Below are 121,896 nucleotides of genomic sequence, written 5' to 3'. Positions count from 1 at the left end.
AACCAGACATTTTAATACACATCGTATTGATATAATCATGAATGCAGCCAAGATAATTGGATCCACTCTGCTCTTAATCCCCCAATGACCAAATCAGGCTGTGTTAAGGTAACTACATTCTGTCCAGGCTAGTGCTCTGCAAACTATACTCTAAACAACATGGTATTCATTTACTCAAACTTTAATAAAATAATTGTAGGCAAATTAGCCATTTTTAAAATGGACAAAATAACGTCTTTTACCGAGCTTATCTTTTAAAACAGGACCAAACAAAAAAACCCATTGGTATTTTTGTTCCCATTTAAAAAACATAACCCTGCATTTCAACCATTTTTCATTGTTCACTAACGAAATCAATGCAAATAACCTTTATATTTGTTAAGAGAAAAAAAAAGGCGAAAAATTCATTTCCTAAAAATATATTTGCTTAGAAATTCTTTTTACCTTATGAACTTCCTTTGTCTTATAAACCTGTCAGCAGAGCAAACTGGGAGCCAGTTTCCTGCAGCCATAAACCCCACCACCCTTTTTACAAGTCTTTATTCTTTGGAAATGTAAACACTAGTGTTGAAAAGCATTCACTGGGAAGATAAATGAGTAGTAAAATGATTAGTGCCCATTCAGTGATTACTTACCTCTGGGCTGGTTGACAACGGAGGGCTGGCTTGAGGGGCTCTGAAAGCTGACGCCTTCTCCACACCTGGGTAGATGGGGTCTCCTGGGGCCCTGCCTGGGCCTGCCGACCCCATGGCCCCTGCACAGCTGCTCCTCACAGGCCTCTTAGCCAGCCTTTGTGGTGTCTCCTTGGAGCGCACGTTCTAACCACAACTCATCTTGAAACTGCAACTGCCATCTTTCACACGGCACCAGGCCGAGAGAGGTGAAATGCTATCCCGAAGAGATTCTCCAAACCCCTTAGGAGCTCTGACTGTGTCCTCCTGAGTTCTCATCTGCTTCTCCTTCTGAGGAAGAGTCAGGGCCCTTCAGCCCCTGGCGCCTTGCCTCAGGCCACGCCCGCCTAGATCCCCATCATTCCAGTTTAGGCACACCTGCCGGTCTACACCGCCTAAATCCTAATCATTCCAATGTAGGCGCACCTGCCGGTCTACACCACCTAAATCCTAATCATTCCAGTTTAGGCGCACCTGCCGGTCTACACCGACGCCGCAATCCCCATCTCTCTCTTTTTGTGGCTTTTCTCTTCTGTTGGTGAAGCTACATTTCCATCCACTTCCGAGACAAAGTCCTCTGCCTGATTTTCACGCCCTGGACAAGCTTACCTCACCGAATTGACCTCGCACTGCTCGCGGATTCCCTGAGCAGCCATGCTGGGGGCTACATAGTTAAGATCGCTCACAGCTCTGCCCATGACCCGCTGATGGGCCTCTGTGTCTGCAGTCTTCCCTGGAGAGAAGTATGAAGATGGCAAATGGATGGGTTTACATTTCAAGGCGGAGAGCGCTTCCCCAAGGCAGTAGGTACCATATGAATGCTCATTACTGAGAATGAGCTCTTGCCAAATATTCAAAATCAATATTAAAATTAATTGGCCTCAGCTTATACGTCAAGCCAAGCGCGTATAACAGGGCGTGGTGCCGAGTGGTGGTGTAGACTGCGGTCATGGTTGAACACATCATTCTCTCGAATGACGTTGTTCAGCACTACCGGGATATTCTTAGGAGCGACCCACTCTGAAATCACCCTGATTTTTATGGTTTTGAGTTCTTCCGCTTGTCCTAACTGCTCCCTTCTTCTCATGCTATTGAGATAAAAAGGTGGTGTTTTTTCTTCTCAGTGTGCCTGCCCATTGGCTGTGAGCTAGGAAGCCAGAAAACAGAAGTTTTAGGAAGTCTTTGAAAAATAAGAATAAATTGGCCTTGAGTGGAAGCCTGGACCTTGTGAAATAGGATTATCAAAGGCAGGCCCTGGCGGGGGTGGGGGATAGGGGAGGAAGGGCAGGGCAGTGGGGGAAATCCCAGTGCCCAGACCACACCGCTGACTAATTCTATCAGAATTTGTAGGGGAGAGGCCCCAGCGTCAGTGTTTTTTAAAACCTCCAGATGACTCCCAACGTGCAGCCAATGTTGAGAAGCACTCTCTGCTGCCCATACTGTGTGTCACTTTATGTGATGGAATTGGCCAATGTGTGGTGGGACAGCAGGGAGACGGGAAAACCAGGGAGCTTGCATCCGGGCCATTGCTCCCCGTGCCTCCCCTCACTTCAGATACAGAAAATTCATCTTCTTGAGAAAAAATTCTGACTAGCTTTGACTGTATTAAATTTCCTGAATCATTTTTTATTCTGCTTGTTGGGGAAGAATGTATGTTCTTTATTTGGGTCATGGGGATGTAGTTAATAAACTGTAATGTTTCTTAGTTCTTTTGAGAGTTTTCACAGGATAGATTTAACTCCAGCCCTCTGAAGTTGTTTTCACTTTCTAAAAAATAGGTAATAAACCACTTCATAAATGTCAAGTACCGCGTGAGTTTCTGAGGACACAATGGTGTGTTGAGGGGTCCTCAAGGCCACTCCCATGTTTGAATATCTGCTATCAGGACTCACAGGAGTTGTCAAATAGTTGTATTGATGGCTAAGATTTATTACAGTGGCGTACTAGGGATACACAGAGCCTAAGGGACAAAGACACAGGTGGAGTCGGGAGAAATCATGTGCAGTCTTCCTTAAGCTCTCTCTTCCTCTCTCTCCCTCCCCTGAGGGGTCACAGAGTGTAGCTGAATCTTTGCACACATTCATGGTTGTTTCCTATATTTCTAACAGTGGGTATAGCTGAAGCAAAGGGAATTCAACATTTTAAGGCTTTTGATACGTTTTTTCCAACTTGGCCTCCAGAAGTTGTCCTTTTTTTTTATAGTCTTCCTAGCAGCGCTCATTTCCCACATCCTCTCTGGCTCTAAGCAGGGCTGTTTTCTAAACGTCCTTGATAATCTTACAAGAGAGGAGTATCTCATTTTATTTGTGCAACAGTGACCCACGTGATGAGGGTGGAATACAGGAGGCCTGTCCAGCTCTGTGGGAACTAGAGACATGGGCCATATGGTCTCTGCCCTCAAGACTGCTGACAGGCCAGCTGGGAAACAGCCTTACGCTTGGTGGCAGCGGCCGTGCTGAGGAATGGGCTCTTTTGAAAGGACCAGGGTTTTATTGCTATTGATCTGCTTTTAGTTTTCCTGTGAAGTATTTCTGAAGGAGAAATCAATAGGATAATATAATATCATATAATATATATAACATAAAAATATATACCAATTTAATAAAATAATATAGGTAAAGCAATGAAGTAGATTGTATGGAAAGTGAGTGTGGGGCTGCCAGCTAGAAAAAGGATAGAAACTGGATATTGGAAATTGGACGACTAAGAAAAGAAGCAGATTCAGGGCTGAGGAAACACCTAGAGGAGCCTGGGCAAAGGTGGGGGTAGGGGTCATTTTTGCCTACGCTTGTCTTTTTAACTTTTTTAGGCATATATCATGAATTACTGTGTAAAGATTAAAATAATGAATTTTTCTAATTTAAGTGTGTTGAGTTTAAAGTGTTAGTAGTTCTTCAAAGTTCAGAGGCCAATGGGGTATGAGGTTGGGGCACAGGTAAGAGAATGGGGCTTCCAGTGACAACTTACGTGTCACCAGTATTCAGTGACTGGTCACCAAGGAGTGGGTTAATATTTGAGGCAATAAGTGAGGGTGTGTGTGTGTGTGTAGAGGTGGGGGGGGAGAAAGAGAAAGAAAGGAAGAGGAGAAGAGAAAGAAGCAGGGGGCCAAGGACACAATGGATAAGTGGAGTCAGGGGAAGACACAGAGCTGTTCCAACAAGACTTTCTGAAGTTGGGGCAGCCTTATACACGTGGGAGCATGGTGCCCACGTGGAGGTTTCCCAGAAGTGTCTTTCGGGTGGAGAAAGAGATAAGGGACGGCCATCACATTAGCTGGTTCTCCTGCCCTGAAATGAGGTCCTGAGAGGCAAACTGATTTGCTCAAGGAGGCACAACACACTTGGCAGTAAAACTCCAGTGTTGGCAGGTGATTTCTGCCGAGCACTCCCTCTTGGAAGCCTGTCATACACCCGATTTCCACAGTGGACTCTCTAGAGTTGTGTTTCTGAAGAGGAGGGTTCACGTATCAACTACAGAGCATCAACTACAGGAATATTAAAAGTCCTTCAAAGTTAATGCAAATTTCTATATGTGAAAGGAGGTGTGGCAAAAATGACAGAGCACTTTCTAGAACCAGGTTCTACTTACCTGCTGGAATCAGAGAATCAGAAACAAAGTTGTTTCTTGAAGAAGAGGTTTGGGGTCCTGTGTGAATGCAGGAAGATGACTGAGTGGCTTCTACCCTATTCCTCTTGTGTGTCATGTGGACGAGCCAGCTCAAATCTCTGGGTATTTTTGCACAAATCCCTCCACTACCCCCCTAAAACGTATTCACTGTGCATCAGAATTCCCCACTAAATTACTTTTTGGCCTCTACTTTCAACTTTCCCCCCATGTCTTATGCCCTCACTCTAAAAAATAATAATAATACACATATTAGACTTCTTTTAAAAATGAATCAGTGTTTATAACTCCAGCAGATTGTAAAATGCACATGTTCAGTTATCATTTTAACTTAGTAGCTGCCAAACTGATAAGGAGTACAGAAAAGTCAGGCTTTTTCTTTTTTCTTTGAAGTCAGGGTAGGAAGTTGGCTCGTCAAAGCTTTTAGTGTGGAATCAAGTACTGGTAGTCAGCACACACGTACATACACCACGCTAGCTAGCCCCAGGAGAGGACACAGGCCAACGAGTGCAGGTTTTAGAAAGGACCCCAATTTTACCATGCACCTTCTCCTCCCACTGTTTTGAAATCAGAATCACTACACTGTACAATGGGAGAAAGGCCGGGGGCCGAGGGGTGATGTGGCTTGAGTTCTCAGACTGTGGACCCTCTGGGGGTGCATTCAAGTTCCACGACGGAGTCGCCTCCAGCGCAAAAGGCCATTACCCAAATGCACTAGTGGTGTTAAAGAAATAGATCGTTAGTGGTTAGTTCTTTAAAGTATACTTTTCGGCATTTGCAGAATTTCTAGACGGTGCAGAAGAAAAAGTCTTAGCCCCTTGAGAGTGTCTTAAGTTATAGAAGAAGCAGCCAAGCTTTGTGTTGGACCTGCTGTCACTTGCCCCTTTTCTGTCTTTGTGCTGCCACCTAGAGAGAAAAGGAAAACATATGTTGTATTCTGGTGAGCGGAAGCAGTCACCTCAAACCCCAAGCACTATCTGCACCTTCTAGAACAAAAAAGCAAGGTGGGCTGTTTTAGTTCTGAGAAACGGCAGCCTTATACTTTTGCTTCTGAGGGAAGACCTCAGATAAGGGGCGGGGTTCCTGCTGTGGCCAGCCTCCCTCCCTGAGCTCATCCTGGGGCTAATATTGGTCTCCTGGAGGAGCGTGGGTGCGTAGGAAGCATATTTTCTTTCCACTGTTCAGAGGGAGTGAAATACAAAATCTTAAGGTCACCCAAATTTATGGAATGCACACCATCATTTTAGAAGAACACCAAAAATATAAAAACACATGAAAACAAGGTTCTAACACAAAAATTCTTAAACCCTCTTTCTACTCGTTTCCTTTTCCTTTTCTTTTGAAAGGCAGATCTATTTTTTTCTTTTTCAAAAAGTAGGAGGCCAACGTATAAAAAATAGATAAACGTAGACCAGCTGGAGGCAGTAGTGGCCCCTAATATCTCTCTGAAGAATGCCTCTGAACACGTTTAATGGCAACATGCTGGTTTCTGACCACATACAAGGTCAAACATAATTTATTCTGCAGCTATTATGTCTTCAAAAAAAATTTTTTTTAAGTTGATGGCAATCAGATTTCTATGCCATAATGTGGACAAGTTGAGGTTAGACCTTCCCTAACCACCTGCCTCCGAAGGACTCTGTCACCCTCTGCTCAGCCTCTTCCATAGCCCTGGACCATGTGTGACATGCCCCCTCCCGCCTGCTCCTAGAGCAGAAACTTCTTGAAGGCAGGTGTTTTGTGGGCCATGTTGACAGCTGCATTTCTAGTGCCTAGAACATTTGGCATGTAGCAGGTGCTCAGTATAAGTTCTTAAGAGGAATACATGAATCTGAGCTTGTCCCTTGGCTTTTTTTCTTTTGAAAGAATGAAACAGGGTGCCTGGGTGGCTCAGTCGTTAAGCATCTCCCTTCAGCTAAGGTCATGATCCCAGGGTCCTGGGATCGAGCCCCGCATCGGGCTCCCTGCTCAGCAGGAAGCCTGCTTCTCCCTCTCCCACTCCCCCTGCTTGTGTTCCCTCTCTCTCTGTCAAATAAATAAATAAAATCTTTTTTTTAAAGAATCACATGACTAACTTTAATTATATACATATTCTGATTAAAACACATGTGTAAGGTAACAATTCTTTGAACATCTATGAAGTCAATTCCTCTATAAATCATATCTGGTGATCCCTCCCTCTCAAATAGGCTTGATTCATGTGAGACCATCAAAGTAACATTTATTAACAAAAGTACAGTAAATGCTAAAAAGCTGGCAGCTGAATTAAAAGTCTGGCATGGAAATACACCAGCTGAGTAGAAGCTTTAGTCAAATTCTGGCCCACCACTGCCGAGGATAAACTGACCAGCAGAATTCATTTGGAATAGAGCAAGACGATGAAGCACAGTAAATCTGATTTTTCCTTCCTTAAAATAAAATTCACAATTAAACCAGACTCATGATGGGAAAACGGTCATAAAGCTACACACACAATGGTATGAATAAGAAGCTGAGGTCAGTCAGCAGAAAGGAAAGAGGCCCAGGCTTGAGGATAGAAGGGCAGCAGTGGACGCCGCTCTTTTCGGTCTGCGGCACCTACTTTTCACCAGAGTGGACCAGGGGCACACCCCCTTTCCGGTCTACCTCAGGGGGTAGTTGTGAAGATCAGTGTAGCTACCGATAAGTGGTTGCTGCGGAGCCTGTAAAGGACTATTAAACATAAGGTAGGAAACCTCTTTGTCAGTCTAATGACCCTGAGGAGTGTATAAATCCCAGCCTATGAAAGGTGTATAGATCCTGTCATGTCTTCCCATTATTCAGACGAGTCAAACCCTGTGGACATCTTCCAAAGACACTAAGAAAATACCAGTGCCCTTCCCATCCTGGCCTGGGAGCTCTCTGTCTTCCACGAAGAGGTCCGACTGCTCAGTGCAGCTAACTCTGGAGCTCTCCAAAGCTTGGGTTAGTCTGGAGAGAGGGCTATTTGGGAGGACATATGTGATACAAGGTGTCTAGTCAAGTTACATCACCTTTAATAGCAGAGAAAGTCAGTCCTAACCATGTGTGGAGACTATCCTTCAAATCTAGTGTTGGCACGACTTCCCAGGGTGTAACGGAAGTCAGTTCCTCTGGGGAGAGGGAGTTTGGTGTAGAAAGTCTGGGAGTCTGAGGTCCTGAGTTGACCTTCTGGCTCAGCTCTTTATTCGCTGTGTGACCTTGGGCTTTTTCAACTGTAAAATGGGGAAATAACACCAATGGTGCCATACTGTTTCTAGAAGGATTAATCACATAAATTCATGTGAAAAGTGCTTAAAACCTGCAAAGCACTTGGTCAGCTTTTGTTATTACTTCCCAATAATTGTGCTCTTCACATTTCTTTTTACTGCAAGGTAATGTAATCTATGGAAAATGAAGAAAAGAGACAAATATATGCCAGGAACACCTCAAGAGCCAGAATGAGCATGTTGGCAGATTTCCTTCCACACTTTCTTCTAGGGAAAGAGATAAGATAAGCCAACTAAAGAATTGAGAGGAGTGCCTGATGCATGGTAAGCACTGGATGGATACTAACTCTACAGCATTTCCTCATGGGTATAAAGGAGATAAGGCTCCCCATGCAGCAGCAAATGCAGGGAAGGACATAAAAGGACTCAATGATCTAGTCTCATTTCACAGGAAAGACAGGACTGTGGGCCAGCAAAGCTAGTGATTTGTTCCTGGGCCCACAGAGTTAAGGCAGGACCGGGACTACAACCAGGGACAGTAATAATCCAGCTACTTTAAATTAATTGGTCTTTTTAGTCCAATTACTTTTACTTTTTAAAAGTAACCTTCTTAGTTTAGTTTGAAACATGGTTGGTCATTTATCTGTTCACTGATATTGTCATAAATTTGCATGTAACAAAAGCAACACTGTACATTTGGTTAAGTAAATGGACACTTTTTAGTTTCTCACTTCCAAATTGCCTTTGTGTCTTGCTAAGTCTCCTAGTAAGAGAAATATGATCCTGGGAATGGGCTGTAGCACACTACAAACACACCCAAACTAACAAAACACAATTCCACTTGACATCCACATTAAACCTGATGGAGGAGAATCTCTTTGGGAGTGCAGAACCAGAGAAGTACAAACCTTGAAAGATGAGAGAGCCTGAGAGCCAGAGTACAGGGAAAATTTAAATTGAAGATAAACCAGACATAAAAAAGAAAAGAATGTTGGCAATCCGAGATCCGTTTCAGAAATATGTATGGTTTGACAAAAACGATGGAGGCTCTTGTGTGTGTACATAAGTGTTTTTATAGTTTGCAGAAATTTTTTGAAGCTTACCCCAAATCAGCACATTCATCAAAAAGATAATAATGTAAGTAAAGAGAAGTGAAGGGCCGAGGGATTTAAGCAAGCCCTTTGGGTTGGCTGTCCCTATCCTGACTGCTAGGGCACCCAGCCCCACAACTCTGGCTGTTGTGGGGAATAAAGGACTTATACGTAGAGCAAAGTGCTCCGAACAGTACTATGTAAATGTTATACAGTGTGTGTTGTTATCAGAATCACTATTAGTATTATGAAATGATCACATGAGAAACAGGATATTAGCATAGTTTCAAAAACTGAGGGGCATTTTTACAAAATAACTGACCAGTATTCTCAAAAGTTTGAAAGACAAAGGAAGACTGAGAGGCTCAAACATTAGAAAAAACAGAAGAGATATGACAACTAAATACAATGTGTAATGATGGACTGGATTCTGGAATAGAAAAACAACATTAATGTAAAAACAGGTGAAACTCAAATAAGATGGTAGATTGGTTAATAGTGTTGCATTGTTGTAAATTTCCTGGGCTTGGTAATTATACTTTGGTTACGTCAGGTGTTAACATTAGAGAAAGCTGGGTGAAAAGTATAAGTAAACTCTACTGTTTTTGCAACTTTTCTGTATGTCTAAAATTATTTCAAGATAAAAAATAAAGAAAAAAAAAAGAAAGAGAAAGAGACCCAGAAGTGACAGAGATGATGCAACCAGTAGACAGGGACAGTAATGAAGTATTTAAAGAAAACACAATGAGAGAAATGGAAAGACAAAAAAAAAAAGAACCAAATAGAGCATCTAGAACTGAAAATTCCCATATTTGAAATAAAAATTCACTAGCTGAGCTTAATGGAAGATGAAACACTACAAGACAAAGTAAACTTGAAAATAAGAAAACTGTCTAACATGAACATAAAACAAAACCAAACCTAGAAACTCAGTGAAAGGACGGGTGGGCTATTATCAAGTGGTCTAACATACATGTAAATGAAGGCCTAGAAGCTGAGGGGGTGAGCAGAAAAAAGCAGAAAAATATTTAAAGAAACACTGGCCAGAAATTTTCCAAATTTGATGAAAATTACAAACTCAAAGATTCAAGAAGCTCAATAGACCCACAAACAAGTTAACACAAAGAAAACCACATCAACACATCATAATCAACTTGCTGAAAACTAATAATAAAGAAAAAAATCTTAAAAGAAGCCAGGGAGGAAAGGGGACACCGTTTAATATAAAGTAGAAGAAATAAAAAAATTATCACAGATGTCTCATCAGAAATAACACAAGCCACAAGACAATGATTCTCTGACAGGATCAAAGAAGTTAAAAAATTTTTAGCTGGATTAACCAAGAAAACAAAAAAGATACACATGATCAATCAGGTATGAAAAAAGAAAATGACTACAGATCCAGATATAAAAAAGATAATAAAAATATGAGAAACAAGTTATGCCAATAAATTTGACAACACATGAAACAAACACATTTCTTAAAAGACATAAATTACTAAAACTGGCACACACACATGCAAAAGAAAATTAGAATAGCTCTATATCTATTATAGAAATTGAATCAGTAATTAAAAACTTTCCTAGAAAGAAAATTCCAGGCCCAAATGGCTTCATTTGTTGAATTCTGTCCAATATAAAAGGAAGAAACAATTACTAATCTCATATAAACTCTTCCAGAAAATAGGTGATGAGAAGATATTTCTCAATTCATTTTCTGAGGTCAGTTTTGCTCTGATACCAAAACAGACAGAATTATTACAAGTAAGGAAAACCACAGACCAACATCCTTCATGAACAGAGATAACAAAAATCCTTAACAAAATATTAAGAAGTAAGACACAATACCGTATATGAAAAGAATAATACACTATAGACCAAGTAGGGTTTATCCCAGGAATGTAATGTTATTTTAACTTTCAAAAATCAACCATTATACTTCAGATATTAAAAGATAATCCATTATTAAAGGAAAATGACATGATCATCTCAATAAATGAGGAAAAAATATGTGACAAAATTCATATCCATTTCTGACAAAACTCGGTGAACTGGGATTAGGAGAGAAATCTACAAAAACCACACACATTGATCGATAGAAGCAATGAGCACATCTTGTGCCTAGATTTTGGTTTCTAAATATCACTCTCCGTGAACAGGAACTCTGGCTTTTTAGGAGAAAGGCTGATTCACAGCCTGGGCAGAAAGAGTACAAGAGCCTGGAATACCCTGTCACAGAAGAAGAAACCCACTGGACAAAATACAAAATACAAAATCTACAAGTCCATACTGATATAAGTTCATAAATGAATAAATAAGTAGAGACAGGAAAGCTATTCCTCCTAAAAAAAAAAATGCCAGCTAAATATAAAAGAAATAAATATAGAAGAAATGAAGGAGTTAGAAAAATCACCAGTCGATTCTAAACCCTGTGGGTGAATTTTTGATGAGGAATAGTATAGCTAAAAGTCCCAGAGTATTTCCCACAAATTGCCTATTCATTACAAAGAAAAAAGTAGTAACTCTGCAGTGGATAAACCTGTGTCAAAGGTTACCACCACCTTAATCAAAGTGAACATCACTGGTAGTGGGTCACACTATTACTCTTGAGATGGTGCACTGAGAAAGACACATTGTTACCTCTGTGGGTGCCCATAGGTATTGCTCGAATCTAATCAAGAGGAAACATTAGGCAAACTCAAAGTGCGGAACATTTACCGAGTAACTGGCCTGTGGTCTTAAGTAATGTCAAGGTCAAGTAAGACAAAGACCAGGTGAGAAATTCTTCCAGATTGAAGACTGTAACAATAATGAAAAAGAAGTCTCAGTGCTAGACAGTTTTTACCGTTTTCTTTAATATGGTCCAATAATAGAATATTCCAATGCAAAATTATTCCTTCCAGAACATTGGTCAAGATGGGAAGGTAGCATAATTCTAACACTGAAACCTAATAGCAATATTGCTTTTGAATACAGATGCGAAAATTCTAAGTAAAAGCCCAGAAAAACTAATTAACAACTAGATTTCACATGGCTAACCCAGAAGCATACACTGTGGTATCCTTTATATAATGTCAGGTAAGGGTTATTGTAGGAACTCAAATACGGTTCAACAGTGATAAAGACTCCCTCGTCATCTCAAGAAGTGTCAGAAACATGTTTGATACCAACCAACACCAATTACTAATTAAAACTTTAAGGAAACTAAGTATGAAAGGAAATATCAAAAATAGATATTCTTTATCATATTAACAACAGCTAGTGTCAGAATTAATGGTAACATACATTAATCAAATCACAAATCAGACCGATTGACTACTATTAATACTCTTCAACACTGTTCCAGGTATTCTCACCCATGTTATAAAAGATATATCTCACCCAGGATATAAAAGATACAAAAGCGGTATAACTATTAGAATTGAACACATTTTTTTGAAGATTATTATAATTTATGCATCAAACCCCAATGTGAATATAATAAAAAATTAAATTAATAGTTCAGTAAATTGGTTATTTAAAAGGTAAATATATAAAAATGTAAAATTTTACCACAAAATAGCCAGTTAGAAGATCTAAAAAATAGATTTCATTAATAGCAACAAAAATACCTAGAAATATGCCTAAAAAGAAGTACCTATATGAAGATGAAGAAGCAAATGTTAGTGAAAGGTATGGTTAGGATTTTAGCAAATATAGAGAAATACTATATTCCTGAATAACAAAAAGGAATTTTATAAACATGTCTGTTTTTCCCCCAAATAATTTATGTGTCTAACAAAATCTCAATAAAAAATCCCCTTGGAACTTACTCTTAGAACCTGACAAAATAATTGTACAGATCTAATGGAAAAATCAACAGGTGAGAAAACAATCAAATTAGAGCTTTATCTCACAGCATATTTAAATACAAATTCTGCAGATGATTTAAGTAATTAAATATAAAACAAAAAATTAATTATTAAAAAATGAGAAGAAAAGAAGTGACTGGTTAACTTTCCTGCAAAGAGAAGCATCTTTCTAAGTATAACATCAATGTAAAGGAAAAGTTTATATATAGATATATATGTCTCTCTCTATATAGTGGTATGTTACCATTTATATATATATATATATATATATATATGTCTACATATATATATGTGTCTACATATATATGTCTACATAAAAACCAAAAACATCTGCATGACAAAAAAATCATATACAAAATTAAAGACAATTTACAGACCAAGAAAAAGTTTACAATGGACAAAAATTAATGTCTTTAAGTCACAGAGTATCTTTAGAGTCCATAAGAAAAATACTGACACTCCCACAATTTAACAGAGGACATGCACAGATAATGCTCTATAAGATGATGAATGGTTAAATAAATGTGAAAAAATGTTCAATATTATTAATCAGGGAAATGTGAATTAAAACCACAATAAAATGCTTTTTTCCCCCACTTATTTGCAAAGCTAACATTCAAAGCTCACAAGGTGGCAGTGAATAAGAGAAGAACTGAGACCACTCTGTGTTCCAGTGCAAGATTCTGTATACTTTCTGTGAAAGATCTTCCCACAAATATGTATTTGGAAAATTCAGTTATAAACTGGGAAGCCCACATCTAAAATCCATTCTAAGGGAGCAATAAAAGATATGAGCAAATATTTACTTGTAATCTGATTCTTCAAACAGTGAACATTTGTAAGCCATCTAAATGTCCACAATAGGGTCATGGTCATTAAATAATCACATATCCAAAGAATTAAAAATGACCATCATTAAAAAAGCATATTTATGAAGCCTACTTTAGTAGCCTGGGAAAATACTCACAAAATGATGTTGCCAAGAAAGAAGATGATACAATTACTATTATAATTCCTTAAAAAAATTATTATTATAAGAACATGTGCCATAGGATCTCCGGGTAATGTCAAGTTGGAGATTACAATTTTAATTTAATACCTTTCTCTATTTTCTACAACAAACACAGATTCATAGAACAGAAAATATTCAACAAAAGATTTACCAAAAGCTCAAGGCTTTTAAAAAGTAGTGGTTTCTCTGATCGCTGTAATCGGATTTCTGTCCGTACGCTGGAAACCATGTTGCTATTGCTACCATGTGGCAGAATGGCATAGAAGAATAGGCATACACTCAAATACTGTCACATGTCAGTTTATTGAGGAAACTGGGATGCTAGCTAGAGGTTAACTCTATTCACTTGATTACTTTTCATGATGTCAAACAAGAGTCTGAAGGCCACAGGCCATGAAAGTTACACAATGACTTTCCCACATTTTGTTCAGAAACACAAAAATCAAATACCAAGAAGTGTTCGACTCTGCAAATTGCCCTCATTTTTTTTTTTTTTTTTTTTTTTTTTTGGTAATTAAGGGTCAGGAAGCACAGTGGTGTGGGGGAAGGACAAAAATGGAACATGTAACAGGCAAATATTTTTGCTAGATTTCATTTTCAAAGTTTCAGATCTTTCCAATTTTTTTTTTATTTTTTGTAGCAAAAAAGGAATCAATACTTTTCATTCCACTCTTGTCAACTTTAGCCAAAGCCTTCTGAGCTGCAGTCATTTTGCTATTTTTCTGTTAAGGAAAATAAGAGAAAAACTGTTACAAATGTAACCTTTATAAATCGTACATGCAAATCAAACAAGACCATGCTTGTCTCAAAGTTCATGAAGAGAAGTATTTGCTGCTAACATGCTTCATAAGGGATTGATTATTATTATTATTATTTTTTAAATTCTGATTTCCATTCAGAATTCGGATCTAAGACACAAAATCTGGTAAAAGAGGCAGGAGAAAAAATCGCTGCCTTCTAAGGAGTGGAATGTTACAACCAACGGTTTACTTTGGGGGAGTAATTCTGGAGGGTGTATTAAGTACAATAACACCAATAAAGGAGCTGACTCAGGCAGTGATTGTCAGAGGAGGAATTCCAGGCTAGTATTACTGCGTGATGAATAATTCACCACGATGGACTGTTGCATTTTATTCACAGGCTCTACGGGAAACCAAGGACAACACCATTATGTTAAAAAAATAACCTGTACTGTAGAGCATCGGGGCCAGCAGGATAACTGCCCCAGTTTTCCTCCAACAAAGAAATACTTTTCAAAAAGCTGACTTCAAGTAACTCTGCCTTTGAAATTCCTCTCTCTTCCTGGTCACTGTTTTTTCTGTTTGTTTGTTTTGCTTTGGTTTGGTTTTGTGCCATGTCCTGGAACTATCACTACTAGAAGGTAAATAGCAGCTGATTCTACTTCAGCGCATCTCAACTTCTCCAGCAAAGGAAAAAAAATGACGTCTCCCTGAGAACCATGAGACAGTCACTGCCAAAGAACCTTTTAAGGGCACAGTGTATGATCCCTGAAATCTTGCTTCTCACATTCTGTCACTTACATTTTAGGAGGCTTGTTTTTTGACTGGATGGTGAAAAGTGACAGTCTCTTTGAAACAAGTTATCCCCTGTATTTAACTGACATCCTGGTCCAACCCCTTATTTCCCTGGGGCTGTGCCCAAATAGATACAACAAAAAGCAGCAGTTACAAGGGTGGGGCAGAATTAGTTCTCCCAGAGAAACTCAAAAACATCCCTGCTTACAGAAGCCATAGAGATAACTAGCTATCTTGCCAAATCTCAACTGGGATTTATCCCCTGACATCACATGCCCAGATAAATTACATATAGATCAAAGAATAAAATTTATAAAAAACATTAAATGCTAGGGGGTAAATGTTAAAATTTAAGAGGAAGTGAGTTTATCTTGGGATGGGCAAGCATAAAAATAATGAGAAAGTCACAAGGAAAAACAATTCCTACATTTAATCCTCAGAAAAACTTAAAACTGTTTAAAAAATCGAATGAAAAGGCTAAACACAAATTAGAAAATTATTTGTACCCTATATGTCGTGAAGTGTTAATAATTCCTAATCTAGAATAAGCTCTTAAAAATCAACAAGAGAAACACTACTATCCCAATACAAAAAACAGGCAAGGGGCATGAACTGACAATTTCCAAAAATGCAAATGGGCAATAAGCATTTGGAAAAATAACTAACCTTTCTCACCAAAGAAATGTACCGTAATTAGACAGTCAAAAATTTTCAAGAATAAAAATAATATTCAGTGTTGTCAAGAAAGCAAGATGAGCAATCTTGCAGCAATAATGGTTGGGAATTCAAATTTCTACATTTTTGGAAAGCATTTTATATATATATGTGTGTGTATATATACACACACACATAATCAATCATATATATGATTATATATGATGTATATCATATATATGATAAAATCATATATTATTAAGTATGATAAATATATATGATAAAATCACAATCATACACACACACACACATATATATATTCTCTCAATAATCATGGAAAGAGCTCATGTTTTCTAAGCCCTTACTCTTAGTTCTAAATTGTGTCTAATGAAATAATCAGAGATACAGACTATAAATGTTTATCACTTCATTAAAACAAAGAATGAAAAAAGCAGAAGTAACCTATGTGTCCAAAAATAGGGGAATGACTAAATAGATTATATTCCATATGGTGAAATAAAATAATACAAATGATTGAATATCATGAAACCATTAATAATTTGTCAAAGGATGCCTAATGACATGAGAACATTTTCACAATATAGTACTAAATGAAGAGGATAGAACCCCAAACTGTAAATATATTAAAATGCCAATTTTAAAAGCTATGTATGTATTTATAATATATGTATTATATAAAACTTTGTAAGAAAGGTTATGAAAATATTTGTCGGGGTGATTGCTGAATGGTAGGGTTATTAATAATTATTGTCATCATCATAAATTCTGGGAAGCTTCCAGGCAGTAGAGTTGACAAAAAATGACCTGTGGAGGCTCCCTCCCTCTGTGCCCCCACCCCCACTCTAAATATAGATGGCAAAGTGTAGGCATGCTCTGGCTAAGTATATTGCCTTGCCTTGGTTCATACAAAGTCTTCCTGGCTTGACACATTCATTGTCATTCACAATTTTGAATTACTGAGTCACAGAAATGCAAGTTAATAATCCTTCATGGTTAAAAATCACCATCAAGCATGAAATCATTCCTGGATGTCCTCATGCAGGATCACCTATTGAATCCGGGAATGTACTACTAGAGCTGGACACACATACCTTTTCAGTCTTCCAATCTTTCCTGTTAAACTTAGTGTAATCTTCTTTTGCTTCTACAGGCTCATCAGATAATTTTACTTTCTGCAATGTTAGAGCAGTGAAGTGATGTCAAATGTCACCTCGACACATCAATCCATTTTTAAAAAAACAATGGGGTCAATTTGGACCCGCATCAAGGCCAAATGGAACAGCAGACCCTGCAAAGGGGGCTTACTCTGCATTTTGCCAATTATCTGGGAGAATGAAGCCACATATACCTTCTGGGAAGCAGCCTCGGTGATGGGGGTATATGATAGGGTGAGTCCATGACCCAGCCTGGTGGGCAGTCTAGTGGTTCTGATCACATACTTTGTATGTACCAGGACTGGGAGGCATCTAGACGACTGCTGACTTCCAGGACAGTCTAAGGGGGTGAAGGCAGGCACAGAAGTCAAAGACAAGAATTTCCTTTAAGGGGCCAGGTATCCAGCTAGAACCCCCACTTCATTCACCTTCTGGGCTGGGGGTGTAATGTCCATTTAGGAATAAGGCACAACATTATTCTGTTATTACCATTTTTGTATCGCTTCATGTTCTTACCTCCTTTCAACTATCTCATTTTGTCCACACAAGGACAACCTTGCAAGGCAAGCAGCCAGAAGGAGAAGGAAGCACAGAGAGATTAAACAAATGACTTAAGCCCACTTAGCAGAGGACAAGGCGTGAGAGCTCCATTTCTGTACAAGTGCTCTTTCCATGAGGCCCAATATAACTAAGTCCACCTTTACTTCATGTTTTTACCTTTCACATGAGCAGTCTGCACCAATGAACGTGGGAACCTTGTCAAGAGCTAGACTGTGGCTTTAATGTTCACATTATGGAAGGAACTGTGACACATTTACTATGTAAAAGGCACATAACAGGGCAGGTAAGTCTTGATATTTAACATAGAGAATTGACTGCACGTGACCACAACTTGGATTTTTGCAGATCTTCCAGTTCTTTGTGGAGACACCAGGGTTGAAAGACCCAGTGTGGATCTTCCCCAGGAAATGCAGATTTATTCCCAGCTTCCCTCTTCCTACCCCAGCGTTTGCTAAGCAAAGAGCTGTACAGTTAGTGTTAAAAGATGCCACGGCACATGTATAAAACCCAACGAGGTAAAACAACGTGTCTTGAAATTCTTCGCTGTAAAAAAACAGGGGGCATCCTGGAAATACATAACATCATGTGGCAACACCTTCTCTTGGTCACCCAGCAATCTCTAGCAAATGAATCTTCAAAAGAAAAAGACTAGCTTATCACGAACGAACTACTACCAGCAAAGTATGTATATAAGCAATTTCCTTAAGAATATGTTTCTACTTAAAAATTAAGATCAGTAAAGGGCATTTAGGTGATGCATATTTTTACTAGAAAAGTATCTTCAACCAGGAGAGTGGAACTCACAGGTAATAACGATTAATGCTGTAATTGTCTCAAATTGCAAAAAGCTTAAAGTTATAAGATGGTTTGCTCTCCTCTGTGGTAAAATGTCCTACTTTAGGTGTCATTATAAACACTTGGGCATATTCACTTTTTGCTGGTAAGTCAAATGAAAAAATGTTCAAGGCAAGAGCTTAAGATGAAAAGTGCTTCTTCATAAATATACAGTGTTTAATAAGATGATGGACTTGCTCAGGTGTTTTAATGGCTCCTATCAAACAGGACACCAGTAATTAGTGCTCGTAAAAAATAAAATTATTGTGGTGGGCCTCTGCACTGAACTTTTTCTAACATTACTCACAGCACATGCTGAATATGTTTGAAAGAATCACAACTGTTACACTTATTTGAATTGTTGTTATTTAAAAGACCAAACAGGGGCGCCTGGGTGGCTCAGTCGGTTAAGGGTCCGACTCTTGATCTCAGCTCAGGTCTCTATCTCAGGGTTGTGTGTTTAAGGCCCGCTTTGGGCTCTGCCTACTTAAAAAAAAAAAAAAAGACCAAATCGCTACAGATGTCAGGGGATGTTTCAGAACAAACAGAAAAAGGGCTCAGAAAGACAGTAACAAAGGCTATGACTGAATGGGTACAGTTCTGGAAAGAGAAGAACAAACAGCAGAGTACCACAGGAATTAATGCTAGGACGGGTCTTATTCTTACAGATGATCTGCAAGAAGGAACTCAAGAGTATCTCCAATCCACTGACTGCACTCAGTTCTGCCAGCTGACAGCAATAAATTACAACGATGGAAGGGGGCAAGGGTTGGAAGCTGAGCTTCGACACAGGCAAATGTGATAGTAAGGAAATAATGCAAAACACATTAAGGATGACAGGTTTTATACTATCATTACAAACAGATACAAAGATACCTAATAACCACTGGAATGGATTTCCTGAAAACCATCAACCATATTACTGTAAAAATCAATCAAATCTGGGACACAGACAAGAAGGCTAGCAGAAGATGTTATCCTAAACTTGTTTAAAGTGTACATCATCCAGTGCAGTTTGCACTCCATACACTAGAGCCCCAGCAAGATATAATAGACCAGGAGACCTCGAACAGCAACTAAACAGTCCAGGAGATGAGGCTGAGATTTAGGAGAAACAGGATTGTGAGATCCAAATCAGGGCTTGGCAAACTGCCCATGGGCCCAGCCCCGCCGGCCGCCTGTTTTTATAAATGAAGTTTTGCTGGAACACAGCCGCCCGCATCCGTTTATGAATCGTCTGTGGCGGTCTCTGAGCTACCACAGCAGAGCTGAGGAGTTGTGACAGAGACCATCTGCCTTGTGAGGACTCAAACAGTCACGAGCTGGCCTTTACAGGATAAGCCTGCCGACCCCTGATCTAAATCATACACGATGACATCACAAACGATTTAAAGTTTGGAAATTAGCATAGGCAAACAGAAAACCGGGTTAAAAGTTAACGTAGGAAATGCATTACCCCGGATGGTATCAAAGGCCAAAACCTTCATTCATGAATGATCTCTAAGTTCCTAAGGAAGACAGATATTTGGAAGAAAGAAAGATGCTTCGTTTTTGGAAGCAGAAAAGTAAGAGAGGAACACATATGCCCATCGTCTTAGTTCCAGCAAGGCAATCATGCCTCTATCCCCTAGAGCTACTGTCAGAGATGAACTACTAGACTGGAAGAAGTATGGGTCTGACCTAGAATGACCTTGGGTCTTATAGCAACTGACCTCTGCCCAGCGCTATTCCTCCTAAGGAAAAAGGATGGCCCTCCTTTGACAGCCTGCTGAAAATGGCCCACAGCTAAGGTTGATGCACTTGAAATTTTCTGTCCTTCTCGTAAGTCAAAGTAATGAGTGCTTCTGGAACCACCACCACCTCCAAACAGGACATGATACATGAACACCTTGAAGGCAGGGAAAGAGGAAAGTTCTTTAACATCCACTTTCCATTCCCAAGGCATCCATTATTCTGTTGGCAAGAGAATGACCTCACTGACGAGCTGGTTTATTTCCCTGCCTCTGAGCAGCGCTCACTTGTCTGAGATCAGGCCTGGACTGAGGGATGCTGCGATTTGCCATCAGGTGTGGTTTATGGCTGGCTTCTCTACTCTCCGTATCTGGGAGACAAAAACAAGCTGCAGCCCACGAAGCCGAGGAGCTGTGGGTGGCAGTGTGAGAACATCTGGAAGAGGAAGGGGTTTTTGCAATACACAAGTTGCGTTGATCATTCCAAGCACAGAAAAAAAAAAGTTTGGCTATCCTTGCTCAAAGGGATTCTTTGTGTTGCAAAAATCATGCTCTGTTCACCTCTGCGCCGGTAACAATTAGATCTGGCCAAATGAGTTTTAGTTATACGTTGAGTATTCCTGATGATTAATAAAGTTAATTGCAGGACCTGGCTAACTTAAGAAGGCTGAATTTTAATTATATATCTATGAGACTTTTAGGTAGGTGTCTGGCTACAACCAACTCTTATCTGGTTTTCACAGCGCAGTTTTTATCATTCAGGTAAAATCTACAAAAATAAAAATTACCGATGGAGAGCTCATTACAATCTTTAATCCACATAACATCACTCCACCCAAGGAGGATTTAGTATGCTTTAAAATGGACTAGTACACACTAAACCTATGTGGTAAAAATGTACTATTTTTCCAAGCCCCCCAAAGATATCTTAGTAACAGCTCCTTACCTTTGATGGAGGGTTTGGCAATGACGCTGAAGGTTTCGGAAGCCTATGGAATAAAAAATAAGAATCATAGTTATGGTTTTTCATAGACAAGCAAACAGAGAGACTGGGCCAACTGAGAACTTAGCAAGTGCTACTTTCATGGACTAGCTTCTCCTCCATGTGTCCTCCTGGACTATCACCTCAGTATAAAGAATGACATTTCTCTAAATGAAGAAATCTACATTTTCTTCACATTGGAATTGTCTGAACTAAAAAGTAAATTAGAACTTATTTGTTGTTATGGAACTGCTTTTCTTTAGCCTCTATAAATTTACATTTTGGCATTGTAGTATTTTTTCCTTCGTAAATGACGAATCCAGCATATATTTTTTTTAATTTAAATACAATTTAGTTAACATAGAGTGGAATCCAGCATATATTTAAAAGTGCAAATTATTTTAACTGTTGACAAAAAGTCAGACAAACTTGACTTTTCTTCAATTAAAGAGAAGTTTAAATGACATATCTTCCTCCGGGAACCTTTAACCAAAAGCTAATCACTTCTGAGGAAAAAAGATTCTAAAAAATAACGGGAGTACAAAGACATAGGTCTCGAATGAGACAAACAGGCACTGAGAAACCCAGGGAAATATTAAACAGAAAGATAGGGTTATCAATTTCCACCAGTTTCCACTAATTGTTTTTTAAAGTAAGACCTATGCAATTTGCTAAAAACAGCAACTATATATCTCTTAAGAAGTCACTTTATCTTCATGTATCAGAGGAGAAAGCTATTATAAGAATCTGGAAAAGCTATTATCACACCCATAAAATCTTAAGAATAGTTGCTAAAATCTAGAAAAGAAACACATTCTTTTCAGCCTAAGGTAAAGTCTTTATATTATATTAAATATCTTTATGAAGGATATAATAACACAGAGCAAATCATTCTTAAACCCATTTTCTACCCTCAGACACAGATTGTGTTTCATCCTTTGAGTTCCAAGTGCTGGGCATAATAAAGGTACTTGGCAAACATCTAATGACAGTGAAAATGGTACAAAACCTTTAAATGTAACTTTCAAAAATATTCTAGGGGTGCCTGGGTGGCTCAGTCATTTAAGTGTCTGCCTTTGGCTCTGGTCATGATCCCAGGGTCCTGGGATCGAGTCCCTCATTGGGATCCTTGCTCAGCGGGGAGTCTGCTTCTCCCTCTCCTTCTATCCCTTCCCTCCACCTCCCCCATCCCCCACTCTTGCTCTCTCTCTCTCTCTCAAATTAAAAAAAAAAAAATCTTTAAAAAAATATTCTACATTCCGTCTCTTGTTTCTTCTAATCTTTATTTCTCTTAAAATGATCTTCACATTAGTGAAGTCTAACTGGAGATAAAATAGTATAATGTTAACACTCTAAAATCATACCAACCCATAATTCCAGTCCTAATACTCATCAGTTTCTGCAATCAGTATCCACCAAATCAATTTGTTCCAATAAATCAGTGTCTATTAAAAATCACCTTCAAACCACAGTCTAGGAGGTAACTCAAGAATAATTTATCAGAAACAGTGATGTGATAAAGTCATTAAGGAACCTATTGCTGGGAAACCAAGAAGCACCAAGGTACTTTCTAATTGTGACTAAAGATGAATGATACTTACTTTAAATATTTTGATAGGTCATCACTTAATTCTTTAGGGATATAATCAGATATCAGACCATGTGCATAACGGATATAATCCTCTGAAAGAAATAGAATGGAGAGTATAAGGAAAAAAAATTAGTAACAGCTATGGTAGTTTTACAGTCAAACTGACCAGAGTTAAAATTCCGGCCTTATCCGGCCTTAGAGACTCACTTAAGCTCTTAGCCTCCATTTCCTCATTTGTAAAATGGGGATGCTAATATCTCTGGTTAGAGCAGTGAGCGATTTCATGGATGAGATATAACAGAGGGTGATATCAAAGATATGAGATGACAGAATACAGCAGATGCCCACCAAATGATAGTTAAAACAAAAATTCAGGGTCTTTTTCTTAGTTGAGGCCTTTGAATACAAATAAAGCTCAAAATTAGCTGTAACAACATGACATATTCATGCCTTTTAAAGACTAATCTTTTCTAGGTGTTTCCATATAGAATAAATATAATTAATGAATAGTAATGAATATATTCATTTAAGAGGCATAATATATGATATGTCTCTGTCAAGTACTTGCTTTATAAGAGTCCTGAACATTATATATATTCTCAAACTAATAAAAATGCCTTCAAAAATGTAAAAAACTAAGCTTGGTAGAAGGTATAATCATTAATTCTAAAGCATGTGGACACTCAGTACTAAAATGAAGCCGCAGTATCAATGAGATGCAGTTATATAAGTCAAAATCTGTTTTAAAGCCCTGTTTTTTAATTCAGTATTTTATGTAGAATACTAGAGGATAATCAAACTTAACATATGGGATAATCATACGGGGATATAAACTACCAAAAGCACGATCTCAGGTTTGTTGCTGGGATATTCATTTGCTTCTTTTTTTCTTTCCCTTCTGCCTCCAAACTAAGATAATAATTTGCCTAAGCATTAAAGTGACTGCTTCCTGGAGCACATAATCTCAAAGTCTTCAGTGAGAGATTTACACTACCAACATAGAACTGAAAGTTATCACCGGGCCCTTCTTAAAATGTGTTCTTGGTTCTAGGTTAGTAATTATCCGATAAGTCATGAATAGACAAAGGGAACTAAGAAAGCCAACACATTATTCGTTTGCCTCTTCTGGTAGCTTCCTGAACTAAAGATCTAAAAAAAAGGAAAGCTTACTTTATCGCTAGGCCCTACATGGCAATATAGCTGTGTCCAGACCCTTATATTTAGAGACTGGTACAAACACTGGATTCAGAGCGGAAGACGTGGCCTAGCTAGGATGGGTGACCTTGGATAACTCATCTACTCTCTGAGACCACAGTTCTTCACTTTTAAAATGAGATCTGTCTAAATAATCTCTAACATCCTTTCACCTTCTTTAAAAAAAAAAAAAAAAATCTATGGTCCATCCATCCACTCCTTCTCTTTTGTTAAAGCCAGTCAAAAACCATGAGAGCTGGTAAACTCAGTGTGGCCAAAGCTGTCCACTATTTCCAGAATGGCAGGAGTCCTCTACCATCTACATGTGCAAGGTGTTTTAAGGTAGATTTCTGCAAATCAAAGACTGCCTGAATTACCTTCAATCACAAACAGACTCCTGGTCCTAGTTTTATTTGTTTTAATGACGAAACTCAGATGCTTTGGAGTTGTATGCCCACAACAGGGGAACACTGAATTGGAGCTTAAAGTCAGAAAAGTTTCTGTCCCACCATTTGGGAATGTTAATTGCATTATATAGCTGTTTTTATTCAACTATACATACAAAAATAAGAGGACACTACACTGGAAAAAAACAAAAGAATGTACCATAATAACCTAAAAGAAAAAAAATTGCCAAGGGAATCAATTTTCATCTAAAATCAAAATATTAAGACCGATAGTAGGACATACACTTCTTGAGAATAAGATGCAGACAGGTGCAGCCCATTGGAAACCCAGGGCCACACAAACAGTAGGACAAAAAAAGTAAGAGTGTGGGCTTCAGAGTCAGGCAAGCTGCATCAGTTAGTAGCTCAGCTTCACCATTCACTCACTGTGGAACTTTGGGCGCAGCCTCCAGACTCTCACTGTCAAATAAGAGTTATAGGGAGGGTCAGCGGAGATACTGTGTGTCCACAGGCAACTCAAGCAAAGGGCTCGACAGACAACACACCCTCCATAAATGATAGCCAGAGTTGTTAGGCTGGTTATGACCATTAGTGCAAAATAAATATGTGTCAAAGGCATGATCTAAGTATCAATTAGTGACAGAAATGATCTATGGTAGAAATCTTACTGGGTTCTGAAATAAAATGCACATGTGCCACAAGATCCAAGAGAACACATGGGCAAGAATGAGAAGCTTCTGAGACACTAAGACTGTAAAATCGGGGACGCCTGGGTGGCTCATTGGGTTAAGTGTCTGCCTGCAGCTCAGGTCTTGACCTCAGGGTCCTGGGATTGAGCCCCATGTGGGCTCCCCGCTCAGCAGGGAGTCTGCTTGTCCCTCTCTCTCTCCCCCTCCCCCCCACCCCCATACTCGTGCACTCGCTCTCTCTCCTCTCTCTCAAGTAATAAATAAAACCTTAAAAAAAAAAAAAGATTTTAAAATGGTAAGACAGGCATTTATACATCAGCAACTTACTCCAGGCAAAAATGATTTCTGACAAAATGATTTACTCACCTTCCTTGTCACTGGAAACCTGGTCACCAGAGAAAAATGCAGTTGCCTGTACCCGGGCACCGACATTTACGTTATTGGTTTTTAAGGCTGATACAGTCTGATGAACCTGTGAAGTAACCAAAAAGGGAACATCAAGGTATTTCCAACTAATGTTAGAAATCCACCACCTTCCAGATGCTTCTCAAACCATTTAAGATGCAGGAAGAAGCATCTGAGGATCTAGAAATGTCTTCACCAGGTATCAGATGATGAGAGATGGCCACAGCATTTTGGGATGATGTCATGACATGGACTTCTTAAGGTCTACACAATATGAGAGCACTGGCTCTGGAGTTGGGCTGCTTGGGTATGCTCTGTGACCATGGACTACTTACTTAACCTCTCTGTGCCTCTATCTAATGGGGACATGAGTAGTACCTAATGCATAGTACAGCTGTGAGGATTAAATGAGTTCATGTAAAGCCCTTAGAACAGAACCTGGCACAAAGTTTATATGCAATCATTTTTCTAAACAGAATAAATCAGAAATTTCCTACTTCCTAGATGCTGGAGGAGCAAGATGGTGGAGGAGTAGGAGACCTGGATTTCGTCTGGTCCCAGGAATTCAGCTGGATAAGGATCAAACCATTCTGAACACCTACGAACTCAACAGGTGATTGAAGAAAAGAATAGCAGCAACTCTCTGAACAGAAAAGCAACCACTTTCTGGAAGGTAGGACGTGTGGAGAAGTGAATCCGAGGTGATATTCGGGAGGATAGACAGCGGGGGAGGGGGCCTCCGACGCTGCTTCTGGCAAGTGATAGAGCAGCGGAGCACAAAATCAGAACTTTTAGAAGTCGGCTCCACTGAGGGACGTCGCACCAGTGGCTAAGCGGCGGGTGGAACCCTCACTGGGACAGTGTGGTCTCAGGACCCTCGGGGTCACAGAAAGACCGGGGGTGCCTGAGTGCAGTAGAGCTCCCAGATATCGGAGCAGGGAAGCCGGTTGCAGAGACGGGGCCAAGGCCCGGGCTCTCAGCTCGGGGTTGCCATAAACCGTGATCCGTGGCACAGTTGGGCCACTGCTCCTCCAGCAGGGACCCAACAAGCGGCAGATCCGGGAAGACTCCCCTTCCTCCCCCAGGAGGAGTGGCACGGGAGCGCACCGCAGGGATCTGCTGGGTTTGGAGACTCCACACGGGGTCGGGTGCCAGAGATAGAAACGCTCGGTCACAGGCCGGGTGAGCAGGGAGTGCCGCCGGAGACCGGGGAGAAGGGAGTGACTGACTGCTTTTCTCTGGGGGCGCACTGAGGAGTGGGGCCCCGAGTACTCGTCTCCTCCGGGGCAGAGATTGGGAGGCCGCCATTTTCACTCTCGTCCTCCAAAGCTGAACGGAAAGCTTGCAGGGAACAAAAGCTCCCGAGAGCAAACCCGAGCAGATTACTTAGCCCGGATGGGGCAAGGGCGGGGCAATTCCGCCTCCGGCAAAGACATTTGGGAACCATGGCAACAGGACCCTCCCCCAGAAGATCAGCAAGAACAGCCAGCCAAGACCAAGTTTACTGATCAATGAGAACGGCAGAACTCCAGCACTAGGGGAATACAGCACATAGAATTCATGGCTTTTTTCCCAAGATGCTTTAGTCTTTCAATTTTTTAAATTTTCTTTATTTTTTTCTTTTTCTATTTTTTTGAATTTTTCTTTTTCCCTTTTTCAACCAACATCGTATCAATCCCTTTTTTATTTTTATTTTTATTTTTATTTTTTTTAAAGATTTTATTTATTTGACAGAGAGAGATACAGCGAGAGAGGGAACACAAGCAGGGGGAGTGGGAGAGGGAGAAGCAGGCTTCCCGCGGAGCAGGGAGCCCGATGTGGGGCTCGATCCCAGGACCCTGGGATCATGACCTGAGCTGAAGGCAGATGCTTAACAACTGAGCCACCCAGGCGCCCAATCCCTTTTTTAAAAATCTTTTTTATTTCTCATTTTTAGAGTCATATTCTATCCCTTCATTGTAGTTAACCTTATTTTTTGTATATATATAAGTTGTTCTCTCTTTAAAATTTTGGGATACAGTTTCTTCTAACAGACCAAAATATACCCCAAATCTAGTGTATGGCTTTGTTCTAGTCTCCTGCCTGATCACATTCTCTCCTTTTTAAATTTTTCTTCTTTCTTTTTTCAAACAATTTCTTATCAATTCCTTTTATAAAATATTTTATAATTTTCATCTTCACAGTCATATTCCATCCCTTCATCATATTTATCCTTATTTTTGTATATATGTAAGTTTTTCTTTCTTTAAGATTTTGGGAGGCAGTTTCTTCTAACAGACCAAAATACACCCAAAATCTAGTGTGTGGCTCTATCCACCAGCCTGATCATATTATTTTTTTCTTCCTTTCTTTTCCCCCCGGTTGCAGGTCTCTTCTGATTTGTTTAGTGTATATTTTTCTGGGGTCGTTGTTACTCTTTGAGCATTTTGTTCTCTCATTCATCTATTCTTCTCTGGACAAAATGACAAAATGGAAAAACTCACCTCAAAGAAAAAGAACAAGAGGCAGTACCAACTGCCAGGGACCTAGTCAGTATGGACATTAGTAAGATGTCAGAACTAGAATTCAGAATAATGGTTATAAAGATACTAGCTGGGCTTGAAAAAAGATACTAGAAGATACTAGAGAATCCCTTTCTGGAGAAATAAAAGAACTAAAATCTAACCAAGTTGAAATCAAAAAGGCTATTAATGAGGTGCAATCAAAAATGGAGGCTCTGATAGGATAAATGAGGCAGAAGAGAGAATCAGTGAGATAGAAGACCAAATGATGGACAATAAAGAAGTTGAGAAAAAGAGAGATAAACAACTATTGGATCACGAGGGCAGAATTCGAGAGATAAGTGATACCATAAGATGAAACAATATTAGAATAATTGGGATCCCAGAAGAAGAAGAAAGAGAGAGAGGGGCAGAAGGTATATTGGAGCAAATTATAGTGGAGAACTTCCCTCATTTGGGGAAGGAAACAGGCATCAAAATCCAGGAGGCACAGAGAACCCCCCTCAAAATCAATAAAAATAGGTCAACACCCTGACATCTAATAGTAAAACTCACAACTCTCAGAGATAAAGAGAAAATCCTGAAAGCAGCTCAGGACAAGAGGTCTGTAACCTACAATGGTAGAAACATTAGATTGGCAACAGACCTATCCACAGAGACCTGGCCGGTCAGAAAGGATTGGCATGATATATTCAGGACACTAAATGAGAAAAATAGGCAGCCAAGAATACTATATCCAGCTAGGCTGTCACTGAAAATAGGAGAGATAAAAAGCTTCCAGGACAAACAAAAGTAAAAGAATTTGCGAACACCAAACCAGCCCTACAAGAAATATTGAAAGGGGTCCTCTAAGCAAAGAGAGAGCCTAAAAGGAACATAGACCAGAAAGGAACACAGACAATATACAGTAACAGTCACTTTACAGGCAATACAATGGCACTAAATTCATATCTTTCAATAGTTACCCTGAATGTAAATGGGCTAAATGCCCCAATCAAAAGACACAGGGTATCAGTTTGGATAAAAAAAACAAGACCCATTGATATGCCGTCTTCAAGAGACTCATTTTAGACCCAAAGACACCTCCAGATTGAAAGTGAGGGGGTGGAAAATCATTTACCATGCTAATGGACACCAAAAGAAAGCTGGAGTGGCAATCCTTATATCAGACAAATTAGATTTTAAACCAAAGACTATAATAAGAGATGAGAAAGGACACTACATCATACTTAAATTGGTCTATCCAACAAGAAGATCTAACAGTTGTAAATATCTATGCCCCTAACATGGGAGCAGCCAATTATATAAGCCAATCAATAACAAAAGCAAAGAAACACATTGACAACAGTACAATAATAGTGGGGGACTTTAACACCCCCCTCACTGAAATGGACAGATCATCCAAGCAAAAGATCAACAAGGAAATAAAGGCTTTAAAAGACACACTAGACCAGATGGACTTCACAGATATATTCAGAACATTCCAACGCAAAGCAACAGAATACACATTCCTCTCTAGTGCCCATGGAACATTCTCCAGAATAGATCACATCCTGGGTCACAAATCAGTTCTCAACTGGTACCAAAAGACTGGGATCATTCCCTGCGTATTTTCAGACCACAATGCTTTGAAACTAGAACTCAGTCACAAGAGGAAAGTTGGAAAGAACTCAAACACATGGAGGTTAAAGAGCATCCTACTAAAGAATGAATGGGTGAACCAGGAAATTGAAGAATTAAAAAAATTCATGGAAACAAATGAAAATGAAAACACAATTGTTCAAAATCTTTGGGATGCAGCAAAGACAGTTCTAAGAGGAAAGTATATAGCAATACAAGCCTTTCTCAAGAAACAAGAAAGCTCTCAAATACACAACCTAACCCTACACCTAAAGGAGCTGGAGAAAGAACAGCAAAGAAAGCCTAAACCCAGTAGGAGAAGAGAAATAATAAAGATAAAAACTTTTGCACAGCAAAGGAAAACAGTCAACAAAACCAAAAGACAACCGACTTAATGGGAGAAGAGATTTGCAAATGACATATCAGATAAAGGGCTAGTATCCAAAATCTATAAAGAACTTACCAAACTCAACACCCAAAGAACAAATAATCCAATCAAGAAATGGGCAGAAGACATGAACAGACATTTCTGCAAAGAAGACATCCAAATGGCCAACAGACACATGAAAAGTGCTCAACATCACTAAAACCTCAATGAGATACCACCTCCTACCAGTCAGAATGGCTAAAATTAACAAGTCAGGAAATGACAGATGTTGGCGAGGATGCGGAGAAAGGGGAACCCTCCTACACTGTTGGTGGGAATGCAAGCTGGTGCAGCCACTCTGGAAAACAGTATGGAGGTTCCTCAAAAAGTTGAAAATAGAGCTACCCTATGACCCAGCAATTGCACTACTGGGTATTTACCCCAAAGATACAAATGTAGTCATCCGAAGGGGCACATGCACCCTAATGTTTACAACAGCAATGTCCACAGTAGCCAAACTATGGAAAGAGCCTAGATGTCCATCAATAGATGAATGGATAAAGATGTGGTCTATATATATACAATGAAATATTATGCAGCCATCAAAAAAATGAAATCTTGCCATTTGCAATGACGTGGATAGAACTAGAGGGTATTATGCTAAGCAAAATAAGTCAGTCAGAGAAAGACAATTATCATATGATCTCACTGATATAAGGAATTTGAGAAACAAGGCAGAAGATCATAGAGAAGGGAGGGAAAAATGAAACAAGATGAAACCAGAGAGGGAGACAAACCATAAGAGACTTAATCTCAGGAAACAAACTGAGGGTTGCTGGAGTGGATGGGGGGTGGGAGGGATAGGGTGGCTGGGTGATGGACATTAGGGAGGGTATACTATGGTGAGCGCTGTAAATTGTGTATGACTGATGAATCACAGACCTGTACCACTGAAACAAATAATACATTATATGTTAATAAAAAAATTTCCCACTTCCTAGGAATTTAAGAAAAGAGACACAATCAATAAATATAAACGTCACTTTGCTATTCGTGACATTACCATTTGCTAAGGACAAAAACTAAATGGGGGCGCCCGGGTGGCTCAGTTGGTTAAGCGACTGCCTTCGGCTCCGGTCATGATCCTGGAGTCCCTGGATCGAGTCCCGCATCGGGCTCCCTGCTCGGCAGGGAGCCTGCTTCTCCCTCTGACCCTCCCCCATCTCATGTGCTCTCTCATTCTCTCTGTCTCAAATAAATAAATAAAATCTTAAAAAAAAAAACAAAAAAACTAAATGCCAAGATCCTTCTCAGCACTTACCCTGATTCTTCACCTACTACTAAGGCAAATGAAGGGTGAACCACAGGGACACTTTTAAAATCCTTCCACTATTTTGTATAGTAGGGGCCTAACTCTGCAAGGTTCCTTTCCATGTTTCTAGGTTCCCTGTGTGCCCCGTAACATGATATGACAAGCATGTTTTTACATACAAGATAGAGGAGAATCTTAGGAAACAGTACTATACTGGTATCCACTGACCTTGAAAAACTTTGTTATCAATAGACCCAGTCTGGTGAGATTCTTAATCAGTGTGTAAGTACACAATCTTAGACCAGTGGCTTTCAAAGTGGTTTGTTTGTTTGTTTCTACTATACCCACAGTAAGAAATATATAGCAACCCAATACTTAAACACATATATAAATATATGTTTCAAAGAATCATACTTAATACTTGTCCTTACTCTCTGCTATATTTTAATATATCCCATCCCATCCCATCCCATCCCAATCCCATTCCATTCCATTCCATTCCAAGAGAAATACTGGTTTTGACCCACTAAATCAATTTGGAAAACACTGCTCTAGACCTTATATTATTCTAGGATTTTAGGATCACTAAGATCCCTCAGGCAACCAGAAGCTGAGAGTGAGACACACTTCCTCTCAGCCTGAATCCTGTCTGCCTCAGCCCCCTGCCTTGCTGTGTGACCAACGTCAACCTCTGAGACAACAGCAGGACTGACAGCAGCCAATGTGCATCCCACCTCATATTACCTGGCGTGGAAGACTCAAATCTACATCACCAAGTAGTGAGAACTTCTTTTGTCCAGTGGTGAGGATCACGGGCAATGGGGATGCAGGTCAAAGGAAAATATCAGGCTAACTCCAGAGATACATGAGTTAGGGAGGATGAAAAGTAAGAGATTTCTTTCCATATTTGGATATCTTTACACAGTTTTTCTCCTTTAGCTGGATATACAAGATGGCCTTTGGATTCAGACTTAGCACCTTCTCTAAACAATTTTTAAAAGGAGCATTAAAACTTTTTCTGCCGTAAGGTATTGGAGATGTACTATACCTTTTTTTCCAGCCACTTTATTGTCTTCTCCTTGCTGTACTTGTAATATTTCTTTTTGTCTATTTCTGGATTAAAGAGAAAAAAACAGAAGAGTGTATTAAACAAAAAATAAATTCATAAGATATGTATATATACATATAAAATATCAACAACAATTAATGTTTCATAACAGTTTGTATTCTTGAAAATCTCAACTTATAAGCCTGAGAGCATACTTGAGAGGTTAAAAAAAAAAATCCCCAAACAGAACTTGGGTGCCTCAGGTTTCATCCAAAAATTAAATGAATGGGAATTTAAGGAAATCATCAAATTTTACTAAGTTATCATCCCAAGGAGAAATTTTTTTTCTTTTCCTTTTATTACATCTATATGAGATGACAGATGTTAACTAAACTTATTGTGGTGATCATTTCATAATACCTGTGAGTCAAACCATCATGCCATACACCTTAAACTTAGACAATGATGTGTATTAATTACTTCTTAATAAAACTGGAAGAAAGTACACAAACAAATCTGTAGAAAATCTGTAATTTTTAAAACTCAGCAAATTAACATGCCAAGCAACCTTTATTTTTTTGAAATAATCTGAAGCTTAGCTCAGTGTTTTCAATGAGAGACTTCTTTTCTAAAATAAGAATGGAAATCCCAAGAAAGGAAACTGAAACTAAACAGATGCGTATGAAGTGCACTGCAGGCATTGAGGGAAAAAACCTTGTTAACTACTTGGTACTGTCCTGGTGGGATTAGCGAGAAAGAAGAAAAGATATGCCTATCTTTGAACGCATTACCAGTATAACCGTAACTATATTTCAGGGGAATTTGGATTTACGACAGGCTTGACCTGGCCCTTAATGGGGATAAAACTTTCACCTCTTCTAAGTTATACTTCCTCCCCTCACAGTCCACCTAGCTTTACATACTGTGACACGAGGCGTTATTTCCTTGGTAACACTTCATTCATGGAGTTTTTTGCTTTCTATGCAATCGGCAGAGGCAGAGGCTTGCGGCTCCCAGCCTCCTGCCTCATGCAGGAGTGATCTTTGAGATCCCTGGAAATCTTAGGGCCAGATGCAAACTCCCCCCATGTGACTTTGCTACCCGGGTAGAATGACATTTTCTCTTTCCTCCATAATCGTTGCGGGAAATGGAAATGCTTATTCAGGGATCGTTTTCTGCAGTCTGTTACATCGCTTGCGTTCCACGAAATGGTTTATATGGGAGAAGGGCTGGCCTTAGCGCCTGCATGTGTCGTCCCCGTTCCGGACTGCAGTTGTCAAAACTGTGGGCAATAGGAGGCATGATGGAGTGCGGACTGGGCTTCTGCACCCATCTCCTCAGGATGTGTCACTGGAATAATGAAGGAGAGACTGTTGCAAATGGCATTGTCAGAGTTTGAGAACTCCAAGGGGCGACCGACGTCTGCTATGCGGGAGCCAGGGGCAAACCTGGGCAAACCTGGGCAAACAGCCTGCTGTGGAACCAAGGCAGGTGAGACTAGACTCAACTTCCCTGGAGACAGTGTCCCACCCATGTACAAAAATAAGGGGAATTCTAAGAGCACACAGCAATCACTCAATAAATGTACTCCGCTGTGTGGGTTAAAACTTCTAAAGAAGCTCCATTCATTGCCTGAGATAAATCTTCAAAGAAGCTCAGCGTAGAGGTCTCTCCTAAGAAATCCAACCTAGACTCTTTTTTTTTTTTTTTAATTTTTTTTATTGTTATGTTAATCCCCATACATTACCAACCTAGACTCTTACTCACTTCTCTCTTGCCTCTTATGTCCACACTTCTTGAAAGAACGTTCTACAACCTGCCACAGTTTCCTTCCTCTCTCACACTCCCTGAGCCCCTTGCAGACCCTTCCTTAATCCTCTTGCAAATGCTGTCAGAAGACGTGGAGACCACAGGCTCTGAGCCATGCATACTGCCGGGGCTCCGACACACCCAGTGCACGGTGTCACCTGTTACACGCGATCATCCACACAAAGCCGAAAGCACAGCACCTGACACATAACAAATACTTAATATTACTTAAAAAAAAGATTAAATGACAACTTGCTAATGATAATAGCATCAGAAACTAATGTATCTTCAAGCCTGGGTACGTTCTTTATATACATCTCTCACTGATGTTCAGAATGAATCTCAGGTGAAAACCACTGTTTGTCCCCACCTTAAACGACTGGGTTAGAGTGAAGTGAACTACATTGTCCAAAGTCACTGAGCCATTAAGCAGGGTACCAGACTCCTACTAGGCTAACTTCAGAGCTGCGGATCTGATGTTCATTTTATCAAGATCAATTAGGTCTTCACCCTTCTCAGTACTTTTGACCCTGTTCTTTGTGGGAAAAACTTCTCCTCCATGATTCTACAAAAACTTTTCCTCTTGGTTCTTTTAGGTCTCTAGTGACTTTTCCTCTGATTCTTTTTGGGCTCTGCTTCATCCTGCTCTGAGGCCAGGTGTACCTTTCTCTGGGGGTGAGTTCATTTTGTTTCAAGAAGACCAAATAACCCCAACCAGGAAGCCCAAAGCCCTGAGCTGAGGCTCTGCGCCTAAAGACAGACTGTTCATCTTCCTCCCAAACCATCCTCCCGGTCAACCAGGCTCCGATCTCAAAGCCATCACTTCCTCCTGCCTTGCTTCGCACATTCTATCACTGGATTCCAGCGTTACCTGGTGGGGGCCGTGGGGGAGGAAAAAACAAAACAAAATGAACAAACAAACAAATGCCATGTCAGAAATGAGGAGGCTTAGCTTCTCATGGATCAGTAACTACTTCCATTTTTTTTTTTTAAATCACCTTTATTTAGGAATAATGTTCATATGGTTAATATACCCATTTTAAGTGTACAATTTGAGGAGTTTGAACAAATGTATACATACGGTCATGTAACTATCACCCTAAACAAAAAGGCTGCTCTGAACATTCTTGCACAAGTCTTTGCATGGAGATGTGTTTTCATAAGTCTTGGGTAAATCCCTAGGAGTAGAATTACCGAGTCATAAGAAACTGTCAAGTGGTTATACTATTTTATGCTTCCACCAGCCAGGTAGGTGAGTTCCGGTAATTCCTCAACTTATTGTTTTTCCTTTTTATTTCAAGCCACTCTAGTGAATACTAATGATATTTCCTTGTGGTTTTAATTTACATTTCCCTGGTGACTAATGATATTGAACCTGTTTTCATGTGCCTATGGGCTATTTATAAATCTTCTTTTGCTAAGTGTCTGTTCAAACTTTGTGCCGATTTTTTTTTTACTGGGTTGTATGTATATCATCTTATTACTGTGTTAAGAAAACTCTTTATATATTTGAGATACATATCTTTTATCAGATAGACCATGTAAACATTTTCTTCCAACCGTGGTTTATCTTTTCTTTTTTCTTAATGGTGTCTTTCAAAAAACAGAAGATACTAATTTTGATGAAATGTAATTTATGGTTACATTTATAATTTTTTTTTATGGCTAGTGGATTTTATGTCCTAAGAAATCCTTGCCTATCCCCAAGGTCACAAAAGTTTTCTCTTATGTTTTCTTTTAGAAGTTTAGTAGTTTCCATTTCTGCATGTAAATTAGTGATCCATTTTGAGTTAATTTTTTTTCTGTATGACTGTGAGGTGAGGGTTAACATTGTTTTTCATATGAATATCCAATTTTTCCAGATCATTTGTTGAAAAGACTATCTTTTCTCCCACTGAATTATCTTGACACTATGGAAAAAATTCAATTGACTATATAAGTGTGGGTCCACTTCTGGATTCTCTATTCTGTTCCCTTATCTATATATTTATCCTCATACCAATGCCACACTTTCTTGATTACTATAGCTCTAGAGTAAGTCTTGAAAGCGGATTGCTTAAGTTCTCCAACTTTGTTCTTCTTTTCCAAAATTGTTCTGGTTATTGCAGGTCTTTCGCAAATTCATATTAATTCTAGAATCAGCTCATCATTTTCTTCCCCCCACTCCCTCCAAAAAAGTCTGACAGACATTACATTAAATCTATAGATCAGTTTGGAGAGAATGGACATCTTAACAATATTGAATCTTCAAATTCATGAACATGGTACATCTATTTATTTAATTCTTTAATTTCTCAGCAATGTTTTGTAAAATCCAGTGTACTGGTCTTGCACATACTGTGTTATATTTATTTCTAGGACTTCATGATCTTTGATGATATTCTGAATATGTTTTTATTCCATTGTCCGATTGTTCACTGCTAGTATACAGAAATATAATTCATTTTTTATAAATTGACTTTTTATCCTGTTTATTAGTTATAGTAATTATTTTTTTGTAGACTCATTTGGGCTTTCTACATACATGTCCATATTGTTTATGAATAGAGATAGTTTCACTATTTACTTTCCAATCTGTATACCATTTATCTTTTTCTTGTTTTATTGAAACTGTTAGGACTCCCACTACAATGGTGAATAGAAGTGGTCAAAGCAGACATGCTTACCTTATACCCAATCATAGGGGAAAACTGTTCAGTCTTTTACAGTGAAGTATGATGTTAGCTTAGGTTTGTCATAGACACCCTTTTCCAGACTAAGGAAGCTCCCTTCTATTCTAATTTGCTGAGAATTTATGTTATGACTGAATTTTGTCAAATGATTTTTCTGCATCTATTGGGATCGTCATACAGTTTTTCTTTCGTCATGTGTAAATATGGTGAATTATGCAGATTGATTTTCTAATGTTCAACCAACTTTGCATTCCTGAGATAAATCCCACTTGGTTATAATATGTTATCCTTTTTATATATTTGATTTGCTAATATTTTATTAGGAATTTTTTAGTCTATGATCATAAGGGATATTGGCCTGGTTTTCTTTTTAAAATAATTTTGACTTTGGTATTGGGATAATCCTGGCTTCATAAAATTAGTTGGGAAATATTCCTTCCTCATCTAATTTCTGAAAGGATTTGAGTAAGTATCATTATTTGAGTATTATTTCTTTCTTAAAGTATGGCAGAATTCATCAGTGATGCTAATTGGGCCTGGAGGTTTTTTCCTAGGAAATTTTTAACTATCAATTTATTTCTAATTGAACAGTCCCTGGACAAGATGATCACTAAGAAATATCAAACTCGGATATCCCAGAATGCTACAAAAGGACCGAGTGCATGAGCTACTGCTTAATTTTGAAATTTACAAATTTTGATAAGTAAGGGGGTTCAAAATATTCATGAAGGCCACAGATTACCCAAAATTATGAAAAATACCATAACATGTTTGTTCGTGTCTTAAATTTAATATTTGCAAGAATTGGTGAGTTAGATAATATGTACATATGCTGGAAAGGTTTCTTTCCTTAATGTGTCTGGTGCCTATAAAACTGGTCTCAAACATCTGGAAAGATTGGGTTTACAAAATAAAGATGGAATAAAAGTGAGTCCACAATTAAATAACATGTTCAGCAATTGGGAAATCGGCTCACAATCCTGAATTTCCCTGATGTATTATTGAACAAACTGCCTAGAGCACATTTTCACATCTACTTTCTCAATGTTTTCCATAACAGAAACTCATATGGTCTCTTTTTTTTCCTGCCTCCTGGGGATAGAAACTTGGCAACTGTACTTGGGGTATTTTAATCAGGTAAGTTTCCCTGGCTCTTCCTGTTAATCACATCGGACAGCCTAGTGCAGCTTTGGCTTGCAGTATGAAACAGTGTTACACTCAAGACGAAGTTCATAACCCTTTATTAGGCCTTTCCCCTGTCATCCCTCCACTGAACGTGAGCTTCTTTGGCAAGAAACGTACTGAGCCCCAGAGCTAGCAAACACAGACACATCATTTCCTTCACTAATAAAGCAGGCAGTGCTAACTAAGGTCACGGTCATCGTCATTGGGATACAAACAATCGTGGCTGGGTTTACTCAGCAGGGATGAGGTGGGTAGGGGGAGGTTCTCATAAACCTAGCAGGCTTAACCAGATCTTTAATGCCACAGACTTTTGAGACAGCATCTGGAGTTTAATATCAAACCAGCTGGCTGGGGAATCTGAGTATTTCAGGGTTTGCTCTATCTGCAGAGTGCCTATGGAGAGAATGGACGTTAAAGACAATCAGCTCTCTCCTTTATCTTTGCTCCCTCTCATGGATACCACCTGACCACTCCTTAGCAGTCCTCTTTGTTTAATTTGAAAATCCTAGCAATAAAATACGGAGCGGAACCAAACAGTAACTCATAAATGGACAGTAAGCTAAATTTGAATAGGCAGCTGGGACCCAAGGCAATCGCTAAAAGAGGGGAATGGGTTCCTGAGAACAGAAAGCTCACTGCTGGGATGAGAAACTTGTCTTTTCCTTACGTTATCGTAGTTCTCTGTCTTCTTTCCTGACTCTCTCTTTTTGCCTCACAAAGGGAAATTATGAAGATGGGATATACAAGATTTTTTTTAAAAATAAGTTTCTATCTTTGCATGAGATACCACCTAACAATTCTACCCAAGTCTTCTGGAAGTGTTACACAGTTGCAAGAAGGAGAGGAAAGAGTGGTTGTCAGACAAGGGTTCCAGTTCTGGTTCCCCACTTCTACTTCTGTGATGCTAGTCCAGTAACTTCACCTCTTTGAGCCTAGGTCTCCTCATTCGTAAAAATGCAGGTTGTAACAATAACGAGAGGGAATTACTGTAAGGATACAATAACGTATGTAAAATACAGGTGATACATAATTTCTCATTAGATAGTAGATATTTTTATTATTACCTGATTATCCCCATTCTACTTAAACCACTTCAATATATATTTAGCAATGGACCATCAAACAGATGCGTACGGGTGTGCCCAGTACTTACACATCAACAAAGAATTAATAATTTCTAATTCAGAAGCCTTAATAGTACTAACATTTACTGAGCATTTACTATATATCCAGTACTCTTTGGGCATTGATTTACTTGTATTACATCATTTAATTCCAGAAGCATCTCTTTATGGTAGATACCAGAGACTATTAGCTGCAATATTTAAATAATGTTCACATCCCGGTCATTCAATAATCTCAACACTATAAAGGTGAGAAAATAAAAGCTTTATTTTATGATCTAGAACAATTTTGCAAAGTACTAATTATAATGTATGGGGGATACTCTCAACCCTTCAAACTCTTCATCTTACAGACCAAGGATGCTGAAAATCTGATTTCTTCAAAACTATACGGCAAATATACTTTTAATTTTCCTTGCATGCCATCAGATCCTGAGATCAGATTACCAGACTGTTCTTAAAGAAGTTCTTTCCCAAAAAAGATATGAAGCAAATATAATGAAATATAAACCTTTGTTGATTATTGGGTCGAGTACAAATAATATTTGCAGTTTTTTATCTGAATTTTTTGTATCTTTAATTTTCTTAACTAAAATAATTGTTTTACTGGCCCATGTACTTTCATTTTCAAAGCAGATATGTTATCAGCCTATATACATTCCAGGTTTCTAAACACTCTTAGCCTTAAATTTTTCTTTCTTTCTTTTTTAATGATAGTAAGGCAAAACATAAAGTGATAATTCAGATTAAATTTCATATAGTAAAAGATGTATGCAATTTTCTCTAAAAGTCTTGACAGTTTCTTCATAATTAAATTCTTCCCCTAATAAATGACACTCTGTAAATCTTACAATAATGGAAGGTTTAAAAACAAAACCAAAAATTTTAAAAACAAGAAAAAAAAAGAAATTGTAGGATCTCTTCTATCTCTTAAGTGTGCTTCACCCTCAAAAAGACCTCTTTATTAAAATGCACATAAACAATCTCACATTACTTGCCTTATCCCTTAACCCAGAGCACAAATATGTGAAATATTTTCTTTATGTCAGTTCTGTATACAAGGACAGCATACTGAGATAGACATCTTTTCCCATGAAGATCCAAAGGGAAATTCATAGTATTTTGAAGTTTATTTAGAGCTGGTCAAACAAGATAAGCGCAGGCCATGCACTTTCTATTTCAGCAGAACTTCCAACTGTTAAGCCATGTTGAGGAGTGACAGAGATTAGGACAGGAGTTCAGATAATGATTTAATCAATGGTCAGGGGTTCCGTGTGAAAGAAGGAAGGAATGAGAGGGAGGGAAGTTCTTGCTTTGAACCGCAGGCTGGTTTGTTAGGTTTGTTAGGCTAAGCTAACAAATGCCGGTGCATTAACACCATTTCTCAATCTGGGTTTCTGGGTTTGGGTTTAAGACAACTGTTCTTTGTACAGCTCATGTAAGCATTTGGGATAATGAATTCATTGCATTTTCAATTTACATTAGCTTGGCAAAATTAAAATGACTTGTACTTATTCCTCATTATTTAAGCTTTCAAAAATGGCTATGAGCTACTTCATTTGTTCACCCACAAAAAGACTGTTATCTCCTCCAAGCTCAGCATCAGGGAATGTCTTTAATGGGACTGTTTTGATAAAACCTTGGTGCCACATTCCATATCCAAAATGAAGCTCTAAGCCTGGCCAAGGGTGAATTTAGTTGAACCTAAAATGTAAAATGCAGTCAGTGAGGTTCTCCCCTTTCCCACTGTAAGCTTACACTTCTTGGAACCACCACTTTCTTGGGCTCAGAACTGTCACGGTTGCCAAACTGACCATGAACAACCACAGCTCATCAGCCCGTTGTTTTGGTTCCCATACTCCATGTCCATATTAACCCTGAAACTACCTGGATGACTTTTTGGAGACACAGATGCTAAGTTTGTATAGTGTTTCTAACTTAACAAGACATACTTACATACACTGCCTCACTTCCTTCTCTCAGAAGTCAAATGAATAGTATCTACTACTCCTCTCTTCAGTACCCCCAGCCTGCTCTTCCCACCTGTGTCTCCAGGAGGCCACCGCCACTGCGGGTCAGGGCACAACTCAACAGTCATCCTTGACTCCTCCTCCTTCTTGACTACCACCCAACCCCGAATGAGGCTGGTTCTACCTCTCGGGGCTACTTTCTGCTAGTTCCAGGTGCTAAGCTCAGGCTACCGTCATTCCTGCCTAGACCACTGCAGCAGCCTCCGTGGACCCGGCCTTAGATTCTCCAATAGGTTTTTCACATTATAGCTCTTCCCTGCTCAAACTCTGCTGACACTCCACTACCATTAGACAAAGTCAGACACACATCAGGCCCTTCATCATCTGAACCCTTGCCCTGCATTCCCACCCCTTTCCTTCCTTACCAACCTAAATGCATCCCTGGCATCCTATACTCTGGCTAACCTGAACTCCTTAGAGCTTCCTATATATGATGAACTTTCCCATATATCCTTGCCTCTGTTATGCTGCTACTCTGACTTATCCTTCAGGGCTCCACTTAGAGGTCATTTCACCCGGGAGAGCAACACCATAGCCAACTACCTGCACTCCCTACCTGCGAGGTTATAAACCTGTCCTGTGCATCCCCAGAGAACCAGGAGTTCACTTCCGTTACTTTCCGCTGTCATTGCCCTATTTGCATTTGTCCCCTATAGACTCAAAGCTTACTGAGGGAAAGGATAATGTCTTATTTATAATTAGTTTAACTCTAGTGCTCAACATATGCTTCTTAGTAGACACTCAATAAACACTTCTTGATTCAATGAAGGTATAGGCTTTATGTAATTTTACAATGAGAAATCTGAGGTAGAAAGCAGTCGAGGAACTTAACTGAAGTCACATACTTAGTTCAAAGAAGAGCTGAGACCAAAGCCCAAGCCTCATGATCCCTGGCCTTGTGGGAGATAGGCCACTGTATTCCACTGGTTAGAATTTCTAAGACTGAATAGTCCAATGCAATAGAGGACTAGCACTGATGAGTGGAAGCAAGTCTGAATGACAGCTTCCCTTCCGACTGGCATAGAACAAGCCTTCCATTCAGTGGGGCAGGTGCCCAGCCTTTCCAGCAGCCATAAGCCTGATTTAAAAGGCCACATACTCTACCTTTTTCCTCTGTCACATGTCGAAGTAACTTCTCAAGATCAGGAAGTTTCAGCAACAAGATGCAATTTGGAAACATGTCATCCACCACAACTTGCTCTAGGGGCTGGAACTTTCCCTGAAAGAAGACTTCAGTCAGAATGCAAGCACTCCAGTCAGCAAACTCATACATTATAAAAAAGAAAAAGATACATCATCTCATAGCTGGATCTTTAAACTAAGTTCAAAGCCACTTGTCTCACCTAAGGAACCCCTCAACTGGGATAGGCTCCAGAACTGACTCTCAGCTCCCTCTAGGAAGCTCTTGAAAGCACTGGGGTTCCAAACAGTGTACCACCCATATCAAAAGTACAGTCACGGGTGCGGGGGGAGTTCTGGAAGAGCGCTAGAAGCCATAGAAGCTTGTGGAGATGGTAGAGATTGCATTGGGCTGGTCCAACCCAGTCAGTGTGTGGGAAAGGATATAAAGCTGAGGTCACAGAGCGGGAGTCCTGACCATCACTCAGGAATAAGCCCAGATCACACACAGAGCAAACAGCTTCCCTCCCTATCCTTACCCCAGGGCTGAAGGAAGCAATACTACAGCAAGGAGAAAATTACCAAAATGAATCTGCTCCTGCCAGAGCTGTCTGATAATGCTTCCAAATGTAGACCATGATAAAATAAAAGATAGCCAGAGGGATAAGTACAAGGAAGCTGCACACATATTAAATCAGGCTCATCTACAGAGGTGTGTAAGGCCTGGAAACCAATGGGCCAGAATTCAGAACATAGGAATTCAGAACATTCTTCTTCTCAATCAGGTTATTTTTACTTAATTGTGCAGGAGCATGGAGGGGTGAAGTCTGTCTAAATGATTAGTTCCCTGACTTGGGGATACGGACTTTATAAAATGTGTGGTTCTGCCCATGTCCCACTTCTAGCTCACTCTGCTTTTCTGTTTTAGCGACAACTCCATGAAGACAAAGAAACCATCTGATCAGTTTTCTTTCTGCAAATGCAGTTTTATTTGGTTTGAAGGGTGAAATCTCATTCATTCAGTAGCATGTGTGAAAGCTCGTCATACTTTGTTAAGTCAACAAATGGTAAGAAATGCCTCAATTTCAATGCTGTCTTTTTCCTTCAGATAGTAAGAATAATCCACAGATTTTCCAAATCTTCTTGTCTTTAGATATCTACCTTAATCTATATTCTATCATGGTCAACAAATATTTTAAATATTTAGCAATTTAAAACAATAATTATATACAATGGACTGCCACACAGTTATAATATAATAATTTCATAATTAACTAATATTTCATTCTCACTTTCTTTACCATATATACCCAAAAAGGAAATGCAATAAGCAACTTGCTTTGAATATAAAGTTAGTAACAGTTGGGATAGCTAGAAAGAATTTTTCTGAGATTAAAAAAGACTAGGTCAACCTTTCAAAAGTGCATACCAATATTCTTTAACTCAGTAGGAAAAGATCATGTGTAAAATGCAGGGAAGGAAATACCTAAATGTCATGAGTTATTTTATAGGGTACTTCAAGTATTTGAGAAGAAAAAGTAAGATGGTTTACAATGAAAGCCAACCACCACTTCGAGCAGGATTTCTGCTTCATTCTCTGTCTGTCGACCTGAACCAGCCCTCAGGACTCCCAGAGGGCCAGGGTGAGGGTTAATTCGCCACAGTCATGGTCTCAGTGGGACACAGGGAAACAACTCCACAACATGGGGGGAGGGGCTTTAAATGTGCATCATTATGGGAGCTAAGGCCGGTTGGTGACTTTCTCTCTGTTAATGTATCCTAGAAAACTAATGGGAGCCAACTGAAGTATTCAACTGAATACTACCAGATCCTTGCTTCTGGTGGTGACCAGCCCATCTCCGTTCATTAGAGACGAAGACTTACTGGCCTCGCCGCTCATACACCTTAAATACGCTGGCTCCATGGTAGCTTCCAGATAATGAGCACCATGAATGAAGTAAGGAGTAAAACTTCACCGATCTACACTAACAGACAGAGGATATAGGAAAGGAGGGAAATAAAAGAAGCTAAGCTGCATCCGGAGAGAGCATGACTTAAAGTTTGAAGTCTGTTTTATTGCTTTCCGTTTTTACAGCAAATTAAACTGAGGTACCCACCATATGGAAGTTTTGGAAATCTGGTCTAAGGACTAAATAAGATGAGCCCATAAACATTTAAACTATAAGCAAATAGCGTACGAAAACCCAGATTCTTCTAAGCAGTTTAAATAACACTGATTCCTTAAAATTGTTAATTTGCAGATTTTCAAACGGCGGTTGGTAGATGCCTGGGAGTCTCTAACACCCTTTCAGGGGGTCCAGAGCTCAAAACTATTTTCACAACAATGCTAAGATGCGATCTGCATTTTCACTGTGCTGACATTTGCATGGCCAAGGTGGGTGGAACTGCAGGCTCCTTCGCACCAGTCATGGCCACGGCACCGACCTGTCCTACAGCTCCTGTGCTCTTCACTGCCCAGCGGGGCAGTTAAAAAAACAAAACAAAAGCCATGTCACTTAAGGATATCCTTCATCAAGAAGTAAAAGCAATTACTGTTAGTTAAACCTTGACCCTGAGTGCAAATCTTTTAAATATTCCGTGTGTTAAAAGGGATGCTAAAGCCCTTCTGCCGCTACCCAGGTGCAGTGATTACCACAAGGAAAAGTGCCTGCGTCACTGAGTCAAGAGCAGAAATAACTACTTTTTTGTGGGATACCATTTTTAACCGAAAAAACCATTACAGACTAGGGCTGTTCAGACTTGGGTATTTGGCAGAATATAAAAGAAGTGAACCTGTGACTTCAAGGAAAAGACTGAAAGTACTTGCAGCCAATGATACAATTTTAACTTCCAAGCAAAAATTAGAATTGTAGAAAAGTTGTATCGGCTGCTATGAGAGCTTCCCAAAATACAGTTTTCTGATGAGGTCAGTGGTGATATTAACAAAGGAGAGGGAGAGAGAGAGAGAGAGAGAGAGAGAGAGAGAGAGAGAGAGAGAGAAATGAGGTGTGTCAACATTTGGAAGATCTGCAGAAATCAGTGAAACAATATTTTCCAAATGACCAATGCATGATATTACAAAGTCATACACGGGTAAAAAAATCCATTCTCAATGCAAGACAGACCAATGGATTTTCATGTAAACAGAGCATGGGAAATTCATTGACAGGGTTTCAGATTCCACATTGCAATGAACTTTTAAGAAATCACTACCCCTTGTTGATTTTTAGAGTAGTATCAAAGAAGAATATCCGCAATTGTCTGAAAGAGTTATTATACTATTCCTCCCTTTTCTGACTACATATCTGTGTGAGGCTGCATATTCTTCATCTACTTCCACGGAAACAATACATGGAAACAGACTGAATGCAGAACCAGATATGAGAATCTAGATGTCTTCGATTCAGCCAGACATTAAGAAGATTTGCAAAAATGGAAAACAGTGCCATGCTCTTCACTGAATTTTGTTGTGTGTTTCATTGAAAACATGTTATTTATGTTAACATGTAATGGGCTCATTATTTTTATTTCAAAATAAATTAACAAAACTATTTTTAAGTTTCTCGGTTTTAATTTCTAATGTAGTAAATATTGATAGATAAAACCCACAGGAACAAAAACATTTTGGGGATCCTTAAACATTTTCAGGATTGTAAAGGTATCTTGAAACCAAAATGTTTTAGAACCTCTGGCTGAAACGATTACTGTTAATGAACTCTGTCTTTATATTGGAAGGGTAAATTTCATCTAACTGGGATTCCTTAAGTCTCAAGTACAGCTTCCCCATGAATGAGCTTTTACTAGGCACACCCCAGTTTACCTATTTAATAGTCTCACAGAAAGAAGAAAATAAGTCTTTCCTTTCTTAAGGCCCGAGGTCAGTTTCAGTTTCTTAACATTTGTATTGTATTTTCAAAATGAATGAGTACTTAGTGATAAAATTTTCATAATTAGGCTTTTTCTCAAACAAGTAAGGCATGTGGCATGGAGGCCTAGGCCATTCTCAGAAGTCACAGGTAAACTAGTCAGAGATGAGTGCTGGTTCTCAGGTCTGTGTCGGTCCTCTAATCCATCCCAGCACATGTTCTAGACCAAATCTACCAACCTGAATCAAATTAAATTACATCTGAATTGTGGGGAATCTACATTTGGGTCATTAAAAGGAGAGAGAGAAGATCAAGCAAAAAGCGATCTATTCTGTTCCCTCACTGTTAAAGTCCCAAACAGGGAAACTCACCTCTTTATCAGCCTTTCTGAGGTAGTGGAGAAGCAGAAATAGAGGGTCCATGGGTGTGGCAAAGTGGAGAAGACCTCCTACAGATTAAAAAGAGAACAAAAGGAATTAAATGTCTTGGAAAGACAACTTATTTCATCTTAATCCCAATGTGGAAACCATTCCTTGAAAAATATATGTGAAATTCCAAATTCAGAAGCTCTTCTTACATAGGCACAAGATTTACATGACGCTTTCGAAAGGCAGAATGTGCTATAGTAAGTGTAGTCACCATCTGTCACCAAACAACATTATTACAATCTTATTGACTGTATTCTCTATGCTGTACTTTTCATTTCTGTGACTTATTTATTTTACAACTGGAAGTCTGTACCTTTTAATCTCCTTTATCTATTTCAGCCACTCCCCAACCCACCTTCCCTCTGGCAATCACCAGTTTGCCCTCTGTATTTAAGAGTCCTTTTTTGGGGGGGGGGGGGGCACCTGCGTGGCTCAGTCGGTTAGGCATCTGCCTTTGGCTCAGGTCATGATCAGGGGGGCCTGGGATTGAGCTCTATGTTGGGCTCCCTGCTCAGTGGGGAGTCTCTGTGTCCCTATCCCCAACTCGTGCTCTCTCTCAAATAAATAAAAAAAAAATCTTAAAAAAAAATTGAGTGTTTTTTTGTTTGTTTCTTTTGTGTTGTTTGGTTTCTTAAATTCCATTTATGAGTGAAATCATATGGTATTTGTTTTTCTGTCTGACTTATTTCATTTAGCATTATACCCTCTAGGTCCATTCACGTTGTCACAAATGGCCAGATCCCATTCTTTTTTTTATGGCTGAATAGTATTCCATTGTGTGTGTATATATATATATATATATATATATATATATACACACACACATGCAAGGGAAACAAAAGCAAGGGAAACAAAAGCAAAAGCAAAAATGAATTATTGGAACTACACCAAAAAAAAAAGATTTGTACAGTGAAGGAAACCATCAACCAAATGAAAAAGCAACTATTGAATGGAAAAAGGTATTTGCAAATGATATAGCCAATAAAGGGTTAATACCCAAAATACATAAAGAACTTACACAACTCAACACCAGAAAAACAAATAATTTGATTAAAAAATGGGCAGAAGACCTGAATAGACATTTTTCCAGAGAAGACATACAGATGGCCGACAGACCCGTGAAAAGATGTTCAACGTCACTCATCATCAGGGAAATGCAAATCAAAACCACAATGAGATATCACCTCACACCTGTCAGAATGGCTAAAATCCAAAATACAAGAAATAACAAGTGTTGACAAGGATGTAGAGAAAAAGGAACACTTGTGCACTATTGGCAGGAATACAAATTGGTTCAGCCACTGTGGAAAACAGTATGGAGGTTCCTCAAGAAAGTAAAAATAGAAATACCATATGATCCATTAATTCCACTACTGGGTATTTATCCAAAGAAAATGAAAACACCAATTCAAAAGAATATATGCACCCTGATGTTTATTGCAGCATTATTTACAATAGCCAAGGGATGGAAACAATCTGTTTACTGAAGGATGAATGAATAAAGAAGATATGAAATATTTAGAAATCATTTTTTTTATTATGTTATGTTAGTCACGGTACAGTACTTCATTAGTTTTTGATGTAGTGTTCCATGATTCATTATTTGCGTGTAACACCCAGTGCTCATTGTAATACGTGCCCTCCTTAATAGCCATCACCGGGCTAACCCATCTCGCCATCCCCTCCCCTCTAAAACCCTCAGTTTGTTTCCCGGAGTCCATAGAAATCATTTTTAACAGAGGTCCTCCCACCACCCCCAAAAAAGGCAAGAGTTGGGGGAAATATTGACAGAACGTGAACCAGACAAACATCAGGAGAACTGTATGTATAAGTTTATCTATAAAGCTGCAGTAAAATGTAATTTCCTATGCATTTGAGGATGAAGCTATGGGCAAGCAATATTATTCTCTCCAAACATAACTCTTTCTATAGTCTGTGGGTTCACAGCTTAGAATTGCCAATGATTCAAAACTCAGAAGGTGGTTCCCCACCTGAGACCCTACCTTATCCAGACCTTACCTTATCCTCCTACTCCCTAAGGAAAAGGCAAGAGGAAAGAAGTCTAACAAGACTGAGCATAAGGAACAGGAAACTCTGTAGTAAGATTAATGGTACATCCAGGCTAAAAGGAAAAAAGGCAAATCAAACAAACTAGCCTATTTATTCCCCACTATTCTTTCCTCTATCACAGCCCCTCCAATCATCCCCGACTCCGTCTTCCATGGAGGTGAACCAGAAGAGATATTTCATCAAATGGAACAATAAACAATTTCTTTATCTTCATACTTATTTTGGTTTCAGGAAACATATGTACTTACTTTTATTCCCTAAAAGAGCAACCTACCTATACAGCCAAGAAATTCTAACCTTAAATTATATATATGATTCCATTTTATAGTAAGTAAAAAAAAAATTAAGAAAGTAATTTTGTAGTTGATTATTTTTTTAAAAGTAGAAGAGAAACTTATGAGAACAACCTATCAGAATCTCTAAGCTCATTTTATAGGAGGCATCCATGATAGAAATTAGGAACAGGTTTCTAGGTCTGAAAACAATATCCTGGTGGCTATTCTTAAAAGCAGCTCTTTCTTCAAGGCTAAGTTTAAAAAGAAGACAATGATGAAAAAAGCAGGCACCTTTGCTATGAACGTAAAACCACTTGAATAAATAAGGTCTATTAAAAAGAAAAAAAAAAGCAGGTACCAACTCAGACAGTCCAGGAGAGGTGATCAATCACTGCCTCCCAATATTTCCCAGTTTCATCTGGATATTACTGTGTCTATCTAGCTAAACCAGTTGCAAGTGTATTACGTTAGAAGTTAGAACTCTCATATATTGCCAAATGAATAAGCATAGCAGCGACAATAAAAGGGAATACACATACTTTCCACCTGCCAGACTATATACACAGTCTGCCATTGCATTTTGGCAACTGAAAGCCATTTCAAGTATTCTCATGCACATAGGTATATGAAATTTATCACCAGCAATAAACTCTTGTTCTGGAATGTCTTAGAAGAAACACAAAGTGGCCTTTCTACATTGGCACTAAGTGGAGACATACACAGTCAACAGAAAGCAGAGGGCTTACAAAGAAATAGAAAATACTCTCTGGAAACAATGAGAAAATAGGCAGAGGGAATGCAGAATGCCTCAACTATCCCTGACTCCCCCTCACCTCCCCGACTCCTTGAACCATCAGAACATGCAGTATCCTTTTTCCTTCTGAGTCAACACTGCCCCCAAATTAGAGGAACATTAAAAGAACCAGAACTCTGGTGTTGGGTGTGTGTGCTGGGGGGGGTATAGAGGTGGGGGCAGTAGTAATTTATATGACAACACATTAAAAAATCTTTGTTATATTCTATTTTATTTTAGAAGCATATCCATTTGCCAAGAAATAAGATGTTAAACCTTGAAGATCCTCAAAAGTGTCTAACAGAAGAACAAAGAGTCCCCAGTCCACACAATGTATGTTCCCATGTTAGAAAGATCACCTAATTTCTGACTAAGGGCGCATCTGTGTTTTAGGAGACCAAGTGGAGTTACTAGCTTAAATTTTCCTACTATCTAAGATACGTAGATAATTAATTTAAACTTGCTCAAACTATCCTTCCTTTCCCCTTGATTAAACCCTACTCTGATGCCAAGGAAGGCTAAGACACGGACCAGACTCCAAACTGGGCAGACAGGCCTGCACCCCTATGCATGAAGGATGGAAAAGCTAGAGTATGTGTTTAGTTAACGGAAATATATACACTAGTCACTTACCTGATTGGACTGATTGATTTATAAACCAAGAATGGTGTTTTTCCTTGAAAATTTTTATTTCAAACAGCTGCTGTAGACACATATTGAACAAGTAAATGGTTCCTTCCCCTGTTAAGACAAATCTGTTTTTTATTTTTAAGTTTTCACACACACACACACACACACACACACAAAATCAAAAGACTGTCCAATAGTTCTGAGGAATGTTCCTAATATGGACATAAACATACATAGATATATTCTATACAAACTGACTCTCAGGAAAGTTCACAGCTATTACATACAGATGCTTGTTTTCCAGCTCTATAATCCTCACTGAACTTAAACCAATAAATAAAAAAAAGTGCAAATCATTCATCTTAACTGCTACAAAGCCTCTCATTGAATCCTCCATTAGATCTCAAGGGGAAACCCATTCTTAAACTACCCAAACCTAATGCTTCAATCAGATGAACTGAGCTGGCATGTGGCTCCCTGTCACCAGAGGGCCCAAGAGAGGGACAGGGCCTGAGGGCCAGCTCTAAGTGAGAAAGGCAAGGGCCCTTCGAGGCATGAAATTTTTTTCTAACCACAGCACTATCAAGGACCCTGAGTTTGAATCTATGTGTACCACATGCTGTGCATGTGCCCTCAGGGAAGTTATGTAAACCTTTCTGTGCCTCTGTTTCCATATCTGTAAAATGGGAGCAATAGGGAACCTACCTCACAGGTTTTTGTAAGGATCAGAAAGGCAGAACACATGTAAAGTTCCTAAAACAGTACTCGGCTCATAGTAAATGCTCAGCAAATGTTAGCCTTTATTTTTCCACAGTCAATGTGGTAAATGCAAACATTTGTTCCTCTGTTGTTTATGGACATTTAGATAAAACAGAAATTGTACAAGAAGCCTGACTTTTTTGTGTACCTTTACTTTCATTAAATGCTTTACAACCTTTACTGCTACCTAAAACTTCTCTTGAAAAAATTTGCTTGCCTCAATTTAGTCTTAACGTAAAATTAGAAGTTCCAGATAATATGAATTTTCAATTTAAATTCAATTCCATTTTGAGGAAAAGGAAACTGGAAGAAGCCAGGAATTTTTGCCTTTCTTGTGGCTTCTATTTATGTCTGTCCATCAACAACGATAACAAGGCACTACCCATGGACTTTCCCTTGTTTTTACTCTTCAATATTGTACCCACCAGCACAATGCTCTAATTTGCTAAGTATCAAATGTCTACTCAAAATCTTATAAAATTAATAACAACCCTCTAACAGAAATCTTGTGAAATAAATTAACAAAAAAATAATCTCACATAGAGATAAATATCAATATTACTATGTATTTATGGTATATTTTAATATTTTTGCCTAAAAATTAGAAAACAAAATGCACTGAATATAAAGTTATGATGAAATTAGTTGTAATAAAATATGTATCTCTGTATAAAATGCTTTTAATATAAAAAAAAATCACCTCTTGACTAGGAACAAATATACTGCCTTTTCAGAACAAAATAAGGAAAGTACCACTAAAAATGAAAACACTCAAAATCTTGGCATGTCAAGTAAAAACTTTGTTTTTTCTTTTTTACTCTGGCTGTTTATTTTACTTTACAACATAAAATGAATATAAGTGGACGCTAATGTTGGATAACTACTCTAAGAAGAGTTGGCTTAAGAAAGCTAAAGAAAATCAGTCTGTTTTCAGAGAGAGCCAAACACACCACTTTCTGTCTTGCATGCATTTCTGATGAGTGAACAGTTTTACGGATTTAAATTAGAAGAAGAAATAAACAATGTTTAGGTCAAGGTTGCTTTTGTCACCCAGTAATGCCATCTTACCTTTAAAACCTATTAAGGAAGAACAAACGTACAAAGGTAAGTAAGTATATACACTTTTTGGCAGCAATGTTTAAAAAACATTAAAGTTACTGTTATCGGAAGAGAAGGGGGGAGGAAAGCTTACCTGAACATGGGTTAACCAATTTTACAAACATAAGCCCACTTTTCATCTTCTTTGAAGCATCTTTTAAATATTCTGAAAAGAAACGATAAGTTTGTAAAATTAAAAGACATTTGCTTTGTTGCTCACCTTATTTACTTTATTCTGTTCTTTTTTTCCTTCTGTTTCTATGATTTTTCTTTGTAAACTCTCTGACTCCAATTTGGTTGTACCCTCTGCATCATACTTAAAAAGGCCTTCTCTTCCTCAAGCCTATATGAATCACCTATATTTTCTCCAAATAACATTGTATCTTTATTCTATCTAAAATATAGTTGGATGTAAGATATGGAGAGGAGATCCAACTTTTTTTTTCAATGAATTGTCCAGTTGTACCAACGCTATCTTCTGAATAACCCATGATTGAAATAATTCCTTTATGCTAAATGTTTAAACTACATTTATAAGTCTGCCTATGGAAATTCTAATTTGGTCTACTAATCTGTGTCTACATTAGCATACTACTTCAATATTTTGATTATTATAGCTTTAAAATACATTTCAATATCTATTGAAGTAAGTTCTCTCATTATGTTTCCTCTACAGTATTTTACTGTCAAAGTTTTAATGGTGTAGATCAAAACTCAAAGACCATGACCATTTTATTTATAACATCTTCCATACATTTTGAATGCACATTCATAGAACTCATTTAGAGACTCTCTCTCCAAAAGGAACAAAGGGGCTCTCCTAATCTAGCAGAGCAACTACCAAAGAGCAAATCAGAGAGCTTTGGGTTAAGGAGTGGCACTTTATTGTTTTTATTTTCTGGGTCCCCCTCTCCCTTCACCCCACTTCAGATCTTCATAAACTTAAATACAGCAAGCATGATTAGAAATCGCCTTACTCATAAATGGTTAAAATACAACTTTCTTCTTAAAATAAGAGGAATATTAAATATATAAAAGAAAAAATAAACCCTAATTTTGAGATTTCTACTTGTAACTAAATGGAGTAACAAGAACTTTATTTATCCTCCCACCTAAAACCACCAAACCAACAACTACAAAACATATGAAACAATCATGTTCAAGACACTGGGCGCTGAGCCATGCGGGACAGTGATCCCTGCAAGATGGGCAACAGTTGAGGTGAACCCTATGAATCCTCTGCTTACTGCCAGGAGAGAGTTTCCATCTGCAGTGCAGGATGGAAAGCCCCAGGGGAAGGCTGGCCGACTCCCTGCGTTGAAGACGTGGAGCTGAGGGTTCTAGAGGCAGCCTGGCTATGGTTCACTGGGTGGTGTACAGGAAAGGAGAGAACTACAAAGAAAGGAAACTTTCTTTGTTGTGCAAAGGATACTGCTTGAGTATCCAACCGAGTACTGATCAGTGCATGCAGATGATGAAACTACCTGAGGGCCAGGAGGATAGAGGGGAGAGTACCTCACGTTCACGCAGGGCTCGGAACTCCAGACAGACTGGAAAGCCTCTCAATTCAGAGGACTCAAAAGGGGGCCTTGCCTCAGCAGCAGGGAACAAAGAGCCCTAGCCTGAATGCTGCTGTGGTACCAACAAACTAATTTTAAAAAGCAAGACCTAAAAGGATGAAACTGTTTCAGAGTACCCTCACTGTGCCCCAGAATGAAGCTCAAGATTATTTATAGGAATACAAAAATATTCATCGGCCAAAAAAGGTAAAATTCACAATGCCTGGCATCTAATCGAATATTACTGGGCATTCAAAGAAGCAGAAAAATTGGCCCATAATGAGAAAAATGAAGAACCCAATTATTGAGGGAGGGGTCCTGATATGAGACACAGATGTCAGAATGAACAGGCAGGGGCATAAGAACGGTATTCCTCATGCACAAAAAATTAAGTAGAGACATAGAAGTTTTCTTAAAAGACCCAAATTGAAATGAAAAATACACTGGATGGGATTAATGGCGGAAGAAAAGATTAATGAACTGAAGACATAGCAATAGAAACTATATGAAATGAAAACACAGAGAAAAAAGAATGAAAAGTAAATAGACATTAGTGAACTATGGGATAACTTCAAGCATCCTAGTAATACATGTGTCACTGGAGTTCTGAGAGGATGTGGGAATAGAAAAAATATTTGAAGAAATTATGGCTAAATATTTTCAAATCTGATGAAAACAATAAACCTACACATCCAAGAAGTTCAATTAAGCCAAAATACAGGAAATAGGAATAAACTATACATCATAATCAATAGTTCAAAGCCAATAATAAAGAGCAGATCTTAAAAGCAGACAAAGTTAAAGAAGACACATTATGTACAGAGGAACAAAACTAAAAATGACAGCAAATTTCTTCATTGGAAACAATGCAAGCCAGAACACATCTGTAAAGTACTGAAAGAAAACACGATGATCCCAAAGAAATTACCCTTGAAAAAATGAAAGTGATAAATACACTTTTTCAGACATGCAGGAGCTGAGAGCAATAACCACCAGCAGACCCACACTACCAGGAATGCTAAAGGAAGTCCTGGCAGAAGGAATAGGATACCAGATGAAAATATCAATCTAAACAAAGAAATGAGGAGCACTGGTAATGGTGACTACAGGGGTAAATCAATAAGAATTTTTTTCTATTACTTAAATCTCTTTAAAGATCACTGACTAAACAAAAATAACAAGTTAGTGTGGGGTTTACAACATACATATAAATAAAATATATGACAACGACAGCATGAAGTCTAGGACGGGGGAAAGGAAAGCATACTACTGTATGTTTCATCCTACTGTGAGTTTCTTCTGCCGTATGTGGAATGCCTGAAGTAGATGGGATCAATATACGTGTGCAATAAACCCCGAAGTGACCACTAAAATTAACAAAAAATGCTGTCACTAATAAGACAACATAGGAGATGAAATAGAACCATAAAAAAATACTCAATCCAAAAAAAAAAAAAAGGCAGAAGGGGAATAAAAGAAGTTCTAAAGGACAGATGAGACAAATAGAAAACAAACAGCAAGATGACAGACTCAAACCTAACCCTATCAATAATCACATGCAATGTAAATGTGTACCCTAATTCAGAGGCAGAAATTTTCAGATTGGTTAAAAAAGTAAAGTAATACTATATGCTGCCTACAGAAACACACTTGAAAGATGCAAGTAGATTAAAAGGAAGGAAGATGATATATCACCCTTTTCATGCTAACACTAATTAAAAGAAAGATGGAATGGCTCTGTTAATAAGACATAGAACATTGCCAGTAATAAAGAAGGTCATCTCACTGACCGACTTATTGCACTTAGCATTATACCCTCTAGCTCCACCCATGTTGCTGCAAATGGTGATTTCATTCTTCTTTATGGCTGAGTAATATTCCATTGTATATTCATATACCACCTCTTCTTTATCCATTCAGCTTCCTACATCTTGGCTATTGTAAATGATGCTGCAATAAACACAGGGGTGCATATATCTTTTCAAATTAGTGTTTTCCTTTCTTTGAGTAAATACCCTGTAGTGGAGTTACTGGATCATATGGTAATTCCAGTTTTAATTTTTTTGAGGAGCCTCCATACTGTTTTCCATATGATTTCACTCACATTTGGAATTTAAGAAACAAAACAAATGAATAAAGAAAAAAGAAACAAACAATAAAACAGACTCTTAACTATAGAGAACTGGTGGTTGCCCCAGGGGAAGGTGGGTAGGGGGATGGGTGAAACAGGTGAAGGGGATTAAGAGTACACTCATTGTGAATGGATAAAGAAGATGTGGTATATATATACAACGGAATATTATGCAGCCATCAAAAGGAATGAAGTCTTGCCATTTGCAACGATGTGGATGGAACTGGAGGGTATTATGCTGAGCGAAATAAGTCAATCAGAGAAAGACATGTATCATATGACCTCACTGATATGAGGAATTCTTAATCTCAGGAAACAAACTGAGGGTTGCTGGAGTGGGGGTGGGGTGGGAGGGATGGGGTGGCAGGGTGATAGACACTGGGAGGGTATGTGCTATGGTGAGCGCTGTGAATTGTGCAAGACTGTTGAATCAAAGATCTGTACCTCTGAAACAAATAATGCAATATATGTTAAGAAAAAAAAAAAAAAGATAGCAGGAGGGGAAGAATGAAGGGGGGAAATCGGAGGGGGAGACGAACCATGAGAGACGATGGACTCTGAGAAACAAACTGAGGGTTCTAGAGGGGAAGGGGGTGGGTGGATGGGTTAACCTGGTGATGGGTATTAAAGAGGGCACGTTCTGCATGGAGCACTGGGTGTTATGCACAAACAATGAATCATGGAACACTACATCAAAGACTAATGATGTAATGTATGGTGATTAACATAACAATAAAAAATTTAAAAAAAGAAGAGTACACTCATCGTGATGAGTACTGAGTAATGTGTGGGATTGTGGAATCATTGTATTGTACACCTGAAACTAATATATGTATGTTAATTATACTGGAATTAAAAAAATAAGTAAAAAAATTTTTTTTAAAAAGGCCATGTGATTTCATAATGATAAAAGGATCAAGAGGAAATAATCCTAAATGTTTATGCTCACAAATACAGAGCTTCAGAATGCACTAGGTAAAAGCTCATAGAACACTCTGCCCCATTTCCAACCCCTGGAAACCGCTAATCTGTTCTCCATCTCTATAGTTTTGTGATTTTGAGAATGTTATATAAATGGAACCATACAGATTTAATTTTAAGAATCTTTTAAGACTTTCCTTTCTGCAACTTATAAAAATGTGAAGGATAAAGTTTAGCACTGTTAAAAACTTTTCCACAAAACTAAAACAAGCTGTGGTTTTTCCCTCCTTCACCCTGCCGTTTCTCACTATTCCAGCATCACTGTCTCCATTATGTCAAGGAACAGAAAAGGGGACCTCTGTCTTTAGCAATACACCCATGATTTTACTTCAGTACTGTAGTAAACCTTTCAACTTTAACTTGGTGAATCATTATTGATTTTTTGTTTCCTTTTTTTCAATAGAAAGTTCTGGTTCTAGTGATTCTTGCCAGCTCTCCTTCAGCCTTCCCATTCTCCTAGCGCTTAAAATAATTAAAATTTATAAACACCAAAAGTCTAATATATATATTTTTAACAACTATACAAGGGAAGCAGTGTTTCCATTTTTCTCAGGAAGAGCACTAAATCCAGAGGATTAGCTATAACCTAAAATGTCAAACTGTAAGAACTTTGGAATTACTAAGTACAAATAAATACTGAAATTAATGTATTCTGCTGCAAATGCCAGGGTTCTCTGAAATATACTTTGAGATGTATTAGTGTAGATAATGCTGAAATGTCTATGTAGTAGGTGAAAAAAGTCCTCTTTTCTCAGTTGTGTCAATAAAATAACCTGCTGTTGGACTGAATCTTTCAACACAGAATTCCAAGTGAGATGCTATCCTCAGGTTGTTTTACCTCATTAACGATAGAATGGATTTTAAAATTAATCTCTCCTGCCTACTTCACTCATTCATTTATTAACTATTGATTAGCAAAGCAGACCCAACCGGCTCCCATGAGGAGCTTTTGGATGTGCCCTGGAAGAGACAGATAATGAGTCAAACAATCATACAAATGTAGACTCCAAATGTAACAGCTACTAAGAAGAAGAAATACATGGAATTTGAGACCTTAAGATAGAGGATACTACATAGATGAGTAGGTCTGAGAAGGCTTCTTGCACCTCCCATTAAGTTCTTTGCTTTGATGCCTAAGAAGTCAAAGGAATTATACATTCACTTCACCAGTGAAATCTTCAGTAGGCTCCTGGGCCAAACTTAAGCCACAGAAGGGTTTTGTTTGATGTGCACATTTGAAAAAATTTGCATTTAGGTGCCAATATTTGGAAATCGGGTGATTTTACATAAAGTGAAGACTTCAAATATGTTTTCCCTAGATACGAAAAAAAATTACTAGGCAAAGATTTTTGCCTTGCACAATCAAACCTGGCAACAACAAACGAACTTTGTCAAACTCCAACTACCACTTTCTAGTCCCCCTTAGTCCTCTGTACCATCTTGTATACCCACCTCATGGCCAGATGATTATCAGATGCCACGTACGTCTTCACTAAACCGCATTCTTGTCTGCTAGAATCTATGTACCCACAGCACCAAGTAGCAGGTGCTGAATAAGCATTACCATTTAGTAATAAACACCACCCTCTTATGGAATCATTTTTTTAATTACCAATCTTTATTCTGTTACCAATTTTCTGTTCCCAGCTCACGTACTATCCTAGGCACTAAGGATCCAGCTGTGAATAAAACAAAGGCCCCTGCTCTCAGAGCAAGACTGCATTCATAACGTCTCTTTATCTGTCCCACCCCCACCCTCCACCCTCCACCCCCCACCCCCCACCCCCATCTACTTCTCCAGCCCACTTCATCAATGCCCATGCTCCACCGTCCCCTCTCAATCAACCAGTCTTACAGGGCAGGGAATAGGGCCCAGATCTACCAGATCCCGGAGGCCCTGGGTCCAGAACAGAAAATGCATTCCACAAAGGTGAGCCACTTACAAAATTTAAAATTTGCTAGGAGCCACATTAAAAATAGGTAAAGTAAGTGTTGATAATATATTTTACTTAACCCAATATATCTAAAGTATTTTCATTTCAACATGTAAAGAAAATTTCATATGAACTGTGTTAGCATAATGTTACCTGGGGATTTTTTATAGATGCCCTCTATCAGATTGAGAAAGTTCCTTATTCCTAATTTTTGGACTGTTTTTTAGGATGATATAGTGCCATATTTTCTCAAATGCTGTTTCTGTGGCTATTAAAATGGTTATGTGGTTTGGTGCTTTTATTTTATTAAAATGGTATATTATATTGATTGATTTTGGTATGTTGAACCAATATTGCATTCCTAGGATAAATCCCACTTGGTCACGGTATGTAATACATACTCTTTACATACTTCTGGATTTGGTTTGCTAGTTGTTGAGGACTTTTGCATCTATGTTCGTAAGGGATATTGATCTGTACTTTTCCAATGCCTTTGCTTGGTCGTATGAAAGTAATACTGGCCTCATAGAATGAGTTGGGAAATGTTCTCTCTCTTTCCTTTTTTGGGGAAAATTTTGTAAAGGATTCATATTCATATGTTCAATGTTTAGTGGAATTTACCAGTGAAGCTATGTAGGATTGGGCTTTTTTTCTGTGGGAAACTTTTAACTTAATTTCTTTACGTGCTATAGGTCCATTCAGATTGTCTATTTCTTCCTGAGTTGGTTTTGGTGATTTGTGCCATTCTAGGGCTTTGTCCATTTCATCTATGTTATCTATTTCCTTGGCATACAGTTGTTCATAGTGTCCCCCACGATCCTTTTTAATTTCTGTAAGGTCAGTAGTAATGTCCCCTCTTTCATTCCTGATTTTAGTAATTTGAAACTTTTTTTTTCCTGGTCATTTTAACTAAAGATTTGGTAATTTTGTCGATCTTTTCAAAAGGACCAACTGTGGGTTCAAAGATTTTTCTCTCTGTTGTTTTTCTATTCTCTACTTTATTTCTGCTCTAATCTTCATTCCCTTCCTTTCTATTTGCTTTGGGTTTGGTTTGTTCTCCTTTTTCTAGTTTCTTAAACTGGAAGTTCAGATTATTTGAGACCTTTCTCCTTTTTAGGCATATACAACTACATATTTTGCTCTGAACACTGGTTTACCTGCATCCTTTATGTTTTTTATATATTTTGTATCATTTTCATTCATTGCATTCATTTGATCCATTGGTTATTTTAAGAGTGTGTCATTTAATTTCCATATATTTGTGAATTTCCCAAATCTCCTTCTGTTACTGCTTTCTATTTTCATTTCAGTGTTTTTGGAGAGCATATATTGTATAATTTCAATCCTTTTAAACATAATGAGTTTTGTTTTATGGCCTGTGATATGGTCTTTTCTAGAGAATGTTTCATGTTCACTTAGGGAGAACGTGCATTCCATTGTTGAGTTTTCATTTCAGTTATTGTATTTTTCAACTCAAGAATTTATATATTCTTTTATAATTTCTATTTCTCTTTATCGATATACTCTATTTTGTGAGACTTCATTGTCATACTTTCCTTTAATTTTTAAGACATATTTTGCTTTAGTTCTTTAAATATATTTATAATAGCTGATTAAAATCTTAGCAGAATAAGTCCAACAACTGGGCCCCCCTCAGGGACAGATTTTTTCTCCTGTGTATAAACCTACCTTCCTTTTTCTTCAGGTGTCCCGCACCTTTGTTTTTTTTTTTAAACTAGACATTTTAGGTAATAATTAATGTGACAATTCTGGAAATCAGACTCCCCTGACCCAACTCCCCAAGATTTATTGTTGTTGCTGCTTTTTGTCATCATTGCAGTTGTTGCTGTTTGTTTAGCGACCTTCCTGGACTAATCCTATAAAGTGTGTATTTCCTGTAACCACTGATGCCTCAGTTGGTTTAATGGATAGCTAATGATTAGTCTGAGATTTCCTTAAATGTTTTGAACAAGTAAGTCTCCCAACATTTGCTGAGGAGCTCTGCATGTGTTCTGGGACATGCCTGCAACACTCAAGTAATTTAAACTTCTGCCTTAGCTTTTATTAACTGCTTGCCTAAGACCTCAAAATCAGTCAGAAGTGAGAGATTAGGGCCTTGTCAGGTCTCTCCTGGGCATGCACACAGTCCTGTATACGTGCTCAGCCTTTTAATTTCCTAGGACTATGTCAGAGCTTTTCAAAGTCCCTTATGGGGATATCTTATCCCCCATCTCTCTTTTAAGTTTTTGGCCAGGTCCTTATTTGCCCAACTGCTATTGCCCCCTCAGCAGCTGATATGTTAAACGATTGCCACTGATTATTTTTGACAAAGGCCCTGGGGACAGGATATTTCCTGGAGAGCAAGTTCTAAGCTCCAATCAAGCTTTTCCAGGGAACTACAAGACAGGTAAAATAGGGACAATGCTCTGGGAATGGGACTTTTTAAGACGCTCCAAACGAGGCCTGTCCAGTCCAGTGGTTGCAATGCTGCTGGTTTTTACACGTACCATGTTTGCAAGACTGCTGGTTTTCAAGGTTACTGTAGACCTGAAGAGAGGGATATGTGAGCAGTTCAAGTTACAATGCCACAAACCCTGCTTAATGAGATTCAGCAGTTTTTCTTGAATAAACACTTCTCAGATTGTTGGAAGACTTTGGCTAATTTCAAGAGTTTTGAAAAAGTTGATTTTGGCCATCTTTGCCAATGTTTTCATTGCTTTTATGGAGGAGTGGATTTACCCCCACTGGATTTTGAAGGCTTAGGATAAGTAAAGAACTCATATTGCTATAAGACTCAGATAAATTCTTTAGTCTACACCTGGCCTTAGGCACACAAAATTACTTGTGACTATAAATTAAAGGCGCTATGGAAGTTAAGAGGTTTTTTTTAATTTTCACTAAAATGTGGAAAATCCTGGGTCATCCCATGGACCAATTCCTCACCCACAGGCTTAGAAGCTCCATCTTTTTTCTAACTTTTACCTACATCTAGCATAGCTGAAGGATAGCTAAATTAACTAAGGAAGAATAAAATCTGCTTTTAGAATAATGAGAGGGGCACCTGGGTGGCTTAGTCGTTAAGCATCTGCCTTCGGCTCAGGTCATGATCCCAGAGTCCTGGGATCGAGCCCCATATCGGGCTCCTTGCTCAGCGGGAGCAAGTCTGCTTCTCCATCTCCTACTCCCCCTGCTTGTGTTCCCTCTCCCGCTGTCTCTCTCTCTGTCAAATAAATAAATAAAATATTTAAAAAATAGAATAATGGGAAAGAATCAGAAAAGTAAGAGAGTGGGGGGTGTGGTGAAGGTTTCTCCTCTATTAACCTATTTTTAGTTGAGGCCTATTTCTTTGATAATGTCAGCATAGAAAGAGCACAAGATATGGAGACAGAGAGGTCCATAATCCACTTGCAGCTCCTATTCTTGCTTAGCAGTATGAACTTGGGCACGATACTCAGACTCTGGTTGCCTCAGTTGTTTCATTTATAAAATGGGCATAATAATAATTATTATTTTATAGGTTTTTCTTCAGCTTAAAGTGCCTAGAATTTGTAATAAGTGCTCAATTGAAAACCAGTTTCCTATCTCTCAATGATATGGAAACATCAAGAATATGTAGAGAATAGGGCGCCTGGGTGGCTCAGTTGGTTAAGCGACTGCCTTCGGCTCAGGTCATGATCCTGGAGTCCCAGGATCGAGTCCCGCATCGGGCTCCCTGCTCAGCAGGGAGTCTGCTTCTCCCTCTGACCCTCCCCCCTCTCATGCTCTCTCTCTATCTCATTCTCTCTCTCAAATAAATAAATAAAATCTTTAAAAAAAAAAAAAAAGAATATGTAGAGAATAATAAGATCAAAATATAAAAGTCAAAGAAATTCTAAGCACAGAATTATCTCAGGGGCTAACAATTAGCTTTCCAAGAAGAGATTAAATTAGACCTTTAAAAAGGATATCTTTTTTAAAAAGCCAAAATATAATGCATTTTATGTGTGAAAATTAAGATCATATATAGTAAAGTACCCAGTTTTTGGCACATGTGATATGCTCAATAAATGTTACATGAATGTGTTGTTTGATTTTGGAAAAATCTCAGTAAGAAATGGTAAAACAAGTTTTTTTTTTTTTTTTTTAAGATTTTATTTATTTATTTTGACAGAGAGAGACACAGCGAGAGAGGGAACACAAGCAGGGGGAGTGGGAGAGGGAGAAGCAGGCTTCCCGCGGAGCAGGGAGCCCGATGCGGGGCTCGATCCCAGGACCCTGGGATCATGACCTGAGCCGAAGGCAGACGCTTAACGACTGAGCCACCCAGGCGCCCCGGTAAAACAAGTTTTGATACTTAACAAGTTAAACTTCATTTATCTAGAAAATTGACTCATATGAAACACCTTCTTCTAAAACTATTCTGAATAAAGTAAGACTTCAAATCATATCTTTTTTAAAGATTAGGCTTTACACTTTATTTATTTATTTTTTTGGCTGTTTTCTCTTACATAAGAGATGACATAAGCCATGCTGGCCAAAAGAGTGTTTTCACAAAAATAAAAAAAATTCAGACAAATCAGAAGCAGGTACTCAGTCTTTCTGGTCATTTCGGACTCAGTAATATCTTAAACTTCCCAATTGTCTCCAGCCCTGCCACTCTAGCTTCTTACACCTAACCAATTCCAAAGCAGTTTTCTCATGGTCTTTGTGTTTTCTATAAAGATGCAATTTTATGTCCCACTGGTCACCATTAATCCTAGCAGCAAATCTTCCATCTGTTTACCATCCTAATCTAAATACCTCAACAGAAAGGAAAGTCTGATTGCTTCTTTCCTGACATTTGAACTTTAAAGAAAACATACCAGTGATAAAGAGACAACTGTGTCCAATGAATGTTAACGAATAATAGCTAATATGTATTGGGCATTTCCTACACACCAGGCAATGTCCCCGATATGTTACATAATGTTATCCTTGTAACATCTCTATGAAGTAAGTACTATTTTGATTTCCATTTTTTTGCGTGAGAAACTTGCCCCAAGTTAGGAAACCTGCTGAAGGTCACAGAGCTATTTCACTGTACATAGAGCCAAGAATAAACTCAGGCAACCAACAGTTTACACTATGATACTTTAGAGAAACTCTTAATCCTCAATCTCATCCGTCTTAACTCAGAAAACACAAGCTGCAGCTCTGAAGCACAATAACTATCTGGTACAGCTGTTCTCTTATGACACAGACGTCTCAAACTCATCTGTCTCCTCTTGTGTCCTGCCCAACCTTGAGGACCAGAGAGTCATCTAATCAGCCACCCCCACTCCAGTGCAGCCAGTGTCCCACACTGCCAGGGGTGTGTGCAGCAGAAGTAAAAGGGGGGGGTGTGTGTGGCTGGGGAAAGTGAGAAAGAGAAAAGGGTTGGATCAAAAAAGACATAAATAAAGGATGAGAGAAATCTGTTGCAGGATACAAGAAACATCAAGTGATAAACTACAGATAAAGTCAAGCTTGACCAAATGCGAGAAAAGAAAACTGATCTTCCTATTAGAGAATACAATATCCTATACATAACCACATACACCCCCAAGGCTTCTGTGATAACTTGAGTACACAGCATGGATCAATGCATGGACTTAACCATTCTGTAACATTGAAAAGTTAGTCAGGAATCTTGTAGAAGTCAAAATGGAACATTATTTTTCATCTTCAGACTACATGGGTAGGTGATACAGTTGATATGAAGTTATTTATCAACCAGTTTTTAAACTTGGCAGCTCTTTCTTATCCCTCTCTTGGTTAAGACAAGTGTCTTCACATCATTTAGAGTTCAAAGACATGAGACAGGAGAGAGAGCCACCTTTTTGCCAAGTGTTCTTATGACTTGGAAGCAATGGACATTTGTTCATGGTCCTGTCTGATTTTTGGCACACAGCAGATAAGCTCTGAGAAACACACATCCACCGTTACATGGAAAAGAAAGAACAGACATCAAAGCACCACTTACTTTATTTTTAGATACCATATCAAGCCTATTCAGCTTTCTTAAGAAGATCTAATAGGAAAGAAAAAAAAAAAAAAAAGATGAGCGCATCACTCTCATGCTCATGCAATACAGTGACCTAAATAGGTTCCAGTTTATTTTCTGTAGTCATCAGCCATTAGAACATATTCAACCCCCTTGTTCCCCGTCTCTTTGATCGCCAGGGATAGCTCCTTGGAGACTTGGTTAGGACACAAATACAATGCATGCAAGACAAATCAGCATAATCTTCAAGTTACTTGCCACTTCCAGGAATGCTAATTTTAGCAATAACTATATGTCTTCCCTTCCCAAGATGTTACCACTGCCATCAAAGAGATCTGAGTCATGTTCCTGGCTTTGAAGCTCTCAGCTTCCTTAAACACTACAGGAGACAAACCAAGAAAGCTAGAGAGAGCCATGCACCAGACGAATAATTTTCAAGTTATGGGTTCCTCTAAGAATATCTTTTTAATTTTGAAACTTGGAGGAAAAAAGAAAAAAGAAAAAAGAAGAACTGGCCTTCGCCAAGACCATAGAAGATAAAATCTCCATTTTCTCAGGGCTGTCTCTATCAATAGCCATGTTTCTAGGATTGGCCTCTGTGCTGAAGAAGAAACTGATGAAAAACTTCAGGTGTGCAGCCAATTCAGAGCCACAGAGACCGACAGTACATTGAGATGGAGCTCAGCTCTTGAAATATCTGGGAAGCAGGAAAATTCTGGAGAGGTTGAAAGGACAGACTTGACTGGGATGTCCAATCATAACCAGGGCTAACTCCAGAATAGGAGATGTGCCTGGTCCCTGGTCATCAACCTGACATGCGAGGGAACCCCAGCCTTTCTGATCCTCCCACCTCTCCCACCCTGGTGAGGTACCACCATTCGGTCAGCAGAGTGCCACATAGCAGGGGTCCTAGAGGACTGAGGAGAGCCTTGAATCTCTGCCATTTAGTTCCTGTTGAGTGTCGGACAGATGATCTGACTTCTCGTAATCTTGTAAAATGGTGATTATAAAGCTTGCCTTGACTAACTTCCCAAGGCCATGGAGAGGGTCAACTACAATAACATACATCAAAGTGTAGTGCGAAGGTGTAGGAGCTAGAAGATACAGGCCCTAGAAGATGGGTTTCCTAAAAATTATATAAACCCTGAGTAAATGAACAGCCCAAATCTACTTCTTCATACAATAAACCTCTGCCCCACCTATATGCCATCCAGTCAAAGAGACCACCAATAACTGAGAAACTGAGAATGCTCGGCTGAGACGAGCCTGGTCCCATGCAGCTCGGGCACACGGGTGAGTGAGGGCAGTGGCTAGCTCTTGTGGTGCCTAGCCTCACCTTCCCTTCTCCTGGAAAAGTGCTCCTTACCCTCAAGCACCCCTCCGTCCTCCCCGTCTCCCACCTGCTGCTGTAGTGGAGCTTGCCCCTCATGGCTACAGCTAATAGGGGGTGCTGGGGTTGCATGTGATCGCAGTGGGGCCAGTCAGAAGGCTGTCTTGAAACAAGAAATAAGAGAAGAGGGGCAGCTTCTCCCAGCACACACCAGGAGATCTGAGGCTTGGGTGCAGTGTGCAGCCTGTTTTCCATGAAGTGGAGGACGCTGGTTTGAGAAGAGGAAGTGAACTCTCAGACAGGCAGACGCTCTGGACCTCTCGGTGCTGCAAGGCATAGTTCCGATGTTCTGAGACTCTTCACCCTGCCCCTGTCCCCGACACCCAGCTGGCCCTTCCTAGGAATAGATGACCTGGCTAGGAAACTCCTAAAGAAGTATGGGCCAGGTTTTGTAACACAAGTAGGACGGGCTGACTCTACATTAAACAAACAGTAATTTCCATACTAAGGCAGACTGACTCATGGTCCATTCAAACTGTCATCCTATTTATGGCAAGCACCCCAAGGGATGTTTGCAGGAGGCCATGGTTGTCCTGAAAACTTCTACCTCGAATGGCCTTTGAAGAATCCCAGCTGGCCATTGTGCCCACTACAGTTCTGTGAATTTATGCTCACCTCTCTGGCATCCATTTGTATTTTCAGTCTTTACCCACTCTTAAAGATAACCGATCCAAAATATGTACACTGTGAAGCAGTACTTATGTGGTATATTTGTTACAATAGAAATAAACTCGTAAGTAGAAAGAGTAAACAGTGAAATATGGGTAAAAATAGAAAAATGAGAAAGAAATTAAGAACACTGACTTTATACTAGAATACATACAATATATAAAGACTAGAAAGAAATATTTCCAAAATTGTTATTTCTCAGTGGCAAGATGAGAGATGATTTTCTTCTTTATATTTTTCTGTCTTACTAAAGGGTATATAATACTATTCTAATAAAAGAAGTTACTAAAAGAAAACTGGGAGAAAAATGTCTAAATGAAGATTTAACTGGTCAAAACTGAGCAACTGATACCACAGAGCCTCACCGAATGTCTTAGGCTCCTGCAGGAAATCAGCTCTGGCTAGAGACCTTGGCCAACTCGGATCCTAGCTGTTTCAGAGGCAGGTAATAAAACAGGCATGAGAACACACAGATCCGACCCTTTCAGCACTCAGCCCATTCCACTCAGCGACAATCATACCTGGAAAGGAAAGCTACCTTTTAAAGATATTTAAAAAGCACATACAAAGGACTTCTGGACAAAAAGGCTGAAAATCTAAGTGGCATGCTCCTTTCAGAGACACTGGGCAAGGGTGGGCTCTGAAGCTCAATATTGGATATATTATTTGCAAATATAATGAGCAGCCGATGGCGGTGACACAGGAAGTACACACCTGGATTCTCTCCAGCCACTGGCATGTACTGGGGCTTCAATACATCTTTATATAAAAATGATGGCTAACTGGGGCGCCTGGGTGGCTCAGTTGGTTAAGCATCTGACTCTTGATTTCAGCTCAGGTCATGATCTCAGGGTCGTGAGTTCAAGCCCTGTGTTGGGCTCCATACTAGGTGCAGAGCCTACTCAAAAAAAAAAAAAAAAAAAATGATAGTGAACCAAATAATCATGATGAAATGTGTAGGTAGGTTCAAGAAGTACCACTAGCTTGCTCACTAACATCAGAGAGTCTCAGAGGGAAGATGTCTTGGAGGAGCTGTGGGCTGAGTTTAAAGGATTAGTAGGCATTTGCCAGGCAGAGAATGTGAAGAGCAGACAGAGGTCCAGGCAGACCCAAAGTCATGGGCATTAAAAGAAAGAGACATTGTATAACCCCAATATCCCTCAGTATTTTAGTGAATGTTACAGTGAATAAGTAGTATGAGTACATAGTGAAATAAAGGCAGAAACTGAAAAATGAGAAAACTTTAAGAATACTGGAATTCATTTTGTGATCCATACAATGGCTTAGCTTTGTGGAAACTAAAGTTGAACTGAGCCTTGAAAAAGGATAGAGTTTGGGTAGAAGTGGAAAAGGAGGACAAAGGGCAGTGTAACAAAGACTGCAGGAAAAAAATGGAATGTGAGACATTTTTCCTTTCAGTGATGCTTACTCTGTCCCAAGTCTGGGGCTAAGAGCTTGGGGTGCAAGAAGAGCTTAGGAGGCTGGGACTGTTCTCCCCACTGCAAAGATAAAGAAACTGAGGCTTTACAAAGAGGATGCAATTTGTTGAAGGACATAGAGCCAATAAATAGCATAAGCCTAGTTTTAGGTGTGTTTTATTATAACACTTTAGAAAATATTGATGAGTTGTTTGTTTCTTAACATCATGGTGAAAGCTTAGAGGATATGGGGGAAATCCATGCAGCTCCTTTTCTGCTATTCAAATTAAAAATTATGTCTTCTTTAGGTAAATACCCAGTAGTGGAATTACTAGATCTTATGGTAGTTCTACTTTTAATTTTTTGAGGAACCTCCATACAGTTTTCCACAGTGGCTGCACCACTTTGCATTCCCACCAACAGTGCACGTGGGTTCCTTTTTCTCCACATCCTCACCAACACTTATTATTTCTTCTTTTTGATTCTAGCCATTCTGACAGGTGTAAGGTGATATCTCATGGTGGTTTTGATTTGCATTTTCCTGATGATGACTGATGTTGAGCATCTTTTCCTCTGTCTGTTGGCCATCTGTATGTCTTCTCTGGAAAAATGTCTATTCAGGTTTTCTGCCCATCTTTAAATCAAATTATTTGGGTTTTTTTTTTTTTTTTGATGTTGAGTTACAGCAGTTCTTTATATATTTTGGAAATTAACCCCTTATTGGATATATTATTTGCAAATATAGTCTCCTCTTTTGTAGGTTGCCTTTTTGTTTGGTTGATGGTTTCCTTCACTGTGCAGAAGCTTTTTATTTTGATGCAGTCAAATTTTTTTAAAAGCTTTTTATGTTGATGTGCTTTTGTTTCCCTTGCCTTAGGAGACATATCTAGAAAAATGCTATTATAGCCATCCCTATGTTTATTGCAGCATTATTTACAAGAGCCAAGATATGGAATCCAAGTGTCCATCAACAGATGAATGGGTAAAGAAGATGTGAGATATATATATAAAATAGAATATTACTCAGCCGTGAAAAAGATAAGATCTTGCTATCTGCAACAAATGGATGGATCTAGAGTGTTTTATACTAAGTAAAATAAGTTAGAGAAAAATACCATGATTTCACTTACATGTGGAATATAAAAACAAAACAAAACAAACAAAAAGCAGAAACAGACCTATAAATACAGAGAACAAACTGATGGTTGCCACAGGGGAGGCGGGTGGGGGGTAGACAAAATGGGTGAAGGGGAGTGGGAGATACAGGCTTCCAGCTATGGAATGAACACGTCATGGGGATAAAAGGTACAGCATACAAAGTATAGAGCCAATGGTATTATAATAGCATTGCATGGTGACAGATGGTAGCCACATTTGCGGCGAGCACAGCATAAGGTATATATAGAGTTGTTGAATTATTATGTTGTGCACCTGAAACTAAGGTAACATCGTGCATCAACTATACTCAAATGAAAAAAGTTATAAACATTTCTTACTCTCCTTCTATGAAAAATTTTTTCTGCCCTGGAGGATAAATATGTAAGAGTTATAAGTTCTTATAAATGTCCTAAATCTTTCAGAACAATTACTAGCAGGACAACATCAGGCTCAGTTTGATTACACCAACTGACAACTGATTAAGTCCACCCCCTTCAGAACGTGCTCCACCAGCAAAGGGAGCAGATCTAATGGCCATCTGAGAAAGGTCAGTGGGGGTCCCACCAAAAACAACTTTGTAAAGACAAAACCAGCCTCGGGATTTGTGTGGGAAATATCAAACATGCTCCATGCTGGAGAATTCAGAGACTCCCACACTGCTGAAGGCCTGCAGAAGACTATTCAGTAAAAGACAAATCTTCCAAGAAGCTGAACTTAATTAGTCAGAGGTTGTCTAAAATCAGCACTTGAATTATTCCCCATCCCTCACCAAGCTAAGCACAGGTTCCTCCCCTGTGAATAAGCTCTTCTGAAAGTAAGGAGGCTTTCAGCCCACAAGCTATATTTCCAAACACAAACATGCACACATGCAAACAGTGTTGCCAAAGAACAAAAAACCGGCTTAGATTTTTCTTCTGAGATTAACCCTGTGCCCTTACCTAAGTAAAGGAGGAAAAAAGTTCTATGTGTTTTTTTTAGGGTCACTGAGAAGTCATTTAGGTCTAAGCAATTCTTCCTTTACCATATACTTTCTTTTTTTTTTTTTTTTAAAGATTTTATTTATTTGAGAGAGAGAGAGAGAATGAGAGAGAGAGAGAGAGCATGAGGGGGGGAGGGTCAGAGGGAGAAGCAGACTCCCCGCCGAGCAGGGAGCCTGATGTGGGACTCGATCCCGGGACTCCAGGATCATGACCTGAGCCGAAGGCAGTCGCTTAACCAACTGAGCCACCCAGGCGCCCTACCATATACTTTCAACTGTTACTTTTTTTTTTCCCCCCAAATAAGAGGTGTTTCTTGTGGGCTTACTAAAAAGCTATAGGACTCTAATTAGGAATAACGTTAATATAAATTGTCTCTACCATTAAATAGGAAAATCAGTTTTGCGTTTTAAATTTGATTTCTTTTTTAATCATTTAATTAGAACATAGTTCTAAAGCCCGCATTCATCTAATGCTTTCAAATCTATTTTTGTATTCTATTTGGAGAGACAAATCTGATATTATTATTTGTGATTATCATGCTGACTCTAATAAAAGGCTCATTAATATATTTGGAATGACTAAGGCAGGCAGGCCACCTGTGATTCTTATTTCCCAAAAAGCAACCCATCCTCTAACCCCGCAAGAGCTGACATTACTCATGCTGTGGGGAAATAAGTAACAAATATGACTCTCCCTAAAATACTTTCTAATGTGTGTTTTCTTGAGATAAAGGGGAATAACGTCACTGCAAAAACTTGTCTACAGCTGAAGATGGGATGTGGTCTACTTTGATCTGGGGGCTGTTTAATCAGGGGGCCGGCTGAGAGATGCTTTTAAACTAAGCTAGCCCGAATGAATTTAGTGGTCCTGAGATCATTTCTGTCCTTCCTTTTGTCCCTCACACAACATTAGGGTTTCCCAATGTTCTGACATCTACTTGGAGCTGGTGCAGTGACAGGGTTCAGCCATGCCAGCAATCCACACAATCTCGTATCCTACACTCAGTGAACCTGTTCCCAGCCCACCTTTCACGTTGGGGCCCATTCCAACTTAGCAGAACTGACCAGTGTACAAAACTTGCACTAGAGAAAAATATTAAAAATATGACTTAAACATTTACTTTTGGGGCAGCAAAGGGATAGAAACTGATACCAAATTTTTAAAAATAGCGATGTTAATGGTCTAGAGATGTTACAGTAACTAAAACTGCAAATAGGCTAGTACCCCCAGGCCATTTTGGAGAAACCTTTAAGACTATTCCAAACTACAAGAAATGCTTACCTTGCTGAAATGGGAAGCAGTTCTGTCCCCACTGACCTATGAAAGTCAAGGGCCTAAGTCGGACTACTTCACAGGTATCCCTTCCAAGTTCCAGCTTTTGTTTTTCTGGGACATTGGACTTCTCCAAAGAAATTGAAAACAAGAGGCCTAAATAGTGCTTTTTAATATATCCTTCAACATATAACACAGTGTAATTGTAGGCAGCTTGATAAACAACACGAATTAAATGGCAGGAAAAAAGTATCATTCCAAGGTCCACTGGCTTTGCATTTGTCTCACGGATCAATCTCTAAAGTTCTGTTTGCCTCTTGGTTAACGTGCTCATGTTCCAGTATACAGAGTAAGCTCTTCGGATCCCAGAAAGTTTCTAAAACTGAGTAAAACTGCTTCCACCAAATGCTTTTGAAAAATTCTTAATTTTTGTTTTCTTTCTTAAGAGCCCAACTTCACTGTAGCTATGGTGCTCACTCCAACCAGGATATAGTCTCCTTCTCTCAAATGTACAACTTACTGGGGCTGACTTCCCATCTGCTAGGAAAAAGAGAAAACACCAACAAATACGTATCTGTGAAGACAGGCCTCCTGGCCTGTGCTTCCACGTGCACCCCTGATATTAATTCTGGCCCCCACAAAGACAGCTCCACCTGAGGCTGGCCAATCCTGCCTCGTAGCCCACTCCCAAGGGCTGTCTCAGTGCAGGAACAGTGGTGTCCGCACACCAGCAGCATTGGCTTCACCTGGGAACTTGTTTGAAATGCACATTCTCGTGCCCCATCCCAGAACCAGGGAATCAAAAACTCTGGGGGTGGGGCCCAGTTGCCCAGGTGACCAATGCCCTCAAGTCTGACCAATGTTCGTCCACTCAGAACCTGCAGGTGGCAGTAAAGGCCGGCTAGAAGGACAGGAGCAGGAAGCTCAAGTTGTGTTACAGAAACTGCCTGCCTGACAACAGGGTCCTGAACAGCCCGCTCAGCCTCCTCCAGTAAGTCCAAAGGTCATAGGACATCTCAGCTTTGAACAGGAATTGGACTGAAATTCTCACAGCCCAGCAGTAAACGCATTAAACTTACAATTTTCAGGGATGCAATCGATATTCAATTATTTTGAAGGTTTTTGTGTTTAATACAGTGAGGATACAAACACACCTCAAGAATGAAAATGTCGGGGCACCTGGGTGGCTCAGTCGTTAAGTGTCTACCTTCAGCTCAGGTCGTGATCCCAGAGTCCTGGGATCGAGCCCCGCATCGGGCTCCCTGCTCAGCGGGAAGTCTGCTTCTCCCTCTCCCGCTCCCCCTGCTTGTGTTCCCTCTCTCACTGTCTCTCTCTCTCTGTCAAATAATAAATAAAAATCTTTAAAAAAAATAAAAAAAGAATGAAAATGTCAATACCGGTTAAACAGAACAAAATAAGAAACTCAAATTATCATCAGCCCTTGTGTGTTCCTGAATCATAACAAGGCCCTTCATTCTGAAAGAATGATTAGAGTTCCTACCCTCAAAATCTCATCGAATTGATATGATAAAGGCAAGAAGAGGATTTTTCTAACGTAAAGCATGTATCCACATAGGCCTTTGCTAGATTCTGCCAAAACCCTGAATTTTGCTTTAATGGTTTTAGTATACAAACATCTGTCGTGAGGATGTGGACCAATGGGAACTCTCATACACTGCAGGTGGGAGTATAAATCGGTATAACCACTTCGGAAAACCGGTTAGCAGCATCTACTAAAGCTGAACATACAGGTACCCAGAACCAGCAATTCCACTCCTGGGTATACACCTCAGGGAAATGAGTGCCTCTGTCTACCAAAAGCCTCATAAAAGAATGTTCTTAGAAGTGTAACTCACAATAGTTACAAACTGGAAACAATCCAAATGCCCACCCACAGTGGAGGAAATAAACATGGATGTTCATACAATAAAGTATACACAGCAATGAAAACACTAACCAACCAATAAACCAAACCACTGCTACACACAATATGGATGAATTTCACAGATGTAATGCTGAGTGAAAGAAGCCAGACCGAAAGGAGTACACACTTATCCACACAGGCAGAACAAATTTCTAGAGACAGAGGTTATCATAAAGGTTACTAAAGCTATCTAGCAACAGACATGAGCTTGCTGAAAAAGTTCTACACCTTGACTTGGGGGATCATTACAGGGGTGTATACATATGTATACATAATGAAAATACAGGGGTGTATTCATTGAATTGCACTTAAATTTGTATACTGTATGTTATACCTCTTTATAAAGGAAGAACAAGTTAAACATACACACAAAAATTATTCTTGACGGACTGTCACACAATAATTTTCAATATTCATTATAAAAGTCGAGGTTGCTGGGTAACTATAACATCATCAGAGTATTATTTGCTGTAAAAATAATGCATTTGCTGAGCTAAATCTAAAAATTAAATACAGTGAGCAAAGGATTTTCCTTATTTCCAATGTTTTGCCATCACATCAATGTATCATCCTTTAAGAGGGCCAAACTTTTCTGACTTGCACTCCCTAGTCCCAAACTCCTTTTATTCTGACACTTACTGGAGCCCATCGTGTGGAAACTGACTATCCATTATTCCAAGCTCCTGCAGACCCTGGATGGCTCCTCATCACCCAGCGGGAGGCTGAAAAGGCTTGGCGCCAGCATTCCTGTCATGATCTACCCACCTGAATTTCTTTGAACCACCTTTGTCCTAACCCCTATCACCATCTGGCTTCCCTCCTGCATACCCACCCAAGGCCTGGCCCAGGGCTGGGGCCCTGTTAAAAAAGTGCAGTGTCCGAGCTTTTTCCGGGTCCACTGGATCCGATCCAGTGGGAAGCCAGAGGCGGCCAGCTGCCGAGCGCGGAGAGCGGGGGACAGCAAACTGCACCCTAAAGCAGACACTCCAGGGCCCCACAGCGTGCCGCGAGACCCTGAGCCCATGTCGTTCCCCGCAGGCCCGGGCCACTCCTGCGGCCCACCCCAGCATAGGCAATACGCTCGGTCCGTTTCTGCGCTTTCGGATTTGGGTTGTGAAAACGGCAGCTAGCTGTAACCAGCGACCAAGATGAGGAGAAACGCTCTGGGAAGGGAATCCCGTCCCGCACCCGCGTCCGAGGGGCGCGCAGCACCACTGCCCACGGCGCGTGGCTCCGCGCGGGTAGCGCGACCCGCTGGGGTGCGCGCGTCGGGCCGCGGGCGCCGAGGGCCGACGAGGGGCGCGCCCCGCCGCTCCAGGTGGAAGTCCGGCCGCGCGCCGTCCTCGTCGGCCGCTCCGCGCGCTCTCGGGCCGGGCGGGGCGGGCGGGAGGCCGGGCGAGGCGCGCCGCCGCCCGGGGCGGGCGTGTTTACCTGGAAGCAGGAATACATGTTGCCGGGCGCGAGCCCCGTTCCCGCAGTCCATGCCGCCCGCGTTCTCCGCGGGGCGCGAGCCCGACGCCTGCAGGCCCGGCGGCGGTAGGCCTCAGCCGCGGGGCGCGGGGCCTGCTAGGAGCCGGGGGAAAATGGCGGGAGAAGGGTCTATTCCGGGTAGGGCCGCGCGCCGAGGCGCCGGCAGAGCCCGGGAGGCGGCCCGCGGGAACGAATTTACTTTCGTTTCCGGAGCCAGCCAGCTGCGCCTGTTAAGTTTTTAAATTTAGCGCCAGGCCGAGGCGGCACGAGTGGTGGCGCGTCGCCCGCCGGCAGGGGAAGGGTCGCGGCCTCTCCCCTCCGCGGCGCGGCCAGTGGTAGGTGCTCACCGAGGGCGCCGAGTGACGCGGCGCGCGGGGCGGCCACCCTGGGACGCGGAGGCGGGAGGGGTCGCCTCGGCCCGCGGAGGGGTGGCGCGGCCGGCCGGGAGGTTCCCGGGGGCGAGAGCCGGGGAGGCCGGGTCCCCGGGGAGCGGAGCCCCAGAACCGAGGAACCGCCACCCCCGGAGGGCTGGAGGATTCGCGCACACCCAGCAGGGAGGAAGAGCCTGCGGCAGGTCCATGTTTAGGGCAACAGCTCTCCTATGCTAAGCCTGATGTCACTCTTCTCAGTGTATCTTGCTCATCAGTTGCGTTCTGCTTTGGAATTAATGTCGTAACGCATTGTAAGCAGTCCTCAAATTGGGTTTAGCCTTCACCACTAAACAGAAGTGTACAATTTGAGGCTCAAAATACGAATTTGTTATTTTGGAAGACTCTTAGTAATGAGTTAAAAATTACATTTGAAAAGCGTTGTTTAGAAAGAGCCATGAAATTTGGGGATTTAAACTTTGAAAAATAAAATTTTGTTTGAAAAAGTGGTGCCTGATACATGGTTTTTAAAAGGAAGATAATAAATGCATCTCTCATACTTTAAAGAAAAATAGGTCTCCCTCCTCGCCCAGATCCCCAATCCCCCTCCCCAGATCCCTAGTCCCCCTCCCCAGGGGCAATTACTGTTAACAGTTTCTCGTCTGTTCTTCCAAAATTTTTCCATGCACATACAAGTCCATGTCTTACTTTTTTGCACAAGTGGAAGAATAATATTACATAACTTTTAGTGCACTTCACTTTTCTTGAAGACAGTGAAATCTCGCAGTACTAGATCTCGGCCTTCTGAAAAGGGTTTTAATTTCAATTCCATTCCCCATGGGGGGTGGCAAATGCAGTTGAAGTCAACTGCAGAACACACCTCTCTGGCTGAGGAGGGACATCCAGGTGCCAACCCTGGAACAGGCAACAGATTAGTATTTCTCTGATCTCTTTCCTCCCCCAAGATTATACCATGGGAAAAGTTATGGTGTGTAAGCTAAATCCCCAGGCACACCATAATCATTACTAACAGCTACAAGAGAAACGTTACCCACAGTTCCCTCGCTCTGACATGCAGAGTTGTTTTCATTCTTCTCTGATCCTTTCCAGCCGTTGGCTGTATGAATATGTATTTGTTATGTGGTTGTTTTCACGGAGTAAAGACAATTTTGTCTGCTTTTCTCCCTTAACATTGTATAAACATATTTTCCATGGCATCCAGAATATTGTTAATGGAGACATTATTTCACACTGCTAATGTACCAAGGTTACTTAACCATTCCCTAGTGCGCAATATTTAGGTTATTTCAGCCTGTTATTATAAATAATGCTTCAATGCATACTGTCCATGGACTTGGCTGAAGTTCAAAGAAAGGAACTAGATGTACACGTAGCAACATGGATGCTTCACATCAAGAGAAAAAAAAAGTTAGATGCAGGACTAGATTTACAGCAGAATACCAAGTAGATAAATTAAAAACACACATAAAACAACACTATATCTTTTTTTTTTTAAGGTTTTATTTATTTATCTGACAGAGCAAGAGAGCATAAGCAGGGGGAACCGTACAGGGAGAGGGAGAAGCAGGGCTCCTGCCGAGCAGGGAGCCTGTTGTGGGGCTCGATCCCAGGACCCTGGGATCATGACCTGAGCCGAAGGCAGACACTTAACCATCTGAGCCACCCAGGTGCCCCATCACTGTATCTTTTATAAGGATACATGCACCTTTAAGACCATGTATCAAACACATAAGGAATGGTCTTCAAAATGGAGGAGAATGGGATAAAGGACAGATAAGGAATGAGGGGGCAAGAAAAATCATGAGGGACCAGGGCGCACATGGGCAACTGTCAACTATGTCTTATGAATGAGAGTATAATTAATTCTCTGACATTTAGGTCCAGGGACAAAAACTTTTTTTTTTAATGTGTTGCAACAAACATTTCTAAAAAATTTCCTTTATCCACTTAAAAAATTTATTTTAGTACCTTCTTGGAAGGCATACCAGTGGTGATATAGAAAAACAACTTGTCCTCGGGGTAAATAAAGTCCAAGGTATTAAGCTTGGAACACAGGGACCTTGAGATCTGGTCCTCACTTGCCCCTCCAGCCACACTTCCCACTGCTTCCCACCCTGTCCACAGTCTGGCCACGAGGACCTGCCCTTGTCACATCTAGCGCTTGACACGTTTCCTAATTCCGGGGCTCCCCTGCCCCCCCCCCCCCACTAGCCTCATTCCTTCACCTTCTCTCTCACCCTCCACCACTGGTTGGCCAACTCTTACTCATCCACCAGGGGCGCCTGGGTGGCTCAGTCGTTAAGCGTCTGCCTTCGGCTCAGGTCATGATCCCAGGGTCCTGGGATCGAGCCCCTCATCGAAACCCCGCATCAAAACCCCGCATCGAAACCCCGCATCGAAGCCCCGCATCGAGCCCCGCATCAGGCTCCCTGCTCAGTGGGAAGCCTGCTTCTCCCTCTCTCACTCCCCCTGCTTGTGTTCCCTCTCTCGCTGTCTCTCTCTCTCTCTGTCAAAATAAATAAATAAAACCTTAAAAAACAAAAAAAGAACTTACTCACCCACCAGGTCTTAGACAATTCCTTCTCTACAGCACTTCTCCTGCTGCCCCCCAACACTTCCCCAAGAATGAGTGAGATGCCTCCAGTCTTCCCAGTTATATCACTAGGTAATGGAGCCTAATCCTCCTTCAGTTCCTTGAGGAAGGACAGCATCTTGTAACTCACCACTTTATCCTCAAAAAATAACAATGGCTCTCTCTCAGTACTAACTGTGACAGCCCTGTGCTAAACACTTAACTCAGATGATCTCTTTCCATCCTCCACAGCCTTAAGGGGAAGTATTAGTGTGATCCCCACATTTTACAGAGGAAGAATGTAAAGTTTAGAGAGATCAACTAATTGCCCAAAATGCCCAATCAACAAGTGGCCGAGCCGGAATACCAACCCAGAAACAGCTCTTCATCTTCCCTCCCTCCTTCCCTGGTGTCCAAGCCTAGGGCAAAGCTTACCAGCACAGCATGAGCTTAGCATGGATCTTTTGAATAAACATGTATACGGATAGATAGGCAGTTATGGCACAGTATGGCTTGTGGTATTCTTGAGTTTGATAAATAAGAACAAGTTGATTACACCCAGTATACCATAAAATATTCCACAAATTAATTTTTATACTAGTCACACTAACATGCAAAGAGACAAGCAGGTCATTCTCCAAAGAACAAGAAACAACAAGTAGAGAATTGAGTGAAGAATCATAGAAGCTCTTCTAAATGCCAGAAGCAAGAGATGTTCGTTTTCTAGTTTAAAAAAAAAAAAAAAGAAAGGAACTGGGGGAAAAAAAATAAGTTCAGAGTCAAAGGACCTTTAGCAATGCTTAGTGGTGGCCAGAGCAGAAAAAGTTCTAAGGGTAGAGAAAGGATTTTTCTCTCTCAGAGATTATTAAAAACTTATGAGAATGCTTTTTTCAAAACAAAATGCAAATGAAAAATTGCATTTATCATCACTTTTATCATAAGAAAAGATCGTTGCCTTGTTTTTGTCTTGTTGCCAAATGTTCATCTTAGTGACAACAGAGAAGGCAACATCAAGCATAAGCTGGGGAGGGGAAAGGGATCAGCTCTCACAAGAGCCAATTGTTTAGAAAGGGGACGAAAGAGTACTAGTGAACCATCCTTTCTGGGGAGAATATTTCCTCTGTGTTCACTCTCTTAACCCACCCAACCTAAAAGTGGATTGTGCTTGTTGCAAAGGGGCAGTGGGCACACATAAACCAGTGAGATCTGCCAGTTCTGGAATAAGAATGTGCAAAACCAAGGCAGAAGAAAAATTATTAAATTTCCTAGAGCCCACTGACAAGTCCTTGAAACAGGAAGAGTGACACTCCCCTAGGGACTCAACTGCCTCCCTGTTGATACTTTGCTAAGGTCAAAAGGCAATTCTAGTCTCCCCCACCGCCCCCCCACCTCCTCCCCCAGGATCCTGTAAGTCTACTTTAACATATAAAATTTCCTTTAGAAATTTCCTTTATCTGTACACCCCAAGATATGTGTTGGCAATCACCCTCCAAGTATGTGGCCCACTGATATACATCTGAAGGGTCTCATGACTAAGGTTTTATTAGACGGTAAAAATGGCCTTTTCCCAACAATAGCTAGTCCCCTCAAGGTCCTGGAAACCTTGCTTCCAAAATTCCTTAGAAACTTATGCTATCCCTAACCCTCTCCCAACTTGAAAGTAGACAATCGGCCATCCTCATGACCCCATTGCAGCTCTTTTTGCCCACGGGTCCTGTCCCCATGCACCTTTTTGCACCAAAGACGTCTCAAGAATTCTTTCTTGGCCATTGGCTTCGAATCCTAACGTCTTTCCTACATCAAGAATAACTGAAGCTATTACGAAAGGAAGAAGAGCAACCCCTGACATGGAGAAGCTGCCCTGGGGCTCACAGCTGGACCATGTGACTCTCCCAGGAGACATAAACAATTTCCCAGAATACCAGCCTCACACAAGGCTGCCCTGAGACCAGAATAAAATGACACAATGCCAGGCCACTTCATGATTTTGGCAAAGCGCAGACAAAAATGGGTCACTGTGGCATCCACAAAATGCCACACACCTCCCCTCTCAGCCAAAATGAGTGACTGCTACTTCTTTACTATTTCTGGCTTTCTCCTCATTCCAGCTTCCCCTTTCTGTAGATAAGATTCAGTGAGATACCCAATCCCAGAACTGCCCCACGTTCCAACAGCACCCAGTCTGGAGACAATTCCTGTTTCCTTAGACTCTCCCCCAAGTCACCCAACCAAAGCCCAAACTCCAAAGCTTCCTTCTAACACCCTCTTACTAAGACCCGTGAGTGTCCATAGCATGTTTTCACCCTCCCTGCAACAAGTAACAAACCGAACTTGTTCAGCTATCAGTGTGTTCCTGGTAGTCTTTTGCTGAAGCCTATTGACACCATGTTTACACATTTCAGTCTGTGTGTGTGCATACAGTTATAAACATTACATATATTTACATAAAATCAAGGTAGCAAGAAAATTCAGGCAACTCAAGCTCCAAAATCTACTTTTGTGCCTGAAGTATCTGCAGAGATAGGCTACCATGATCAAATGAGTTAGATAATCATATGATTACATATTTTGTTGCATGAAAGCCTGAGCAATCACCATACACTTCAGAAAATTTTAATAACTTGATGTCCTAGTTATTCACTTAATTTGGTTTTATATATGCTATTAATATTTTCTATAGTGCAGTGCTTTTGAAATGTGTTTTTTTAAGCGATGAATTACCTAGCAAGTCAATTAATTGAGAAATACTAAAATGTTGGCTATTTTTCATTACTACATTTATTTTCAAGAGCAAGATACACACTCTTATAGAAAGTATGACCATGACTAAGAAGAATAAAAAAAAGACTGGTGACTAAAATCTAACCATAGTTGTTCTTTAATTATTTCAGTTAATATTTCAATTTGATAATAGAACTATTATTAATTTCTAGTTTCATTTTACTCTGTGCTTCCTTCTATCTGTTTAAACAGTAATATTCTGGTTCCTTTTTGGTCCTGCTTCCTTTTACCAATGGTCTCACAATTAAGAAGCTTACGGATATATATTCACAGATAACATCAAAGCAGAACATTTCTGCTGCTCTCTGCCTACAAGTAAAATACTCTTCAGATAGTAATGAGATATTTTATGAACTTACCCTGTCAAACGATCTGAAAGTAGGAACTGCAACTGCTAAATATGGCTAATGCATTGCAAAAGATTAACAATTTCTCTTGGTAATGTGACTTCCACCCAACGTTTTGCTCAACAGCAAATATTAGTAATATCGATTATTTAAAGAGGAACTTCTGCATCTTCTACAGAATATTTAATTTCACATAAACTGTTCTAATTATGTTGACTATGTAACATTTCTGAGATCTTAGAATCTTCTTCACAGTCCATGAAATATTCTTAATTCTTTAAGAACCTAATAAAAGGACTGTCCTTTAAAAGTGCTTATCATTTCTCTATTTTTAGCATAAACATGAAGCACATTATTTAAAAAAAATTCATCAAAGTCTCTAGACAGAACAAATGAATGTTGCTAGTTCATGAATACCCCTAATTCTTTAAGAACTTAACGAAATTAATAAAACAATTGTCTTTTAAAAGTGCTTATAATTTTTTTATTTTTTAGCATAAATATTAAATGCACTTAAAAAAAAAAAAACCTATCAAAACTTCTAGACAGAACAAATGAATCCCATGTATTTCTTATCAAGATCATGCCAGAGGTAAAGAAGGTGTAATCAAATAAGTACCCCTTGTTCTGCAGTTGGGAAAAAAACAAAGAGATTTAAAAAAAAATTAACATTGACTTAAACTGTGAAAGAACTGCCCTAAACTTAAAGACTGCAGTTTTTTTTTTTTTTTTAAGATTTTATTTATTTATTTGACAGAGAGAGACACAGCAAGAGAGGGAACACAAGCAGGGGGAGTAGGAGAGGGAGAAGCAGGCTTCCCGCTGAGCAGGGAGCCCGATGCGGGGCTCGATGCGGGGCTCGATGCGGGGCTCCATCTCAGGACGCTGGGATCATGACCTGAGCTGAAGGCAGACGCTTAACGACTGAGCCACCCAGGTGCCCCAAGACTGCAGTTTTTATTCCACAGCTTTGGCAATATTGACTAAACTGTGACTAAATTGACTAAAATGTGACAAGCCTATAATGAAACAGATTCTGTCATCTTTCTTGTAGGTGGGATCCATCGAGACATGTTTCCATTTATTTAAAATGTAGCTTAAAATAAAAACAATATTAAGAAGTATGAACAAGGGGGCGCCTGGGTGGCTCAGTCAGTTAAGCCTCTGCTTTAGGCTCAGGGTCCTGGGATCAAGCCCCAGCCTGCATTGGGCTCTCTGCTCAGTGGGGAGTCAGCTTCTCCTTCTCCCTCTCCCTCTGCCTCTGCCCACTCGTGCTCCCATGCACTCTCTCTCAAATAAATAAATAAAATCTTAAAAAGAAAAAGAAGTATGAACAAGGTATGGTGCAGTGCTTCTGGCTTCCGAGATAAACACTGAGACAGAAGAGAGCTTTACAGCTGAATTTGTGTTCAAATTGCTCAAATATCAGTACAGATTGGAATGAAGGAGGTATCACTTTGGGGACAAAAGAAAAGTGATAATGCTTTCAGCTTCTCACATAATTGTAGCAGTATGCTAAATAAAGAAGCACAGATTAAGATAATGATTAAAAGAAGTGGCCAAATTTTTAGTCCTCCCTTTTGTGAAGCTTTTTGTTATATTTGTTTTGGGGTTTTGTGCTAATTTCTATGATGTCAGTCTATTTGCAGTCCCTTCCTTTTGTGATTTCTAACATCAAATATATCTTCTGTGAGTCATCTTATAAATGGCATCCCTAGTGCAATCATGTACAACCCAAAAGTGATATTTCTATGGTTTCTTCCTGGAATTATTTATTTCACAATCTTCTAGCTTTTAAAAAACTTGAACTACTTCATATATGATCCTCGTAACACAAACTAGATCCAGGTACCTTTTTTGGAATAAGTACAGAAAGGCATTGTTGATTTCCTTAGGTGCCAGGAGTAGTAGTCCCTGCTTCTATGTTGGAAAGTTTGAAGTGAGAAATAAATGAAATGTACCAAATACATAACCCTCCTGCCTGGGTGGCAGGGCCAACTCCACCAGGGACTTTTCTTCCCTAAACTGGGTGGCTCCAGAAATAAAATTTCAGGGCCCATCACATTGATCCTGTTACTTTTCTCCCGAAGTTTTATGTTGTAAACCAAGTGATCCTGTAATTTATTTTCTGACCTCCTTTACGATTTCATTTTCCATGTTGGATAAATAAGTGAGCTAAGCAGAGGTGCATGTTTTGATGATTTTACCTAGATTAGTTCTATTAAGTCTATAAATTGTAACCAGAGGCTCATTTCTTAACTTGTGCTACACTCCTCTGGGATGGATTCCTAGAAGTTAGTTGGAGGCTCTTGGTCTAATGGCCTATAGAGTCAGAGGACGACCAGGCCTTGTAAGGAGAAAGCGTAAGTTAGAATGCCTGCTTTCTAGAAAGAGAAGGTTCTGATAAAAGGCAGGAAATAACATAACATAATAAAATTAAAAAAAAAAAAAAGGCAGGAAATAGCCTACGAATGCAGTAACAATCTCCTGGTAATTTTGAATCTGAGGGCTTGGTCTCTCTCCCTCTTGATGTGGGCCCAATTTAAACTAATCTACAGTATTTATTGACATCTACTCTGTGCCAGACACTGTCCTGGTTGTTTGGGCTCTATCCGTAAACAAAACCGCAAAAATACCTGCCTTCCTGGAGCTTACATCGAGTAGAGGGAGACAGACAAGTAATACACATAACAAATAAATTCTATAGTACAACCGAGGAGGGCTAGCACTATGGAGGAAAGAAATATAGCAGGGAAAGGGGGGTTGTGAGGATGAGGGCTGCAATTGTCAATCAAGAAGTCAGAGTGGGCCTCCTGAAGAAGGTAACATTTGAGTGAAGACTTGAAGGAAGAAAGGCAATTAGGCAGGTACATATCCAAGGGAAGGGTGTTCCAGGCACAGGGAACAGCTAATGGGAAGGCCCATGCTGTCCCTCTCATGGCACATTCAAGGACAGCAGAAAAGACTGTGTGTGGTAAGTGGAGTAAGCAGGGGGGAGGTAGTAAGAGGTGAGGTTAGAGAAGTGAGGATCTTGCCCACCACTGAAGGGGGACAAATAGGATCCCTCAGAGGGCTGACCAACGAGTGCTAAGAGAGTGCAAAAATGCATCAGAAAAGGACTTTGATCAACAGGTGGCCAAGGGAAAATGGTAGGACAACCAAGAGTCCTTGCAGCTACAAATCTGAAAGAAGCCCAGTGTTGCTCAGAATATTTTCACTGTAATCCACAGGAAGAAATACATTTTACAGCATGACCCAGCATTCATACAAAAGGCACACACAGCTAAAGGTTTTCACAAACCAAGACTTCCATGCAATACTACTTATCTGCAGTTGAAAGAGCATTGCTATCAGTAATGTGATCCTTTTGACTCCTCCCTAACACATGGACAATGTAATCAAGGTCATTAACTCTGCGCCTGCTTTAGCCAAACACCACCTAGGGCCTAATGACTTTAAACAGGGAACCACCATTAGCTCATTAATCAAAATCCAACGTATTTATAAGATTTTCTGCTTTCATGTCAGCGGTCATTATATAAAAATACTGTGTAGGTTGGATTGCTATTAGGAAATGTAAAACATGTGAGATTTGGGTACATCATCTCTGACAGGCAGCCAATATTTATAGTAGTTGGCTAAAGAGATTTTTCTTCAAATAAACACATGTTTAATGTTTCCAAAAAAGCATAGACGTAACCCTAATTAGTAAATTTACTAATAGATATTTGTTCATTATCTCCAGACCAATCTTTATGTATATATATATATATTAGATAATACAAATTTTAGAACTGCCTCTCAAAATGTTTTGACAGTTTCTCAAAATGTTTAAGAGCAGCTTGTTTTATGAACATATAAGCACTGGTACTTTTCTGGCCTGTTAAATTGCTCTTTTAAAACTCAAAATTTGCTTTCAATGAGATTATAGTTTTAAATATTTTTTCCCCTGCAAAAAGTTCTTAGATTTGCCACTGGATACGTTCAAGTCTATTTGTTTGTGACTTATTTATTTTATAAGTGGAAGTTTGTAACTTTTTTTTTTTTTTAAGATTTTATTTGACAGAGAGAGAGAGAGAGGGAACACAAGCAGGGGGAGTGGGAGAGGGAGAAGCAGGTTTCCCGCTGAGCAGGGAGCCCGATGCCGGTGTGGGGGGGGGGGCTCCATCCCAGGGCCTAAGGCAGAAGCTTAACGACTGAGCCACCGAGGCGCCCAGAAGTCTGTACTTCTTAATCCCCTTCACCTATTTCATACATCCTCCCATCGACTTCCTCTCTGGCAACCACCAGTTTCTCCTGTGTATTCAAGAGTCTGTTTCTTTTTTGTTTGTCTTTTCATTTATTTTGTTTATTAGATTCTACATATAAGTGAAATCATATGATATTTGTCTTCCTCTGTCTGACTTATTTCACTAAGCAAAATGCCGTCTAGGGCCATTCATGTTGTCACAAATGGCAGGATTTCATTTTCTTATGGCTGAGTAATATTCCATTGTGTATATATATACACACAAACCACCTCTTCTTTATCCATTCATCTATCAATGGACACTTGGGTGCTACCATATCTTAGTTATTGTAAATGATGCTGTAATAAACATAGGGGTGCATATATCCTTGCAAATTAGTGTTGTTGTTTTCTTTTGGGTAAATATCCAGTAGTGGAATTACTGGATCATATAGTATTTTCATTTTTAATTTTTTGAGGAACCATACTATTTTCCATAGTAGTTACACCAATTTACATTCCCACCAACAGTGCACAAGGGTTCCCTTTTCTCCACATCCTCGCTAATACTTGTTATTTCTTGTCTTTTTGATACTAGCTATCCTGACTGATGTGAGGTGATATCTCATTATTGTTTTGTTTTGCATTTTCCTGATGATTAGTGATGTTGAGCATCTTTTCTTTGGTCTGTGGCCACCTGTATGTGTTCTTTGGAAAAATGTCTATTCAGGTTCTCTGCCCAGTTTTAATTGGATTATTATTTTTTGGGGGGGGTGTTGAATTGTATAGGTTCTTTATATATTTTGGATATTAACCCCTTATTGGATACTTACAATTGGATATTTGCAAATATCTTCTCTCATTCAGTAAGTTGCCTTTTTGTTTTGTTGCTTTCTTTTTCTATACCAAAAAAAAAAAAAAAAAAAAAAAGCCTTTTATTTTGGTGTAGTCCTAACAGTTTATTTTTGCTTTTGTTTCCCTTGCCCAAGGAGATGTACACATAAATATGTTGCTGAGGCCAATGTCCAAGAGATTACTGCCTATGTTTTCTTTTAGTTTTATGGCATCACATCTCACATTTAGGTCTTTAGGTTCAAGTTTTACAGTACACTGGAATCATCCCCTCTGAACCACTTACCACACAGCAGTGTCCAATTTTTTCAACAGTGTTATCCAATGAATCATTCTGCAATGATGGAAATGTTCTATATCTGTGTTTTCTGTTAAGATAACCACTAACTGCTTGTGACTTTTGAGCACTTGCAATGTGGACTGTATGAGAAGATGAAGTTTTAATTTTGTTTATTCCTAATTCATCTAAATCTAAATAGCCATGTGAGACTAATGGCTGCCATATTGGATAGAACAGTTTTACAAGGAAAAGCTGAGCAAGTCACTTCCCCACTTAAACTCCACCAAGTTTCCAATGACCTTTCAAATAAAAATTTAAAGCCCTCAGTTTGATATTTAAAGCCAAGACGAGCTGACCCCTACCCATTACTTCCTCCATGTAACCCTAGCCTCCTCGGTCTTCTTTATATTCCTGCGACATGCCACACTCCTTCCACCCTCAAAGAGCTGATGCAGGTTGCTCTCTCTGTCAGGAAAGTTCCTTCCATCCCCACCCAATACTCCTCCCACATCCTCCATTTCTCTGGCCAAAGCCTACTCATTTCTTAGGTCTCTTTCTCTTATTGATTCACTACTCATTCATTCAGCAAATATTTGTTGAATTCCCACTATGAGCCAGGCATCGTGCTAGTGAGTGACAGTAAGGCAACAGAACAAGATAAAATGGGCCCTCTGTCCTCATGGAGTTTATAGTCTAGTTAGGGTGACAGACTTTTTAAAATAAATAATCAAAATAATAGTAAGTTGTGATAAGCTTCTCAAATCTGGGCTCTGAACCAAACCAGAGAATAACAGCAGGTGGGGAAAGGAATGTCAATGGATATGACATTTTCAATGAAACCCTGAAGGGAAAGGAGCCACATTATGTGAGAAAAGGAAAAAGGGCACTGGAGAGCACTTATCACAGGTGTAGTTAAAGCTTCCCCCTGTGATTACATATTTATTTAATGTCTGTAAGCTCCATGAGGACAAGGACTCTATCTATCTTGTCCTATTTACTCATAACAAGAGGCTGGCATATAATTGATGCTCAGTAAATGCTTGTTAATAGATAAATAAGTAAGTTTTTTGAAGTCTAAAACACAGAACAATTGCTTTAGGATAATTATAAAAGGAAAAATCATTAATGATTATTAATTATGATTCACTTTGGCTTATAAAGATAACTTTATCCAAAGATTTTGAACCTTTAAAGTACAAAGTACAACACAATTTCTCACAAATCAAGAATTTGTTGATATTCCACAAATTCTCAGAACGTTTTAATGAAGCCACTTTTCCTTGAGTCTCATCTTCATGCCCAAGTTCCTACTAGTTATTAAGTTAATTTTTAAATTAAGCCTAAGTGAGGCCATTCTTTCCATTTGTGCTTCAGATCCCCCCCTGGCTATTCAGGTCAGAAACATGTCAGCTCAAGATTGCAGTTAGTTCATACCTCAAGTCCCCACCTACACTAGTCCAAACAACACTGTAGATATGATATAAGAATCGAAAAGCCATAGCTCATGTTGTAAAGCCAGATAGGCATCCCTATGGACTACCTTTAGAGAGGAAGCTCAGAACAGTAAGTTGGGACTAGTTTTGCAGGTCTGCAGGCTCAGAGCCCAGAGGCAGGCAGAGGCAGCTGGGAGTTCCACTGTGTTGGGTACAAGGACTAAAGGTGGCCTAAGTGAGACAGAGTCAGTGCGGTCTCATTATTTCAAATCAGGAAGTGACGTAGGGATAGAAAGAGAGATAATGGGATGAGGGAAGACACAGACATAACCCATAGCCAGGACCTTTGCAAGGCCCTCTGTGACTAGGTGACTGGATCTGAGAGCTCTCCAACATGACCAAGGGTGGGAGCCCTGAGCTACAGATAATTAGACTGCTCTGAGTTGGGAGCTGGGTGGAGGCAATCACAAAATTGCTAGATAAAAGGGCACGAGTAGAGCTGGAGGTAGGGATGAGCAGGACAAACAAAAAACAACCCTTCAAGATGAGCCTGCAATCTAGAATTCCAAAGCACAAGAGGAAGAGGACAGTTATTGTGCAAAGCATGGGGCACGGAACCTACAAGAGGAACATGAATTTTCTCAAGATGATATGAAAATAACAGAGCGATCTGAAACTGGTATTGAAATAAATGTTTCAGAGTCCCAAAAAGATAAAGGAACATCCTCATAAAAAAAGACAAGAAATCATAAAATAAAAACTGATGGAAATTGAGAACAAGTGTGTGTGTGTGTGTGTGTATATATGTATATATATATAGATAGATTTATATCTATATATAAATATAGATTTTATATATAGATTTAGATTCCTCAAAATAAAAAAAAAACAGGCATTGAAATAAATGCACGAAGTAGAACGAATTCGAGGCTGGACACAGTCAAGTAGAGAAGCGGTGGATTTGAAGGCAGTAATGAGGAACAAGAAAGCACACATACAAGTTGGTGGAAATAGGAAAGGGCAGCTGGTAAACATGGTGGCTAGATTGAGAGGTTCCTGCAAGAGTTCTGGAAAAGATTGCAGGGAATGGGAGAGAAGCAAGATTTGGAGACATAATGGCTGAGTATATTCAAGAATCATTGAGGTATATGAGTCCTGATAGGAAAGTGCATACAGAGTTTGTCTCCATCTCCTGCCTCTCCCTAACTCCTGAACCTTCCAGTATGCCCACTGGAACTCACCGTGGTCACCCCCTGAATCCTTTATGTCACAATCTCTTCTCTGAACATTTGCTTCTCCTTCTTGCTCTAAAGCAAACTTGGTTCACCCAAGGAAAGCGCTTTCCTGGAAGCCCTCCAGAGTTTTCTCTCTCATACCACCTGATTTTGAGGTGGGATAAGTGTTCTTGTTCTTCATTGTTAGGAAGAAACTTTTATGAACATAAGATGAAATGTAAAAATTGAAAGCTTCTAAAAAAAAAAAGATTGATGAATTTGACTACATTAAACAGTTTTTAAAAACCTGTAAAATATGACACTTAAACTTAAAAGACAATCCACAGACTGGGAAAAGATATTTGTCATGTCTGTAACTGACAAAAGATTAGAAAAACAGAATGTATATATTTTTAAAGCCTGCATATCAATAAGAATGACAAAACAGACAGATGGGTAAATGCCACAAACAAATAATTAACAGAAGAGGGAACCCGAATGATCAACAGACAAGAAAATACACTTACCCTCATAAACAACCAGAGAAAAGACAAATAAGACACCAAGTTTACATGTTATTGGAAAAATTTTAAAACACAAACAGTATTAAGTGGTGAAAACCTCAAAAGCTTCTACTGGAAGTGTGACTTTCTATAGGCAATTTGGAGAGCAAATTTTATTATCTGGTAAAATTCAAGATGTACATATTCTATAAAGAACATTTCCACTTGTATTATATCTTAGAGAAACTCTCAAATATGTGCACATTCTGATCCATACATATATGTTAAATATATCGTTGTAATAGAGGAAAATTGGACACGTTTTAAATGTCCATCAATAGAAGAATGAGTAAATAAATTATATCATTGTCATACAAGGAAAAACCATATTGCCAACTTGGAGAAATCTTAAAAACACATTCTTACATGTAAGTAAATTTCAGAGTGATACATACACTGTGACTTAAAGAATATGAACACCCAAACATGGTACCTATTGTATCCCATAATACATATATGTATATGACATGTGTATATGATATATGTATATGGGATATACATATATATGTGTGACCTAAAAACTGAACAGGAAGAATATGCACTTAGCTTCAGGATAGTCCTTACCCTTCTGGAGAGAGAACAGGCAGTAGTAAAAGGGGCATCAATTATATCCTTAATATCTTATTTTTTAAAATAAAATATTTAAAGCAAATGTGACAAAATCTCTCTGTACTTTCTGAATGCTTGAAAATTTAAAGGACTTGCCTTATTATAGTCAATAGTATAGATGGCTATTTACTTTAAAACAGAGACCAGATATAAAACACAATACCACATCCTCAGTTTGTAAAGAAGACAGGCTGGTAAATAACATTTTTAAAAATCAGTTATGTGGTGTGGACATGATTTTCAGCAAAGAAAGCCCTGGTCCCTTTTTCCACTTAGGGTTGTGATAAAGGGAACGGACTTGAGTTCAGCCAAAGAGATTTAGATTAAACACTAGAAATAACTGTGTATCTCTGTAAGACATTCAAGATTGCCTAGGGATTTGGAGAACAAGAGCTTTGCTGAAACAGCTGAGATCCTAGCCTACTTGGAGCTAGAAAGGATTATCAGTGTCATAGATATCCTTTGAAATTTGAGATTTGATCTGTGAACTCTACAGAGAAGAAGATCTTAACGGATCTCAGAATCTACTGCAAGGCAGGAAGGACACTGAGGAAGAGAAGAAGAAAGCTTGGTCCTCAGTCCTCATAAGAACCTATGCTAATGAGAAGCTGTCATACCCCGAAGAACCAGTGGCGAGCAGGGCTCTGGGAATGAGTGATGCCGGGTAAGGTGCAGCTTCATGTGTCCGCCAGGTTATTTCTAACCACCTGTCAACAAGCATTTGTAGAGGAGCATTCGAAATCCATACTGTGCAAGGGGCTCCGCAGAATGAATATAGGAAAGAATGACATCACTGCTTATTATTAAAAAAGTATGCAGTCAAATTAGAAAAGACCCCCGCGTTTGAAATAATTAGAAAAACATAACAACAGTTGATAATCAAGGGTGAGCGCTACTGAAGGCAAGGAAAAATTATGGGCTGGGCTGCCTGTCCTTAAGGAGGGATTTATGATGAGCCCCTATGTGATATATGGGGCTTGAACAGTCACAGAAGAGTTGAGGGCATTTCAGATGTCAGCTAAATGTAGGCTGAGACCTGAGGGAGAAATATTCATGAATATCAGAGACCGCTGTTCATGGAGGGTTATGGCTATAGTGCAGATGTTTCAGAGAACACGGGAAGTGATGAGGTAAAATAGTTGATTAGCAGTGTGTGGTCACAGAATGCTTTGGAAGTCAGCCAGAGAATTCTAGCATTAAGGATGGATGGGGGAACGAAGCCAGTGCGTGTTCTTGAGTCGGGCAGGGATGTACTGAGAACCATGTTTCCAGGGTTTATTTGGCAGCAATTTTCACAACGTAATATTTCATGTGGATTAGGTATAAAATAAAAGGTCTGCATATTTTTCTGCTTCTTTTTTATATTAAAATTTAGGATTCTTGCTCTTGTGAAATGACTACTCTTAATTGTTTTAGAACACACTGAAGAAAAGAATAGCCCTCTCACCAGTCAGACAATTTAGGCTGAGCTTTAACCTGGAGCTTAAAACCTTTTCCTGATGGTTAGTTTTTCTTTAGATTTTCATTGCACCTAAGCGTGATTTCTCAGAAAATAGCAGTAGCGGTTTTAACGTGGCAGAAATGAAAAATTCAGCCTTCCTAAATATAGAATCTCAGCAGTTTTATGTCAGATCCCCAACATAATGCTTACATACTGCTCATCTGCCACTGGGAAAGGGCATTGGGGTTACGCTTAAGACTCAATATTGTAGAGTAGTGAGCTGAGCACCGAGTGCAGAGCAGGAAATGTGGGCTCTGTCCTGTCTCTGTGTCTCCTCAGCGCTTCCTGAGTCAAGTCAGGTCAAGTCACTTCCCCAGTCTAGGTTTTATCTAAAACTGAGGGGAATTAAGTTTAATAAAATAAAACAAAAACAAAAACAAAAATTTTCAGCTCAAACTTTACATAAAAATACATTTATTTATGTATCTGGGGTGCTCACTTGAACCCAAACAAGCATATTTGCGGGCATCCCTGGACATATTTGGTGGGTGAGTAGAAGTCTAGTCCCAGTTGCAGGAGGAAGAAGTCTCTTGGGAAAATAACTCAGTCTTAGAGAGTCAAGCACACACACGGTTCAAAAACAGTTCTCCAGCACTGGAGAATGGAGACCACAGGTAGCACGTTGTCTACTATTTAGAGTCTCTGCGGCCCAGCCCTCGTGGACCGGTGGGGGAATTCTAGGAAGACTTCGGAGATATTGGTGTACAAATTGCTCAGAAGACCACTTAAATAGGCTGAGTATTTTCAACTCCAAGGAATTAAAATCCCTGACTCAAGCAGGCATAAACAATCAGAATATTTATTTATATAACTGGATTCCAAAGGTAGAGAAGCATTAGTTTCCTAAGACTTGTTCTGTTTGTGCTCACAATACAAATCCTTTTTATGTTGCCTTTATCATGTCAGATGCTGTGCCTGGCCTCATCACAGTGGCTGGGGGACCACCATTGACTTGAACTTGAACTAATCAGGTTCATTGTTGGTGATCCAGGTGGTGGTCAAAGCCCCCTGAGATGTGTGGAAGAGGGGTAGGGTTCTGAAAAGCACTTAGGTTCTATAAGGTCCTAATGAATATTCTGCAAGCAATGAACATCTCTCAAGACTCTTATCTAGCGTCTGGATAGCATCTGGAGAGGTGGGGAGAAGACAGCATCTCCTAATGGCTGAAAACGCTTACCCTGAGGACACCAGAACACAAGGGTTATTGCCACAGAGGGTGTCTGTGATTGTCTTCTAAGAGCTGAAAGGACACGGTTTCCTCAAACTAATAGGTCATCCAAAACATAGTTTTGGTAATTCTGACAGTTCATGTTCTTCAATATGAAGTTTCTCATTCATGGCTACTGACTTGGGCAGAAATCACATGTTCCATGCAGTTGGAAGGAAGCTGCCCATGAGCAGTTACCCACTGTGTGTGAGGAATGGAGGCTATTAAATGTATACATGGGGAACCTGCTGGCTGGGATTTGGGATAAATGAAAATTCAAGAAATGCATTTGGACAGACCCCTGGGGATTTGGCTAAAGCAGAGAAGGGAAGATATTTTTTTAAAATGGTTTTTCCTTGATTAATGGTATAATTATGCTTTAAATCATGAATTGAGCCCATTTCTTCGTAGGTGGGGTTGATGAACTGCAGAAATTCTAGTTCAGCTTTACCTCGGCTCATGGCACCATTTTAACGTTAATGCTGATTGATACGTGCCTCTTTTCTTTAGCAATAAAACCTCCTGAGCTTATTAGAAAAGCCATGTTTCCTACCTCATTCAGTGCCTCTACTTTGCATATAAACAGGGAGCTTGGTTGCGGCCTAACTGAATTTCTATGCACAGAAGTGTGGTTTCCTGATAAAGAAAATGAAATCCTGTCTCCATGTCATTATGAGTCTAACATGCATGCTAAATTTTTTTTTTTTTAACTGTGTATCTGACTCACACCGAAAAATCCTATTTCTACTCCAAAGGGGAAAAAAAAAAAAGTTAAATTTATGTTACATGCCTGTAAGGCATTTTAAAGTTAATCGGGCCCTTTGGGTCTAATTTAATTTGTGTAAGATTGCTGTTGATGATTAGAATAGCTATTTAAGATTTTTGTTAACAGTCTGTTATGTGGACTTAATGGAAACACTCCAAAAGCAGTCTGTTCACTTTCCCCTGTCAAATTCAGGTTACAGAGCCTTCACAGATGTTGTAAGTAGACATCAATATGAAAAGGGAATAGAACACAAATTAAAATCATAAGTGTACTCAAACTGCCAACGTTGAGCTTTGGTTAAAAACATCTGTCACATAAAAGCAAACATTCAGAGCTATTGCGTCTTGTAACAATTGTCTTTATTTTTCATATCTTTGGCATTTTCATCATTTTACGTTACTGCTCCCTTTGGAATTTTTCTTACGAATGATTGCTTTCTTAACACCGCTGATTTCTCTATACAAATAGCATTTGTAAGGCTTTGGTACCAACACTTGAAGTGAAAGAACCCCAAGAATAACTGGAATTGTAATGGTCTCATTGAATCAGAAAACTGACTAATGCAGAGCCGTCAGAGAAAGTGAATGTATTTAACTCGTACAGGCTCATATCAACTCAAATGAGCCCTCTGATTCCTTCTACAAGGTTATGTTTCCTCATTCACAAGTTCACAGTTACGCTCCTTACAGACATAAAATGACCATGAGAAACACGTTGGTCCAGTTCCTCCTTCTCTGTAATCGAGGAGATTTCGGGATGTTCTAGACTCAGTCTCCTGTTATTTGTTATAATCAGAGGTCTTTTTTCAGATTTAAAACTTTATTTTTCTCATTACGTTGTTCCAAAGCTTTTGATTTTTTATTTCTTTATTCTGTTTTAATTTTCTGTTATCCAGCCTCTGCCTTTCAACACCACGGACCCTCTAGTTCATCTTCCCCTTCTTGCTTTTCTCTTTCATCTCCTCGATTTCCTTTCCCCTCTTTGACTCACGGTTCTTTAATATAGGGAGAGATTTCTCAGAACAAATGAGTGTCTTGTGAGCTGCAGCTGAGCGTCCACACAGCAGAGCAAGAGCGAGGAGGCAATGAGCACCATCCCTGCGCCATGTTGCGCTACCCAGGGACACCCTTTGCTTCCTGGGTGGCGGTGAGGGTGGGACTACGCCTGAGATTGTAGCAAATATTTTGAAAATAATCAAGTTACTCTTTGAGTGGGAAGTGGTTGGACCAAAATGCTGGCCTTTATTCTTGATTTGCCCTTAATGGTGACAGGTTATGATACTATAATTTATACATTATAATCAGTCAGATGACTGAAGACTTAAACTTAGGTGGAAAGCATTATCTTGATAGGCATTTGGCTGGAGGTTTGCCATAAAGTATTCTTTTCCTCAAATGTCTTTAAAAAATATTAATTTTGGGTGCATGGGTGGCTCAGTTGGTTAAGCGTCTCTCTTCAGCTCAGGTCATGATCCCAGGGTCCTGGGATGGAGACCCACCGCAGGCTCTCTTCTCAGCGCCGGGGCGGGGGGGGGGGGGGGGGGGGGGGAGGGGGGTTGGACGGGGGTGTGGTCTCTTTCTTCCTCTCCCTTTGCCCCTCCCCCACACTCGTGCTCTCTGTCTCAAATAAATAAATAAAATCTTTGAAAAAAAAGTATTAATTCATAGAAGGGGAACATAAGATTTAGATTAACCCTATTCTTTAATTTGGGAAAAAAATCTCTATTTTATCTTGCTTTATGTAATGGATAATTGGCATTAGGAGACTAAAAAACTAATACAAAAGGTTATGGATCATGCTGTCCCAACCTACTCTCTTCCTGATCAGCCCAGGCTGGTCACCACGCTCTCCTTCCTTAGGCTGCCATTTGTACCATCCAGGAGATTATATCCTCTCTCACTTTCTTTTCATTCAAACAAAATCTCTTTTATACTAACATATTTAATGTCGTGAATAATAAGACTCAAATACAAAGGCCCAGCAATCACATTTTCCCCCATAACTGATTAGGTAATTGTACAGTTTGGTCAAACCTTTGTATTTTCCCTTCAAATATATTTTCAAAGATTTTTTTTTAAAACATAAACTTTTGCTTCTACACCTCTGACAGTAATGATAAAAACACCTTACCTGTCCTTTCTTACATGTCTATCATAGTTGTAATACTCTTGAAAACAGGGAAACAGGATGAAAACAGCGCATCACTGGAATTATAGTAGAAAAATTTGGCAGCCTTTCCATGAGTGCTTGGACTATGGAGATCTAATTTGAATGTGGGCATTCTTTAAAGGTTCAGGCCACCCTCCTGCATGGAGCTTTACCAGCTGTGAGTCCATCTTAGGAGTTATGTTTTCTTCCCTGTTGCAGACCTTCCTTATATTTGCCTCAGTGTGTGGTATGCTGGTAAAGGTTAACAGTTGGCTGGGGCGGAAGGTGCGGGTACAATTTGTAGCATTTGCCAATTTCTGTGGTATAAATACTCCCAGCTCTGCCATTTTCAAGCTATCACCTTGGTATCACTAAATCTAAAATTGGGAAGTGATATGCATAATGGGCTCTTGGGAGCAGGTACATGCCACCTCAGAGATTATTAAACTACTGTTAAAAACAAGACAACAGATCCAAAATAGAGTCCCTTATGCTAAGCCCCACATCACCAAACTGAGATTTGCTTACAGTTCTGGCTTTCCCAGAAACTGTCAATTAGGAATCGCCTGATCAGTACTAGTTAGGTAGACTATCTGATAGACCCCTGTCCTCCCCTAAAGGAAAATAATCTTGCAATAACCAACGTCCTTTTTGCCTAGTATCACTTCCTTTATCCTGCTCCCTTCTGGCTATAAAAGTCTTTCATTTTGTATGGCTTCTCAGTTCTTTTCTATCTGCTACACTGGATACTAACTGATTCGAATCAATTTTTTGCTCAAACCCTTAAAAATTGTAATATACCTCGGTTTATCTTTTAACACTACTCACCAAACATTTACCTACTGTAAGTCCACTGCTTTTGTTATGTACCATGGGAGGAGAGGGTGTATAAAATAATGTCCCTGACAAAGGAGAAGGATACCCAAAGCAATGGCCAGAGAAAGACAGTATGCCATAGTGATCCACAAACTCCACTGAAGCGACTCAGAAAAGCTCAAAAGAAGGGCACCTTCATGGGGAAAGTGTGCCTGAAAGATGCTGAGGATTTCACTATGTGGAGGAAAGAGGAGAAGCCATTCCAGGCGAGGGAAGCCTTGAAGGCTGAAATAGTCATGGTATATTCTTAGAAAAGATAAAAGAGATCTCAAGTCACCAACACTGCCCCAATGACCACAAATGGAAAACTTTTTGTACTATTACAGAATATTTGTTTCCTATTTACGAAGGATTTTTCACACAGTGTTTCTTTGGATCCTCACTAAAACCTTGGGAGACAGGTAGAATAGAATAGGTATTATTATTATTATTATTATTATTATTATTATTATCTTCATTTTATAAATAAGGAAACTTAGAGTAGGGGAAGTTGAGAGCCTTCCTGTTCTCCTATAGTCCCAGGTCCAGAATGCTCTATCCCACACCTCACTGTCTGCCAGTTTGAGGGTCCTGCTCTGAGGTCCCTTGCTAAGAAGCACATCCATACAGTGGCCCCTCAAATGGCAGAGCGCCTTAGGCATGAGCATCATCTGTTTTTCTTTATAAAGAAACTGAAGGACTGCCTCAATGGCTTTATAAAGAAGAGCAAAATCTTCTAATAGTGTCATTCTTTACAACATGTATTCAAGATACTGTGAAATTACTTTGAAAATAGACCAGTTATCTGACATAAATAAATGAACAAATACATTTTTTAAATAAATGCTTTTATTTTATTCATTATTCCTCCTCTGATAATTCCACAAAATTCTTGAGACACCTCACAATGAAGTGGTCTACATTAGGCAGGGTTCTTTTGGTTGCAAGTGACAGAAATCCAATCAGAAACTAGCAGAAGCTATGAGGAACATTTCTTGATTGACTCAGTTAACCTAACTGGAGGATGAACAAGGTCGTTTGTAATTTTAGTATGTATTTAAGATAAATAACATACATTTTTTTGTATGTTTATAAACTACATCAATATTGTAAATGTATTTAATATTCAGTTTATTCTTTGTAGTGGACACAGTGATGGGATCACCCAGACCTTCAGGACAAGGTACACTCCCCCCATTTGGGAGTGTTGGCCATGGTTGATTCCCTCTCCGAGAATTTCCACTGGCCAAAGGGAAATACCTTGCCCAAAGTCACACCCCCTCCCTGAGAGCATCTGGATGGGGAAGGAGAGCCAATCGAAAGACCTGGCCTCTTGCCTCAGTGTGGGGCAACTCTGAGGGGGGATCCAGCTCCAGAGCTCCCCATGGAATTAACTCAGACTCTTTTGCAGCTGACACGTGGTTCAACTTGTCCCTCTGCCAGCTCAGCTCCCCTCATTCCCTTACAGGTGTTGATCCTGAGGGCACTCCCCAGTAAACTTCCTGTGGTAGTACTAAATTGTTTCCAAAGTGATTGTAGCAATTTACTCTATAACCAAAGATTTTTATGAGTTTTTCTTCTCCCCACCAACATTCTGTGTTGTCGGGTTAAAATATTTTCTTTGTAAAGCCAGTGAGTGTCATGGACCATTTCAATGTTGTTTTAGTTTTAATTTCTCTGAGTACTGGTGAGATTAACCATCTTTTCACCTGCTTATTGGTTATTCACATTTTATCTTCTGTGAACTGCCTATTCACATTCTCTGCCCATTTTTTCTATCGGGTTATCACTTTTTCTTATTGATTTGTCGGAATTCTTCACATACTAATAATTGCTCTGTGCTATGCAAATATCCCAGTGTGTCGCTTGCTTTTTTACTTTTGCTTGTTTGTTTTGGGTTTTTTAAATCTTGTTTTTGTTTTATTTGCTTTTTTACTTTTATACGGTATTATGTGGAGGATTTTTTTTAAGTTTAAGATATTCAAGTGTACTATATTTTTTATGGTTTATGTTCTTGAATTTTATATAATAATTACTTCTCTATTCCAATGCCATAAAGAAATTATTTTCTATTTTCTTCCAAACTTTTATAATATTGCTTTTCTTACATTTAGGTTTTTCATCTGTCTTAATAGCCAATTTCCTCAAGACTCCTAACTTGTAATGTTGTTTCAAATATCTATATGTAAGTTCTTAAGTTTCTAGACTTCTTTTTCTTTGGTGTTCTGAAGTTTCACTGTGATATGTCTAGCTATGGTCTTATTATTTTCATCCAAGAGTGAAGGCAAAATAGACTTTCAAAGAAACAAAGCCTAATACATTTACTAGGTCCTTGCTAAAAGAACTACTGAAAGATATACCTCAGGAAGAAGAAAATTAAAACCAGATGAGAGAATTAGGATGCAAGAAGCAGTGCATCTTTGCTTTATTTGGCAAAGATACAACTGAAACAAAACAAGAGGTTGAAAATAGAGCTACCCTATGACCCAGTAATTGCACTACTGGGTATTTACCCCAAAGATACAAATGTAGTGATCCGAAGGGGCACCTGCACCCCAATGTTTATAACAGCAACGTCCACAATAGCCAAGCTATGTAAAGAGCCAGATATCCACTGAGAGTTGAATGGATAAAGAAGATGTGGTGTGTGTGTATGTGTGTGTGTGTGTGTGTGTGTGTGTGTGTGTGTATATATATATATATATATATATATATAATGGAATATTATGCAGCCCTCAAAAAGATGAAATCTTGCCATTTGCAACGACGTGGATGGAACTAGAGTGTATTATGCTAAGCGAAAAAAGGCACTCAGAGAAAGACAATTATCATATGATCTCACTCATATGTGGAATTTAAGAAACGAAACAGAGGATCATAGGGGAAGAGAGGAAAAAATAAAACAAGATGAAACCAGAGAGGGAGACAAACCATAAGAGACATAGGAAACAAACTGAGGGTTGCTGGAGGGGATGGGGGTGGGGGGATGGGGTAACTGGGTGATGGACATTAAGGAGGGCACGTGACTTAACGAGCACGGGGTGTTATATAAGACTGATGAATCACTGAACTCCACCTCTGAAACCAATAATACATTATATGTTAATTAATTGAATTTAAATGAAAAAATTTTTTATAAGTGGAACAAAACAAGCACTGGCTATCAAAAAATAATCATAATGCATGTTGGCTCTTCTCAGCATTATTTAATAGCCAATCTCCTCTTAACTATATCATAAAAGGTAAGACAGAGAAAAGTGGAGAAAATAACAGAAAGCCTAAATAGAAGGTGGAAGATACTGAGAAATCTGTGCTCCTTGAGATCATATTTGGTGCCTTTCTCTTTTTTACCATTATGTGAGTCAGTTAAAAAATGACAAATTTATGCTTTTCCTAAAAAAATGGATAATTTGCAGGTGTTTTTAATTTGGAATAGTATAAGCATCTTTAAAATGTTATTTTAAGTTTTAAAAAGTAAGTAAATAGCCAAAAGGTGGAAGCGACACAAGTACCCATCAATGAATAAACAGGAAACAAGATATGTTATATAGGTAGAATGGAATATTATTCAGCTTTCAAAGGAAATTCTGACATACGCTGCAACATGGATAAAACTTGAGGTTCGCGTATGCTATGTGAAATAAGTCAGTCATCAAAAGACAAATACTGCATGATTCCATCTATAGGAGGTACCTAAAGTAATCAAATTCATGGCAATAGAATGCAGGTGGTGGTGGTCAGGGATACAGGGAGAAGACAATGGGGAGTTATTGTTTGATGAAGACAGAGTTTCAGTTTTGCAAAAGATGAGAGAAGTTCTGGACATGGATGGTGATGATGGTGGCATAATAATACCACTGAACTGTACACTTAAAACAGGTAAGATGGTAAATCTTATGTTATGTGTATTTTAAGACAATTTTTAAAATAATTTAAAGAAATGAGCCAAATTATGTTTGGATCTGTTTTATAATGTGTTCAGGGATGAAAGCCCCTCTGAGAGAGAAGTCCATTGCTCTGTCAAGGTTCTAAGACACCAAGTTCAGTCTGGTGGTGCCATACCCTACCCACCTCCCACAGTGCCCTTCCAACCAGTCCCTACTCCCTAGGGTCAGTTTTTCTAATAACTCTAGAACCTACTCCTTCTCTCTATTAGCACTCCAAGGCTTGGGTCAGGGCCTCTCGTTTCTTACTTTGAATTACACAACACAGTACTCCCTGAAGTATTTTCCATACTTCAAGCTAAGTGGTCTTCCAAAAGCAAGAATCTGTTTAAAAAAGAGTGGGGGAGGAAGTGGTTAATCATGTGAAATGATGCAGAACAGTCAAGGAGAAAATGCAGCCTGAGAAACAGTTAACGGATTGCTGTCCTTCAGGACAGAATAGTTCAAGTTGTGGAGACAGAAGCCAGATGACAAGGAGTTAAGAAAAAGTGAAGAAAGTGAAATGAAATTGCCTGTTTGTCTAAAATTGTCTATTCCATTTGTCTGCCTGGCAAACACTTAGTCTTTAAAGACCAGATAAATGACAACTTTTTTACAGTCTTCCTTAATATTTTCAGGAAAAGTTGAGAGCTTCCATTTCCCCATATCAGAGTACCTTGTTCACTCTTTTACTATGGAACTTATTAAATCCCTCTAATTGTTAGTTTTTCATCATTTTCTGTCACTAGACTCTGTGCCCTTGGGAGCAGATATTATTTTCTGTTTATCTTTGAATCCCCAGATCCCAGCATGATGTGAACAATATCAGTGCTGGTTGAACGAAGGAATGCTGTTGAAAACATCTATAATTTAAAATAACTTTGAAGCAATCTTAATCTAATTAATTATTCCCCACCCACAGGGAAGCTACTACAGCAGAGTCTACTGAGAATCTATCTCCCTGACTACCCTCCGGCACAGCATCATTATATACTTATATGATAACCCTCATAAATCCCATCATATAGGTCTGGAAATATCTGCATGATAGAGTCATATTTTATGCATAACACACCCGCCAGCCACTGATTTCTGCCTATAACCAGCCATGGATCAACACATTTTGTGCATGACCTGGAATTTCTTCTGGAGGGTCTAACTTTAACTCCAATGCTGTCAACTCTTCCGTTCAAGGGTTGGCACACAGGCCAAATCCAGCCCACTGCCTGTTTTTGTAAATAACGTTTTATTAGAACACAGCCATGGTCGTTTATTTACCTATTGTCTATGGCTGCTTTCATGCTATAACATGAAATAGCAGAGTTGAATAGTCGTGGCAGAGATGGTAAAGTATACAAAGCCTAAACTATTCACAACCTGGAACTTCAGAGAAAGTTTGCTGAACCTGCTGTTAGTCGATAAACTAAAACTGTGTGAGTAAACATGATTTCATGTCTTATGGTATGTTTGGTAAATAGTACAATTGTTTGGCTTAAGCTATTAAGAGTATACCCAAAACATGAAATGCATTTTTCTGCTTTTCATGGTCTCAGAAGTCTAAGTAAAAGAAATGAATGCAATAACATAATTCAGGATGTTACTATTTCTAGGTTAGCTCTTTGCTCACTGTTCTTCTCTGCCATAGACGTGATACTCTTAAAATTGTAGATGAAGATTCATTTTAACTTATATTCATAACTTCTGTTAAATTATCCTGGATTGCTTATTAAGTGAGCATTATTACCCACATTAAATCTGTCACCAATGAAAAAATTACACACAGAGAAGAGTGTAATCCCCTCATTAGCCTGCGACCCCAGGGCATGCCTGAATATGCACAGAGGCCCTGAATACTCAGCTTTCCATGTGGAGCTCTGACTTTGCTGAAAGATGTCTAGAAACTGATGGAATCAGGCGGCTCCCTGCTGGCTACAGATCTGTACAGAACTCAGAAGCATTGTTTATTTCAGCAGAGATCTGGAATAAATTATCCTTAATAATTTGGCTCCTGAAATAGCTGTTTCAAATGTTAGACCATGGTGAACTTGCACATTGTGGGAGTTCTCCCATCTAAATCATGATCCTTTTATTTTTCTAGAAGTCCACTATAACGTAAGCTCCATGGGACTTTTATCCTGTACCTCCAGGCCCTGGGACAGTCCCCAGCACATAGTAGGCACACAATAAACACTTATATCATATGAAGTCCATCCCAAATATGGGAGATTCTAGAGGGCATTTTTGAAGACTAAGGAAAGTTTAAGCTCCTTCACATTTAGTATGGATGTTGAACTTTGAGGTTTCAGAGCATTATTTAGACACATTTAAAAAGAGTGTGTGTGTGTGTTTTGGGTAACCTTGTGACAGGTACACAACTTATACCCTGAGGACAATGCACATCTAATGAGAGGATAAGAGTTAATTTCCGTATAAGACACCGCAAGTTACAAGTCTGTCTTCTTATCCTGAAAAGAAGAATAGCCAGAAACGCTACAAAATCATAGTTGGATTTGTTGCCGTTTTTGTTTACTTGTTTTATACCCATCAGAGAATTCATGAGGCAAAAACGACTAAATTGACTAAATTTTAGAAAGAGTCAAGTACTTCCTGGAAGAGGAGTCCCACGCTGCTTTCATCTCTAGGACAGTTTGGAAGGGTCATAGAAAAGGAAGGAAGAGACCAGTCTACTTTTAAACGCACCTTCAATGATTATATGTGGGCGGGCATAATGTATTAGAATCACGAGGTTCTCACGAACAGTCTGCACCCACTCAGCCTGCCCTGAGTACATGGGGGTAGTACACTGAGAGTTGGTGCCAGGGCAGAAGGGCTGAAAAATATCCTCCAGAGGTACATCAAGTCTTCCCCAATACAAGAAAAAACACATCCAGGCACATCATAGTCAAACTGTTGAAAACCAAAAATAAAAAGAAAATCCTAAAAATATCCCAAGAGAAAAATACATGTTACATTCAGAATATCAATAAGAATGATGACTGCTTTTCTTTAGAAAGAAAAATGGAGGCCAGAAGATAGTAGAATAACATTTTTAAAAAGTGGAAAGAAAAGAAAAAACATCAACATAAAATTTGCTATATATTTCAACAGTGTCTAGTAGTTTTAACAATGTGTGTATGTGTATGTGTACCCACTGCTGATATATACATATAAATTTATCTATATATTATCTACACATTAGATAGCTATATATTTATCATATATATCATATTTATGTTTATCTATAAATTATATAAAAATTTATATATTTTTCTATGTAGATATTTATTATATATCATATATATAAGCAGCATTTGATAGTTTTAACAAAGTTTAAGACAGATAGATACTGAGACCATGTTCATAGATGAAAGATTTAATACTAAAATACCATTATCTCCAAATTGATCTATAGATTCATCACAGTACCAATTGAAATCCCAAAAGGCTCTTTTGTAGGAAATCACAAGCTAATTCTAAAGTGCATATAGGAAAAAAAATAATAAAGTGCATATAGGAATGCAAAGAGGCTAAAATAGCCAAAATAACTTTGAAAAAGAAGAACAAAGTTGGAGAATTAGCACTACTTTAGTCCAAAGCTGAGTATGAAGCTGCATTAATCAAGACAGTAGTTCTGGCATAGAGATAGACCAAGAGATAATGACATAGATCATTTTATTATGTATTATACATATATACATGTTATGTATTATACATATACGTATATGTATAATGTATGTGTATACATGTATGTAGATATGATGTATAGATATATAGGTCTATAAATTTATCTATAGATCTGTCTATTGAGCTATCTAGCTATCTAGCTATTCAATTGTTTCCTTTTACTCTGGAGAACTCAGACTAATACATACTCCTGGGTGTGTACCCAGGAAAAATAAAAATATGTCTACACAAATATTATACAAAAATGATAATAGCAGAGCTTTTCACATTAGTCAAAAACTAGAAATGACCCTAATACTTCAGCAGGTGAATACATAAATAGAACATAGTGTATCTATGTGATTAGATACTGCTCAGCAATAAAAAAAGCACTGCTTATATCACAACTACACAGGTGAATCTCGAAACCATAATGATGAGTAAAATAAACTAAATGCAAAGGACTATATACTGTATAATTTCATTTATATAAAGTTCTAGAAAAAGAGAATCTATGGTAACAAAAAAATGATTAGTGGAGGGACCATTGTGTCGCAAAGGGACATGAACAAACCTTTGGGGGTGATGGGAATGTTTTATGTTTCGATTACGGCGCCAGTTTAATAGGGATGCACATCTGTCAAATTCATTAAACTGTACAGTTTAAATAGATGCAGTTTATTGTAGGTAACTTATACCTCAACAAAGTCATTTTTAAAATACGGATAGACACCTTCATGCATATGCAAGTACACAGAAAATGGTTTGGATAGTCACCTCCGTATAGGGACATAGGGTGGAAAATTTAACTTTTTACTCTACACAGTTCCAGATTTTTAAAATGTACTGTAAAATGTATAGCTTCATAACAAAGATTGGTGACGTATAGAAACTTATCAGAAAAATTACAGATTACTCATAATCTCATGACTCAGAAAAAACCTTCTTAACATTTTGGTTCAATTTAAAATAGTATCATGTGTGTATATTCCTTGGGAGCATGATTGCACAGATGCACATAAAACTGAGATCATTCTGTATGTAATTTTTGCATCCTGCTTTTTCATTGAATATTATATCATAAGCATTTCCAAATGTTTTTAGCTGTTGTTTGAAAACATGATTTTTATGGAAGTGTAGTATTCCTCTATAGGGAAGCAGCATAATTTATCTAACTAATTCCTTACTGTTGGATTATTGTGGATTATTTCCCATTTTTTATTATAAATAATGCCCCAATAAATATACTTAGAGTTAATCTTTCCATGCATCCCTATTTAATATCTAAAAATAGATTCTTGGGAGTTGGGATTTTTGTATCTAAAGCAATACAGACACTCTTTATATGGTTCTCGTATGATTGAGTTTCAGTTAAGCATGACAGCATGAAAAAGAGAGGGCCACCCGCATTTTATGGCTAGATAGATATGCCACATTGCCCTTCAAAAACTGTACCACTTTATATTTCCACTAGCAACCTACGGTGCATCCTAGCCAAATTCCAATAATATCACTTAAAAATGTGACAATTTGAGAGGAAAAGACATGGTTTCTAATTTACAGTTTATTTTTCTTTTGTTATTAGAATACCTTAACTTCTGTCATATGTTTATTAGTCAGTTGTATTTCTCCTTTTGGAACCTGCTTTAAATTTTGAAGCAAAATGCTCTGTAAGGGCAAAAGGGAATTTTTAAGTAAACGTTATATCTCTATAATAATCCCTCTAGTCTCTATCAAACTTTCAAATCTTTACAATCACCACGATATAATATTAAAAACCTCTTGGATGGTATCAGCAAGGGTGGGAGCAGTAAGTCAATCATCCACAGCAGACGACTTGCCAGCGTAAAAATAGGCGAAAAAGGAATATAAATCTCATTATCTTTCTTCACTTTAATCGCAAAGCTTTCAAACCCATATGGTTATATTAGACTCAGAATTCTAAATCAAATCATTTCTCAGATACACAATTTCTATTTCCTATGGAAATAAGCTACATCTTGTTTCATACTGTAGTTTCTGGGAAATACAAATGCTTCAGGTTAATAGTATATTTATAATATGTAACTTTCCACTATGGATGTAATAAAGATCCGTTTGAAAGTATAAAATTTGTCATTAAGGAAGGGAATATGTCTGGTTTGAAGCACATTTATCAGGTAACAGGACAGAGAATATCAAAACAAAATGGTTTTCCAGTGTGAAGGCTCAGCATAGGGCTGGACAAATAGTAGACACTCAATTAACTACATTGAGAGTAAATGCTAACTAAATAAATACTCTCCCTGCCTCCTTAGGATTTTTTTTTTTCATTTTTAATGAGATACAATTGCCATATATAAATAATGCACAGAATTTAAGTACTCAGTCTAATAATTTTGGTGGTGGTGTTAATTTGAGTATAGTTAACACACAACGTTACATTAGTTTCAAGTGTACAATTTAGTGATTTGACAAGTGTATATATTATGCTATTAGTCTAATAATTGTTAATTACTTACTCCTGTGTCATCATTACCCAAAACAAAGTGTAGAATACTTCCATCACCCAGAAGTTTCTTTCTGATCCTTTCCCATTCATTACCCATCTCCCAAACCCAGAGGCAACCATTCTCTGATTTTTATCACCATAGCTAGTTTTTACTGCTCGTGGACTTCACAAAAATTGAATCAACAGTATTCATTCTTTTGTGCAGAAATTATTTTGCTCAATATACTATTTTAAAGATTCATCCATGTTGACGTATCATTGTTTTTTGCGGCTGAGTAGACATTGTATTCATGGTACAGATATACTACAAATTGTTTTTCCATTCTCCCGCTGGTGGACATTAGGTTATTTTTTCAATTTGGGGCTATTATGAATAAGATTGTTTTGAACACTGTTGCACAAGTCTTTGTGTGGACATAGCTTTCAATTTTCTTAGATAAATTCCTATGAGTGGAATTGCTGGGTTATGGGGAGAATGTATCTTTAACTTTATGAGAAGTTGCCAAACATTCTCCAAATTGGTTGTACCATTTTTACTCTCGCCAGCAATGCTCCACATTCTTGCCAACACTTATTGTCAGTGTTTTGTTTGTTTGGTTTTGGTTTTTGTGTGTGTGTGTGTGTTGGTTTTTTTTTTTGAACCATTCTAGTGGGCATTGTGTTTCTTTGTTGTTGATGGAGATATAAAGTTAATGAGTTTTGATAATTTTATAACCATACAATTACCATGTAAAACAACATACAGAACATTTCTATTACCCCAGAAATTTTCCTTGTGCCCCTTTGAGTTATTCCTCTCTTTTTACAGGCAACTATTTTGTGACTTTTATTATTGTAGATTAGTTTTGCTGTTCTAGTATTTAAAATAAATGAAATCATACAGTGTATTAGTTATACCTATTTCTGCATAAAACTTTGCCACAAATGTAACAGCTCAAAACAGCAGACATTTATCATCTCACAGTTTCTGTAGGTAAGAAATCTGTTCGCGCATGGCTCGGTTCTCTGCTCAAGGCCAAAATCAAGGTGTTGGCTGAGGGGGTTCTCATCTGGGTCTCAGGGTCCTCTTCCAAGCACTGGTTCTTGGCAGAATCCATTTCTTTCTCACACTTTCCACGTGGGCTCCTCCACCTTCAAACCACTCTGAGTTCCTCTCAAGCTTCAAATCTCTCTGACTTCCCCCTTCAGCCTCTGTTTTTAAGGGCTCATGTGATTAACTGAGCCTCCTAGGATAATCCCGAATCATCTCCTTATTTTAAAGTCAACTGATGAGTGACCTCAATCGCACCTGCTAAATCCCTTTGCCAAGTAATGTAACATATTCACAAGCATAACAATATGACCAAGGTCATGGAGCCAAAATTTTCTCACCTACAGTAAGGTTCTTTTTTTTTGTTGTTCATTTGCTGCAATCAGATTAATATCTGTAAGATTTAGGCATATTTTGCAATTATCAATAGTTTCAAACTTTTTTTTTTCTTGAGAAGTATTCCATTCCATGAATATACCATAGTTTATTTATCCACTCTCCTAGTTGATTGACATGTGTGTGTTTTCAGTTTTTGGCTATTGTGAATAAGAATGCTGTGAATATTCTTTTACAAGTCCTTTAGTTAACATGTGTTTGCATTTCTCTTGGTAAGTACTTAGGAATGTAACTGCTGAGTCATAGGGGACATGTATGTTTAATTTTATAAGAAGCTGCCAAATAGTTCTCCAAGTTGCTTGTACAATTTTTTACACTTCCACCAGCAATGTATGAGAGTTTCAACTGCTCCATATGCTTCCTACATTTGTTATTGCCAGTCTTCTTTTTTTTTTTTAAGCCATTCTAGTGAGTGTGAAATTGTAGCACGTTGTGGTTTTAATTTGCCTTTTCCAGATGACTAACGATGTTCAGCTACTTTTCTTGTGCTTGTCGGCTCTTAATGTCCTCTTTTGTGAAATGTCTGTTCAAATTTTGTGTCTATTTTAAAAATAAGATTTTCTCAATTGTTAATATGTGTATATCAGGATACAAGTCTTTTGTCAGATATTAATTGTAAATATTTTCTCCAGTCATTGACTTGCCTATTCATTTTCTCAATAATAGCTCTTGAATACCAGAAAATTTAATTTTCATGAAGTCCAACTTATCAATATTTTTGCTATTATTGTTAGTGTTTTTGGAGCCCTCTCTAAGAATATCTATTTTTTTCTAGAAGCTGTATAATTACATATTGTTTATATTTAAGGTTATGATTATCTTAAATTAATTTTCTTCTACTGAATGACATGGGGGTTGAAGTTTATTTTTAAAATATAGATATTAGTTTTTTCCTAGCACTTCCCTTTATTAGAAAGACTTTCCTGGGGTGCCTGGGTGGCTCAGTTGGTTGAGTGTCTGACTCTTGGTTTTTGTTCAGGTCATGATCTCAGGGTCATGGGATTGAGCCCTGCTTCAGGCTCTGTGCTCAGCTGGGAGTCTGCTTGGGATTCTCTCTCCCTCTCCTGCTACCTCTGCCCCTCCCCCTCCTCACACGTGCATGAGCATTTTCTCTCTCTCTCAAATAAATAAATAAATCTTTTTCTTTAAAAAAAAAAAGACTTTCCTTTCCCCATTGATAGATTTTTGTCAAAAAATCACCTGGAAAAAAAAATATATATATAATACATATAGTAAAAGTTCTCTAGTTTCATTCTTCTTTTTCAGAATTAATTCTCACTATTTTAAATCATTTGCAAGTATTCCAGCACCATTTGTTAAAATGATTTTCTTTCCCCACTTAATTACTTCAGCAATTTTGTCAAAAATCAATTGATTATATGTATGAGTCTATTTCTGGACTCTACTGTTTCATTGATCTATTTGCCTAGCTTATTTCAGCATCACACCATCTTGACTACTGTGACTTACAAAAAGTCTTGAAATCAACTTTATTCTTCTTCAAAGTTGTTTTGACTATTTTAGGCCTTTGCATTTCCATATAAATTTCAGTGTCAGTGTATTAATTCTTAAAAAAAAGCCTGCTTAAATTCTGAATGAGATCGTGTTGAATCTCTATATCCATTTAGGATGAGTTGATATCTTAATAATATTTAATGCTTTCAATCAATGAACATGGTATGTCTCTCCATTTATTTGGATCTTCTTTAATTTCCTTGACCATTGTTTTATCATTTTCAGCATACAAGTAATGCACATATTTTGTTAATGTGCATTTTGTTAATTATCCCTAATTATTTCTTACTTTTTGTTGTATTATAGATGATACTTCTTTTAAAGTTTCAATTTCTAATTATTTGTTGTGAATGTATAGAAATACAATCGATTTTTGAATATTGACCTCTCTCCTATAAACATGCTATATTCATGTTCTAGTGATTTTTTTTTTTATAGGTTCCCATTGGATTTTCTACATAGATGATCATGTTGAATGCAAAAAGAAAGATAGTTTTACTTTTTCCTTTCCAATCTAGATGCATAATTTTTCTTGTCTTGTTAACACTGACCAAAATCTCTTAGAACAATATAGAATAGAAGTGGTAATAGTGAATATCCTTTCCTTATCTCAAATCTTAGTGAGAAAACATTCAGTCTTTTACCATTAGTATGGTGTAACTGTAATTTTTTCAAAGATGTACATTTTCAGATTGAAGAAGTTCTTTTCCACTCTTAGTTTGCTGCAAGTTTTATCAAGAATGGATGTTGGATACTGTCAAATGCCTTTTTTTGTATCTATTGATATAATCATATAGTTTTCCTTTTTAGACTGGTAACATGGTGTGTTTCACTAAATGATTATTAAATAGTCAATCAACCTTGCATTCCTGAATAAACATCAATTGGCTATGATGTGTTACAATTTTTATATATTATATTGCTAAAATTTTTATTAGAATTATGAGGTTTATTTATGAAAGACATGGTCTGCAGTTTTCCTATAATATCTTTGCCAGGTTTTGTTATCAGGATAATAATTGCCTCATAGAATGTATTAGAAAGTATTCTGTACTTTTTGATTTTCTGGAAGAATTTGTATAGAACTGATACTATATCTTCCTTAATTGCTTGGTGGACTATACCACCTGAACAAGGAGTTTTGTTTATGGATAAGTTTCTAATTATAGATTAATTTTCTGTAGTAAATATATATTAATTTTTTGAATACTTTTCTCTAATCAGGTTATCTGTTTCTTCTTATGCACTTCGGTAGTTTGTGTCTTTCAAGGAATTTATCCATTTTATCTAAGTTGTTAAAATTGTTGGCATAAAGTTGTTCATAATAATTTCTTGATATACTTTTTTAAAATATAGTTTTAATATTTGTAGAATCTGCAGTGGTATAATGGTGTAGTGGTTTTATTTAGGGCTGCCATTTTGATATTTGTTCTTTTGCCTCATCTATGTTTGTTTCTCTATTCTTTCTTCATTTTTATTTTAAAATCAGATATTTTGTAGTATTCCACTTTTATTCTTTGTTTTCTAGCTATAACCCTTTGCTTCATTTTTATTTTTTACTTACGTATTACAATATTTAACATAATCCTGGCTACTTAGAGTTAATGTTGACTGGCTTCAGGTACAATATAGGAATCTTACAACAGTATATTTCCACTTACCATCCCTCCATTTTTTAAAAAGATTTTATTTATTTATTCGACAGAGAGAGAGAGAGAGTGAGGGAGAACACAAGCAGGGAGGGTGGGAGAGGGAGAAGCAGGCTCCCCACTGAGCAAGGAGCACGACGCAGGGCTCAATCCCAGGATCTTGGGATCATGACCTGAGCCAAACGAAGGCAGATACTTAACCAACTGAGCAACCCAGGCACCCCAACCATCCCTCCTTTGAGCTATTTAGTCACATACATGACAGCTATATGTTTTAACCCATCTACATATTATAATTAATTCTTTAAATAACTTTAGCTCTTTTAATGACATTTTTTTAAACTTATAGTAATTTTTATTTACCCACATATTTTTGTTGCTGGTGTTCTTCATTTTCTTCTATATATTTTAATTGTTATCTGGTGTCATCACCCTTCTGCCTAAAGTTGTTTCTTGTTTTTTTGATTTCTTTTTTCATTTACTATAGTGCAGTACAGCACTACAACAACAAACTCTTTTATTTTACTTATTTAAAAGTGTCTTTGTTTTGCATTATTTTTTGAAGGATAATGTCAGTGGATATAGAATTCTTTTTTAAAAAAATATTTATTTATTTGAGAGAGAGAGCAGGAGTGGGGGGGGGTGGCAGAGGGAGAGAGAGAACCCACAAGCAGACTCCTCACTAAGCATGGAGCCCAATGTGGGACTTGATCTCAGGTTCCTGAGATCAGGACCTGAGCTGAAACCAAGAGTCGGCCACCTAACCGGCTGAGCCACCCAGGTGCCTGGATATAGAATTCTTAAGCTGACATTTTTTTACCCCTCAACATTTCAAAGCCCTTTGGCTTCCATATTTTGGTTGTTAGATAATCTTTTAATGTAATTTTATCTTTCAGGAGTAGATGTCCTTCTGCATGCTTGTTTATTAGATCCCTAAAGTCTCCTCCAATATATGTAGATTTTAGCCATTATGGATTTAGGAAGAGTTTATATTCACAATTTGTATTTCACTTTTTCTCTTGTTCTCTTACTGCTAAGATTTCCCCTTTAAATTTCCAGCTGCTTTTCCATCCCTCAATCTTATCTCTGGCATATTTACCTATAAAGATGTGGGTTTTTTTCCCATAATTTTCTGCAGCCACAGACACTGGGATTGGGCAGTGCCCTTGGACCAGAAAAACACAACCTCATAATTCTTACCCTTCCTAACTGAAATTTTAAACTTGAACTTGCCTGCAACTTCAGTCCACTTTTGGATGTCCCATTGTCTTAATTTTTTTATTTTATCCAATTCATGTAATTTTTATTTGAAGAGAGGATTCATGTAACCAGTTTACTCTTTTGCCATTAGCAGAAGTAGCAATTGATATATATCTTCTTGTAGAATTTAAAAATTATAATTGGGATCATTGTATATAAGTTCTGTGAGTTTTTATCAAATAAAATATGCCTTGGTTATTTTTCCATGTCAACACTATATCATTCTTTTTAATAGTTTCTGTGTATTTCTTAGTATAATATGCTATAATTTATTTACCTATTTATCTAAATAGAGATATTTAGTGGATCTCCAAATGTGTCTTTTTAACAATAAACACTGATATTGTAAGTGAAACATATTACAAGTGATACATTTTTGTGAATATGTGTGATTATTTCCATAAGAAATATCTTACAGAGGGAATTGCTGGATCAAAATACATGTGCATTTAAAATTTTGGTAGATAACCTCCAAACCATCCTCAAAAATGGCTGACCTAATTTACATCCTACCTATAGGCTGACACTGTTCATTCCTCTTTCCATACCCTCACTAATCCAGGATTCATTTTAGACACAGAAAAATCAAGAAATGTAAGTCACAGTCAACTAAGGCATCATAAAATTTGCATACTGACCAGTTATAATTTATATTTTGTTAATGATAAAGAAGCAGATTCAGAGAATGTAAGTTCCAAGAAGTATGGATTTTGTTTTTGTTCACTGCTATATCCAGAACAGTGCCTTATACATAGTAGACATTCAGTAATAGTTGTTGAGTAAATGAATAAAAGAATAAATAAATGAAAAAAAACTGTGAGTCAGAACTAGCAGGGATATTGGAAATTACAAATGTAACTGCTGCAAATAGGGAAAATGAAGACCAAAGAGCTAATTAGCTGTTTGAGATCTCACATGTGATGGGTTGCAGGGACATAACTGGACCACAGGCCTTGTGAGAACTAGGGCACTGGAAAGTCAGAGGTGATGTTGACTTTTTGACTATTACTTTTCTCTGATTGATACCTCTTCAAGCCACATAATGCCCAATACCCTATCTTAGGCAAAATATTTAGCCATGTCTTTGAAACCACAACATAGACTAAAATTTTAGGTTGGAGCTAAAATTTCATAACTGAAAGCACTTCACATACCTACAGGACCAAAATGCAACACCAACATCCCTGAGATTGAAATCTGCACTCTATTCCTGTGAAGCTTTCAAAGTGACTGGGAGTGTTAAAGTCCCCACAGTTGTTATTTTCACTGGTACATAAAATGCATAGTGAGCGTCCTTCTTCCTTGTCCCCACTGACCAGGAGCATTTTCATTGGACTGTCATTCAATCAAGAAATAAACTGCTATTTTGTTAAACTACTGAATATTTAAAATTTACTTGTTTCAATGTTTAACATAATGGTATGATAGGGGTTTTTGAGAGCATGTAGAAGATACAATTAGCCATCCTTAGAAGGTGATAGAAGGTGTCCTGGAAGTAATAATACTTAAGATAAGCATTGATGAAAAAGAAGTTAGACTAGGGAGAATGGCTCCCTGTAGCTGACAAAGAGAACAGCATGGGATGGGGGCGGGGGGGGCGGCGGCGGGGGGGAAGAATAACATGGAAAGAGCTCCAGTGGCAAGAAAAAGTATACTGCATCTGAGGAACTGAGTGTGGATGTGACACTAAGTGGCCACAGTGTAATAGGTAAGAGAGGCAGAAAGATAAAATGCTGGAAATTAAATAGGGACAAGTTCATGAAGATCTTACAAGCTGTTTTACTGTGTTCATACTTTATCTTCAGGGTAATGAGAAGCTAGTGAACATTTTTTTTTTTTAAATAGGAAAGTGTCTTTATTGGATTTGTATTTTAGAATGACTATTCTGGGTGCCTATGGAAAATGACTTAGCTGGTAGTAACAACAGAAGCTGAAAAAACAGGAGAAAGTAGTCACCCAGATGTCAGTTAATGATGATGGTTTAGAGTAGGGTGTAGGCAGTGGGTGAAGAGAAGTAGGTTGGTTACAGGGATATTTCAGAGGCAGATGAACCAATCATAATGCCTGATATCATGGAGAAGGTGAAGGACAGAGAGGAGTCAAGGATGACACCTAGCTTTTTGTCTGGGACACTGGAAGAGGAACTGGGAACATAGGAGAAAGAATAGTTGTAAAGAGTGAAGAAAATTAGGTTAGTCCTGAATAGGTTGAGTTTGAAGTGATTATGATATATCCAAGGGATACTCCCACATCTCCTAGCAAATTGTCATGTGTCCACAGAGCTCTAGAGAGAGTTAAGTCCGTCTTATTTGGTGATGTCATTATCATGAAGGTGGTATGTAATGCTTGAAATAAAGAAATGGTTCAGGAAGAATGTGCAGAGTCCACTCATTCAACAAATTGGTCATTCACTGTCAGCACTGGGGAAAAAGCACTGAAAATGCAGATTTGTTGATCACTGAAGTTATAATCCAGAGGGGGATCCTCTGGGGATAGACAATAAACATGTAAACACATCAATAAATAAGATTTTCAGATAGTCCTAGTGCTAAAAAGAAACAGTATGCAATGACAGAGAATGACTCTGTGTTTTAGACCAGGTGTTCAGGGAAGGAACTCTCTGAGGAGATGTACTATTGGAGCCAAGAGACAAGGGGGCCAAGGACTGAAGCCAGAGAAAGACTGACATTTAAGGGCCAAAGAGACAAAAGATCCCACAAGGAAGACAGGGAAGGCCCAGCCTGAGATTTGGGAGAGCATCCATAGACAAGGTAGCAGAAGCCATGAGAAGAGAGCTTTCCAAGAATGGAAAGGTTAAGAGACTGACAAGTTGCCACTGAATTGACAACAGGAAGATGACAGAACCTTGGGAAGGGTCCATTTCTGGAGTGGAGGAAGGCTGGCAGGCAGATCCCTGCAGCGTGGGGATGGAGTTAGAAGTGAGGAGGCAAGCACAGGGAGAATAGGCAGGTCTTTCAAGAAGTGAAGGAAGGTAGGAAGCTGGACTGAGAAAGATAGAAATTTTAAGCTGTGAAAAATAATAAGCATATCTGATAGAAAGAAGCCACTATAAAGAGTGCAGTTAGAAACTTATGAGGGAAAAAAAAGACAACAAAATAAAAAAGAATTCAGAGATTGCTTTGTGTACCATTTTACGTATTTTTTTCTCATTTAATTCATACAATACTAATATTACTCCCTGTTCGCAGATGAGGAACTTATATCACAGAGAATAAATAAATTCTTCAATTTACACAGCTAGTAATAGATATTTTGAGCCTAAATCCATATCTGTCTGACTTCAGACTTTATGTTTTTTAAAAATTGTTTTGACAGTATGGAGTTCCCCCCAAAATTTTAAAATAAAAACACTAAGGTATCCAAATTGGTAAGGAAGAAGTAAAACTTTCACAATTTGCAGATGACATGATATCATATATAGAAAACCCTACGACTCCACCAAAAAACTACTAGAACTGATTAATCAATTCAGTAAAGTCGCAGGATACAAAATCAACATGCAGCAATCTGTTGCATTTTATACACTAATAATGAAGCAGCAGAAGGAGAAATTAAGAAAACAATCCCATTTACAATTGCACCAAAAATAATAAGATGCCTAAGAATAAATCTAACCAAAGAGGAGAAACATCTGTACTCTGAAAACTATAACTACTGATGAAAGAAACTGAAGATGACACAAACAAATGGAAAGCCATTCCATGCTCATGGATTGGAAGAACAAATATTGTTAAAATGTTCATACCACCCAAAGCAATCTTAATGCAATCCCTATCAAAATACCAACAGCATTTTTCAACAGAAATAGAACAAAGAATCCTAAAATTTATATGGAACCACAAAAGACCTGAATAGCCAAAGCAATTTTGGGGAAAAGAAAAGCAAAGCTGGAGGCATTACAATTCCAGATTTCAGGTTATATTACAAAGCTGTAGTAATCGAAGCAGTATGGTACCGGCACAAAAATAGACACATAGATCAATAGGACAGAATAGAAAACCCAGAAATAAACCCACAGTTATATGGTCAATTTATCTTTGACAAAGCAGGAAAGAATATGCAATGGGAAAAAGGCAGTCTCTTCAACAAATGTTCCTGAGAAAAATGAGCAACCACATTCAAAAGAATGAAACTGGACCACTTTCTTACACCATACATAAAAAAGAAACTCAAAATGGATTAAGAACCTAAATGTGAGACCTGAAACCCTAAAAATTCCAGCAATAATTTCTCTGACATTGGCTGTAGTAACATTATTCTAGATAGGTCTCCCGGGGCAAGGGAATTATAAAAGCAAAAACAGACTATTGGGACTACATCAAAATAAAAAACTTTTGTGAGGCAAAGGAAACAATCAACAAAACTAAAAGGCAACCTACAGAATGAGAGAAGATATTTGTAAGTGACATATCCAATAAAGGTTTAGTATCCAAAATATATGAAGAACTTATACAACTCAAAACCAGAAAAAACAAAAAAATCCAATTTAAAAATGGGCAGAAGAAATGAACAGACATTTCTCCAAAGAAGACATACAGATGGCCAACAGACACATGAAAAGATGCTCAACATCACTCATCATCAGGGAAATGAAAGTCGAAACTACAAAGGGATATCACCTCACAGCCGTCAGAATGGCTAAAATCAAAAACACAAGAAAGAATGAGTGTTGGTGAGGATGTGGAGAAAAAGGAACCCTCTTGCACTATTGGGAATGCAAACTGGTGCAGCCACTGTGGAAAACAGTATGGGGGTTCCTCAAAAAATTGAAAATAAATTACGCTATGATCCGGTAATCATGCTACTGGGATTTACCAAAAAAATTCAAAAAAAAAAAAAACAAACCCCACTAATTCAAAGGGATACATGCATCCCTATGTTTACAGCAGCATTATTTACAATAGGAGCTTCCATAATTTGGTTATTGTAAATAATATATGTGTATATAATGATATATATAATATGAATACATATAATATATAATATAAATATATATATATAATGGAATATAATTCAGTCAGAGAGAGAATGAAATCTTGCCATTTGCAACAACATGGATGGAGCTAGAGAGTATAATGCTAAGTGAAATAAGTTGGTCAGAGAAAGACAAATACCATATGATTTCACTCATATTCATTCCCATGCGAATGACTTTTGAGCTCAGGTTAAGGAATTCAAGGCCCATGTTGGGTGTAGAGCTTACTAAAAAAGGAAAAATAGTCCCCCACCTGGAACGCTGACCTATTGCACGACCAGTAGCCTTTTTGTAACCAAGAGGACAAAAACCACATACTGAGATTGTTAGAGCAGAAAGCTGAAAGGAGCTTCATTCTTTGGTAAGCTACCCCCCAGATTCCCTCTCTCTCACCTGAATTTCTGTTATACATGATAAATAAATCCTTATTTACTTAAGCCTCGGCTAATTGGGTTTTCTCCTACAGCTGAATGCAGTAAAAAATGACACACTATGCTTTATTTTTCTTCACAACACTTATTGAGCATTATCAGTTACATTTACTTGTTGATTTGTCTATCGTCAAACTGACATTAGAATATAAGCTGCTCAAGGGAGGAATTTTATCTGTTTTACTTATGTCTATATCCCAAAATCTACAACAGTGCCTGACCAGTTGAGATAGTCAATCAGTATTAATATTTGTCAGGTGAATGCTTTGTGGCTTGCTCCTTTCCGTGTTAATGACTATGGCTCTACCTATTTTTTGGTATCAGCTTTCTTTGTAACAGGGATATATATTGTCTTTGTGTCCCATGATTTCATGTATCCATTCCCCTATAGATAGACATTTCAGTTATTTGTGTTTTTCCTGTATGTACAACTGTGCTCACATGTGACTATTTCTATAGGATAAAAGTTATCCTCCAAAAGGATTGACTTCATATACTCCTACTAATGGCGTATGAAACTAGCCATTATCCAATATTGTTGGCCACGTGTGTATTAATCAGCTTTTATTTCTGCCAGTCTGGGGGTTGAGGAGTGGGAAGCCATATCTCAGTGTTGATTTTACCTGCATTTTCCTGAGAACTTGTGAAGTTGACTATCTCTTCATATGTTTATTAGACCACTGATTTTCTCTATATCTTTTGCCTATATTTGATCAAAATCTGTATCATTAAAAATTGTATAGTTGTTTTCTGTATGTTCATATATTGATCCTTTGTATTTTTTTATGCTGCGAATGTATTTTTTCAGACTGCACTAGTTTTTAAATGTTATTTATGGTCTTTCATCAAATAAAAGTTTTATAATTTTATATAATAGAATCTATCCAGGTTTTCCTTTGTGATGTATACATCCTGTACCTTGTATATATTTATGAGCACTCAGCACTTGGGGTGGGGAACTTGGAGCCCACACAGGGCCCACCTGACTGCAGAACAGAGCTCCTGGAAGCCCGTGCCAAAACCTTTCTCTGGAAGTCCTTCCTCTCTCACATAAATCAGTTTCCTGCTCCTGCTGAAGGCCCTTTCCACGTGTGCAGCCCTGGTTCTGACTCTTGAACTCTTTGTCCATTTTAGTACCATTATCACACTTTTTAAAAAAAAACATTTTATTTAAATTCATTTAATTAACATATAATATATTCAGAGGTAGAGGCCTGTGATTCATCAGTCTTATATAACACCCCATGCTCATTACATCGCATGCCCTCCTTAATGTCCATCACCCAGTTACCTCATCTGCCCACCTCCCTCCCCTCCAGCAACCCTCAGTTTGTTTCTTATGATCAAGAGTCTCTTATGGTTTGCCTCCCTCTCTGATTTCGTCTTGTTTTATTTTTTCCTCTTCCCCTATGATCCTCTGTTTTGTTTCTTTCATTATCACACTTTTAAAATTAGCATAGCTTATAGCACGTTTTGATACACAGTAGAGGAAATCTTTCCTAATTGTTCTTTTTTTTAAAGATTTTATTTATTTATTTGAGAGAGAGAGAGCACCCCCAGGTGTGTGCATGCCGCACATGACTGGGCGAGGGGTAGAGGAAGAGGGAGACACAGACTCCCCGTTGAGCAGGGAGCCCAGTGCAGGGTTCTAACCCAGGACCCTGAAATCATGACCTGAGCTAAAGGCAGATGCTTAACCGACTGAGGTGCCCCCTAATTATTCTTATTTCAAAATTTTCTTAGCTATTTTGATGCTTTCTCTTCCAGATGAACTTGAGAATGAGCTTGTTAATTTCATAAAAATCCTATTGAGGTTTTACTGGGATTGTATTGAATTATTTAATTTAGAGAAAATGTATAGCTTTATAAACTTGAACTGTTCAGTCAGAAAGGGAGTATTTTTCTCCATTTATTTAGATCTTCTTTTACAGTTTTTAAAAAAGATTTATTTATTTTATTTTAGAGAGAATGGGAGGGGAGGGGCAGAGGGAGAGGGAGACTTCTCAAGCAGACTCCCCTCTGAGCACGGAGCCGGATATGGAGCTTGACACTGTGACCCTGAGATCATGACCTGAGCCCAAATCAAGAGTAGGACACTTAACCGACTGAGCCACCCAGGCGCCCCTTCTTTCACAGTTTTTAATAATTTTGTTCTATATACAGTTTTTATCATAAGTCTTGAAAATGTTCATGTTCACTGCATTTCCAGCTATTTTGTAGGTTTGTAGTTATTATGAATTGGACCATCTTCCACCTGACATTTCTAATCAGTTATTGTGGGATACAGGAAAGCTAATCAGTTTTTGTATGTTGACTACATACACCTGAAGTAAACTTTCATTTGTTCTTACAGTTTTTAAGTTGATTTCTTGAATTCCCCAGGCAGATGTTTCTATCATCCATAAGAGCCCAATCTGTTAGCTTCCATGCTACATTGCTTCCCTGTGAATGTTAAATTTGGGAATTTAAATATTAGCATGGAAATTTAAGAAAGCTAACAAAAGTTTTATTTTGAAGCATAGTGTAAATTGTGATAAATAAAATAAGATATTTTAAGGTATATTTTTCGCCCACCACATGCATTTTAAGTAAGCTTTATGCCCATGGGCCTTGAACTCATGACCCTGAGATCAAGAGTCACATGCTCTCCCGACTGAGCCAGCCAGGCAGCCCATCATATGCATTTTATATTTTATGCTGACTTTAAAACTAAGTCTTTGTAAAATAGAATCTTGTATTAAAATTAACATTTACATGGAAAGCATTAGATTTTATTCTTAGCTGAAATGAATAGGATGTTAAGAAATCCTTCACTGCTTTAACAGATTATCTACCATTATCTATGAATGATCCATCAAAGACTACAATTTAAGCCAGTGTAAGCTTAGATATTTGAACAGAGGCATTAAAGATCCTATTGAAAGTGGTTTCAGTTTTCAAATGGGAAGTAGAGACCAAATAAAATTTACATATGTTTTTTGAACAAATGCTTGAAATTTGATCACTTCTATGGACCGTTTGCATTTTATGGTCAGATTCACATCTATAAGACTCCACTTGCTAATGAACAGTGAGCAGTCAAAAAAAAAAAAAAAACAGATGATGAGAATTAAAATACAGACATTCTTTATGCTAAAATATGCAATGTCATATTTTTATGTAAACATAAGTTTTAAAATAGTTTATATCTTTTTCCTCCACTGGGAAAAAATGGATCACTTCAATCATGTTCAACAAATCTTTATTTTTAAAATGTCTTTTACCTTATTTCAACCCTTCTGACTATTCTCAATAATATTTTGAAACAAAAGGATTGAAATGACCAAACAAATAAAACAAGCAGATCTGTCAGCCTCTCTTGTTTTCCTAACGCAGAGAGCCAATGTGGGAAGGCACTAATCCAGTTCCCAAAACTGCATGACCTCCCCCTTGCCGCACTCAGGGTTTAAGAGTTGGAAACTGGACCAAAACTCCCAGTAAGAAGTTTTTACTTCATGGAAACATAAGCATAGTGATCTTGCTACACAGAAGAACCATGTGCCTCCAAAATCCCTCGTCCCTGCCCCCTTTTCTCATTTTTCTTAGGAAAGAAAACTCTGGAAAAATAGAAGGGAGAGAGGAGGAAATGAGAGGATGGATAAAACCTGAATGTCTATTTCACCATAAAGCCTGACAGAAGAGAAATTGGGGAACAAGAGCAGAAAATTTCTTTTTTTTTCTTAAAGATTTTATTTATTTATTTGCCAGAGAGAGAGAGTGAGAGGGAATACAAGCAGGGGGAGCGGGAGAGGGAGAAGCAGGCTCCCTGCTGAGCAAGGAGCCCGATGCGGGACTCGACCCCAGGACTCTGGCATCATGACCTGAGCCGAAGGCAGACGTTTAACTGACTGAGCCACCCAGGCATCCCGAGAGCAGAAAATTTCTTAGAGGAAAAAAGTACAAAAGGGAATGAGGATAAATATAAGGAAAGGAATCGGGGAGGTTTTTTTTTG

General features: G+C 38.7%; 1 protein-coding gene across 5 annotated transcripts; it reads right to left on the bottom strand.

The window, feature by feature from the left end:
• Window positions 1-4,553: 4,553 nt before the first annotated feature.
• Window positions 4,554-75,292, bottom strand: RNASEH2B (ribonuclease H2 subunit B). Of its 5 annotated transcripts, XM_036080905.2 has the most exons (12): window positions 74,767-75,245; window positions 64,504-64,551; window positions 52,013-52,084; window positions 50,065-50,172; window positions 46,237-46,313; window positions 41,985-42,099; window positions 32,061-32,125; window positions 25,174-25,279; window positions 22,528-22,609; window positions 20,891-20,933; window positions 16,757-16,837; window positions 13,740-14,177 (listed from the first exon to the last, which is right to left on the bottom strand). In XM_036080905.2, exons 3-12 carry the CDS (start codon window positions 52,056-52,058, stop codon window positions 14,061-14,063), a joined length of 840 nt encoding a protein of 279 aa, XP_035936798.1. In that variant the 5' UTR covers window positions 52,059-52,084; window positions 64,504-64,551; window positions 74,767-75,245; the 3' UTR covers window positions 13,740-14,060. The 5 variants fall into 5 exon arrangements, with proteins under 5 accessions (XP_035936799.1, XP_035936801.1, XP_035936798.1 ...); XM_036080906.2 differs by lacking the exons at window positions 13,740-14,177; window positions 64,504-64,551 and adding an exon at window positions 4,554-5,201 and having other exon boundaries at window positions 74,767-75,284; XM_036080904.2 differs by lacking the exon at window positions 64,504-64,551 and having other exon boundaries at window positions 74,767-75,266.
• Window positions 75,293-121,896: the final 46,604 nt, after the last annotated feature.

Source organism: Halichoerus grypus, chromosome 4, assembly GCF_964656455.1.
Source record: "Halichoerus grypus chromosome 4, mHalGry1.hap1.1, whole genome shotgun sequence".
In the NCBI taxonomy this organism is placed as follows: domain Eukaryota; kingdom Metazoa; phylum Chordata; class Mammalia; order Carnivora; family Phocidae; genus Halichoerus; species Halichoerus grypus.
Note: the sequence above shows the minus strand (reverse complement) of the source record. Positions and strands in the feature narration are given on the sequence as shown.

Bases quoted from the DNA above. Each gene is read 5' to 3' on its own strand.
- RNASEH2B (XM_036080904.2), bottom strand. From the start codon at position 74,818: ATGGACTGCGGGAACGGGGCTCGCGCCCGGCAACATGTATTCCTGCTT. The intron at 52,085-74,766 runs GTAAACACGCCC...GTTTCTTTTCAG, and splicing joins ACATGTATTCCTGCTTCCAG to AATATTTAAAAGATGCTTCA. The intron at 16,838-20,890 runs GTAAGGAGCTGT...CTAACATTGCAG, and splicing joins TGCCAAACCCTCCATCAAAG to AAAGTAAAATTATCTGATGA.